This window comes from Aspergillus affinis (genome assembly GCF_023601865.1).
Source record: "Aspergillus affinis strain CMG 70 chromosome Unknown NODE_43_length_248942_cov_90_146332, whole genome shotgun sequence".
NCBI classification, from domain to species: domain Eukaryota; kingdom Fungi; phylum Ascomycota; class Eurotiomycetes; order Eurotiales; family Aspergillaceae; genus Aspergillus; species Aspergillus affinis.
This window is the reverse complement of record NW_026515824.1, coordinates 1-134256: the sequence shown is the minus strand read 5'-3', so window position 1 is coordinate 134256 and position 134256 is coordinate 1. Positions and strand designations below refer to the sequence as shown.

The 134256-nt window shown below is 51.1% G+C and overlaps 43 protein-coding genes across 43 annotated transcripts; 20 read left to right on the top strand and 23 right to left on the bottom strand.

Moving 5' to 3' along the window:
• Positions 1–713: 713 nt before the first annotated feature.
• KD926_007459 (uncharacterized protein) lies at positions 714–1076 on the bottom strand (the record flags this gene model as incomplete). Its single annotated transcript, XM_053100315.1, has 1 exon — positions 714–1076. One exon carries the CDS (start codon positions 1074–1076, stop codon positions 714–716), a length of 363 nt encoding a protein of 120 aa, XP_052956024.1.
• Positions 1077–10144: 9068 nt separating this feature from the next.
• KD926_007458 (uncharacterized protein) lies at positions 10145–11870 on the top strand (the record flags this gene model as incomplete). Its single annotated transcript, XM_053100314.1, has 4 exons — positions 10145–10219; positions 11048–11339; positions 11393–11709; positions 11820–11870. The coding sequence occupies 4 exons, from the start codon at positions 10145–10147 to the stop codon at positions 11868–11870; spliced, it is 735 nt and encodes a 244-aa protein (XP_052956023.1).
• Positions 11871–12126: 256 nt separating this feature from the next.
• Positions 12127–13337, bottom strand: KD926_007457 (uncharacterized protein; the record flags this gene model as incomplete). The annotated part of the gene is made up of 3 exons (XM_053100313.1): positions 12127–12516; positions 12860–12875; positions 12937–13337. 3 exons carry the CDS (start codon positions 13335–13337, stop codon positions 12127–12129), a joined length of 807 nt encoding a protein of 268 aa, XP_052956022.1.
• Positions 13338–24093: 10756 nt separating this feature from the next.
• On the top strand, positions 24094–24675 carry KD926_007456 (PaaI family thioesterase; the record flags this gene model as incomplete). Its single annotated transcript, XM_053100312.1, has 2 exons — positions 24094–24195; positions 24265–24675. 2 exons carry the CDS (start codon positions 24094–24096, stop codon positions 24673–24675), a joined length of 513 nt encoding a protein of 170 aa, XP_052956021.1.
• A 356-nt stretch (positions 24676–25031) lies between these two features.
• On the bottom strand, positions 25032–26919 carry KD926_007455 (secretory pathway gdp dissociation inhibitor; the record flags this gene model as incomplete). Its single annotated transcript, XM_053100311.1, has 8 exons — positions 25032–25120; positions 25183–25440; positions 25503–26057; positions 26132–26477; positions 26556–26583; positions 26660–26719; positions 26776–26800; positions 26874–26919. 8 exons carry the CDS (start codon positions 26917–26919, stop codon positions 25032–25034), a joined length of 1407 nt encoding a protein of 468 aa, XP_052956020.1.
• Positions 26920–27607: 688 nt separating this feature from the next.
• Positions 27608–28517, bottom strand: mrpl4 (mitochondrial 54S ribosomal protein uL29m; the record flags this gene model as incomplete). Its single annotated transcript, XM_053100310.1, has 3 exons — positions 27608–27718; positions 27916–28082; positions 28157–28517. 3 exons carry the CDS (start codon positions 28515–28517, stop codon positions 27608–27610), a joined length of 639 nt encoding a protein of 212 aa, XP_052956019.1.
• Positions 28518–29568: 1051 nt separating this feature from the next.
• On the top strand, positions 29569–31498 carry KD926_007453 (NOT2 family protein; the record flags this gene model as incomplete). The annotated part of the gene is made up of 7 exons (XM_053100309.1): positions 29569–29650; positions 29723–29864; positions 29975–30498; positions 30553–30617; positions 30677–30930; positions 30994–31348; positions 31406–31498. 7 exons carry the CDS (start codon positions 29569–29571, stop codon positions 31496–31498), a joined length of 1515 nt encoding a protein of 504 aa, XP_052956018.1.
• A 720-nt stretch (positions 31499–32218) lies between these two features.
• On the top strand, positions 32219–37867 carry KD926_007452 (condensin subunit SMC2; the record flags this gene model as incomplete). Its single annotated transcript, XM_053100308.1, has 10 exons — positions 32219–32600; positions 32665–32703; positions 32765–32821; positions 32884–33261; positions 33567–33640; positions 33702–33832; positions 34227–36384; positions 36441–36815; positions 36873–37546; positions 37603–37867. The coding sequence occupies 10 exons, from the start codon at positions 32219–32221 to the stop codon at positions 37865–37867; spliced, it is 4533 nt and encodes a 1510-aa protein (XP_052956017.1).
• Positions 37868–38665: 798 nt separating this feature from the next.
• On the top strand, positions 38666–39330 carry KD926_007451 (CUE domain-containing protein; the record flags this gene model as incomplete). Its single annotated transcript, XM_053100307.1, has 2 exons — positions 38666–38941; positions 39049–39330. The coding sequence occupies 2 exons, from the start codon at positions 38666–38668 to the stop codon at positions 39328–39330; spliced, it is 558 nt and encodes a 185-aa protein (XP_052956016.1).
• Positions 39331–39834: 504 nt separating this feature from the next.
• On the bottom strand, positions 39835–40787 carry psf2 (DNA replication protein PSF2; the record flags this gene model as incomplete). Its single annotated transcript, XM_053100305.1, has 3 exons — positions 39835–39943; positions 40008–40597; positions 40674–40787. 3 exons carry the CDS (start codon positions 40785–40787, stop codon positions 39835–39837), a joined length of 813 nt encoding a protein of 270 aa, XP_052956015.1.
• Positions 40788–41113: 326 nt separating this feature from the next.
• KD926_007449 (phospholipase D/nuclease) lies at positions 41114–45484 on the top strand (the record flags this gene model as incomplete). Its single annotated transcript, XM_053100304.1, has 7 exons — positions 41114–41846; positions 41902–42039; positions 42095–42968; positions 43306–43873; positions 44008–44120; positions 44225–44627; positions 44759–45484. The coding sequence occupies 7 exons, from the start codon at positions 41114–41116 to the stop codon at positions 45482–45484; spliced, it is 3555 nt and encodes a 1184-aa protein (XP_052956014.1).
• Positions 45485–45719: 235 nt separating this feature from the next.
• KD926_007448 (acyl-CoA-binding domain-containing protein) lies at positions 45720–46357 on the bottom strand (the record flags this gene model as incomplete). Its single annotated transcript, XM_053100303.1, has 3 exons — positions 45720–45839; positions 45930–45995; positions 46106–46357. The coding sequence occupies 3 exons, from the start codon at positions 46355–46357 to the stop codon at positions 45720–45722; spliced, it is 438 nt and encodes a 145-aa protein (XP_052956013.1).
• Positions 46358–46776: 419 nt separating this feature from the next.
• Positions 46777–47868, bottom strand: KD926_007447 (putative U-box domain protein; the record flags this gene model as incomplete). The annotated part of the gene is made up of 3 exons (XM_053100302.1): positions 46777–47010; positions 47084–47621; positions 47786–47868. The coding sequence occupies 3 exons, from the start codon at positions 47866–47868 to the stop codon at positions 46777–46779; spliced, it is 855 nt and encodes a 284-aa protein (XP_052956012.1).
• A 1024-nt stretch (positions 47869–48892) lies between these two features.
• On the bottom strand, positions 48893–49378 carry KD926_007446 (RpiB/LacA/LacB family sugar-phosphate isomerase; the record flags this gene model as incomplete). The annotated part of the gene is made up of 1 exon (XM_053100301.1): positions 48893–49378. The coding sequence occupies one exon, from the start codon at positions 49376–49378 to the stop codon at positions 48893–48895; it is 486 nt and encodes a 161-aa protein (XP_052956011.1).
• A 1927-nt stretch (positions 49379–51305) lies between these two features.
• Positions 51306–52154, top strand: KD926_007445 (triose-phosphate isomerase; the record flags this gene model as incomplete). Its single annotated transcript, XM_053100300.1, has 1 exon — positions 51306–52154. One exon carries the CDS (start codon positions 51306–51308, stop codon positions 52152–52154), a length of 849 nt encoding a protein of 282 aa, XP_052956010.1.
• A 585-nt stretch (positions 52155–52739) lies between these two features.
• Positions 52740–54433, bottom strand: KD926_007444 (dihydroorotate dehydrogenase 2; the record flags this gene model as incomplete). Its single annotated transcript, XM_053100299.1, has 2 exons — positions 52740–53885; positions 53954–54433. The coding sequence occupies 2 exons, from the start codon at positions 54431–54433 to the stop codon at positions 52740–52742; spliced, it is 1626 nt and encodes a 541-aa protein (XP_052956009.1).
• Positions 54434–55522: 1089 nt separating this feature from the next.
• On the bottom strand, positions 55523–60207 carry KD926_007443 (Paf1; the record flags this gene model as incomplete). The annotated part of the gene is made up of 7 exons (XM_053100298.1): positions 55523–56769; positions 56836–57162; positions 57770–57783; positions 57851–59427; positions 59503–59911; positions 60015–60093; positions 60165–60207. 7 exons carry the CDS (start codon positions 60205–60207, stop codon positions 55523–55525), a joined length of 3696 nt encoding a protein of 1231 aa, XP_052956008.1.
• A 52-nt stretch (positions 60208–60259) lies between these two features.
• On the top strand, positions 60260–60598 carry KD926_007442 (uncharacterized protein; the record flags this gene model as incomplete). Its single annotated transcript, XM_053100297.1, has 1 exon — positions 60260–60598. The coding sequence occupies one exon, from the start codon at positions 60260–60262 to the stop codon at positions 60596–60598; it is 339 nt and encodes a 112-aa protein (XP_052956007.1).
• Positions 60599–60809: 211 nt separating this feature from the next.
• KD926_007441 (uncharacterized protein) lies at positions 60810–67398 on the top strand (the record flags this gene model as incomplete). Its single annotated transcript, XM_053100296.1, has 20 exons — positions 60810–60884; positions 60959–60997; positions 61082–61165; positions 61246–61569; positions 62212–62422; positions 62484–62535; positions 62595–62683; positions 62974–63067; positions 63117–63167; positions 63218–63474; positions 63534–63655; positions 64200–64652; positions 64706–64837; positions 64896–64912; positions 64970–65235; positions 65293–65367; positions 65425–66706; positions 66764–66902; positions 66977–67179; positions 67254–67398. The coding sequence occupies 20 exons, from the start codon at positions 60810–60812 to the stop codon at positions 67396–67398; spliced, it is 4110 nt and encodes a 1369-aa protein (XP_052956006.1).
• A 1284-nt stretch (positions 67399–68682) lies between these two features.
• KD926_007440 (uncharacterized protein) lies at positions 68683–69744 on the bottom strand (the record flags this gene model as incomplete). Its single annotated transcript, XM_053100294.1, has 4 exons — positions 68683–68890; positions 68937–69004; positions 69050–69520; positions 69574–69744. The coding sequence occupies 4 exons, from the start codon at positions 69742–69744 to the stop codon at positions 68683–68685; spliced, it is 918 nt and encodes a 305-aa protein (XP_052956005.1).
• Positions 69745–70152: 408 nt separating this feature from the next.
• KD926_007439 (putative Cytochrome P450) lies at positions 70153–74089 on the top strand (the record flags this gene model as incomplete). The annotated part of the gene is made up of 5 exons (XM_053100293.1): positions 70153–70360; positions 70408–70738; positions 70783–70996; positions 71042–71824; positions 72761–74089. 5 exons carry the CDS (start codon positions 70153–70155, stop codon positions 74087–74089), a joined length of 2865 nt encoding a protein of 954 aa, XP_052956004.1.
• A 430-nt stretch (positions 74090–74519) lies between these two features.
• On the top strand, positions 74520–75602 carry KD926_007438 (uncharacterized protein; the record flags this gene model as incomplete). The annotated part of the gene is made up of 3 exons (XM_053100292.1): positions 74520–74649; positions 75000–75252; positions 75308–75602. 3 exons carry the CDS (start codon positions 74520–74522, stop codon positions 75600–75602), a joined length of 678 nt encoding a protein of 225 aa, XP_052956003.1.
• A 930-nt stretch (positions 75603–76532) lies between these two features.
• Positions 76533–77419, bottom strand: KD926_007437 (Rer1 family protein; the record flags this gene model as incomplete). The annotated part of the gene is made up of 4 exons (XM_053100291.1): positions 76533–76612; positions 76723–77022; positions 77141–77258; positions 77351–77419. The coding sequence occupies 4 exons, from the start codon at positions 77417–77419 to the stop codon at positions 76533–76535; spliced, it is 567 nt and encodes a 188-aa protein (XP_052956002.1).
• Positions 77420–77884: 465 nt separating this feature from the next.
• Positions 77885–79006, top strand: echA (enoyl-CoA hydratase echA; the record flags this gene model as incomplete). The annotated part of the gene is made up of 4 exons (XM_053100290.1): positions 77885–78032; positions 78108–78245; positions 78346–78891; positions 78957–79006. The coding sequence occupies 4 exons, from the start codon at positions 77885–77887 to the stop codon at positions 79004–79006; spliced, it is 882 nt and encodes a 293-aa protein (XP_052956001.1).
• A 230-nt stretch (positions 79007–79236) lies between these two features.
• Positions 79237–81017, bottom strand: KD926_007435 (putative MFS alpha-glucoside transporter; the record flags this gene model as incomplete). Its single annotated transcript, XM_053100289.1, has 2 exons — positions 79237–80616; positions 80709–81017. The coding sequence occupies 2 exons, from the start codon at positions 81015–81017 to the stop codon at positions 79237–79239; spliced, it is 1689 nt and encodes a 562-aa protein (XP_052956000.1).
• Positions 81018–81704: 687 nt separating this feature from the next.
• On the bottom strand, positions 81705–82613 carry KD926_007434 (putative NAD dependent epimerase/dehydratase; the record flags this gene model as incomplete). Its single annotated transcript, XM_053100288.1, has 1 exon — positions 81705–82613. The coding sequence occupies one exon, from the start codon at positions 82611–82613 to the stop codon at positions 81705–81707; it is 909 nt and encodes a 302-aa protein (XP_052955999.1).
• A 1175-nt stretch (positions 82614–83788) lies between these two features.
• Positions 83789–85296, top strand: KD926_007433 (S-antigen; the record flags this gene model as incomplete). Its single annotated transcript, XM_053100287.1, has 2 exons — positions 83789–83954; positions 84020–85296. The coding sequence occupies 2 exons, from the start codon at positions 83789–83791 to the stop codon at positions 85294–85296; spliced, it is 1443 nt and encodes a 480-aa protein (XP_052955998.1).
• Positions 85297–85707: 411 nt separating this feature from the next.
• KD926_007432 (uncharacterized protein) lies at positions 85708–87320 on the bottom strand (the record flags this gene model as incomplete). Its single annotated transcript, XM_053100286.1, has 3 exons — positions 85708–86458; positions 86513–87217; positions 87268–87320. 3 exons carry the CDS (start codon positions 87318–87320, stop codon positions 85708–85710), a joined length of 1509 nt encoding a protein of 502 aa, XP_052955997.1.
• Positions 87321–87823: 503 nt separating this feature from the next.
• On the bottom strand, positions 87824–89482 carry KD926_007431 (NAD-dependent succinate-semialdehyde dehydrogenase; the record flags this gene model as incomplete). The annotated part of the gene is made up of 4 exons (XM_053100285.1): positions 87824–87957; positions 88012–89256; positions 89319–89406; positions 89462–89482. The coding sequence occupies 4 exons, from the start codon at positions 89480–89482 to the stop codon at positions 87824–87826; spliced, it is 1488 nt and encodes a 495-aa protein (XP_052955996.1).
• A 405-nt stretch (positions 89483–89887) lies between these two features.
• KD926_007430 (uncharacterized protein) lies at positions 89888–91068 on the top strand (the record flags this gene model as incomplete). Its single annotated transcript, XM_053100283.1, has 2 exons — positions 89888–89924; positions 89999–91068. The coding sequence occupies 2 exons, from the start codon at positions 89888–89890 to the stop codon at positions 91066–91068; spliced, it is 1107 nt and encodes a 368-aa protein (XP_052955995.1).
• Positions 91069–91666: 598 nt separating this feature from the next.
• Positions 91667–91998, top strand: KD926_007429 (uncharacterized protein; the record flags this gene model as incomplete). The annotated part of the gene is made up of 2 exons (XM_053100282.1): positions 91667–91691; positions 91778–91998. The coding sequence occupies 2 exons, from the start codon at positions 91667–91669 to the stop codon at positions 91996–91998; spliced, it is 246 nt and encodes an 81-aa protein (XP_052955994.1).
• Positions 91999–93547: 1549 nt separating this feature from the next.
• fgaCat (catalase easC) lies at positions 93548–95112 on the top strand (the record flags this gene model as incomplete). The annotated part of the gene is made up of 2 exons (XM_053100281.1): positions 93548–93569; positions 93629–95112. 2 exons carry the CDS (start codon positions 93548–93550, stop codon positions 95110–95112), a joined length of 1506 nt encoding a protein of 501 aa, XP_052955993.1.
• A 624-nt stretch (positions 95113–95736) lies between these two features.
• On the bottom strand, positions 95737–97744 carry atg15 (triglyceride lipase ATG15; the record flags this gene model as incomplete). Its single annotated transcript, XM_053100280.1, has 2 exons — positions 95737–97476; positions 97541–97744. The coding sequence occupies 2 exons, from the start codon at positions 97742–97744 to the stop codon at positions 95737–95739; spliced, it is 1944 nt and encodes a 647-aa protein (XP_052955992.1).
• Positions 97745–98209: 465 nt separating this feature from the next.
• Positions 98210–100457, top strand: KD926_007426 (VPS9 domain-containing protein; the record flags this gene model as incomplete). The annotated part of the gene is made up of 2 exons (XM_053100279.1): positions 98210–98550; positions 98624–100457. The coding sequence occupies 2 exons, from the start codon at positions 98210–98212 to the stop codon at positions 100455–100457; spliced, it is 2175 nt and encodes a 724-aa protein (XP_052955991.1).
• Positions 100458–100966: 509 nt separating this feature from the next.
• KD926_007425 (uncharacterized protein) lies at positions 100967–102466 on the bottom strand (the record flags this gene model as incomplete). The annotated part of the gene is made up of 1 exon (XM_053100278.1): positions 100967–102466. The coding sequence occupies one exon, from the start codon at positions 102464–102466 to the stop codon at positions 100967–100969; it is 1500 nt and encodes a 499-aa protein (XP_052955990.1).
• A 404-nt stretch (positions 102467–102870) lies between these two features.
• On the bottom strand, positions 102871–104190 carry KD926_007424 (uncharacterized protein; the record flags this gene model as incomplete). Its single annotated transcript, XM_053100277.1, has 1 exon — positions 102871–104190. One exon carries the CDS (start codon positions 104188–104190, stop codon positions 102871–102873), a length of 1320 nt encoding a protein of 439 aa, XP_052955989.1.
• A 1548-nt stretch (positions 104191–105738) lies between these two features.
• KD926_007423 (RING-H2 finger protein) lies at positions 105739–108410 on the top strand (the record flags this gene model as incomplete). The annotated part of the gene is made up of 3 exons (XM_053100276.1): positions 105739–107901; positions 107961–108236; positions 108303–108410. The coding sequence occupies 3 exons, from the start codon at positions 105739–105741 to the stop codon at positions 108408–108410; spliced, it is 2547 nt and encodes an 848-aa protein (XP_052955988.1).
• Positions 108411–109163: 753 nt separating this feature from the next.
• Positions 109164–110011, top strand: KD926_007422 (phosphoribosylglycinamide formyltransferase; the record flags this gene model as incomplete). The annotated part of the gene is made up of 2 exons (XM_053100275.1): positions 109164–109574; positions 109775–110011. The coding sequence occupies 2 exons, from the start codon at positions 109164–109166 to the stop codon at positions 110009–110011; spliced, it is 648 nt and encodes a 215-aa protein (XP_052955987.1).
• A 5057-nt stretch (positions 110012–115068) lies between these two features.
• KD926_007421 (putative Zn(II)2Cys6 transcription factor) lies at positions 115069–117391 on the top strand (the record flags this gene model as incomplete). Its single annotated transcript, XM_053100274.1, has 3 exons — positions 115069–116196; positions 116259–117073; positions 117130–117391. 3 exons carry the CDS (start codon positions 115069–115071, stop codon positions 117389–117391), a joined length of 2205 nt encoding a protein of 734 aa, XP_052955986.1.
• An 876-nt stretch (positions 117392–118267) lies between these two features.
• KD926_007420 (ATP-dependent 3'-5' DNA helicase) lies at positions 118268–121876 on the bottom strand (the record flags this gene model as incomplete). The annotated part of the gene is made up of 1 exon (XM_053100272.1): positions 118268–121876. The coding sequence occupies one exon, from the start codon at positions 121874–121876 to the stop codon at positions 118268–118270; it is 3609 nt and encodes a 1202-aa protein (XP_052955985.1).
• Positions 121877–123022: 1146 nt separating this feature from the next.
• Positions 123023–127077, bottom strand: KD926_007419 (uncharacterized protein; the record flags this gene model as incomplete). The annotated part of the gene is made up of 13 exons (XM_053100271.1): positions 123023–123088; positions 123204–123511; positions 123570–124089; positions 124155–124711; positions 124807–124839; positions 124906–124944; positions 125049–125111; positions 125323–125554; positions 125616–125757; positions 126005–126208; positions 126268–126420; positions 126487–126895; positions 126990–127077. The coding sequence occupies 13 exons, from the start codon at positions 127075–127077 to the stop codon at positions 123023–123025; spliced, it is 2814 nt and encodes a 937-aa protein (XP_052955984.1).
• A 578-nt stretch (positions 127078–127655) lies between these two features.
• On the bottom strand, positions 127656–130049 carry KD926_007418 (uncharacterized protein; the record flags this gene model as incomplete). Its single annotated transcript, XM_053100270.1, has 2 exons — positions 127656–129380; positions 129462–130049. The coding sequence occupies 2 exons, from the start codon at positions 130047–130049 to the stop codon at positions 127656–127658; spliced, it is 2313 nt and encodes a 770-aa protein (XP_052955983.1).
• A 2009-nt stretch (positions 130050–132058) lies between these two features.
• Positions 132059–133862, bottom strand: KD926_007417 (putative C2H2 transcription factor (Con7); the record flags this gene model as incomplete). The annotated part of the gene is made up of 3 exons (XM_053100269.1): positions 132059–132411; positions 132778–132958; positions 133176–133862. The coding sequence occupies 3 exons, from the start codon at positions 133860–133862 to the stop codon at positions 132059–132061; spliced, it is 1221 nt and encodes a 406-aa protein (XP_052955982.1).
• Between the last annotated feature and the right edge of the window lie 394 nt (positions 133863–134256).

Here is a 134256-nt window from a genome sequence, read left to right as displayed (position 1 = left end):
GCTTTTTCTCTTCCACGGCAAGGAGCGGCCTAGAGCGATCACCATCCTATGAATGGTCCTTGGACGCAGGGGCAGGTGTCCGCGTCTTGTAAAGCTCCACCTTCGACGTATTTCGCTGTGTTTAAAGACGACGAATCACGAGCCTTGGCGCCATCCAACCCCGACGAATTTGTAAACAGGCTGCACTCCGCCGACGCCTGGACTCCGATTAATCGTGTGATAGAGTATTTGGTATGAGAAAACACACTGACTGGGTAGGGACAGTAGCCTGCGGTTATGTTATCTGTACCTACGGTGAATGACCGGACAACCAAATATACAAAATCCGTGCTCTATCAGGGTGAAGTGATCGGGCTATCCCTTGTCTGATGTCTTCTTCAGAAGATTTAATAACTGCTGAGACGGGTGCCGAAGAAAGCCCAGCAACAGAGAAAAGGTCTATTGACGTACAGTGGTCTCTATCTGTGACCGTGCCATTGGATTGGAGAACAATCATTTCGGGGACACGAGGTGTCGAACGGGCTACGCGTTACCTGCTTGGGAATTGGCTTGCAACTTCGAAGATAAAAAGCTTACTGCCGCTGCACCAGCTACACTTCTCGTTGAGAGGAGTGAAAGTTATTCTAGACACAAATCCATCAGGTGCTTAGCACCCATGCTGTCATTCGCTTAGATACATGGAGGGAAAGTAAAGAAATCGGAGAGGGAATACCCTAGGAAAAAGTACCATCGAGGTTGATTGGGTTTTCGGAAGTCCCATCAGAATGAGGAGAAGGAGGCTGAGGAACTTTATAGGTGCATCGCACCCCGAGCGCGGACGCTACCTCCAATATGTCCATCCGCAGATTATGAAGGCGAAGATCAAATTGCACCCTACTAAGCTCGTCTACACCAGCTTTCTCTGCATCCCAAGAGCGGGACGCGATGTCGACGGCGTTGTCGAGGTCCTGAAAGTCCCGTGGGCGTAGTTCCTCGAGGGCAGAATGGAGGGGGTCCTCGGACAGCCCGTACTGGTCGAGGAGGGCAGATAATGCGTGGTTGTGCATAACAGTGATGAGAATATTGGAAGACGACATTGTGACCTGAGCATGAGATACTATGATTAGCAGAAGTTCTCGACAAGTGAATTTGGAAATAACCTGCTTCTGGAGTTCCTCAGGGCGATGGGGGAAGAAAGAAGCGGAATAAGGAGAGGTGCGATTAAGGGCTATTTATTTAGCAGGCCTTACCGATGACTCGTGCGGACAGGCCTAGGCCATGATGGGATATCGGCTGTTATACGGCTTATGGGCATAGGCCTGTGTGACAGAATGTCAGTATCCACCATCTAGTGTATCAGGGAATAGGCCTAGATGACTACAGGACCATATCCCCCTCTCTACCTTGCCGTTTCTCACCTTCTACCTCTGTTTCCTTTTCGGCTCCTCCACACATCCATGTCCATCTTCGACCCTATTTCTGTTTCTAACTCTCCTTCTATGTCTCTTTATTTGCCATTTAACGAACGGAGGTTGAGCATCGAACGTACAAGGGCAGAACCCTGAGTAAAAAGCTTGACGAGGGTATCAACTCTCCTGGCGACGTCTTTTCCTCGACCGAGGCGCCTTCTATCGTGTTATGCTCTGTGTCTTTGATTATCGGGTCTCCTTTATAGAAGCTCTTAAAAGTCCCATTTCACAAAGAGAGGGAAAGAAGCCAACCAACACTCAAATAGGGTTGCGTTAGAGCCGCCTGGCCGGTGATTGAGAACCACCGAGTCGCATGCTTGTTTGACCAACAAAACAAGGTGCTTGCTTTTTCGTTGATAACTCAAGTAAATTATGCAGACAGGTAGTTGAGACATCTAGCAGTAAACAACACCTCGAACTTCGTACAGTTACCGAAACTTAATAGCGTACAATCTGGGAATGCGGGAACCTGAACGCTACCTCCGTTGAGTCAATGGCATCATCGCCTTTTCAATCTTGTCTAATGTAGGCTTGCGGGATCTAATACCACAGGGGCCTAAAGAGAGATAGGGAGTGCTATTGCTATGGGTAGTATACTTTACAGTTAGTCTGCCCAAAGCATTGATCTAGCTGCTTAAGCCCCAGGGCTACAATTGTGACCCCAGATACGGATTATGACTAGGTATCGGCCGAGCTTGTTCTTACATTTGTCATTCAATATCAGGAAACACAATGCGCAGTATGGAACTAGATCGGTAACGTAGGATTTCATGATCTAGAGGGGTAATTTCCTCCAGCATTATCTTGAGTGATCGACGTGGATGTTGCTGCATTTCGCACAAGAAAAGACTTGAGGTATATTTAGAAAGAAATATAGCTTTTTAGCCAGGAATAGCAGATTTCATGTTCTAACCAAAAAAGTTGATCTGCAATCCTGTAACTATGGTCTGGGCTTAGATAACAAACTCAAAATAAAATGACTAACAACAGAAGAACGAATGGGGGAAGAATGATAGATGTACAGATCTGTAGTAAATCAACACAGGTCTCCATTCTACACTGCTCATTGTCCTGCGATAGCAGGGATAAACTGGAGGAATCTTCATAGGCAAGATCATCCTGCTCTAGACTAGGAAAGGTTTCCTGCGCTTCTTGTTCGTTGATACCCCCAACAATTCCACCCTTGTGATTAAAAATTGCTAGCTGATGATTCAAGGATTGTACTTTTCGTTTTCCTACTATGAGCTCTTTGCTCATTTCCTTTGGAATCTGATAGCATTAGACAATTTAGCCCGAAGCCTCTCAACCTCGTTTGCTAGCTGGTAATCTGGATGTACTTCGTTGTAATATATCTCAGATAATTCGTCTCTATCTGCAAGAAGAGGCATGACCTGTTGAAAATAAGTATTAGTTCTCAGTATTATAGGTTACATAGTTACCGAGCCTTCGTTCATTGTGGTGTAGCAGAGCGAGCAAGCGAATTTGTTTCAGGAAAATTTACTTTGGAATATTAGTCGCTATATATATCTAATTAAGTATCTACTACACTAAAGGGAGGTCGCAATAGCGATAGTTCTAAGGTCTTACGAAGAGCTTAGGCGACAATAACTACTTCCCAAAGTGAGTCAATTCGTTCATGTCTAAGTCCTTGAAATTCCAAGTAGGTCGGTATTATCAACGATTCTAGTGCATAGAAAACGGTGAATCGAAGCCACTCGCAGACAAACGATACCGTAGAGACTCTATCGGATTTCTTCCTAATTGAAGTTGAAGGCATAACCTTAGAAAAAGGCTTACCTGCAGGGAAAAAAAATGAATATGTTGAATAGATAGCATAGGTAGGAAGTGGTTCAACACTAGCAAACCATCACTTGTGGTACAAAAAGGCCAGCATATTCTATCTTGTAACGGGTAATCAAATTCGCTCAACAATATAGCTAAACCTAGAGTAGACGCGACTGTATCATGTCCAACACCTTATATTGATACAGAATAGCAATATTTGGAAGGAAATAATACTTACTATCGGCCAAAATCTACTATCATTAAAGCGATCTGTTTACAACTAATTCGTTCTATTTCTAGGGAACATTGCAAGTGTATGCATCATCCCGTATGCCTGTCAGTCTGGTACTGAGTTTCGAATGGTTCTATTTTGGATGGTCAACTTCCTGCTTGTCAGCTGTGTTAAGTTCAATATGCAACTCATAACTAGAGCTGTGCTAGCTATTGTTTCCTTGCTTTATTATATTCCAGGATCGGCTGCAGAGAGTGACACGCTTCAGGTTCGCGAGAGTGACGGCTATAAGTCAATTGCTTATTTTGTGAACTGGGTTTGTGACTTTAAGCTTGCACCCGAAGCATAGCACTCATACCATTGTTTTTAGGCAATCTACGGCCGTAATTATCATCCCCAAGACCTCCCGGTGAATCACCTCACACATATACTATATGCATTTGCCAACGTACATCCGGAAAGCGGAGAGGTCTACATATCTCTCTGACACCTACGCCGATCTTGAGAAACATTATCCTAATGACACATGGTCGGACTCCGGCCAAAAAGTCTACGGATGTATTAAACAGCTATATCTTCTGAAGCAGCAGAATCGCAACCTTAAAGTGCTACTATCTATTGGGGGTTGGACATACTCGAAAAACTTTGCCCAACCGGTAAGCTCAGACACAGGACGGAGGCGGTTTGCAGAGACTTCCATAAAGCTAATCACGGACCTCGGCTTAGATGGATTAGATATTGACTGGGAGGTAATACAACTACTTCGCTTAGTCTGATGTTGACTTACAACGAGGTTACATATAGTACCCACTATACGACCAAGATGCTGGAAACTTTGTTCTCCTGCTAAGAGAGACCAGGCAGGTGAGGTCAAAATACGACTGGAAGTTCCTGACTATCTGACGTAAATGCAGGCTTTAGAGAAATACAGTGCGCGTTACTCCGACAGAAAACCTTTTCTTCTTACAGTTGCATCTCCAGCAGGTAAGCAAATGAGATATCGAAATACCAGGAAAGGTTTATCCCAATAATAATGATACTCTTTCAGGAAGGGAAAATATTGATGTTCTCCATCTAAAGGACATGGACGAGCAAGTTGATTTTTGGAACTAAATGGCCTATGATTATTCTGGTTCATTTAGCAGCGAAGCCAGCTATTAGGATAATATCTATTACGATAATAACAGCAGTACACCTTTCAACACACACGATGCGATAAAGCAATATATAGTAGCAAGAGTCAATCCTAATAGGATAGTTCTAGGCATGCCTCTTTACGGGCGGGCCTTTACTAACACAGATGGGCCTGGACAGCCATTTACAGGGGTCGGGCCTGGAAGCTGGGAGGACGGTATCTGAGATTATAAAGCGTTACCACGGCCAGGGGGAAAGCAGCATATCCGGCATGATATTATCGCAAGTTCTAGCTTTGATCCGGAAAAGAGGGTTTTTATCAGTTACGATGTTCCGGACATAACCAGGCAGAAAGTTGATTATATCAAGACTGAAGATTTAGGTGGTACAATGTGGTGGGAGAGCAGTGGTGACAAGCCTGGCAGTAACAGCCTCATCGCAACAGTACGTCCCCTGTAACCAAAATCCAGTGTCTTTTCTGATTATCTTGTAGGCAGCGAATGAGTTTTGGAAGTTGAGCGGGTTAGAGCAAAGCGAGAATACCTTAGACTATCCCATATCCCAGTATGACAACTTGCGTGTCAGAGGTAAGCTTACAGCAGAGTCAGATACTTGGGTACCTTTACCTTGCTCTATGTAGCCGACCGATCTAGTAAGAATGCCCAGGGCAGGTTAAGGCCAGGCCTAAAAGGTTTCTGCAGGACAATGATACAGTGTATTTCAAAAACGGCGCCGGATCTTCTATGTATTCCTCCATTGTGCCTGAGGTTTGACGGTAGCACAATGTAGGAATAGTGTCAGAATTGTGACAGTCTACAAAGAAGCCTAGTAAAAGACAAGTTTGTTTATGACTCGTAGTCAAGGAATTTTCCCATAGGGAGGAAAGGCTATCTAGGAGGGAGGACAACCCCTGTGACTACACGGAACCATAGAAGGGAGAGGACCTTACCAACGTTAACTGGGAGGACTAGAGCGTCTGGGAGGTTCCTGTTGAACCCCAGGGGTATGACCAACTGCCAATAAAAGATCACGCAACGCGCCACGTTATTCGGCCAGTAGAGCTAAATACCTCGGAATCTGGCTCGATAAGACTCTCTCCTTTAATACCCACTGCACCAAGGCGGTAGCGAAGGCGAATGGGGGCCTCGAGGCTCTACGGAGCTCTCTGCGTCCACATGGGGCACATCCCTGCTGAACATGCGGACCATATATCTGACCGTAGTAGTCCCGCAGATGCTCTACGGGGTTGCTGCATGGTAGAGCCCTACCAGCGGTCGTACTAAGTATGCAAAACAGCAGAAGATTATCAACGAATTCGAACGAATCCAGACGCGGGCAGCAGTACTTATTAGTAGAGCATTCAAAAATACCGCTTCTGCAGCCTTAGGGGCAGAATTGTTCCTGCCTCCGGTCCGCCTGCACATGCAACAGATAATTGAGGAGGCCGCATTCCGGATACAGACCGGACCGGTTATAGCCTGTCCCTGGGGGTTGTTAGTCAGGAAGAGAAGCTCAGCGGAGATAAAACGGTCAGGGTGGTCCCCCATGGAGGCGCTAAGATGGAGGAAGGGGGGGCCCCTTGTCACGGGTAGGTGCGCTTCTACCCGCCAAGACCGCTTAGTAGGACGGTTTGTAAAAAGACCAGAATACCAAGTCGTTGACTTGGTACGCGCATCGCTCTATATAGTGGTTCTTGGTCAGTTCGTCACACCCCTATGGACCGGAGGCCGAAGTTTGGCTACGTAAGAGTCCCGAAAGGCGCACGTGCTCGCCCCATGGGACCTCCCACTTAACTGCGTGATCGAGGGAGCGGATAGCGCAATCCAGGAACACGGCAGGATCTGTCAGGAGAGCCGGAGGCAGATCTGGTACTCTGACGGCAGCGGCTTTAACGGCCACGTAGGGGGTGTCGCAGTCTCAATTCGGGCCGGGAAGGTCCGCAAGAAATACCTAGGAGCTGCGGCTGACTCCACTGTGTACGTGGGAGAGCTAGAGGGGGGCCACCCTGCGACACCCTACGTGGGGCGTAGTAGTCCATGGCATCCCAATCAAGTCAATCCAGGACCTGAGCGAGCTGGCTACTCGACGAGAACAGGGAGGTTTGGAGCCAGAAAACCGATATCAAACGCGTGGCCTGGCTTACCTATCCTTCCAATCAAAAGAACCAAAAATCTTCCGCCCTCATTGTTGAATTCTCTGACCCGAGACATGCAAACGAGGCAATCATGAAAGAGACTATTTGGGCTAGCGATAACCGGACGACTGTTCTATATGATAGAAACGCGCGAATTCAGCGATACTTCAAATGTATATAGACATAGGAATCGTTTGATCGAATAAAATAACCTGCGGTCTCTGTGCCGAGGGCCAGATGTTAGCTAGTATACAATGTTCTTTCGAACCGCTGTGCAATAAAGCCTGTTTCTCCTCATCACTAGGGATAGGGGCCACAAATTAATAATACATCATTCAACCCGAAAATATCAGACAGCGGCTTGGCCAATCTCAGCTTCGGACTGGATCGACGTATCGAACCGAGGCTGGGACGTTCAGCTTCTTACCTCTCACATGAGAACATTAAATTGTAGAAAGCATAAGAGAGGATGACTTACAGCCCTGCAGAGACAGTAACGTCTTGGTATTCCGATTTAAGTGCGAACCGCTAACACATCGCCGAAGCCTTGAGCGAGCAAGTTTCCCGGACATACCCGCATGTTTTCGTAAAGCCTATTTATATCCCTTTTCAGCAGAAAGCAAACTAAAGGCCCCGAAGGCCCTAACATATAACACGTGCAATATTTTCAGATGACCGCGGCGAGCCAACCGCCGGAAAAGTTGGGACAGGTCATGGACAAGCATTTTTAGGTGCCATACGGAACGCCAAAGTAAAGGGTACCAGAGTAATCGGAGAATATTTGTCACATACCAGAACAGCGAAAAGTATGGGGCAAGTGGCGGAGTGCATCGGTCGCTTGTCGCGGGCGTCCTTCATTTTATCCCAGATTGACGTCCGCCTCATAAAGAAATGATCCCGGGTATATCAAGGGTATCCGCTCTGTTTTGAGCGTCCCCTCGGGGGCTCTGGAGTTTCTCATTCTGGTTGAAAGACTAGTGCATGTATGATCATACAGGGGAGAACGACTATTGTCTTCTAGAATGAAAGGACCCGGCGTCATTCTTCTGATATCCCTAAAGCGTTCTTGCGGAACCATGGCCAGTATATATCTCTAGCCCATTTCGTCAGACGCTGCAAGCCCCATACCGCACTGTAGACCCCCAAGGGGGTTTTTGTAGACCCAAACACAGTATTAAACTACAGCAGTGTTTTCAGACTAACCCTCGTGGTTGCTACAAAGCTCCATTCATCCCCTTTCACGACTACGGCTGGTAGAAAAGGCAGTTCGTCAAAAGAACCACCCGACTGAGCCACGAGATCCTCGAGCAGTTTCCACTGGGTAGCGTGCCAGGTACCTAACTGTAACTCGGCCGCTGCCAGCTTTTCTCCCGCCTGATTTTTGGTCTTGATGCTGACAGCGATCGGCCAGTTGCGGAGAGAATAGTAATCCGTGTAATTGATCGTTCGGCAGGGCAGATTTCCGCAGGTACGTTTAATAGCGTTGTCCGCAATACCATCCATTTCCGGCGCCACATAGATGCATAGGTCGATCTTCTTAAATTGCGAACATGCCGAGAGGTATTCTCAGATGACCTTTGCGTTGGTGCAAGGTACCATGCCAACGAGCTGATCACGCCTCCGCGAGCTGTACACCGCCAGCTTTAAGAGAGGATAATGAACCATTGTGTTTCACGACGGTTCAGATTGGAACATGAGCCGGCATGCTTTAGCCTCTTCAAGCAGTGAGACAATGTTATCGAGCGACAGCGTCGGTCCGAGTTGATCACGATCCGAGAGAGAGAAAAATATGTGTTTTTTGAAGAGATGGAAGCTGCGGTCTTGTCTCCCTATTTCGTCTATCCTCGGCTGCAGACTTCTTGTCATAATACCGATTCTAACGTTGCACCCCTCGAGCTCCTCAAGTAAGCTCGACAAAGCGGGGGGCAATTCGGATCCGTCAGGGATATAATCCTGCTCTCGAACCCTCCGGAGCTCAGTTCCATGGCTGACATTTGTTTTGAGGGAGAGGATCGACTAGAGATTTCCGACTGTCCTGATTGCGATTCAGTGCGGGCCGGCAGGGAGGTCCCTGGTGATGCGATCTAGGGATATCTTCGTTCCCTCCGACTTCTTGCTCTTGAAGTCTGATCGACATCGATCAACCCCCCCCCCCCCTTCCATCTCTCCCTCCTCGATCCTCTGCCTTTTTGACGACGGTGCTGCGTCGCTCACCATAGTTTGGCGTCTCTTGCTCTCTTGCGTGATTCGGGCGGCGATGGCAGCTGGCGCTGGCTCTTGTTTGTCAGAAGTCGGTAGTTGGTTGCAGAGGTGATAGTTGATGGGCCGCAGGCCGAGTCATCCAGATTGCGTATCCACTTAATGATTTCTTCCTGCTTCATAGCTGGTGCATCATTGCGGGCACGTACCTGGAGAGCTATTGGAAGTAGTAGGTGTGCGGGAATGGTCATGGCTGAGAAGTCATGTTTATTTGGAGGATCACGCACGGGCAAACGAGATCTCCGAGCCAACAGTCGCTGACTCAGCATTTGGTTCCACGAGTTCCGGGAATCGAAACAACCACATAATGTCGAAACCGCATTTTTGAAATTATCCCATTCTATTTGGCTCAGTCCGCATCCTAGCGGCCCAAGTACCAATAAAGTATGGCGGGAAACCACTCTGCGCCGCAGCTGGGCCTCCAGCTGCCCACCACACACGATCACGCGATTCCTAAAGCGAAGCAGATCGAGCCCCAAACTGGGGTATGATCGGACAGCTCCTCGACAGTTTTAAAATTATCTCCAAAAGACCAAGGACTTCCCGACTACCAACCAACTGGCCGGAATGCACGCGACGGCACGTGCACAGGAGGCCCTCAGCAAGGATATTACCGAAATCAAGAACATTCTTGCAGCCTGATCAGTAAAGCTGACGCCCCTACCTACGCGCACATTGTCAAAGACCCGCATATACTGAAGCCCGCTACCCAGACTAAGTCCACGAGAGACCTAGAGCTGCATCCCAACCCCGCAGGCAGCCGCTAAGGAACACACCAAGAATCATGACAACGCAAAGGTATTTTTAGATGCCTGCTTTCCTCAAATGGACGAACCTCAAGAGAGCTCGCCTACTGGAATAACTCTAGAACTCCCGTGGTAACCTATTACTGAGCTGGAAATTCAGCGATTCCTTCAAGCAGCAAATGAATCTACAGCACCGGGCAAAGATAGACTGCCGACACTAGTGCCGAAGCGTATTTAGCGTATTCAGAATTCTCTTCAGTTCTTGGCACCCGCACCGCGAAAAAAAAGCGCAACTTTCTCGCCAGAGCACTAAAATCGCCTTATATCTATGAAATCGACTCATTTTGACTTCCTTTTTAGATCATTTTGAAGCTATTCGTGTGACCATTGTTCCTCTATTACGAAAATGCCTCCTAAGCGTGCACCTCCCGCTACAGAACGCGGTCTTCCATATGACCTGCGGAAAACGCGTATTCCACGCGTTGATCGTGGTGGTTAGCTGACAGTGAATGTGTCAAGTCCTCAAAATGTATCTGCTGTAATGCGTAGAATCTTTCTCTTCCTTTCCTCCTCTTCAGCAGACCTGCTCTCATTTTCCGTGGGTACAAAACTTCCATTTCCCCTCATTCTTTGGTGTTTCGTTTCCTGGTTAAAAAATGGATGTCTTCGCCATCCTTTTCTAAATGAGCTTAATTTTGTTCACTTTTCCTGTGTGCTCTCGGTATATTTTTTTTTATCCTTCTTTGCTTCTTACCTTACTGACTATTCAGACGTTTTAGATCCACCATGCTACCTTATTTCGAAGAAGACCCTGTTCTCCTAATACAGTGATTCTCGAAATCAGTCTGACCTTCAAACACTTGTCAATTGTTTCTTGGCCCCACCGCCAAGAACTTAGCGTGACTCTTTTATTGAGCGAACCGTCTTAAAATGAGGGCGGCTGTAATATTCTTTTCATGGAAAACATAAAACTTATGCGGTATTTTATTTTTATGTACATTTACTCGAATCTTTGATCGATCCTAGTATGAATACAAGATGTCGAACAACTTGCTCCAAACAACTCGTGCGATGATCCACACTTGCAGGCGGCAGATTGACAGAAATAAGAACTATATCCATCCTGGTGTACTGTACAGTACTTGGCAGTGGGTATCTCGTGGAGATGGGGGCAGCTCTTCTCTCCTTTGTCCAATCAAAATGAGCCCGGTTGTGCCAAGTATAATTATTCTATCAGTCGTCGCTTGAGGGAGTTTTGGATTTTTCAGAGCCCTTTTCGCTAACTAAACATCAATCTGATACTGCGAAGAGCCTTCTTGACCTATTTATTGAGGACTATGGCGTCGAACGAGAAACGGAAAGGGGCTATAAGCCTGCGAAGCTGATACACGAGACGCTTCAATATGTCATTTCTAGGGACTCGTTCTTGATATTTGTCTTTACATTTTTGCACGAGAACTTGACTGATATGACGTCTAACATGACGCTGGCGTTATCGTACTTTGGGGATTTCGCTTCTTGGGTACCAGCAGCGCGCAATAAGTTGATGCATGCTCTTGAAGAGTTTGCCAACTACATGGTGGCGCAGTTCTTCCTTCCGCGTACGTTCTTAATGCTCTATAGTACCAGTTAACTTCTAACTCAAGCAATCCAGTCAGAGCGTCGTCCGTCAAAACCCCGCAACTAACGCCTACCTCGTTGTCAACCATGCTCCCGTCGACCCCCACTAGCACAAAACAACGCATATCTCTCCTGAGGCATGACTGTCTCGTCCGCGATCGCCATCGATGCGTTGTGAGTCGGAAGTTTGATATAGCGGAAGCTAGAAGACGCCTTAACAGGGGCAAAAGCTCTACAGATGACGACGGGAAGCTCCTTGAGTCGGAACCACGCGGCAACTTCCAGTACCTGGAAGTCGCCCATATACTGCCTCATTACCTTACAAAGGTTGCTTCGGGGGATGAAAATATGGTACGAACAAATGCCGAGCGAAGATACGCTAACTATTCTACAATTATATCGTCATTTCGGGGATGACTTGGAGGGTTCCGTAAACTTTAACACAAAGACTGTAATTAAAGATACAGAACAAGACCTGTGTGACGGTCTACAAGGGAGCTATTGGAATTTGAAGGTTTCGTATTGTCTAGTAATCTGTATGCAGAATCGAAGCTCAAAGAAGGTCCCCTCATCTTGATTTAGATGATCGAAACGAAGCTATTTAACATGCAATATGACTACGTGGCTTCTTGGAAATCGGCTTATCTTGAAGCCATGAAATGCCGTCAGAGTTGATCTAGACGACAAGCGGTAAGGTATTGAATCCTGGCGGTAAAATTGCCCCATATCCGCTAACAGGAGCTTAGTATAAGACAAGCCTATTCTTTCTTATGCTCCAGCAGGGCCGCGACGCCGATACTTCACATCAACATAGGCATAGATGTAAAACTCTCTACTATTGAGAGAGTTGACTGGCAATGATGCCGTCCACGGATGGTCATTTTGGGTATCTCCAACACTCCACTGCATGTCTCCATGGATGATATGGAGCTCAGTGACCTGACGAATAATGCCCATATAGGGCAGCGGGCCATCACGAACGAGCTGGACGCGAATACAGTCGTAAACCATGCCCGAGTGTAGGTGCACACTCATTTTTTCTGGCTTTGAATCGCCATAATTGGTGTCAATTTCTGCATCATCGAAGAGGTGGATGAAGAAAGTCGAGGTATCAACGCCTGCAATAAGAGCCGACCGGTTCGAGCAAATACCACACGCCTGTTAGATAAATTGATCAGAATTAGTCAATATGATAGATTCTAAATGATTTACCATGATGTGATACACTAGATGGCCAACTGATATTAGTATGATAGACATAGACTATAATAACACAGTAATTATAGGCAGCTTACAGTAGATGATGACAGAACAGGTACGTAATTGAAAGGTGTAGACTGCTACGAAGCTCTCGCTCTGCAGCGGTCCTATCTAGCTACGGCCGATCCACTGCGGGTCAGCTGACATAAAGGCTAACCAGAACAGGTAGGTGATAAGCGATACCCGATCTGACAGATGACAGTATGTAGTAGTACCTACAGACATCCTGTGTCTAAATTACCACGCCTAATTGATATCTACGATATCACAAAAAGCTAGTCAAGATCATAATATAGTCAAAGCGTGTAAGGCACTGACCTCAAGAAACGATGCGAGAATCTGTAGATAAAACGGCGATAGAAGCCCGCAAAGTTAACGAATGAGAGGACATCTTTAACCGAGGAAGGGGTCTGCCACTCGCGAATGGCAGCTACCTTCTCCGGATCCATGCGAATGCCTGCAGTAGTGACGATCAAGCCGAGGTACTTGATTTCCCGGGTATCAAAGTCGCATTTATCGATATCGACCTGTAGGCCGCGGTCCCGCAGGCGCCTAAGAACTTTCAAAACATGCTCAGTATGTTCTTTCTCGCTATCACTAAAGATCAGTACGTCGTCCAGATAGGTATATATCTGTTCACGAATCATGCCGGGCACGTCCTCATGGGACTCTAATCTCTTCCCACTCTGCACATATCTGACCATGCCCAAAAATTTCATCTCTGTAGAGCTTGTAGTGTTTCTTCCCGTAAGGGTCCTGCCAGCAGTGTGGCCCTAATTCACAGGATCCAGGACAGCGCATTATCGTATAGACATATTTCCAGGCCGCAGGTTCTCCAGTCAATTCCTCCTCCGCGTTGACCTCCCGGTCAAGTTCTTGAAGCATGCCCTGAGTAGCTGAATAAGTACCTCGTTTGTCACCCGCCCTGCGACTAGCTGGGGAGCTTTGGATGTCTTCTATATAGTTGAACGATATTATAAGCTTCAGTCTCTTGCCGGCAAGAAAGTGATGACCCCATTCATAGAGCTGTTTCCCAATTTCAGGCCAATTGATATCAGTCTTAGGAAATTGTCGATCAACTTTGTTAACCCGAGGCACTGTCAACATAATGGACGTGTCGTCTATTACGATCTTCTTGTGTGGATATTTGGTCAAGGCTTGCCTTGCACCTTACGATGCCTCAGCAATTGTTGTTCGCCGGCGAACAAGCTGCAGGCGAAAGAAAAGATAAAATTCTGGTCAACAGAACTGTCTACAGTTGTCTTTTTCTTCTCACATCAGACAGTATAAACCATATTATACGCCTATTGATGCTTATGGGTGGCAAAGCAAAAATTGTTAAGGTATGAGTACAGGATGGTGAAGCTACATGGCAACAACATGCCAGGAACCAGGAACGGGCACTGCCCGGCTTCTGGGTCACATGAGATCTTCCGGGCGTTGTAGGCTTCCATGATCTTCCATGGAGATCTGTCGTTGTGCACGGATGATCGGCTTTAAGCATGCTTAATTATACCAGGCACAACCACCTCACTGCATTTTTAATTGGTCAGAAGCGAAGCACTACCCCCCTTTCCACGAGATACCAGATTTAGCCACTGCCAAGCACAGCAGGATGGATATAGTTCTTGCCTGTCAAGCTGCCGCCTCCAGATGTGGATCATCGCGCAGGCTGTTTAGAGCAAGTTATTCAACATCTTAAAATGAGGCATATCACCCATACTAGGATGTCAACCGTATGTAACCGCTAGTTACATAGGAGACCTTCCTATTCCGGATATCGGTATTGGTAACTACCGATTCCCGAGGATTATGCAGAGTTTTCTGTTATTTCCATGGTTCAAAAGTTATATCTCTTTCAGCTGCCTTTTTAGGCTAGATTGCTTATTATTCTTTATGTATTTAAACCATCGTTTGCAGCTAGATTGAAAGAATAAGACCTTCATCATTCGATATTCCTATGGGTAACATTACTAGCAATTACGCCTAGAGAGACGGCCAACATAGGATTGATCAAACATTTGAGTAAATGTACGCAAGAATAGAATACAGCATATGTTTATGTTTTGTATGAAAAGAATATTACGGCCCTTATTTTAACGCGGTTCGCCCAATAAATTAATTACACTAAGCTCTTGGCGGTGGGGCCAACAAACAATTAACGCGTGTTTGGAAGTCAGACCAATTTCGAGAATGACTGTACTTAATTCCTTACTTCGGCCTTATGATCTCAGCTTACGCTCAAGCAAATTACAATATAATCTTTTGACTCTTCCGCAGCTTGTGGACCTGCGTAATAGTATGTTAGAGATGTTATAATGGATGGGATACATAGAAGAAGAGAGCCCTATTGGTCTAAGGGCATGGAGTGCCTTTACTCAGCGTCGTGTCTGGGTAATGTTTGCGATCAACGCTAAACGGACTGAGCTGGACAAATGCGAAGATGGGCAGGGCGAGAATGAAGACCACCAGAACGAGCCGGCGGACCAAGATGAGTAGGAGGAGGAGGAGGATAATGATGATGATAGATATACTAGGGAGGCCGAGGAACATGACTAAGATGATAATAATGGATGGCCATTACTGTTAGTGATCGACAGCTTCTTATCGGTACAGGGGTCAGATATCGATCCAATACATAATATCTATTTTCTACGTCTATCGCAGATGCTCAAGTATTGATGTTTCTTTTCCCCTAGCTTTCTGTCTTTATGTTTTCATTTCACATGTTCCATATCTTGCTATTACTGGGGTTTCAATGCCATCGGAACCATTTCTTTAGACCAGCAAGCCAAGCAGTTTGGACAGGTGCCTCTCGCATGAAGTCTTTATCGAATTCAGTTGGCTCAATAGCGAACCAACTAGGTAAGTGTCGCATCTCTCTGTCAAAACAACAATTTCGACGCGAACCTAATTTTTGAAATTACTCAACCACCACGGCGGCTACGGCCTCTAGAATCAGCCAGTTGACTATCAACCCCAGCCGCCATCGATTGAGCCTAACTTAATAGGGGATATCGATATGGTTGGGGCGAAACCTTCGTATGGTCGGTGGCTAGCAGCTAGTGAGCTGATGATCGAATCGATCTTTGCAATTACTTCAGTTGTGCTAAGTTAATGTAGGCAGTCACTACTCTACAGTTATACTGGGGAATCGATTTCATACTTAATGTATTTAAATATTTTCTCAAAGATAAGACTGGTACTCATCTGCATGGGTGGATGGATGGATGAATTCATACGCTGGCCCCTCCCCTGTCGACGATATGTAAATCACTATCGCTATCTCTCTTTCCTAACCGTACATGTAGGTACCACTCCATAAGAACAAATTTTAAGCCTTGTCAAGGCCTTTCTGGCTCCGTGCCGTAATTCCCTTCCTGGAGGTCCCTTTTTCCCGTAGTTTCAAAATTTACCGCATGCTTCTACGAAGGCCGGCGCGGCTCGAAGAGTGCTTTCTTGGGTATACATCCAGCGCCATAAGGCTGAATTAACGTCAAAACACGAGCAGCGTTTCGATTACCAACGTGCGAAGTGCGAGGATCCCAAGGTTATAAGCCGGTTGTTCGAATTAGTGAGGGATACCATACGAAAATATGAGATACTTGAACAGGCTGGTTGTAAAATGGATGAGACGGCATTTCAAATGGGGATGGCTTCAAATGCGAAGATTCTCTGCGGCTCTGAATCCCGTGAGACGAATGCTAGATCCGCACAGCCTGAAAATGTTGTGAAATGCACAGGGGAAGAAGGGCAGAATGACACTGTATCGACTATACGCACGTAGCCTACTAAGGAGCGAATGCCTTTTGCATGATAGGGCTCTTAATTCTCTTGCATAACGATTAATCTCTTCTTCTTCTGGGGTGTTGTCTGATAGATGAGGGGTAAGCTTCTCGGGGGTTCGGTTGTGCGGGCCAAGCCACTAGATCACGTAATCTTATAGATTCGTATCAGAAAATGGCAAATGAGCTACTTCTATAGCTACGGCTAACGCTATAGGTATCGCACAGCTTTCGCAGATTATCTTCGCGGGTAAGATGTAGTAGAAGAATTGGTTTGAAGCTCCTTCTAATGGCTGGTCGATTAGCGTAAGCGATAATTATAACGAATAATAATCTCGGTTTTGAACGCCTTCAATCCTTTGATACATATACGGCTTGAAAGACGGTGGGCCAGTATCGCCTTCTAATCCTTGAAGTCCGCGGAAGCCATTCAACGCTTAAATTCGATCGATTTCGCAAAGATACATCCATCAGCCCTTTATATATGCCGCTTCATTCATCCTACAAAGATTGAACAAATATGCTCTGATACGAATCTATGAGATTACGTGATCTAGCGGCTTGGCCCGCACAACCGAACCCCTGAGAAACTTACCCCTTTACCTATGATACAACACCCAGAGAGAAGAAGAGATAAGTCGTTATGCAAGAGAATTAAGAGCCCTATCATTCGAAAGGCATTCGCTCCTTAGTAGGCTACGTGCGTATAGCCGATACAGTGTCATTCTGCCCTTCTTCCCTTGTGCATTTCATAACAAGTCAGCTTTGACGATTATGCTAACGCCCTTGACCTCGATCAGATTGACCCATCCCAACCGAGCGAATCGTCGACCTCCCGCCGTTCTAGACCGGACTCAATGTTATATATGCTTTGTCAGTAGTGATTCAGATACCCTCATTACATCAGTTGCGTACAGATCTCCTTATAAGTTAATGGTCGAGAACTTTCGCCCTCGGCTACGACCAATGCGTTTCTAGGAAGAGGTGGTCAGGCCCAACCCCGTCCCTACGGAAGAATCCAAAAAATTGAGATACAATTTAACCCGGCTAGTGGGCTCGGTGGCAGCCAAAGAATTTCATGTAATGATATAGGAAAGACTCGAATACTCCTATTTAACAAACGGAGTGGCGGTAGTTCTGTTGCAAGTCCCTTATAATAACCCGACCACTTTGTAATACTATCTCTGCGAATCCAACATGAAATTCAATCCTGAGTTTATCACTCGTCCATCCATTCTCGCTCACGCTAATCCGATAGTCATCGGGAATATCTTCATACCACTTCTGTTGCTGCATTTTATCTGCAAAGATGATTTGTGGAGGTAAAACAACGCCTGCGGCACTAATAGTGATAATCGCCGTGATCCATTCTCGATTGCCTGGTTGCATTGATCTTGCATTACTTTCTCGTGATTCTGCGTCGCATACAGCTTTTGCAGTAGAGGCAACCCCCATTTGAAAACCCGTCTCATCCGCCTTCTGTTTCGTTGTTGCGCAATTTGATTCCTTTCAAGCGACCTTTTAGAGTGCTTATTTTGACGTCAAAAACGGCCGCGCAGGCCTGTTTAGAGGAGAACCAGCTTTTTTGAAAGGCCTCAGTAGCGAGCGTTAACTTCCTATCTCGAGATAGACCTTACACTGTTGAATTCCCTCGCTTTTGATAAAAATCTGAATACTGTAATAATAATAATGTACGAAACGCACATGTACCCGAGTATACTGGTAGCAGACAGGAATAATCAAAATCGATTATAGTCCGATCTGTGTTTAGTTGTGGTCTTAAAATATGAGTTCTAACTATACAAATCAGACTTATCGGTTCTAGACCAAAATATCGCTTTATACTCAAGGCCAGAAGCCGCTGGAAAACACTTGGCAGGCACTACTGCTGATTTCTGCGCAAATCTCCCATATCTAGGGAATAAAACCCACAAGCAGTCGAACAAGAACGACGCCGCAGGGAGGGAACTAGAACTTACGTTTTGAGGTACCTATCGTGTTCGATAACCGGATCCGAAAAATACTCAAATTTAGTTGTATAAACTATCCCTGTCACTTTTAGTAGCATTCTCCCTGTGAGGGTCTACATAGTGTGTTTCTCGGCAGTTGGAGACCTAGCTTAATCGCTTGCATTTGTCCTTATGGTGTTCAACAAGCGCTGAGCGCCGCAAATGTTTAAGCCTAATCAAAATGAGGACCGTTAAGCTATTTATGACTGACTGAACGAAATATAGGAGATTCGCTTTTTAATAGCATTTACATTATCTGTATAATTCAAGTCTGTACGCAGGTCTAACTTTTTGTATCAAGAGAATATCTGTCCAACAAGTTGTTTCAGTAACTAACAAAACAATCAGGTTCCTGCGTTAGAACGAGATATTTGATGACTTACTGCTCCGTATGTATCATAATTAGGCGAAACATTACCAATCTTTATTCGTCAGAACATAATTACTGTAATGTAACTTTTGAGCCACTGTGTGGCGCTGGTATTTTATTACGTCTTAGTACATACCGCTCTGATTTTAGTACACAATATGACATATAATAATTGTATTGTCTTATACAATGAGGGGACCCTTCCTCAGGCGGTAAACTTAGGTTTTACCGCCCGTTAGGACTTTGCTTCATCTCGATTCCGCAATACGTATAGTACAAACTTAGAGAGTCAGATCTATCAGTAAGGATTAAGTTCTACCGTCAAGGTACCGCTCCCGAATTCCTAACAGTAATAATATCAGTTTGCATCATTTTTGCCATTATAATTTTAGTTACTCAGCAATAATGGGGCGTGTCTTTTCTGAGATTTACGTATAAACCGTTCGTAGTTTCTACGCGATTTGGGAAGGACTACTCTGTACTATATTACCCTCTACACCAGGTCTTCGAGTCAAGAGGAGCTTTGTTATCCCTCGTTCGCGTATTGTACAAGTGCCAGTATATTAGGCTTCCGTACTCAGATAAGTCCATTAAAATGACTGCCCGGCCTCAAAACTTCTTTAGTATGACATATGGATCGAGGCTGCCTCCTGATTCCTCGCCTCGATCGATCTACCTAGAATCTATGTACTACTTTCTCAAGCATATGCCTATATTGGACTTTATCATTTTCTGTAGTCTCAACCCACGATACAGAGGTTAAGATACCGTAACACAGACTAACACGAGGAGCGTCGATATCAGCGAAAAGACGTGCCAAGAAAGTAGGTCAAGATGCTATAGACTTTGAGCTTCGAAGTACCAAAAATAGTCTAGCATGTGTCATGCAATAGCACTTAAATAATAAATAAATCGAAAATAAATTGGCCTGACCGAGAACCTCACTCCCCATATGCGCTGCTGGATTTGCTTTCGTTTAACCTAAAACCGGACAGTTTGTAAACCAGCTTAGAAAGAAATCTGGAAAGACAAAACGCTATTCTGATTTGTACTTTCTTAAGTAACACGAAGGCATTATTCATAATATCGGAGTGTTTACGGGCCTATAGAGATTGCATAGTGATTTTGTTAGGCGGAATTCCAAGCAACCAAGGATATAAGACGGTTCATTTCGAATTCGCCTTGCCCACAGTCCAACTACATCGAAAAATCCATACTGTATTGCATTCCGTGACACTTCTATCACGCCTTTAGACGAGCACCAGTAGGTTGTTCAACCAAGTTCCCTTACGTGATAGGAGAGAGAAAAAAAATATATGGGAACTGTAAAGGGCTAAAGCCAGTATTGATTCAATAGTAGCTAGGCCTCAACGGGTTTACAATAACTTGAGAAATAGGACCAGGATCTCGGGATGCGGGATCCTTGATTCCTTATAGGGGTGTTCTGCCATGTATCACTGCCTGCCCTGAAGGCCATGGTATACCATACCTGGCCCCAATCTGGGCACAGCCCGTAACAGGAACAAAGCAAAAAGGTAGTACTAGAAGGTAGTAGGCAGTATGGAAGATTTTTACGTTTCTATATAAACTGACGATAGCTTGTATTGTACTGTATAGTTTAAAGTATCTAGCTAGGTAAGATATCTATAATAACAGACTGCAGGAAATCAGGTATTGCCTGCACTCAACTTTCAATGCATCCGATTTCCGGAGCAGCAAAATATCTTGACGTCTAGCAGAGCGTACAGAGTACATACCAACCTCCATAAGCCTGTAGGGCTTGCGTATTATTCTGCGATGTAATTTAGCCATGTATGATAATAGTATTAGGCTATAGCCAAATAAGTCGCCGAGGTAACTGAGACGAACAATTCGTTTAGCTTGGGGCTGCTTTACAAGGATGGGTTAGGGATATGGGAGTGATATTTTTAGAGGGCTAAGGTAATATCTAACAGATTAGCGACGCTAAGTAACGGTTAGTTGTTTACAGTTTATTCGGGTCACATGATCTGCATGCGCCAACCCAGAATCGCTCAGGCTGGCGGTGAGCTTTTCCAAGGATCGCTCCCGGTGCGATCCGGGATCGCTCATGGATTGCTCCGGACACGCACATTTGTGCTCATCCCACGCTCCGGACCGCTGAGTGAGCAAAAAGCGGCGCCAAGTCGGACCTAAAGCGGAAAGGGAAAGTGACTCGATTTCCGCAGGGATGCTATTTAATAGGAAAGAAATGCAGATGAACAATGAATTTCTTCTCTGTATTCATACAGACCAAGTAGTCCGTTGGTTCATCTGGAAAAGCACGTCACTATGCCGCTTCTTGATTGCGCCCTGGCCTGGGAGGCAGGTCTTTTTCACCGATGCGACAGAGTAAATCTCAATGCACTTGGACAGAGGATCAAAGGACCGATAAAGACACCTAGAGTTCATTCCAGATAGACAATGCCTCATGGCTACTGGCAGATGACGACATCTAGATTAATGAACTGTTTTTCAAGCCCGGTTGCCCGATTCGGGCGCCGCCGCTTTTATGAGGGCCCCACGTGAGATCTATACAGATAGCTTTTGAATACCTTGCAGCCACTCCTGTACATGGCCACAGCCTGCAGGTGACGAGGGACCAGATGAAAGTGCTTTCTGGCTATCTCTTCTGTTCAGGAGAAAATTTAACCATCCGAGAATAGCATCTAGCTGAACACATTTCGCGTAGCCGATACGGAAAGGTTATCGTCAAGAGGTGCTTCCTTTCTGGGCCACTGATTCAAGCAGAATACAGCAGCATAAATGCAAAGTAGTCTATTTGAGAGCCTGAATGAACCAACCACTCGGCGGGAGAAGGATTTTGTGAATAAGGCACGGTAAAGACAAAAGGCCCATGTGCTGGATAGAAGAGCCCCACTCGATCTTTCTAGCATCTATTTCATTGTCAATCACTCATTTAACTAGAAGGGAACAGAAAAAACGGATGCATGTCATAGCGACTTACTCTTGGAATATGTATGTGGTTCCTTGTGGACCTCAAGAAAACAGCGAGGGTGGTAAGGATAAAAGCTGCCAGCCTTAATCTTAAAGCGAGGTTTTTCCACGAGGGCTTTCTCTTAAGGCGACTGGATAGGCCATAATCACGAAAGACTTTCCCAGACTTTCTTTTCCATATCCATGAAACATAACGCAGCTGGTGGTCACATTGAACATGTAACCTAACTTCAATGGATGTTTGCTCGAGATTGACAACCCCGAATGGAGGATATGGGCTGAGAGGTGGAGACCCGTAAGTCTCTGATTGGATATCTGTGAGATACAGGAGACGATATTCATCTTCTCTAGAAATCATACCACTCAATACTTTTGCCCGGCAGTGATATTCAGAGTCCATAAATGATTGTGGGGACTTTGTCCACACAGCGGCTTCCAAAGAGATCGGGGGTAAGTAAGACCGATATACTTGGAGTATTCGAGGCACGAGGCCTGATATAACAGCTTCTAGCCAGAGTGGCGCTATTATCGGCCTGCGATAGGATATAGTACATATTATATCATGATATCTCATCTGCTTAAGAAGAGATGGTAAGATATCCTTAAGTGGTGGATTAAGCCATTCGCTCGCTAGATTGCAAGGAATACCTTGTTCAAAAAAATATCCGGATAATGACGAAAAGAAAGCATTCGATATGCATGATAGAGCCATGAAGTGGGGGATTTCTTCTGTTGTAGGTAGTTTATTGGTAAATACTCTTTCAACACTTTGATCTGGAGATATGACGGTGCCTTGGACGGGCTTAGGCAATATAACAGGTGCACCAAATCGAGAGTGTGAAGGTATAGTAAGTGTTGCAACAGAAGCAGCGATTAATTAATCGAAACAATTGCGCGAACAGGCAATTTCAAAAGATATGTCTGCGCTTCCGCTGAGGATGGTGGCTTAGAGTTTTGGAGTGACAAAAGCGGCATTCCTGCGCCAGTACACTATCTGAATGAACTCTGAGCAAGATGGAATTCCCATGGAGAATAGTATACCTCTTTATTGCGAATTGAACTTGCATGCCAGCCACCTCCAGTTGCCTCACTTGATTCGATATCTTCAACTTCCAAGTTAAAGTCATTAGTCGATTGATCGGATGTGCCCCATGTCGCCATGTTGTTAGTTGTTATTTGACGTCATTCCCCGTAGCTCTACTAATCGCGCAGAGAAGATATATGACCAGCCGAGGACGCATACGCACAAATAATTTCCTGAAGAGCGTGGTAAGGACTGGGACCCAGGCCAGTTAGGAACGTACTCATTTGATAATTCGCACGTGCCTGGGTGGGACACCCCGATATACACTGGTAGAGGAAAGAACTCTTTCGTGGCATTCAGATCGCATTTGCGATCTGCCGATCTATACGGGGCAATCGACCACTGAGAATAGCCTTCCAGAATAAGTTCACCTCTCTCTGCAATATCGGTGGCCTCTGTAGCACGCGGAATTGACGGGTTCTTGTTAAGTAGGGCTCTGATGTCACTGCACGAAAAAGGAATTTTGCTTGCACGTTGGCCTGATGCACGTAGCGCATGCCATGAAGCGCGTGAATAAGCTGAGGCCCGGCAGGATGTAAGAGAATCTGGGCGGATTAGTTCGACACTCCCATTAACTGGTGGGGTCATATTATAGCGCATGTGTGGAGAATAGGTATATCGCCAACTCGTTTATCAAGGCGATGAGAACAAAGAGACGAACGAAGGTAAATTATGACTTATGGACAAAAGTGGAGGTTGTTAGTGATTGCCGAATTCACTTGATGTACCGTTAAGATTTTGATTCAGGCAGATCGACTGTGGAGTTGCGACATAAAAATTGCTGATCCAGGTGGCCGGTTTAACGATGTGATTCCATACGAGGCGAGGGAGAGGAATCCATGGATATGGATCAGGCTTAGATAAAATACATGCAATTTGAATCAGGTGGCGGTGGTTACTTACGTGTTGATTACTGGAATTCCACGTCAACCTGAACAGCTATATCTTACTCATGGAATTTGTCATTTACTCAAGCAAGAGAGCCCAAGGAATCAAATCAAATCATGTAAACTATGAAAATCTACACTGACTAGTAGTAACGTAACTATTGTGGTTGAGGGTCGATTATCCATCAACCTCGGCTAATTCCCAGAACAGGCAAGTAGCGCAACTCATCATTTCCTTCTCCTATTTTCACTCCTCTCTGCCTTAATCGTATTTTCTATTCTCTTTTGTATCTTATATCTCACCTGCAACCCCTCTATTCAACATTTTCCATTCCCCCCTCCATCCAGCCCATCTCACCCCACAATGTCTTCCCCGCGGACCCGTGCCCCCGCTAGAGAACTAGATGACTTCGAGCAGTCAGTATACGAGTACTCCAACCGCATAAGCTGGGACGACGACCAAGAAGTCCGCCACCCCTCTCCTCTCCCATCCTCACAGAATCCTCCTACTAAACACCCACAAAACAAAATCTAGCATTGGGACCTCGACCCCTCCAGCAACATCCGGTTCGAGTCTGCAACCCGCGGGCCCCCAGCGCGCGTGTCATTCCTGTTCACCGTGTCGCCCAAACTCTGCAATCTGATAGGCAACCTGCACGGTGGGTGCGCGGCCACCCTGATCGACGTCCTCTCGACCTGCATCCTGCTGGGAGTGTCGAGTCCCGGCCATTTCGGGCTGGGCGGCGTGAGTCGGCATCTGAAGGTTACGTATCTGCGGCCGGTGCCGCAGGGGACGGATGCGCGGCTGGTCTGCGAGATCGTGCATGTGGGTAGGAGGTTGGCGTTCATGAAGGCGGAGATCTCGAGGGCTGATACGGGGGCACTGTGTATTGTTGGGGAGCATGAGAAGGCGAATACGGATCCTGAGGCTGGGGGCAAGATCTAGTCGAGATTCTGTACATAGTGTACGATGGTTTAATGCTCGGACTAGATGACGAACTCGAATCCTATTGATTATGAAAGTATTGACATGAGAAGCACTAGGCTGTACTAAGATGGTTCTTGTCCTGATATCCAGTTACTTCTACTCGACTGATTGAAAGATCGGGAAAGCAAACACGCTGATTCCAAGACTTGTTCGGGTTTGTTGTATGATTGATGAGGAATGGATATAGAGAGAGGAACAAAAAAAAGCAATAAGCAAACAGAAAAGAACAACTTTCAATATTTATGGCTCAACTCAAAGCATCCAAAGCAATGATATATTATTATTCAGTCTTCAAAGGCATCGGGGAAACACATCTATTCTTGCGCAAGTCGCTGGTCTTCCCGAAGGCCCTCGACGACCAGCTCTTCACCCGTTGCCCGGCGGTAGATGTCCCGCACATCATCTAACCAAAAGTTAGTATCACCTTGTCGAGTCTTGGATAATAACCTCTAGAGGGAAGCATACCGGTCGTAGTCTCGAAGTGAGACGTGGCATCGTAGCTCTTGGAGAGGAAGATGTTCTCCTTCTCGCCGCTCTCCAGGGGCTCGTAGAGGGGAATGGGGGGTCCGAAGAACTTCTCCTCGATCTCACCCAGACGCTCGAAACCAGGCTCAAGCTCGATGTGGTTGTTAGCCTCGCTCTCGGCAATGGTCGAGACGATGGCGATGTAGTAGCCCTTGGGGCAAACGTTGTGGGCGGACGAGACCATGGCAATGTAGATATCTAAACGATCTTAGTAAAAACGATGTCGCCTGTCACCCTTCAGATGAGTTTCGAAAGCTTACCGTGCTTGCGGCCAACCTGGGACTGAGGAATGATCAGCTGCAGAGAGTCGCTGCCGTCGGTCTTGTCGATGGGGTGCTTCAGAATGCAGATAGCCTTCAGCAGGTAACCGGTAACCTTGGCCTTGCTAGGGAAGTAGGAGGGATCGGCCAGGATCTTCTTGGTCTTGGTGGTGAAATTCATGGTCGCGTTGCTGTCCTCCCGGTCCTTCATCGTGGCCTTGATGCCCGAAACCTTGCCGCTCTCGTCGTAGAGCACCTCGTCGATGTTGGTGTTGAGCATGTAGGTACCTCCGTAGATGGCGGAGAGACGGGCGAAGCCCTGAGGAAGCTCACCCAGGCCGTAGAGAGGGTAGATGTAGGGCGACTTGCCGTACCGGGCCATGGAGTTGACGTACAAGCGGATGCGGTTGATGGTTTCGGGGGCCATTCCCGACTTGTTGATGTACTCATCGGACTGGTACAGGGCCATGGAGTGTCCGACGAAGTCACGGGTGTTATCTTCCAGACTGAACTTGTCGTAGACATCCTTCATGGTGCACTGGTGGATGTCCAGGCCTGGACGATGGTGTTAGCAGCCAAGAGCATTGCCAGCACATGAAGGGGGGGGGGGGAGGTTAGGGCCGACGAACCTTGGTGAGAAGCGGGGTCATCCTCCTTGAAATCACCAACCCACTCCAAGAACTTCTTAGCCCTCCGCTTCTCGAACATGCCCATAAGAGACGAGCGCAGAGCTTCGGCAGAGTCCGAAGGCACCTTGGCCACGGTAGCCTTAGGGCCCTTTCCTTGCTGGACGTAGCTGCCAGCAACCTGCTTGAATTCCAAGTACCTCGTCACATCGGTGGAGACCAGAATATTGGTCAACTCGCCGTTCGCCATCAGCAGCTTAGGGACCAGGTCAATGTTCCAGTCGTTGACCCGTCCATACTTCTTCCAGGGCTCTTCACCGGGGCGGACATTGCCGTACTTCTTGAACAACTATTCGAGGACGATCGAGTCAGTCATGAACGAAAGACGCCGTCATATGCCAGATAGCGGTAGACTAATTTGACTTACAGTCTCAATGTTCACCGAAGCAGCCTCGCTATTTAGATGAATTTCTTTGTCAGTGAGGGGGTCTGGCGAGATGAGCAGGAGGGGGGTCAAGACTGCCAACTCACCCTCCGTAGTGATCATTACGGTCGATGTGGAGGACCTTGTTTCCCTTAACACTGAGGACACTATATGCAAATAGTCAGTCGCTGGATTATAGATAGAGAAGCAAGAGCATTCATACCCAGAAAGCACACACTCCGTCAAGCCTGCAAGGAAGGGAGGGGGAAAATTGTTAGCAGGGCGGGAATCGAGCGGCGGGGTAGAGTAACAGGGTCATACCAGTGCCGAGCACGACAACATCGTATTCGGGGGCAATATCTTCCATGGCGGGCAGTGAGAAAGTAAGGGAGCAGAGTTGAGAAGTAAGTCAGACAGAAAAGCAACGACAGTCAGAGGAGATGCAGAAAATGCAGGAGAGAGGTGGGAAGTGGGAAGATGCGGAGACGGGAGAGGTGCGGTGAGTTGGAGGGCGAGGGAGAGGGAGAGGGAGACTAGTCCGTAGCTGTCGCTGCTCTGGAAGACTGGGACCCCCGCGGATCTTCGACGGGATTGTTTGGCTCAGGCATCAACGGGGTGGTCCACCGCCTCAAATAACCTTGAAACCAGGAGCTTCTTTCCTCCTAGTACTCTGTAAGTACTCCGTACGGCTCTCCTTTTTCTGCCCCCTTTTTCTTCTCACGGTCTGGATCAATATCTGTCTAATTTATTTAACGGAGTACACCTGCTCCATATTTCCTTGCCATCCCCTTTCCATCCCCTCCGGTCACGTCACGACGGACACTATTGACTCGGTCTAATTTTACCGGTCTCCCCATTGGGCCCGTAGACGATTCCATAATTCTATTATATTAGATTATTAGTCCTCGAGTCTCCACGAGTCCGTCAAATGTCAATAAAACACCCTCGATGAATTTGGAACTAATACAGATAATAAATAATAATCCTACATACAGTGCCAATAGTCCTCGACTATTGGAAAAGACCGGTCATACGGTGGGCTCTCCACTTCCCATTTACTCGTCCTCCTGAGGTCGGTATCCCTCTTTATACAGTCGCTGGGCCTCTTCCCAGGCATACCACCGCTCCCGAAGGACGTGCTTGATGCTCTTCTGTGTGACACGGATCTGTCCAGAGCATAGAAGTTAGTAAACATTTCTTGGTGAAATCCCTACTCCCACCCCTGGATACGAATCGACTGCAAAAGCAGAACCACAAGATACATCCGATATGAACAAAGGTATCCGTGCGCCGCGGTATTGGATGATTGTCGAAAAGCAGGTCGGGCATTTTTCGAGGGGTTAAGAGGATAGAGAATACTCACCACCCGGTCCCGGTCATTGGCTTCATATTCGCCGTATCCCGCCTTCAATCGCTCTCGTTCCAAGTTCGAAGTGGCTATACGATTGCGTTCCTTGGCACACACCCACCAGAGGGCGTGCAAGTCATCCCAAGACTTCTCGCGGAGTTCCTGGATGGACCACGAACGGCCTGTACAACGTATGATTAGCACCGTTGCGACCGCTAACAACACCCTCCAATCCAATGTATGTAGGCGGACTAACCATGCGCGTTGTCGTATTCCGGGGTACTCAAAGGTAGACGGTCCTTGGGGAAGAAACCCCAAAGCCCATGGTCCGGGGTCGGGTGACGCTTGTCAAGGGTCTCCGGCGAGACGGGCTTAGGCAATGGGTACTTCGACACGCCCAATTTGAATCTGGGGCCGCTGCGGTGGATTGCAGACACGCCGCGAGATTTGCTGAGATCGCGGCCGGCGGCGACGGGGGTGGTCGAAAAGTTCGAGGACTGAACGGCGGACCGGGTCAGGGAGAAATGGAGAGATGGCGCCAGGTATGCGGGTGGCAAATCAGCCAGCGGAAGACCGTTGCATTGGCGGGCGAGCCGCGCAATAGATTGACGATGCATTGCGAACGGATTGGGTAGGGTGCCCTCGAACAACTGAGAGACTCGCGAGAGGTCCGTCCTGCGGGCGCCGGAGCAAAAGCTGGCGGAGTGGACTTTTCGGCGCCTAAGTCACGTGCACCGCGGCGCCTGTGTCACCCCAAGTCGGCAAGCATTCAGCCGCTGCAATGTAGCAAGACATCCTTGAATCAAACATGAGGACAGCGGATCTTATGATGGTTGGCTTGGTTTTTTATCCATGTGCAGACTTCATAAATCTAATCTAGAAATGTGATGCTTACACAGTAAGAAAGGAGGATGTAGAAGGTAGATATCTATCTATAGCAGCTTTGTTCATCGTGCTTGAACAGCCAGATGATACCTGAGAGACCAAAGCCCTGGTTCACAGGAACTCGCTCGATTAGACCAGCGTAAGTATACTTCACAGCCTGTATTCCCATTGCCATGATCGGGGTTACGCTGAAGCTGCAGGTTAATCGCGGGCGGCTATCATGGCCCGTGCACACCAGAGAAGCGCGCGTTTGCAGCCACTCCACCTCCAGTATCCGTCGCATGAATGTGGGCACAGTTCCTTGAAGTACCAGTCCTCGTTCTCGACCTCCTCTGCTCCTGTGTGCTGGAATCTTTGTCCTTTCAATCATTGAACCTTTACTCGATCAACAGAGCTTCTGGAGACTAGCTTTCCATTATGAATAGGCCAGGTGCGTTATCCTCCTGCTTTTGTGCTGCCCGTGGCTCGGGATTGCTATAACCCGATGGCCCTTCTGGTTGGTGTTCTCGTGGCATGTGTGGCTCTTGGCTATAGACCGGATTTTCTGCTTGATTTTGGGCTATACGGAAGCTTTTGTTTCTGCATCTTTCTTCCAGGCTCAAATTGCAAACCTATCGGTGACCCTTGTCTCTGCGACCGGGATGCCTCGCAACACCATGCCAAGAAACCCTTCATACCTTGATCAAGGGACCCCCGAGTGTTTTTATACAATCGCCTGAGATGTTAAACGATGTTAATGTGTGTTTTGATACATTAGGACCGGGCCCACAACCTCTCCGGGGTATGTCCGGATTCCCCGCACAGCAACAAGTACAAGCTCGAAATGCGACATTGGCATCTGCACGTTTGCCAAATGGAAAACTTGGTGCGATTGTCCCGATATAAATATTTGTGTTGACCAAGGGTGTGGGAAACTAATGGGGGACGCATGGTGTAGGAACTGGGGCGAATTGGAACTTCAACTTGCCCGTGAGCGGAACGCCGGGAATCCAAAGCAACCAGCAGCGCACCATGGCAAACATGGGAACTTTTGCCCAAAGTCTGAGCGGATCCCAGCCTGCTACTCCTCTTGATCTTTCGTGAGTGTGCCGTCGGCCCTGGTTACTCGCCTCCAGACCGCTCATAAGTCTATTTGAGACTCATGTGATCTGGATGCGCAAATAGCACTAACAGTTAGTCTTATGAATAGTGACTTCCCTTCGCTATCCGGCGCGCCTCCGCAATCTCAAGCTCAAAATCCAGGGCACTTGGTATGGGCGAATGCCAGTCAACGAGCTATGCAACAGACGCCCGTCCAGAGGCAGCAGCACCCCACGTCCCAAGCACCGTCACGAGCACCTCAAACGCAAACCCATCTCCCTCAACCGCAATCACAACCCTCCCACGACGATGTATTTCCCTCCGGGGCTCAGTTTGCGAATCGGTTAGATGATTTTCGAAATGGCGGACAAGGCATCAGCGGTCAGCTAGGAGCCGGCACTCAGCCACAAACAGGCAACATCGAGGAGTTCCCACCGCTTGGGCGGAATGTGCCTGCCGAGCTGGGCCAAGATCGCCGGGGCTCCTTGATGCAAAGTGCAGGATTTGGCAATTACGGTTCGGGCTTGCCCTTTGCTGGCGCAAATCAAGCCCAATCGGCACAGAATCGCAGTATGATCTCATCAGTAAACGGGCCAGAACGCATGATGTCGCCAGCCACGCCAGGTGCAGCAGGTAATTATTATCCAAGTCTCAGGTTACCAAAACATTCACTGACCATTTGTTCAGGTATCGGAACCTCTCGATCACCGGTTAACCAGGCAGCGAATGGGGTCCCAGGACAGGAAAAGGAGGTTTGTTTCTTACCCCACTCAAAGCTTTCCTAAGCCACCTTCTAAGAGTTCGGTTACAGGAATCTACCAACGCCATCATGGCAAACCAACGCGCTTTTGCAGAACAGCAATCATTACAGCTCTCGACTCAAGGGCCGGAGCAATCCGAAGCTGCGCAAAGTGCCGAACAACCACCGCTCGCTGAGATGAGTGAACTAGACAAATTCGGACTTGCAGGTCTTCTTCGCATGATCCACAGCGATAGCCCCGATGTAGCTAGTCTTGCAGTTGGTCAAGATCTGATGACATTGGGTCTCGACCTGAATCAGCCGGAGTAGGTTTTACTGCCTGTATTGGCAGCAGTGTCTTTCGGCTTTGCTAACGTGGATCATACTAGGCCGTTGCATACATCGTTCGCTTCACCGTTCGTTGCTTCTATGACAGGCGTCCCCCTGGAACAAGATTTCGCCCTGCCTTCGTGCTACAACGTTGCCAACATCCAGCCCCTTCAGTCGCGCATTCCTAGTTTCAGCGACGAGACGTTATTCTTCATCTTCTACAGCATGCCCCGCGATATCATGCAGGAGCTAGTTGCGGAAGAGTTGATGGGTCGCAAGTGGAGATATCACAAGATCGAGAGATGCTGGCTCACTCGGGATGAAACATATCCTGGGCCTGTTGATGTCGACAGAGGTGTCAGCGAACGGGGTGTCTACCTCCTCTGGGATCCTGCCAGCTGGAAAAAGATCAGGGTATGTAAAACATATTGTGATGACGGCGGTCGCTCATTGCTAACGATCTTGTCTCAGCGCGAGTTCATCCTCCGATACGAAGACCTGGACAACCGGATGGATCCGCAGCGTAATCTGGCGCGTATGGGAGTTCCGCCTCCGGGGTCATGAATTATCTGAGAGGGGAGCACAAATGATGGGATCAGCACCGGCGTTGGGTTCTCTGCCAGTTTCCTATGGGTTTTCAGGTGTGGCCGCGCACCAAGGTGTTTCTCAACTTTAGGGGGTCGCTATGGGAACGTAGGATACTATTTGAAATCAGATGACTTGTATGATCTTACCAGTATTTTCCATGCCAGTAGACCCTCTCTGCAACAGCCACTTCGTCACTACCAAGTGCTAATCAAATGCACTGAAATCTACCGGGCATCATAGTGAGCCAATAGCTAACTTCGGCCGCGGTCACCAACCAGCAAAGTTTCCAACCAATAACCAGGACGTAGCACTACTAAACAATAAGGCCCCTAATTGAGTGAGGCTACCTCCGTAGCCCGTAGGAATTCTTCCCCTGTCAGTTGGTGGTCACTTTCCGCCCAATGGCAGTCGGGCCCGTCCCAAAGGTGCCCCGGAGAGATTCTCGGACACTTTCTCGTACGTAACTAAGGGCCACCTTAATTGAGGTACATATACAACACGCAAAGGTATAAATACCCCCTTCTTTGTTGAAGAATGGACCTTGTCAACTCAAGTTCTTTTTCTACTTATCAATCATCGTTTCTGGACTTTGTTTTTCTCTGTTCACCTAGCTTCGAGGTACTAGTCAAGTCATACCGATCTATACCCATATAACTACGTCATACATCCCCTTCAGTTCTACTCCCATCCTTCATCATGGCCATGAAACCTGAGATTGTGGCGATGTACAAGCAGCAAGACTTCGCCGTTCGGTACAAGATCGCCGAACAAGTCACTGGCCCCTTCGCGGAGGCGCTGGTTGACATGTCTGGCGTGACTGAGTCAACCAAGGGACCACTGGATATCCTCGACAATGCCTGCGGCACGGGCATCATTTCGAGAGTCCTCCGCCAGAAGGTGGATGCCGAGGCTCAGAAGAGCTGGAGGCTCACCTGTGGCGATTTGAGCGAGGCGATGATCGAATTCACGAAGAACACGATCGAGACCGAGGGCTGGGCGAATGCTGAGGCTAAATTGGTGAATGCCCAGGACACTGGACTTCCCACTGGAGAGTTTACCCACGTCTTTGCGGGCTTTGGTAGGTGGTCGATTGAATCCCATTGTTGGATGTGCATGAAGGTCTAATGAGGGGTTGTCTTTAGCGTTTACGACGTTTCCCAATCCTAAAGCTGCTGTGAAGGGTAAGTTTTCCCGCTGTCAAGTGACGCAGATGATAGAGTGATGAGCTGATGAAGAAAAAAGAATGTTTCCGAGTCCTTCAGCCGGGTGGTATTGTCGGCAGCTCGACCTGGAATTCAAGTAAGCCGTTGGCCAATACCATTAACATCAACGCAAATGGATTTGACTAACTCACGAACCAGCAAACTGGATCGAAATAACGAAGACTGCTATCGAAAAAATGCCACCCGGATCTCTCACCTTCCCATCGCCGAAAGAATTCCTCGCCATCTTCAATGAAGGCTGGGACTCCGAGTTTTATGTACGATCCCAGTTCGAGCAAGAAGGATTCGAGGATGTCACCACCACCACTGTCACCAAGCACATGTCAATCACTGTGCCGGAGTTTATGCAGCTTGTTGACCCCATAGTTGGCGCGGGGATTGGTAAACTCTGGACCCAGGCACAGCGGGAGGAGCATGAGAAGGATGTCTTTCCGGCGATTAGGAGGTATCTAGAGGAGAAGTATGGCGCAGACGGACTAATTCCTTTGGAGCCTATGGCAGTTCTTGCGACGGGTCGTAAGCCTTTGTGATTCTGGGGTGGTCATCCTTACCAGCATTGGCTAGTTTTTTGAGATTGGCGTGTATTTCATGTTGTTGCTAAGTCAATTAGTGATTTCAAGGTTTCCACAATGAGAATTTGTTTTTTATTATGAACATTGTGTACTTGGCTTCAGTCTGAATAGCAAATTGAAGGAGTCGACCAAAGCATTGGGCAATAGTTTGTTGTTGTTTATAATGCCGTGGCAGCAGTCTTCATGTCTAGTACTGTACATATATGTAAGCGACTCTGGGCATACTCTGAACGATTTCTAAAGGAATAGAGGTCGAGTTGAAAGTTCAGACAGAGCTTAGAGAACGAGCCTCGACGCAGGTCCTCGTACGAGGTACTCCGGAGGTACAGTAGACACAGTGAGACAAGGAAAAGTCGCCGGAGTCCCATGGGATTTCTTGTCCAGGCCCGTCACGTGCCTGCCCCTCACGCTTACCTCATGCCCACCGGCGCCAAACCCAAAGCAGCAAAGCATAAACACCCGATGATTCTTGAAGCGGCGCCCGCCAAAACAATAATCCTCTCAAGTCCATTCAAGTCCGCCCAGTCCCTCTGCAACCTCCCCCCCCATTGATTCCCAAACGCCCTCCCATGCGCTTGAATTTCTAGTTGATGGGGCCTGCTTGGAGTTGCAACCATGAGGATTACGGAGATCGTTATTGACGTGAGTTTTTCTTTGTGCTACTTCTTGCGCAGTCAAGAGAGAGGGGCGGATAGAAAGAGCGGTGATTGCTAATGATCGATCGAGGCAATAGGGTTTTAAATCGTACGCCGTGCGTACAGTGGTTTCAGGATGGTATGCGCTGCGCTAGATCCCTACTCTGGGGCTATGTCGCCACGACCGGAGAAGGAAGACCGATGGCCTTTCTTTGAGGTCCGCGGCTTTCTTCGGTCGCAAACGGTGTTGCTAACGACTTCGTGTCTCCTATAGGGATGAATCATTCAACTCGATCACGGGCCTTAACGGCAGTGGTAAATCCAACATTCTGGATGCCATCTGTTTCGTCCTCGGTATTACGAATATGACCACCGTTCGCGCGCAGAACCTGCAAGATCTTATTTACAAGCGTGGTCAAGCTGGTGTGACCAAAGCCAGTGTGACAATCGTCTTTGATAACCGCGACACCGCCAAATCGCCCATCGGTTTCGAGGAATATGCGAACATCTCCGTGACCAGACAGATCGTTCTCGGCGGCACGAGCAAATACTTGATCAACGGCCATCGTGCGCAGCAGCAGACGGTGCAGAATCTGTTCCAGAGCGTGCAACTCAACATCAACAACCCCAATTTCCTGATTATGCAGGGTCGGATTACGAAGGTTCTGAATATGAAGGCCGTTGAGATTCTGTCGATGATCGAGGAAGCAGCTGGAACGCGGATGTTCGAGGACAGGCGAGAGAAGGCCGCGAAGACAATGAGCAAGAAGGAATTGAAGTTGCGCGAAATCGAGGGTCTGCTGAAAGAAGAGATCGAGCCCAAGCTGGAAAAATTGAGATCTGAGAAGCGAGCTTTCCTGGATTTCCAACAGACCCAAAACGATCTCGAGCGGTTGACTCGCTTGGTTGTGGCTCATGACTACCTTCGTGGAGGTGAACGATTGCGGGTCACCGGCGAGGAGTGCGAAGCCAAAAGACGCAAGGTTCAAACTCTCGAAGATAATGCGACAAGGCTTAAGAGCGAGATAACCCATCTTGAAGAAGATGTGAAGCGAGTGCGAACCGCTCGCGACAAGGAATTACGAAAGGGGGGCAAGTTTCAGGCCCTTGAGGATGAAGTCAAATCACATTCGCATGAACTCGTTCGGCTGACCACGGTGTTCGACTTAAAGAATGCCAGTATTTCCGAAGAGAAGGAGAAGCAAAAGGAGGTTCATAAAACCGTCAAAGACCTGGAGAAACTTCTGAAGGAGAAGAAGAAGATCTACGACAAACTGCAAGCCCATTACGACTCCGCCAAAGCCGAACTGGACGCCCAAACCGCCGAGGTGGAACAAAAGGAGGAATTGCTCCAGACATTGCAGACGGGTGTGGCATCGAAAGAGGGCCAGGAAAGTGGATACCAAGGTCAACTACAAGATGCGCGTAACCGTGCCAGTACCGCTGCCACGGAGCAAGAACAAGCCAAGCTGAAAATTGCAAACTTGGAAAAACGAATCAAGGAAGAGGAACCGAGAGCGAAGAAGGCAAAGGAGCAAAACTCAGGCCTATTGAAGGACCTCGAGGGTCTCAAATCGCAGGCTAAGAAGCTCGATGCGGAGCTGGCCAAACTTGGTTTTGAACCGGGCAGAGAGGAGCAACTCTACCAGGAGCAAACCACTCTACAGAGAGAGATCCGCGAGTTGCGTCAAAGCGCAGACGGCCTCCAACGCAAGGTCGCGAACATCGACTTTCAATATGCTGATCCTCACCCCAACTTCGATCGGTCCAAAGTCAAAGGATTAGTGGCTCAGCTGTTCACACTGAACAAGGAGAAGCTCCAGGCTGCTACTGCGCTGGAGATTTGTGCTGGAGGTCGTCTGTACAACGTGGTTGTTGACTCCGCAGAGACAGGTACCCAACTGCTCCAGAAGGGAAGACTTCGCAAGCGAGTGACAATCATCCCGCTGAACAAAATCTCATCATTCAGGGCATCTGTTGAGAAGATCGGCGCTGCCCAGAACATTGCCCCTGGAAAGGTGGACATTGCCCTATCCCTCATTGGATATGACGAGGAAGTCACGTCGGCCATGAACTATGTTTTTGGCAATACTCTGATTTGCAATGATGCCGATACGGCCAAGAGGGTCACTTTTGATCCGGCCGTGCGAGTGAAAAGCGTTACATTCGACGGCGATGTCTACGACCCTTCTGGTACTCTCTCTGGTGGTAGCTCTCCAAACTCAAGCGGGGTGCTTATTACCCTGGGAAAATTGAATGAGATCACGAGAGAGATCAGGAGCAAAGAGCGTCTGTTGGCTACATTGGAAGATACCATGAGAAAAGAGAAGAAGAAGCTCGATGCTGCTCGCTCGATCAAGCAGGAATTGGACCTGAAGAACCACGAGATTACGCTCACGGAGGAGCAGATCAGCAACAACTCTTCCTCATCGGTAAGTGATTTCGATTGGAAACTGCTTGCTGTAGTATCAAAGCTAACAAGTTTTAGATTATCCAAGCGGTCGAGGAGATGAAGGCGAACATTCAGCAGTTGAAGAACGACATTGCCGACGCGAAGACTCGTCAGAGTGAGGCATCCAAGGATATTAAGCGAATTGAGAAGGATATGAGTGAATTCAACAACAACAAAGATAGCAAGCTCGCAGAGCTGCAAGAGTCGCTGAACTCCCTTAAGAAGAGTCTCGCGAAGAACTCGAACTCCGTCAAGACACTGCAGAAGGAGCTTCAAGATTCACGATTGGAATCGGAACAAGTTGGTGGAGATCTTTCAGCGGCCGAGGAGCAAAGTGCCGAGGCCGAGAATACTCTCCAATCACAAATGGAAGAGATCGAGTCGATGAAGAGGGACCAGGCTCGTATCAAGGTAAAGAGCAGCCCCGGTCTGTAAATACTAGCGAAGACGCTGACTTATCGTCAACAGGATGCCCATGATATGGCTCAAGCACAGCTTGACGATGAACGGGCCAAGCTGACCGGTTTTGACGACGAGCTGCGAGACTTGGACGCGACTATGAAGGTGAAAAACTCCCAGATTACCGAAGAGAGTCTCGAGATGCAGAAACTTGGTCATCAACTGGAGAAACTGCAGAAGGACCAGCAAGCTGCAGCCCAGGCCGTCGCTCATATGGAAGAAGAGCATGAGTGGATCGCGGATGAAAAGGACAACTTCGGAAGGCCCAACACTGCGTACGACTTCAGGAACCAGAACATCGCCGAGTGCAAATCGACGTTACGCAACTTGACGGAACGATTCCAAGGCATGAAGAAGAAGATCAACCCTAAGGTGATGAACATGATCGATAGCGTGGAGAAGAAGGAGGCTGCGTTGAAGAACATGATGAAGACGGTCATTCGAGATAAGCGCAAGATCGAGGAGACCATCATCAATCTCAACGAGTACAAGAAGGAGGCTCTCCACAAGACATGGACTAAGGTCAACGCCGATTTTGGACAGATCTTCTCCGAACTTCTCCCCGGTAGTTTTGCGAAGCTGGACCCCCCCGAAGGCAAGGATATCACCGACGGTCTGGAAGTCAAGGTGTCTCTGGGTAAGGTTTGGAAACAGAGTCTGACGGAACTGAGTGGTGGACAACGGTACGTGAATATGTTTTGAACCCTGTCGAAATCCTCGCAGACTGACGTTTGTATAGATCTCTCATCGCTCTTTCGCTCATCATGGCTCTCCTGCAATTCAAGCCCGCACCGATGTATATTCTGGACGAGGTTGATGCGGCGCTGGATTTGTCGCACACGCAGAACATCGGACGTCTGATCAAGACCCGGTTCAAGGGCTCTCAGTTCATCATCGTTTCCTTGAAGGATGGCATGTTCCAGAATGCCAATCGGATCTTCCGAACGAGGTTCAGCGAGGGAACCAGTATTGTCCAGGCTCTCACTCCTGCGGACATGAAGTAACTGCGCTGAAGTGGAGAGTTCCTTTCTTGCCTAATTATAGTATCTGCTTCTTTCTTTTCTTGCTGTCCATATTCTTACGTTGTTGGTCTTTGGTGATTGATTTCTCCGACAGTTTTGTCATTTCTGGGTTGGCATTGCGGGACAGGTCATGATGGACTTTTTTTATGAAGGTGTTTCTCGGATCGTGTATATGGAGAATATTCTGTGTGATTTTGGCTATTTTTTACTCGTGATGATACACGTCTGATAATGAATCCATGCTATGGAACCAGAGAGCCAGAGAACCCGAGAACCTGAGGCACCGGCAAAGTAGGCAAGCAGCCGAGCCCCCGTCGAGTAATCAATCGTCGCCATTCCTCTTCCTCTCCTTTCATCTCCCTGCCCTCCGTCTTCCTCTCGTCATCCCCCACATCTTTTGTCGCTATCGGGTATCGACCCCTGGGAAATTATTGTTGTTTATTATTCACCCCCCTCCCCCTGTGACGTATTGCGCATCTGTACATACAATTCCCACTTCGCCGGTTAGTGCGAGACATTGGCGTTCCCGAATTCACCGCCACATTGTCCATTCGCCGCGGCATCTCAAACTGCGCCGATCCACTTACTACCAAGCGTCCGGACGATTTCTTCGACGGTTTACCGGAAAATAGCCTCTAGACAGAAGAGTGCAGTATTCCGACTCCTTCATATCACCTGTCAATCGTTCCGACACCTCCGCTGGACTGATTACGACCGATCGTCCACATCCCCGTGTCCTTACCCCGTACCTCACTTTCTCTCCACTCCACACCCGACACAATGGATGAGGAACCGTCCCTGAACATCCCCTCGCTCCTCACCCTCGCGGTCGTGTCTTACTTTGTCATCCGCTGGTTTCTTAATCGGGATGGGTCCGCTGGTACAGGTGGTAGCCGAAGTCGTGGCCGTGGCGTCGTTGATCCAGCCCAAGTCGAACAAATATCGCAGATGTTCCCTCAGTTGAGCACGCGAGATATCATGTGGGATTTGCAACGCAATGGAGGCAACGTTGCAGCGACAACGGAGAGAATCTTGACTGGACGGGGGTTGGAAACGGTACGTTCCTTTTTTCTCTTGCACATTTGGGCTGTGGCCTTTGCGCCGGACTGCCGGACTCTGGGATCGGTCGTGTGTAATCGTTTACTGATATCGATATTATTTAGCCACCGCCCTCATTCCAGCCCCAAGTCGCCATTCCAAGACCGACTGCGCAACCGACCGCGGCTTCGACAGCGACTGCGAAGGCCGAAGGCCAGGATTTGATATCGCGATACAACCTTCAGGAGAAGGCCAGCAGCGAGGATACAGCGAGCGCGCAAACAGGACCTAGCGGATGGTCGCAAAACAAGGAAGAGCGACAGCGTCTATTACAGAAACGAAGGGATGACATGATCCTCGCCGCGCGGAAGAAGATGATGCAGAAGCAGCAAGGCACGGCTCAGTGAGACCAGGAAATTCTTCGATGCGGATTGTTTAAGGATGGGACTTTTGATTTCGCTTTCGCTTTCGATCTCGACAGAATGAACGCAACCGCCTCCCCTACTCCGTTCTTCTCATTTCTTTGCCCTTTCTAATCATCCAGGGCATATCCTTGTTTTGTTTCCTACGAGAATGGTGCCCTGTCGGTTGGGCCGGCGCTGTAAGATTAAATACAGGGATTCACATCTTCTAGGAAGGCTCGTTACTTTGCCCTCAAGTTGATACGCAGTTGCCTTTTTCCGGACCAGTCTGTCCTCTTTCTTCTTTCTCTTCTCCTCTCATTTGACATTTACCGGAGTTTTGGTTGCCACAGCGTCGCATGTTTATGGTGTTGTAGGGTTGAAATCAGGGTACCTGCGATTATAGGGAATGATGGGTATATATATACATATAAAACAAATCCAAAAATGAGACTGTTTCTTTGTACACCAATAAACTCCAGCTCGTGAGGGGAAAATAGACGATATGCTTTAAAATTCCATGTCATCCTCGTCGTCTTGCGTCGCGTCATATGCACCGTTGGCCATGTCCTCCGCCATCTGTTCTCTTCGGGCTTGTTCCTTAGACGCGCCAATACGCCTGTTTAGAAGGTGAGATTCTCTTCCATTCCATATGTCCAGATGTCCAGAATGACGCAACATACCTTAGTCCATCTACAACACCCGCAATGAATCCTCTCCCCTCGGTGATCTCCATTGCCCCGACACCCGTCAGGGCCACACCACCTCCGCCCGTTGCAGCCGCATCCAGCACGTCGGTGCCAGATCGAATCTTCGCCGTCCGCACTTCACGCAGTTCCTTCAGCAGCCGCCGCACCGTATTCGGCTCCACCAGATCATCGCTCGCGGCGTCCAGTAGCATCATGCCCATCTCCAACCAGTGGAACGGCAGCGCGGGTGGCTCCCCAGCCGGGACATGATCTTGCGCGACATTTTGGGGTAGAAACGGCGAGGATGGGTAGTATCGTTGGCCGTCGGGAGTATATCGAGGGGTAGCTACGGGTCTTTGGTGCCCGCGCTCGCTGAGACTCGGCTGTCCGGGGAGAGGAGGCGGAGGGGAGAACGCGTTCTGATAGTCCTGGTGTTGCGTTTCGATGTCCAGAATGAGTGAGAGAGACTCGGGATGAAGCCAGGGCGGAGGGAGAATGTTTGCGCGCCGTTGGCGTTTGAGGAGCAGCGCGAGCCAAAGAGGGAGGGTGGCTCGGCGGGGCGGGAGGAGTGGTTCGACGGGGCCCTGGGAGAAAGAGTTAAGACGCGGTCAGTGATGAAGAGGGATACGGGCGGGGGCAAGGTAATTCTGCAGCACTTACGCCGAGCAGCTCCAGGCCTTCTAAACGTTGACGCGGAAGGATCGTGACCATCTCCATCTCGGCCAGGAAGGAGATCTCCGGGGGCGTGATGCCCCGCGGGAGGGGGAAGGCCATTGACCGTCAATGTGAGCGGGATCGAGGGTCAGGAATGTTCGCCGTGGGCCTGGAAATCGCGGAGAACAGCAATGGAGGACCGACAGAGGGAGACGAAGGTGCAGAGGCAGGCGAAAGAATGCCGGATCGCGAAGGCATCCCACCGGCCTTGTTTGGCCTGTTTGCAGACCTGCCGCTTCGGGCAGGCGTGCATCGACTCTCTTTCCCCCTCGGTCTTTCTTGCTCTTTTTTTCTTCTCCTACTTCTTCTGCTTCTCTGCTCCCATTTCTCTCGGATTCGCTTGGTTCCTACCGACTCTCTTGGTCAATGGACCCCTTGTCTATACCATGAATTCTCTCAAACCCGACTCAGGCCTGGCTCGCGCCGCCCGCTACGCTGTTCCCTTCGTGCTGCTGCTGATCCCCATTTGGATGACCAAAGTCAACACCGTCATTCCAGAACCCTACTTGGATGAAGTGTTCCATGTCCCGCAGGCTCAGGCATATTGGCATCATAAGTGGACGCATTGGGATCCCAAGATCACGACGCCTCCGGGCCTGTATCTGTGGTCCTATGTCATCTGTGCCGGTATTCTGGCCCTCCGCGGTACTCCGACGGAACTCGACCCCGAAGCTCTGCGCGCAACCAACATGGCGGCTGGGACTGTGTTCTTGCCCTTGAGACTGCAGATATTGCTGGATACTTTGCGCAAGCAGCGTAACACTCGTCCCGCGGGGGCCTGGCTGAGCCATACCGTCTTGAACATATGTCTCTTCCCGCCGATCTTCTTTTTCTCCGGCCTCTACTACACCGATATCCTCTCGCTGCTGGTGGTGATCGAAGCCTACAATTGGGACCTGAAGCGGACGTCGACGACCACGACTGTTCCTTATCGACATCTCGTGTTCATCGTGTTCGCGCTGCTGGCGTTGGCATTCAGACAGACCAACATCTTCTGGGTCGCACTTTTCATGGGCGGGCTGCAGGCGGTGCGAACAGTGAAGAAATACTCCAGCAATACCGGTCCAGAGTCGAAAAACGCTTTACATGATCCTTTGGTGTCGGAGGCTGCAATTGGAGGTGAGCTATTTGTACAAGTGCGAAATAGAACAACACTGCTAACAACTGGGCCAAGACTATTTCCAAACGGCCTTTTCCCTGAGCTTTGCCGTTCTACGCAATCTAGGTCGCATTATCGTGGCTGCCATTCCCTATGTTATAGTGCTCGCTGCATTTGGTGGTTTCGTCGTGTGGAATGATGGCGTTGCTTTGGGTAAGTCTAGACGAGACGGATTGGTTAGAGAAACCGAGAGCTAACAACAGTCCAGGTCATAAAGAATTCCACTCTGTAGGGATACACTTGGCGCAGATGCTCTACATTTGGCCTTATATTGCGTTCTTCTCGTGGCCAATTCTTGTTACGCCAATTCTCAACTTGTTGCTGCCGCAGTCGCGGTTGCCTAAGGTCTTGAATTATGGATTCCCAGAGAAACAGAGGAAGCTGCCCCGATTCTGGACAGCTCTGGTAATTGTCCCGGCCATGCTTGCCGTTGTGCACTTCAACACCATCGTTCATCCGTTTACCCTTGCCGACAATCGCCATTATATGTTCTATGTCTTTCGCGTGCTCCTCGGAAGCCATCCTGCCGCCAGATATGCTGCCACCGTCGCCTACTTCCTTTGTGGTTGGGCCGTCATTTCTGCGTTTGGGTTCGTGATATACCCAGCACCTCCCCAGTTCATTCGAGTGCCCACGTCAGCATCTCCGCAGTTGTCGAAGAAGCAGGGGACTAAGGAAACCGGCCCGAAGCCGAGAGCGGAGCGCAAACAGAAGCCTTCTAAAAAGCCCGCTGCGCCTGCACCCCCTCGGGCACCGCCCATCAGTCCCGAGGCCTACGCTCAGCTGCAACAACATATCATCCAGCGTCAAAGACAGGAAAACCAGGGGCCGCGAGTGAGCTTTGTACTCGTCTGGCTTGCCGCGACTACTGTTTCTCTGATTGTGGCTCCTCTCGTTGAGCCTCGGTACGCGATCATTCCATGGGTTATGTGGAGGCTACATCTGCCGCCGCTGCCTACGCCGCAAGTGTACCGGCAGCAGCGCCCTCAGAATGAGAAGGAGGCGCTTCACAAAGAGATCGCAACTAATTTCCCTCTCTTCTTGGAGACGCTGTGGTTCCTGGTCGTCAATGCGGTGACAGGGTATGTGTTCCTGTACAAAGGGTTCGAATGGCCCCAGGAACCTGGCAATATCCAACGGTTTATGTGGTAATCATTTTTAATCATTACCTTTCTTGCTGTGTGTTAGTATTATAAAAGTGGGAGGAAGGGGCTCATGTATGTATATAGAGCGAGGCTGTCGGGGACCTGGCAGGTGGTTGTATGATAATATCGCCCTGTAGTTGTTAGTAAGACCAACATTGCCTGTCTAAACTTTGATTTTCCCGTTCTCATCCCTTCGTTCTTCCATTTGGAGAGCATCGCCAAACGTAAATTCAACATTGTACCTGATAAAGTATGAACCAAACCTATCTATGAGGCCGGCACGGGTTCCTTTCTCGGGCAAGTTCTCTTCGCGTGGTTTCGCATCCCGTCTTCCTTTCTCTTCTTCCCCCCCGTTCAACTATCCAGCCATGGCGCATGAAGACGCCAACCAGCCCGCCAAAAAAATAAAACTATCGTCCTCGAAATCGGACATAGACCAGGCGGGCAATACACCAGCCGCCCCTTCAGTATCGCGCTTGGCATCTCTCCACCGACCCATCAGCCCGCCCTTGCCGTCATCATCGTCATCGTCATCTCAAACGCCATACCCCAACCAGCCGCCCAAGTCAAATCCAACCGCATCTAAACCAAAGATAGTATCATCGCCATTCCAGCTCACCCATATCCACGACCTGGGGTCGTCTTCCGCTAACAATGTCGACACTGTCCGGTTGCACGATCTCCTCGGGGATCCTATGATCCGCGAATGCTGGCAGTTCAATTACCTGTTCGATGTCGATTTCCTGATGCGCCAATTTGATGAGGATGTGAGAGCCCTTGTCGATGTGAAGGTCGTGCATGGTTCGTGGAAGAGGGAGGCGCCGAATCGAGTGCGCGTTGATGTACGGTCAATCCCCTTTGCTTCCCTTTCTTTTTGCTTTACTTCTTTACTTCTGATGTGGGTTGGGTGGTGCGCGGAGTTCGATCGACGAAGTGATTTAGTGGCAACTGACTGACTGACTGATTACGATGCTAGGAAGCATGCTCGCGATATCCTAATGTCGAGCCTATCGTGGCGTACATGCCCGAGGCGTTTGGGACGCATCATTCCAAAATGATGATCTTGTTGAGACATGATGATCTTGCTCAGTATGGTTTCCTTAGTTCCCGATAGATATTGATATCTATACCACGAGTCTATGGCGGTCATAGGATCAAGTCTAGAAGCACGATATCCTGACCCATTGTTACAGAGTAATCATCCACACGGCCAACATGATCCCCGGAGACTGGGAGAACATGTGTCAGGCCGTCTGGCGCTCTCCTCTTCTTCCGCTGCGGAAGCAGACACAAACCGCAGCCGAGGAGGCATCGACGACCCCGGGCACCGGATCCCGCTTCAAGCGCGACCTGCTCGCCTATCTGCGTGAGTACGGGCCGAAGAAGACAGGTCGTCTGGTGGACCAGCTTCGCAGATATGACTTTGGCTCTGTGCGAGCAGCGTTGGTGGCGAGTGTCCCGTCGAAGCAGAAATCCGGGGGATTGAATTCTACCAGGAAGACGGTTTGGGGATGGCCGGCGTTGAAGGATGTCTTGGGGAGTGTGCCGATTCAGACGAAAGAGGATCCGAATAAGATGCCGCATGTTGTTTGTCAGGTTTGTTCATACAACTTCCCTTTTCTTCTTCTTCCTTTTCATTCCATTTCATTTCGTTTATCTTGTTGATGTTGGAACATATCTAGCCTGTCTCTCGATATGCACCCTCTTGACTAACAAGAAAACCCTAGATGTCTTCTGTCGCCTCCCTCGGACAAACAGACAAATGGTTAAAAGATGTTTTCTTCCGATCCCTATCCCCAACAGATTACAACGGAACAGGAGACAAGAGCAGAAAGCCCAAATACTCCATCATCTTCCCCACTGCCGACGAGATCCGTCGCTCTCTGAACGGATACGGATCCGGCGGCTCCATCCACATGAAAATTCAGAGTGCCGCGCAGCAGAAGCAGCTGCAGTACATGCAGCCGTACCTGCGACATTGGGCCGGAGATGCTGCCCCAGTCTACTCGACTGCCGCACGAGAACGAGAACGAGATGCAGGCCGTCGGCGCGCAGCGCCACATATTAAGACTTACATTCGGTTCTCGTGTACAGAAGAGATGAACTCGATTGATTGGGCGATGCTGACCTCGGCAAATCTCTCGACGCAGGCATGGGGCGCCGGTGTCAATGCCAACGATGAGGTACGCATATGTAGCTGGGAGATTGGGGTTGTTGTCTGGCCAGACTTGTTTGCCGACGATGCAGACCGAGCAAACGGATCGGTGATGATACCATGCTTCAAGACAGACGTCCCTGAAGGCAGAGGGGAGGAGTCCGTCAGAGTAGGACTCCGGATGCCCTACGGGCTGCCCCTGGTCGATTACGCAGTCGACGAGAAACCCTGGTGCGCGACGGCCAGTCACAGTGAGCCGGACTGGATGGGCCAGACGTGGATGGAAGATCCTCAGTAGCTAGGACTCCCAACTTTCATTGACCCCATCGCAAAAACAGTATAAAACCCCTCACTATAGTATAACCCAAAGCAAACCACAAAAATCATAACAATAAATATAGAGATAATAGAGTCATCTCAGCATTCGTAACTCATCGAAATAGATAAATGCTATGATATAGGATGTGTTATTCCCCCCAACCTTGCCTTCTTCCAACCACCTAACATGCAAAAATATGTCAAAAGCATATCCTCTAAGCAGAGCGGGTGCCGATCTGCTCGATCAGGGCCGCAACCTCCTTGATGTACGAGGCCTGGGCCTTGGCAGCAGAGATGTGGCTGATTTCCTTCCAGGCGTTGTACTTGTACTTGGACTTTTGGGTATCACATAATCGTATTAGCCTCCGTTGATCCGGTCTGGTCTTATTGTAGGGAGAAGAAGAGAGAGAGAGAGGGAGGCTCACCTCGATCTGGTAAAACGAGGGCTCAGCGGGCTTCTCGCCACGAGCCTGCTTGAAGTACTTGTAGAGCTATATTGCATCATCCCAGGTATTAGCAATCATTCATTCATTTAACCATCACATCTGTACTAGTCGAAAAGACCTTAAAAGAGCTGGGGGAGGGAGGTGGGAGAACAAACCGTCAACATCTCCTGCTGACCGGGCTCCTTCTCCAACATCTTGACGACCTTGGTGGCGAACTCGAATCCGGCCTTCAGGGCCGTGGCCTGCTCGCCCTCGACCGAGGCGGAGTCGTCACCGGCCAGCACGATCTCGACGGCGACCTTGAGCAGGTCGGCGTTGATGCCGGCGGCGGCGGACTGCACCTCGGGGGTGAACTGGGCGCCGGACTGCGCGGAGGAGAGGGCGGTGAAGTAGCTATCGAGAGACATGGTTGCTGATTTAATTTGTTGAAAGTTGGGGTATGTAGTTAATTTGGAGATGGGTAGATAGAAAAGAGAGAAGATGAGGAGGAGGGGAAGTTGAAGTTGGTGGGAAAGAAGGAAAGTGGGGTTGCGCGTTGTTGATGGTGGGGTTTTGTTGGTGCTCGGCGGTTGGGATGGCTCGGTCCTTCAGGTCTATCTTATGTCTCATAGCTTATCTTATGGGTTCTGTAAACAGAGAATACATGTGCTGAGAGAGAAAATGTTCCTCGACTAATGTATGTACACTTCTTTCTTGGATCAAACATCCAGTCCAGTCCAGTCCAGTCCAGTCCAGTTAAGTCGTGTCTATTCCAACGCCTCCAATGCATATTCATCATACCAGGGATATTGCTTGAACGATACTCGTAGTCTGGAATCAAATCAGATCACCAATCCACCGCCCATCCATTATGAGTCAAGAACTCCTCGCAGGCCGCCTTCAGCGCATAGTTCGGTCGCAGGTCGTTGGTCGTCATGGCCACGCGCGTGATGGGATCGACTCCGGACTGCTCGACATACTTAACGATGCCAATCCGATCGAAACTGGTGCCCGACGGCGTGATGACCGGGTCGTGCATGATCTCGAATGTGATACCGTCTACTAGATGATCGGGTACGACCTAAAACACCGCGATGACACCCATTAGCAATCAGTCCATTTCGCATGTGTGATGTAACCGCCTGGAGACTCACCCTCTCCTTAACCTCGCCCTTGGACGCGATCTGGAACGTTTCCCGCAACGTAGTGATCTTCTTCTCCATATCCTCGCGAAGCGCTTTCTGATCCTCCACGAAGCCGATGTGTCCGATCTCCTCGCGGTCCAATTTGCCCTGCAACTCCTCCAATGCCCGGTTCAGCTCCGTCTCCATCAGCTGTTCCACATGGCCCAAGGTTTCGTCCATCTCGCGCAATCGACCCGTCTCCTTCGCCGCCCAGATCTGCTGCTTGGCGCGCAGCACCGTCTTGGACAGGTTCTCCGTCTGCACGCTCTTGACCGCGAGACTGGCCCGGTAGGCATCGATCGCCACCTCGTAGGCCTCCTGTGGCCGCTGCAAACCCAGCAGCGCCTGCGCCAGGTACCAACAGCTCTTCAGGCTAGTGGGATTCTTCACACCGTAGAGTTCGACCGCGGCGCGCGCATCGTGTTCCACTCCGGCCCATTTTTCGAGTCGGATGCGCGTGAGGGCGCGGTTCGTGAAAAAGGTAGGTTCGCGGGGATTCTTTAGAATACTATAAGATCAGGGAAATCAGAGGCATGGTCAATACCCAAAAACCAGGTTTTCCTTGGAATTGAAGCAATCGAGGAGGGATGGAAGAGAGTGCGGCCGGGCTGGACAAGGGCCTGGACTTCCCCTAGCGATGCATCTCACGCAACAGAGTTTCAAGCCACTTACGCTTGAGAATACAGATCCTCGGCTCCGCTGTAATCGCCCTCTTTGAAGAGCAGATTACCTTTTTCTTTCAATTCGAAGGACATGGCGGTCTGTGCGTTGTCGCTGTTGGCACGGTAGTATTAATTATTATTAACTCGACCTTGTTTTTTCGGATGCCCCCTATTTCTTTTGTCACTTTCTTTTTTTCTGGATCTCCGAGGGTAACTTGACGGAGGGTTCGGTCGATGGTGGGGCCGGAAGTACGTTTGATCCACCGGATTGCGGAGCAATCGACTGTGTTCCTGGGGACTAGAACTATGACCAGAAAACGACGGAAGAAGGTGGAAGAGGCGGAGTTGAAAAAGAGGAGGAGATGAGGAAGGCAGCAGTTTGAGGCCAAAGTGCTGGATGAACCGTCGACTGTCAGATTGACAAACGGCCACCGACTCGGCGTTTGGCAGGAGCGTGCCGACGGAGATGCGGCCGGCTTCGATTGGACTCTGTAGGGACACGCAACGATGGAGCACGAAGGGACCTGCCCGATTGAAGGGAGATGAGAGTCATGTTGTGTCCAGAGCCGAGAGTTGGATGATTGATAAAGGAGGATGAAAGGGAATCGAAGGCCGTCGATGCCCGCAGAATCCCCAGATGACTAAGCCATCACCGGCCCTGGATGGTCACATTTACTCTCGACTTACCGGAGAACTACGTTTGACAAGTTGAAGATTCCAAAGAAAAAGGTCCAGGCAAAAGCTCCATTCAATATAATTTCCTAATCCTAAGAAGTAGAACTGAAGAACAATCAATTGGCCCGCCAGATTTCATGCCGTTCACTTCGTAATGTCATCGAGTCGTTTGGGATGGGATGGGTTGCGTTTGATACGTTCAAGGAGAATACAGTCGCGTCGAGACGATCGTCAATTCGGATCGGGCGCTTAGGCTTATCGTATAAAAACACGGCGGGTGTGGAGGGCTGTAGTATACAATCCCCTCCGCCAGATGCTCACAGATGGATGGTCGCGGTCAGAGGTGCCTGCAGTTGGGAACAGGCGAATGTAGTCCCGACAGACAGGTATTGGTATCAGAGATGCGTCTGAAGAGACAGGAGATCACTTGTTACTAGCAGATTTACTGAGCGGCAGCAAGCTGGGTCTCGTAGTCCGAGATGGCCTGGACCTTGGCGGCCGAGGCGCTCTTGGGGTCGAAGCGGTAGGTCACCCACTCATTGGCCAGCTTCTTCGCTAGCTCAATGCCGATGACGCGCTGACCGAAGCAGAGCACCTGAGCGTCGTTGCTGAGGATGGAGCGCTCGACAGAGAAGGAATCGTGCGCAGTTACGGCCCGAATACCGGGGACTTTGTTGGCGGAGATGGCAACGCCCAGACCGGTGCCACAGATGAAGAGACCACGGTCCGCCTTGCCCTCCTTGATTAGTTTCGCACCCGCCACGGCGGGGTGAGGGTAGGCCGTCTTGTCAGAGGTGGAGTTGACACCGACGTCCTGGATGGACTCGACGAGAGGGTGCTTCTCTAGCGTGGCCTTGAGGGTCTCCTTGTACGGTTGACCAGCCTCGTCACAGGCGAAGACGATACGGAGGGGCTTAGCGTCAGACATTGTGAAGTGTTGGTGATCTGTTTAAGTCAGAAGACTTGTAGCGGTGGGAAGGGAATGAAGTGTAGTAGAGGTGAGAGGATGGTTGAGAGCTGTAGAAGGAAATCTATCAGTGGAAGAGGAATCCAGTATCCTTTTATATTCCACCCATTCAGGGCTTCCCTTCTCCGAAGATTTTCCCTTCCCCTCCGTCGTATTTGCGGAGACCGAGCCGTGCCTCCTGCGCCCCAAGGTTCAGCGGATGGAGACCGCTAGACAGCGAGTTGCATTGTCGCAATCCACTAATTCATGCACAACATCTCAATGCGACGGGCTCCACCGACGATTGTCCCAACTTTCAACTCTCAACCTCCAAGAGCAACACGGTCTGGAGGCAGGAGTCCCAAACGTCCGAGCAAACCGAGACCTGGTTGCGACTACCCCACGCATGGCGTCATAGTCGATTGGAATGCCTGGCTCTGTCCTCTGGCATACTGCATAGTGGCTTACAATTCTAGGTAGAGAAACTAGTGTCAACGCCCCTTGTCGAGGAGGGACGGAAACAAGGGAACCGACTATGGCTTGACGGTTCTGCATGAGTCGGATCATTTAGGAGGCTACCGTCCATGGCGCGGCGGGCGAATGACGCCACTGGCTGAAATCAATTCCGTATAGCCTCGTTCCATCTGATTCTCCTGGCGATAACGAAGATGTGGTCAAGGAATCTGATTTCTGGAAGTGGAGCTTGTTTGTGAGGGGCCAATGGGGGACGGGCTTGGAGAGCGTCTAGCGTCGGAGAACTGTGTCTCTGGCTGACTGGTATCAAACAGGTTTGGAGCTGTGTCTGATTGACTGGATAAAGTGGATGCCGATCCCTTTCACATTCATGGCGTGGAATATGGTAACAGATAGCGGGAGGGCGGGAGGTACGTGTTCTGCATGAGGCTTTTCCTTGTCCTATCCGATGGAGAAGGGACGGAGGGTTGAAGAGACGCAGAGAGAAAAGACGCAGGACGGGATCAGGTGATTTGCCAGGTTTTCCGTAAACCCAAATTGACGACATTCTTTCCAACATCCTTGACACCAGAACCTGTTCTGGCTGAATTCCCTTCCAACATCTCCCCCTCTGTTTGTTCGTCACAAAAAGGCAAAAACAGGAAAGACAGAAACCCCCTCAAAAACCCGGCAGCCTGGAATGTCCCGATTGGGCCTTCCGATGCTATACTCCTGACGACCTGCGCTAACCCGGTTCGGGACAGACCCACCTACCGAGCCTGGGTATGATTGGCGGGAAGGAGGGATCCGCCGGCAGGTGACAAGTCCGGAGGGGTGACTTGTTTCTCAGGCATTCGAGTCCCCTCGCTTGAGTTGCTCAATTTGACGGTGTTCTTTCTTATCCTTCTCTCTGCCTCGTCCTCCTCGTTCTTCCGCTTCAACCGTTCATGTCACCTCGAGGAACCCCTCTCTGTCTTGCTTGGCCTCCGTCAATCGCATGGCCTGGAGTCCGTCCACTAGTTTTCTCCAGGTTTTCTGACCGCCGCTCCACTTATTTTAATCCAATCACTAACATCATGCTCTGGGGATGCATTTCGCGTGGGCCGATCTACCTTCTGGTCTTTTCCTTCTCTCCACCTTCCCCGTCCAAAATCTCGACCGAGTCTTTCCTCGTGTCCGTCGTCTGAAAGTGGAGGGTCGCAGTACTAGCGCTGCAACCAGTCCGTCAGCTCTTAGCTGTCAGTTACACCATCTAATCATCTCGTCCGAGTCGGTCTAGTGGTTTGTGGACTGGGCTGCCTCCCCCGCCATAACTGCCTAACTGCGTACACTGGTTCCTGTCCCGAGGTTGCAATTTCTATCGTCTCACTCTCCCCCATACCCAAACCAATTCAGAAACATACACCGTGAGAAAAGAAGAACGCGCAGTTGGCCTGGTCCAATCAAATCGACAATCATGGCGTCCCAGCAATCCTACCCCGTTCTACCCAAGAACTTACTCATCATCTCGCTGAAGATGTACTTCACCCCGTCCCGCACCGTCGAGTATCTCCGCGCCCTGCTGGCCCCCGAGAACGATATCGTCCGACCCCAGAACCGATCCAAGCTGCTCCTCGCCCTAATCCCCGACTTCCTGACCATCTACCCCTGCAATGAAATCATCATGGACTACGAATCCTCGGCGACCACCCCCGCATCCTCCGCCTCGCTGCCACCGCCTTTCTTGCTCGGCGCCCAAGACTGCTTCTGGGAGCCTCTGGGCGCCTACACGGGCGAGGTGTCCCCGCAAGCGCTGAACAGCATGGGCGTCTCCATCGTGGAGCTGGGCCACGCCGAACGGCGCTCCATCTTCGGCGAGACGGACGAGCAGACTGCTCGCAAGGCCGCCGCGGCCTGTGCGCACGCCATGGTGCCCCTCGTCTGCATTGGCGAGATCACGGCCCCGGGCGCCGTGGCATCGGAGGCGGTTGGTCTGGCCGTGCGGGAGTGTGAGGTCCAGGTGCGCGCCGTCCTGGCCGCCATCCCGCCCGACGCCCCCGTCATCTTCGCCTACGAGCCCGTCTGGGCCATTGGGAAGCCTGTCCCCGCTGGCGTCGACCACATCGCCGCCGTGGTGCAGGGCATCAAGACGGTCATCGGCAGCCGCAAGGGTGACGTGCGTATTCTGTACGGCGGCAGTGCGGGGCCAGGTCTGTGGGGGCCCGGGGGTCTGGGGAAGGCCGTCGACGGTATGTTCTTGGGTCGGTTCGCGCACGAGGTCGAGGGTGTGCGGAAGGTGGTGCGAGAGGTCGAAGAGACTCTCTGAGCCCTCCCTGTAGTGTTCGTGTCCGTCCTGTCGTGCCAATGCCAATGCCAATGCATACCTGTCCTGCAGGAATGACATGTATGCAGACCTGTCAAGCAACGTATAAGGAGCGAATGGCAGCACGCAAGGGATACGAACCCCTAGACCCTGTCGCGGGCACGGGCTTCTATCTATAACTAATTTCGGGATCTTTGGTTTATATTGCATCAAACTATCACCGACGACTATGCATGATGATTTCATGAGGCGTTTCGAGGCTTCATTTAGCATTTAGCTAGATTCGAATCTGCAAGCCCTGCGGGCTAGTCAACGCCACCTACACAGATGGCTTTTTCTCATCTTCTTCTCATGCCGATGACGTTTCCTTACTTTGGAAGAACTAGTAAGAATTGGCATTGAGCTGACCAGTCATGGCATGGCTAACCTCGGTAGAAATAACTGTAGAACTGACATGCATCTAATATACTTCTGTAGGTGTAGGCAGTGACTAGGTGTGATAAAATATCATTGGAAACGTTATTTACAGATAACCGTTTATCTTTGCTTTTGTTTGATACTGGTCCGGTGATAGATACAGACAGCTGTTTAATCCTTCTTTAGCTGTCTCTCCTCGCGCAGCTCCTGCTTGACGCGAGTCACGGTGCCTACACCGCCGTACACCACGCCGGTATACATCATGGCCACCGAGGCGCCCGCGTTCAGAGCCGCTTGGGCCTGGGCGCCGGTCGTGATGCCGCCAGACGCGAAGAGGACCTTACGGGGGAACTGCGCCACCACGCTGGGCGGGTCGACGGAGGGCACGTTCTCGGCGTCGGGCTCGGCGTGGACCACCCGCGCGGTCTCGGCCTGCGCTTCTCCGGCCAATTCCGGCGTCACGGGCGTCTCGTCCAGCAGGGCCCGGTACCGCGCGACCAGGGCCACCGTGCGGTCGAAGAGCTGCGGGCCCGAGTATCCGCCCGTCTCCTGGAGCGTGTTCTGCTCCTTAGCGGGCAGCGTGTAGCCCTGAGGCAAGGGCTCCGGACGACGGTTCGTCGTGTTACCCACGATGACGCCGTCGACGCCGGAGCCCCAGACGGCCTCGCAGATGCCCGAGACTTGCTCGTCGGCGTCCTCGTCGGGGCTGACCTTAACCATGACGAAGGGCTTGGTTGCGCGGTCGACGCCCTTGGCGGCGCCCACGACGGCCTTCAGGATGGCCGTGAGAGGCGCGGTGGCTTGGAGGTCACGTAGACCGGGAGTGTTGGGGCTGGATACGTTTACCACCAGGATATCGGCGTACTTGGCCAGACGGTCGACGCAGTAAACGTAGTCGCGCTTGACGGCTTCGATGTCCGAGTCCGGCGTGGCCTTGTTTTTGGCCACTTGCACGGCCAGCAGCTTGCCGGGGACAAGACTACCGGGGGGAACGCTGGCATCGCCGTTCAGGACCCGCTCCACGGCCTGTTCATGGAGTCCGAAGCCCTGGGCGTAGGCGAAGTCACGCACCCGCTGCTCCAGGATGGCGGCCATGTGGTCGGCTCCCTTGGAGTTGAGGCCGTACCGGTTGATCATGGCTTTCTGCGATGGCAGACGGAACACGCGAGGGCGGGGGTTGCCATCTTGCGGCAGCGGCGTGGTACCACCGACTTCAACGATGGCAGGTCCGATCTCGAACAGCGGATCGGGGACTTCGGCGTGTTTGTCCAGACCGCCGGAGATACCGATGGGGTTGGCGAGGGTGTATCCGAAGACCTGAACCAGAATTAGCCGGGCTCCTGCTTATCCAAAATAAAAGTCTGAATAGTAGAGAGAGAACCAACCTCAGTCGTTAAAGCACCGTCTCCATCCGGGTTCCCACGCTCCCGAGGGTGCAGTCCATATTGGTACAGAGTCTTCAGGGTATCCACCCCGAGATGGTGCGCATCCTCCGCATCAGGATATAGGAGTCTGATCAACGGAACCACGCCGTACCGGTGCACGCTGGCTCTCGTATCTGTGCCATACACATAGCCGACCAGAAGCGTCAGAGCCAAAGACGTGCCGAGCACGATTCTTCGGGATCCACGGCCGGCTTTCTTGGGCGCCTCCTTCACCGTTTCGGCGGCAGCCTCGGTAGTGGCGGAGGCAGCATCGGCGGCCTTGGTGGTTGGCGTATCAGAGGCATGTCGAACGGCTCCGTGCCGAGGAACAACGGCGTGGTTGCGGATGATCGACGGACGCTGCGCGCAGCGGAAGGATGGCAATGCGCGAGCTCGGGGACCTGCAGCCCTCCAGGCCAGTGCGACCGAGTTTGCGACCATGTTGATTGGTGTGGGTGGGTTCGTTTTTAAACGGATGTTAATCAATAGAACATAAGGCGAGTCTTTCCGCAATTGGCCCTAAGGATGGTCGTTAGCGGTTTGGTGCAATTGTGCCTGCGTTGAGCTTCAATTTATGGATATGTCATGATGGAGGCTGAGAAGATGCCACAACAATGAGTTGTGGCCCCATCAATTGCTGAGTAGACAGTCCATTGACCCTCGATGGCGGCTATGAATCGGCTGCTCTCGGTAAAGCAGGGAAACTGCTGTCCGATGACGACGTCGCGAAGAAGCAAGACAAAGTGAACACAGGCGCGACTTACCCACGAGGATTAGAGAGTCAATTTCTTCCGAGCAATTGGTATTTGCGCCACAAGCATCCCCAAGTAAATCGACTAGTCAATCCTCACAGGGATGCCGCTTCAGGTTGAATCCGAGTCGACGAAGACCGTCCGCCGGTTTGTTTCTTGCGTCAACGCATGCGGCGGGCGGTCGGCAATTCCCTCGGCAGAATGGAGTTGGGTATTCTAGGCGGTGTGTTAGGGCATCTCCATGACCCTCGAGGAATATAAGAGCATTGCTACTGTTGACAGATCATGCTCATTGCTCTATGATCCACTGTTCTTCTGGCTGCAAGTTTGCATTGTCCATGTGTCGTAAATTCAAAGGCTGGTCTATTCTCCTAGACTACCGCCAACATTGCCAATTGCCTATATTGCATACAAGAAGATTGAGGAGGAAAAAAAAGAGAAGAACAAAAAGAAAAGACAAGAGTAAAAGAGCATAATCAGAATATCTCGCTAAATGAAACTCCATTTTTATTCATGCCACTCAACGCCTGCTGTGTTGCTAGCAGTCTTGACCGATCCCAACTGCATACAGCATAGGCCCGGGAAACTGCACCGGGGCAAAGAAAGATAGGTGAGAGAGAGAGGAATCTGATTCCCGTATCTCGCAGCAGTGTCGCAAGAGAGGGTATGAGGTTGTGCAGATTATGATAATTATAAGGTCAGAAGTATACAAGTTGATGATCGTAAGAATCCAGAATCATTGTCACGGAAGAGAGCTAATATCCAGGGGCCAATGCATTCACTCGTCGCCACTCATCCTATCTGCCTCACCGGGTGCATCCTGATCTATTGATTGTCGGTCAACACTGGGCTCGCGGTCGTCTGCCTCGGCATACTCATGGGGCGACTCTGGTTCATCGGCTGCGCCCTCGGGTGCCGGCGGCATGGTTTTCGCGAACTTAGGATCAATGGCTGCCCTGTGCAATCCTCGTTTGTACACCTCCGCCTCATCTGGATCGCGAACGACCACTTGAATTTGATCAACCTGGTCCTCTTTGGTCTTCGGGCGCGTAGGGGCCAGACCGGCCTGCGCAATAGTACGGGCTCGCTCCGGCTTGAGACGTGTCTTTCCGAGGATGGGGTAATAATAGGCCGCCTTCTGCTTGCCCTCGTGTTCTTCGTTGGAATTCGACGGGTCGAAAATAGTCAATGCGACATCTCTTTGCTTTGAGTCATTGCCAAGGGTCTGGGCGCTCGTAGCGTAGGTGCGCACGCGATCAAATCGGTGGAATCTGGTGTTGTCGGCGCCCTCGTGAGCGTAAAGACCTTCGTTGTCACGCTCAGGGTTGGTCATGCGCAAGCTTGCAAGGACGTTCTTGGAGTTCTCCTTCCCGGGAAGGAAAAGGTCGTAATCCCAAGGAACAGGGCCGGGATCGGGGTATAGACTGGGGTTCGTCTTGTGCAGAGTTGCTTTTGTTGTATGTTCCTGGCAAACACGCTCCTCGGGCGCAGATGGCAGCAAAACAGCAGCATCCATTCGCTTATCTCGCTTGCCAGAAATGTCTTGGACGGGCGCCTTGTCAAATTTGAACTGAACGAAGCCTCCAGGATCGGGGAACCCTGCTAGGTCGGGAAGCAACGGGAAGAACCCAACAGGCTTCAGCTTGGGGTTATCGGGGTGTACAGGATGAGCCCATGCATCGTGTTCAAGTTTCGTCGGGTTGTGACCCTTGACTCTGCTTGGCGTATCTTCCCCAGAATGCTTACTCTCCGGGTATGCAATGTCGAATCCCTTCTGGATGTACTTCTTGATGTAAATGGGATCATCCTGGGACATTTTCGTCTTCTCGTCTTGACGAGACTTCGATCTGATGGGCGTGACCTTGGGGCCCTCAGGGGCGCGAACTCCCGCGGAGATGTATTGCGTGCGACGAAGAAAGCTGACATTTGTGTTCTTGGGCGCCGGGTTTCTCAGTTGGTCTAGGGTCATCAGAAGAGGGAGGTCGGCGGGATCAATTGGGTCGGGGTTTTCCGGAGCCATGATAGCTGTTGAAGTGGATCTGTATTAGCACAATCTCCTCACGGAATTCCTGTCAACGTGAAGCTACGTACCACTTTCATCGCCCAGATGAAGCCCCGGGATACCGACGAGATCAATCGGCATACCACCCTCCGCGTCCACATCAATGTTTGGCTCTTCACGTCTCGCAAGACTGGAAGCAAATCCCGGAGTGAGGAATCGGCCTAAGCCCTCGTGCGGAATATCCAGAAATTTGGGGGGCATGTCCGGAGGAGGTAGATCATTGCGGTAGCGCGTTGAGGCGATGTACTCCTGGTGAAAGCCCCCGGAGGAGCCACCATCCTTAGATTTCGACATTTTGGTCGCAAGGGTTCCGAAAAGATCGAACTGAGGGGGATCAGTCGCCGGCGGAGTGTACACTATTAACAAGGCAGACCAATGTTAGCGATAGCTCTTGAAATCGCGTTGCGACGATTTGTCGTAGGACTTACATGAAATGGTAAGGAGCAGGGGATGTATTTGAAATTCGGGTATAAGAGACCCGGTCGAGTCCGCGAATATGGAAACGACCGGCGCGAGTCCTTAAAGAGTTTCAAGAAAGAAAGTTAGAAAGATGTTGGAGAGCAGCTCCCGGGAAACAATTGGAAGACAAACTTGGGGTTTGCGGGCTCATTCTGCACAGCCTCACCGCCTGAGTCTTAGAGCGTAGCGCAGTCAGGTGATGACCCACAAAGAACGTGATCTGGGTGGTTCCGTCCGGTTTATACTTGCACGGCACAGTGAAGGAGAGCTGGAAATTGCCCTTGGGTTATATAGAATAGGCATTCACCCCAGAGGGTATTACTGCCTATGCCAACAATTTTACTGGAATCTTACTAGTAATTAAGATGGAGGTGGCTAATGCGTTTCATCAGTTCCAAATAGGCCAATTATTCATCTAGGAGTACAGTTGCGTTTCAATAAGGGATCTCATAACGTCAAGTATTATCATATAAAGAACAGAGAGACAGAAAAGTGCATACAAACCAGCGGAAGGTGCCCTGTGCCTTGTTTCAGTAGGCCCACATGCATTTATAGGCCATCAGCCTATGGCCCAACCGATCATACTCCAGCTGCCCGATCCAGCTGTCATTCGTGCCGCTCAGTTTGCCAAAGATGCTGGCACCTTTCCAAACAACTACTTGCGGGTCGAGGTCTCGTGGCGGAGAGCCGATCATGATCTCTTTGGCAAACCCTGGCCGAAGAGCCTGAAGCCGCTCCTCCAGGAATGAATGAAAGCCGTTGATTTGGCTGCCTCCTCCCACAACCATGATACCACCGAGGAAGTCGCGCATTTTACGTTCATCTGATCGAGTCGCATGGGCGATGGAAGTGAGAATCGCATTATCAAGCGGATAAACCGGGAGAATGTCGTCGCGTTCTTCGACTGCCGGTGCCCGCGGTTGCGACACGTTCTGAGTTTGTCCGCCGGCAATAGGGGTGCTAGTGCCTCCAGCTTGGGGCGTGCCGACAGCCTCAGGGACGGGGGAGCCGGCCACGGAGGATCGAGGGGTAGCGTCTAGTTCCTGCACACGGCTGAGGGCATTAACTTGTTGCGAGCGGCTTGGCGTTGATTGCACATCCAGAGAGTTCGGCTGACTCTCGCCGTTGACCTGGCTCGGGGATGGAGGAGCAAGGGCGGTCAGGATTTCGGACTGAGCTGCAGATGTCGGATCGTTCGGTTGCCCGTCGTAGATGTCTACCGAGCGGGAAATCAAGTTTCTTCGTCCTTTGAGTTTTAGAGTATTATCGAAGATAGTCGGTTGGAAGAAGCCCATCGGGGCCAGATGCACCTCATCGTATGCCTTGAACGTGTATTTGCTGGTGTCTTGACCGGATACGCGGAGGTGGAAATCATAGACCTGCACGGAGACACTGGCCTCGTTCATGGTACAGATATTCTTTTTCAACTCCTCCGCTAGCAAGAAATCATACCGGCGCCATAGATTGATTTCGGCGTAAGGGAAATGGTCGTAGAGCATCATCTTGACGAACGTCTCGGTGACGTCGGATCCGCCATATTTCAAATTCACCCGGGAGTTTTCAATGCACATGCCTTCCTCCACGCAGCAGATCGAGGTCTTCTGAGCACCGATGTCGACCACGCAGGCAGACGTGAACCCGCCCCCGAAGGCAGCCGCCAGACTCTCTTGGATAAAGCATGTGCGCGCAAACGCGAACTCCCTCATAAGCATCTCCAGCGCCTGAGACACATACGACTTCTCATAAAGGTCTGGAATGACGAATACACACGAGTACTGAGGCCACTCCTTCTTACTCGTGAGGCCGAGTTGGGTTTTGATGGCCTCCTCCAGAATCAACGAAATGTCTAAGAACATGAGTCGTTTGCTTTCGTAGTCTCTCTCGTTGCACCACCCGTATCTCATCGGCCAGCACAGCTTGTAGCGAGGCTTAGAGGCATCCGGGATCCTCAAGGCGTCTTGGCCCGCAATGTATTCCGGCGCCGGATCGGGGATCTCCGTCCACTCAATACGCGAGGGATCGTTGTGTTCCGAGATGGTCTCCGGGACCGTTCTTCGATTGTAATTGATCACCATTTCTTTTGAGTTCGGGAGAGTTCGGCGCTTGTTCTGGCGCATGTGCGCCTTGAGTTCTGCGGACATTGCCGTGTACTGCGAAGCAAACTGTATTCAAGAACCAAGTCAGCGATTAGATCTTCAATATGAAGCACGGAGTACTGTCAGTGCTGGGTGACGAACCTCCGGACCAAACATTTTCTCTGGCTCCATTTCGGAGCCGTCATCAAGCTTCAGCCTTTTGGGATAAGGCTCATCCCGATCTTCCGATTCACTCGTTGCGGCTTTTCGCGCAATCACCATAGGGACCGTCTTCGGCAAAGCGTCGCTGGAGAGGCCAATTCGCAAGTTCTGACTGCCGACATGTATCACAATCACTTTCGAACCAATCGTTTCGGAGCTAGACTCCTCTGAGTCTTCCATGTTCGCGTCGCCATCCACATCCGCTTCCGCTTCGGGCAGACCTAGGTCGTTCGCTTTTGCCATGGCAAGGGCACGGTCCCGATCTTTGGCGTTTTTGGCCATTCGATTCCGATTCTCTTCATTTTGGAGTCTGAAAGCCAGATATTGATCATCGCGCTTGAGGTAGTCTCTGTAGGCAGGGGAAATAATTGTGTTAGCCGGACGGTGTTTGCGGAGTGTTGACAACCATGTACGATGACCAACAGAAGATGATAACTAGTCCTGTCACATACGTATAATAGTTCTTCTGGTTGATCGGGGGAACCTGAGGCCAGTTCGACAATTCCATGTTGTTATCCGTCCTTTCAAGGCCTACATGTAACCGGGGGTTAGGACTTTGACAACACAACGGTCGCAGACACCGGAATAGACGACAGACTTACCTTCATCCCGAAGGAGAGCCTTTCCGGATTTTTTGCCCACCATGATAGGCAGCGATAGCCAGGAATCAAATTATTCGGACGCTCCGTAGCGGCCAATGGAGGAAGAAGGAAGAGAGTCGCAAGGAGCGGAGCGGCACGACTTCAAGGTAGAACGGGAACGGGAAGTGCGAGAGGACGAGGACCCTCCAGTGGAAGGAGTGGAAGGGCAGAAGGGCCGCAAGGAAAGAGGCACAGGGAAGGACGAAGTCGCAAAGCGAAAAGCCTCATCAACATCAACCAGCGACTTGACAAGTGATCAATCGATTCCCCGTCAATTCGGACGGTCAAGCTTGGGCCAGACTGATCGGCACTGCGGGCCAATGGTTGCCACCAGGGGATTTAGTCAGCTCTTGCTCTGCTCTGCTTTCTCTCGTGTCGTGTCGAGTGATGGATGATTCTCCATTCAGGAACCCTCCAAGTCCAAGTTGTTCGCCCTGGTTTCTCCCGGGCACCTCTATCACTGTTCCTGCTCCTCCGCTGCCAAACGGCCCTTCACCGCTCTCTGTTTGCCTGAGATCGCACCTCCGCCATCGTCATCGTCTCCTTCCGTCGCCCACTACTGACCTTCTCCCCTCCTGTTTCCCTTTCTTTGTTTCAAACACAACCATGGGTGGCTCCTTATCGCGTCTCTGGTCCTTCTTCTGGTCCAAAAAGGAAATCCGTATTCTGATTCTTGGTCTGGTTCGTCTTCGAAGATCTTCCACGAAGTGTTGCCTGGTTGCGGAATTCGGGACTAATTCAACTGCCTTGTATAGGATAACGCCGGAAAGACGACGCTTCTCTACCGACTGAAGGTAACCACGGGACTCCCTCTTCCCTTGTTTCATTGCTGTATGATTGCAACAGTATACTAATCAAGGACCTTTTCTGTTTGCTAGATCGGCGAAGTCGTCACTACGATACCCACGATTGGTTTTAACGTCGAGTCGGTGACGTATAGAAATCTGAATTTCAATGTTTGGGTATGGACAAATCCGTGTGACCCATTGATTCGGTGTGGAAGGGAGAAAAGACTCGTTGCTGATCACTGCTTCTATTTTAGGATCTCGGAGGCCAAACGTCCATCCGTCCCTACTGGCGATGCTACTATGCCAACACCGCCGCCGTCGTTTTCGTGATCGACTCCACCGATATTGAACGACTGGGCACGGCGGCCGACGAACTCGCAGCTATGTTGAACGAAGAGGAGCTTCGCGACGCGGCCCTGTTGGTATTTGCCAACAAGCAAGACCAGCCGGGTGCCAAGGGTGCGGGCGAAATCTCGGAGGCGTTGAAGCTGGGAGAACTGCGCGACAGGAACTGGAGTATCGTGGCTTGCTCTGCCATCGACGGAAAAGGCCTGAACGAGGGAATGGACTGGTTGGTGGTAAGTACTTTGTGAGTCTCGCTTGGGTCATCCAGCCACTGACCTTGATTTTACCGCAGCAAACTCTTCAATCGGAAAACGCATAAGCGCTGGCGTCGTTGTGTGGTGCGATAGATTTTACTCGACATATTCTTCACCTCTGTTATGACGGACTCGGACATGTTTGGGGTCTCCCCGTTTGGGGAGGCCCTGCTTTCATCATATCTCTATTATTTATTTATTTTCTTTTTTTCCTGGCTCTGTTTTGGAAGACAGGGTTTCATGTCGTTTATATTGTATACCTCTTTTTGACGGGAAGTTTTGAAGACTTTAGCATAATATCCTAATTGATTGATTGATGTGATCTTTTCGAGGCCTGTCCTGATCGCACTAGATACTGTATTCGCCTTCTGATAAAGGATAAACCATCGCCGATAGCAGCGATTGATTGCGTCACGGAAATCGGCGCCCTGCGCTGTTATCATCGTCTGCCTTATCGATTGGTCTGATTCACGAGGGACAGACGGGGTAAAGGCGCTACTCTCACCCCCCACATCTACTGGACTATAAAACCTCCCCCTCAATTCAACCCTTAATTTGGATTTTTCCCTTGTCCTATCCCCGCATATCCCATTTTCCACTATGGCCATTCCATCCACCCAGATCGCCGCGGTGCTTCCTCCGGCCGGTGCGACGGCAAATGCAAGCCTGCAAATCAGACATGACCACCCCGTTCCTTTGCCCGCAGAAGGAGAACTTCTTGTCAAGTTGGAATACTCAGGATTGTGCCACTCGGATGTGCACAGCGTCCGCGGGGAAACGCCGATGTTGACCGACGTGGCGGGGCATGAGGGGGTGGGGAAAGTAGTCCAAGGTGAGACCTTCATCTTTCCTACTCGATGGCGATTCCATCTGATGCATTGAAATCATTGCAGTTGGATCCGGTGTCAATGAGCAGGACTGGCTTGGGAAGAGGGTTGGCATCAGGTCGGTCTCACACTCGGTCCTGCTGTATCTTTGAATTGGCCCAGTAGATTGATGGATAGGTATCAGATGGCTTTACAGCTCCTGTTTGAATTGCGAGATTTGCGCCATCAACAATACGGCCTGTCCGTATCAAAAGAATGCCGGGGCTGTATGTTCTATTCCAGTCGTGCTCATCATACTACCTACGCGTAGTCCGATAGCCGTGCTAACAAGCCATAGAACGTGCCCGGCACTTTTCAGCGTATAGACCCTCTCGATCCCTTGAGTGTTCAAACATACTCATCAACCACATACAGAGTACCTCGTTAGTCCGGCAGTTCATGTAACAAAGATTCCCTCGCAGCTGGAACCAGATGTGGCTGCTCCGCTTCTATGTGGTAGGAGGTCCGCTTTGCCTTTATGGGAACCGTTTTGACTCGTTGATATTTTGAAATATAGCGGGTATTGCCATGTACTCATCAATCATGAAGACCAAAACTCGCCCGGGTGACTGGCTTGTTCTTCCCGGAGCTGGAGGAGGCCTAGGGCACATGTAAGCGTTGACTCGCTGACAAAGTTGGACACAAGCTAAGGGTCTGCAGGGGAGTCCAGATTGCCTCCAAGAAAGGGCTCAAAGTGATTGCAGTGGACAGGTACGGTCAGCACAAGCGATGGCTCATCAAATGCTGACTTTGGTCTGTAGCGGAGAGAAAAAGAAGCAACTCTGTCTTTCGTTAGGGGCAGCGAGCTTTCTGGACTACAAGGTGGACGATATCGAGGCGGAAGTGCAGAAGCTTACCTCGGGCTTGGGCGCCCATGCTGTCATTTGTACCGCAAACAGCGAACCGGCCTATGCCCAGAGTATGCGACTGCTTCGCCGTCTGGGGGTTCTCGTCTGCGTCGGTATACCGAGCGTGTCGTTCCGACTGCCCGCAACACCATTTGATATGATTGTTAAAGGTAGGTCCATTGTGGTATAGATCTGTCAATTGGGAAATCACTAATAGTTTTCACGACAGGCTTGACGATCATTGGAAACTCTGCGGGTACGGCGAAAGAAATGGACGAGTTGATGGCAATGGCAGTAGCCGGGGACGTGACCGCGTATATTGAATGTTTCGAATTCGACAAAATCGACGAGGTATTGCAGCGGCTGGGACGTTCGGAGATTGAGGGCCGAGCGGTGGTGAAGATCCCCTAGAGAGTATCTACTAGGACCCAGGATGTAAAAGTCTCGGGATCACGCAGCAAACGAAGGATGGCACATGCAGGTCGATGCCGTTTCGGGGAAAGGGATCCGTCCGGCAAGGTAGATGTTCATTTATCCATACTCCATATAATGGAACGCTCGTTGATCCTCTCTGCGATCCCAAAGATCTTCCGGGGGTGTGCCGAATGCCAGGCCGCTGATTGGTGGGCGGGCGGAAGTATAGAAGGCGGTCACATGTGGGCAGGCGGCGCTCTCACTTGTCCGTCTTGTCCACCTCCGTCCCTCGTCCTTCCTTTCTCTCGCCTTCCCTCCGCTCCTCTGCCACCTTCGGGACATGTGTCTCGCTGATAGGATATCAGCTACGGTTCCTCGCGATGGAGGCATCGTCCCAAGGTTCTTCGCTAACCTCTTCTGCCCATTGACTAGGCAGCATGCGACCTCATGTTTGAGCTTATCGCCTCTGGACCCTCTGTAGAGGGGCCTGTGGTGGGGACGAGTGAAGATATTCATGCTAGTGCTTGAATTCTGGGGGGTGGTGGGGGGACAGGCTTTACAGTCAAGAAGAGACCGTTTCCTCTCGCGACTCGGACTCTTGTCCGTCAAGTTCTTCTCAACTTTCGATTGCATCACTGCAGCTACGGCCTTTTGTAATCCTTTTTCTTTTGCTATGGACGCCCTCGGGAGTAGCCGTCCGGTGGCCGAGCTGGTGAATCGCATGGGATGGCAGCATGTGTACATCGCAGGCACGGCCATCCTGGTCGCCGCGCTCGTCGCCGTCGTACTCTTCCTTTCCTCCTACCGGGGTAAGATCAACTACAACAGCGGTATCTTCCCCTACCTGAAATTCGTCTACGCGAACTTCCTCAAACCTCATCAGAAGAGCGGAGAGGGTCAGCAAGATGCCTTGGAGAGCTTCTACAAGACCCAGGTACGAGACTCTAGGTAGAGAGTATCTGTCGAGTGGGAGCTCACAAACTCTAGGCTGGAGTATACGACGCCACTCGAAAACGCCTTCTGCGCGGCCGAGAAGACATGCTGGGCCTTGTGGCGGCGCAGCTAAGATTCAAAGTGGACAATAAGCAGCTGAAGAACGGAAAAGCCATCTGGGTTGATGTGAGTGTCTGAGTTATGTTCTATACCATTATCTAGAAAGCTCTTGCTGATTTTTTAGATTGGTGGAGGAACTGGGTAAGCATTGACCGAATAAAACGTCCATTGACCTAATTCCTCTAACTTTACATGCAGATATAACATCGAGGCCATGTCCGCGTTTCTGCCAGTTCATACTTTCTTCTCCCATGTTTATCTAGTAGATCTCTCCCCTTCTCTCTGCGAAGTTGCCCGGGAACGGTTCCGGCGATTAGGATGGAAGAATGTCAGCGTGGTCTGCCAGGATGCACGGTCATTTCGCTTGCCAGACGCGGAGCATGTCCATCCCCGGGCGAAGTCTACTACTGCTAACACGGGTGCGGACGCGATTACCATGAGTTACAGTCTGTCCATGATCCCAGGTTAGCGGTTCCTCTCTCCTCAACTTTTTCTGAGGACGATATGTTAACCCAATGTAGATTACTACAGTGTGGTAGATTCCATGACGGATTTGCTGAAACCATCCGGCTTGCTCGGTGTTTGCGATTTCTATGGTAGGTAGTACCCATCGAGGGCGTGAGGACATGATTGACAACTGACTATCTGTATAGTTCAGAGTATCGTCGATGTCTCGTCTCGTAACTATATCGGTGGCGCTTTCAATCGCCATGTCAATTGGCTTGGTCGCGTCTTCTGGCGTGCCTGGTTTGATGCAGACCGGGTGAGTCTCGAGGCCGCTCGTCGGGACTACTTGGAATATCGATTTGGGACTGTCGTTTCTGCTAGCGAGAGAAACTACCTTCTCGGAGGTATCCCCTACTACATATTCCTTGGGCGTCAAAAGGACATTACGTCCAGCCAGACAGGCAAAGATACGATCGAGAAGCTCGATGCCTCGTTCACCGAGTCGCCCTACTTGTCTCCTGCCAACCACCAGAAGGAGATGGAGAAGGCTGCGGAAGCCAGCGCACAAGAGGTTCGGTCCAAAGCATACGAGTCAGCAGTAGTCAATCTTGGCTCGAACCTGCCGCTGCCTTCATCTTTCTATCAAAACCACCATTACCGCATCTTTTACAATGACCTGCTTCCGAAACACACCCAGTTCCAGAACGAATATATCTACGCCTTCAACTGGGAAGATCCTCGGGTTGACCACCGCCTTCTGGATATTCAACGCGACGATGTGGTCTTGGCCATTACCAGCGCTGGTGACAACATTCTGGATTACCTGCAGAAGAGCCCACGACGAGTACATGCAGTGGACCTGAACCCCAACCAAAACCATCTCCTCGAACTCAAAGTGGCCAGTTTCACTGCCCTCGGCCATCGCGATGTTTGGAAGATTTTTGGAGAAGGAAAGCACCCTGAGTTCCGTCAACTGCTCATTTCTCGTCTAAGCCCTCACCTGTCCAGTCAGGCGTTCCAGTATTGGTTGGAGCACAGTCACGTCTTTACATCGACATCTGGAAAGGGTCTTTATGAGACTGGTGGATCCCGGCATGCAATCAAGATGGTCCGTTATCTGTTCAAGGTATTCGGCCTCGAGAGTCAGGTGCGGAAGTTGTGCGAGGCTCAAACCCTTGCCGAGCAGCGCCAGATCTGGCCTCGGATCCGTTCGGTTCTGATGAGCAAGCCTCTTCACTGGGCAGTAGTCGGAACGGAGTGGTTTGCATGGAAGGCCGCGGGCGTGCCTCGCAACCAGCGTAATATGATCATCGATGACTTCTTCAAGCGTAACGGCTTGACTGCGGATATGAAGCAAGCCAAGGACATCAGTGGCCAGTCGATCTGGGAATATGTCGTCGACACGCTCGATCCAGTGGTCAATGACACTCTGATTGGCTCTGACAATTACTTTTATTACTTGTGTCTACAAGGCCAATTCTCTCGAAGGTGAGAGCCCCCAATCACTAACCGACCCATCGCATCATATGTCTGACAGCTATGAAGATGCCACCCTGCCTATCTGTCACCCAAAGCACATGTGAGATTATCCTCCCCAGGGGCATTTGACGGACTCCGTATCCACACCGACGAGATCAATGAAGTGATCAAACGTATCACCCCGCGAAGCCTCACTATTGCTGTTGTGAGTTATCCCGCTTATCCTAGCCCCCACTTCCCAATATATAGAAACTCTTTCCTAATTTCCTACCTCCACAGGTCATGGACTCAATGGACTGGTTCGACCCCTCCGGTAACGACGCTTCCATTCAAGCCCAGAAACTCAACCACGCCTTGAAACCCAACGGCCGCATTCTTCTCCGGTCTGCGAGCATCGAACCCTGGTATATCCGGAACTTCGAAGAGAATGGCTTCACGGCCCGGCGAGTCGGTGCTCGATTCCCAGGAACATGTATTGACCGGTAAGTTTATGCTCCGCCTATCTCCCCTGCTCCAGTGCCTGCGCACAATAACGCTAACGGGACTGGGAAAACAGAGTCAACATGTATGCTTCTACTTGGATTTGTACCAAAACGAAGGAATTGGAACAGCCATCTCTACCGGATCGATCGATGTCCGTGCTATCGCTGGGCGGTAGTACTGGGAAGCGGTCGAATAGCGTGGAACATCTGGAGATATGAGACGAGACGAGACGAGACGATATAATTTAAAATAGATTTTGCTTTCCATCTTTCTTTATGATTGTTCTTTTCTTGCTTTGTCCCGTTGAACAGTATATACGCACTGGATTTTATATACAGCCCCAATACCTACTTGCTCTTTTCCGTTTTAGTGCTCATCCCGGACCTAAGCACACTCTGAGTGTTTGGAGTAAATTACTAAATTCACGGATTCATCCATGCGTACGTTCAACCTTTTGAGCCTCACAGCTCACTGGCCTGCCAAAGTCTACTAATACTCATCACCCAATTCAGGAAGCATAGATCAACCATAAGTTAACCATCAGGGTCTTGTTTCTCTCTTTAGCCCCTGGAGCACGTCCAATATCCGCAATATTTCTACTCCCATGAACGTAATTCTCTCGAGCTCAGTCCAGGACCCTTGAGTAGGGGCGACATTTATGGATACTAAGCGATGTAAGTCGTCTGGAAGGTCTGTACACAAACGGATGAAGCATACGTGCTGAAATCCGGAAACGCCTGTTTCCATCCCTTGGCCCATACATAGGTTATCATTCCTACATCGGCGTCGCACATGAGCTAATATGATATAACCTTGTGTTAGCCCGGATATGAAAGTAGACGAAAGCAAAATGGACCGGCAGGGAACGAAATTTCTGACGAAGCATATCGATGCAGTGATCTGCGTGAAAAAAAAGATCTTGTCAGCTCTCAACTTTCTTTTCTCTTCGTCCGAAGGATTCTAAGAAAACTGAGGGAGGAGAGCAACACACCAAGATGATACCTCAAAGCCTGAGGCAGATGATTACTGCTTCTCGCCAGACTTCGCCAAGGGCTGTGCCATACCTGCGAAGTCGCTCGGATAGCGGCGAAGAGTTCGGTTGATCGAGCGAGGTGTATCTCGCATCTGCCGATCGGAAATTTAGAAACATGGTTGCATGATTTACAGTGCGATCGTCGTTATGAAATCCAATGTGTTTCAAGCGAGGTAGACGTGGTATCTTCTAGCTATGTAGACGCTGGTGTTGGATTGTACTCTGCCCTCGCCCTCAGAGAAGTCAGGACAGCCTTGCACCACCACATTGAAGCCGATTAACCGTCTCAGACTTTCAGTGGCTGACCGCGAGCTGCCAGCCTGGACGTGCCTGTGCAACCCGGACTGCCGAACCTCCACATAAGCTGATTCCTTACGGTCGAATTCTGCATGCAATGGACGCTGAGGTGGTATAAGGCTCAACAGATGATGACCAATGTAGTTTGATGAGAGCGCGGAGAGCGCGGAGATCATATCGCCTTAATCAGACCACGCGTCAACAGCAGCCAGCTGAGTGTGATCCGCAGCCAAGTCCTGCTTAGGTAGTGTAACTCCACCTCATCCGTCACGCAAATCTGTCGCCCCAGGGCTTTCATACTTTCTCCGTCTGACTGGGCGAACGCGTTCACGATTTTCATGATATAGATGGTCATTCGGGCAGCAGAAGCACCGATTGCCCTGTGTATTGTCAGTCGTAATAAGTGAAGCTGTGGAGTGCGCGTACAAGAAATCAACAAGGAAGATCAAAACCAGCACTAGTTTCTGGCGGACTGACATCTGCAAGGCCCATATCTGCAACCGATTAGTTTCCACCGTGTATTTACCATTGAAACGTACCCGTGGTAGTGGTAGCAGCCATATGAAAACGTCCACAATGAAATCAGAGATGGCGTATCCCTCGAGAAGCGGAAGCTGTGCACTGCACTTTTCTGCGACAACCGCTACGGGCGCCCACGCGTTCTCAGAGTGGGCGCCGCAGAGGAAAAGTGCGCCAAATCCAAATGCGAGAGTCCAGAAAATGACAAGCGCTATCATAAACATCGTAACAGTGTGGAATAGCGTCTTTGTGGTCCGTCTGCTACAGAGTATACTGCGGTAGAAGTATAGAATGGTGAGCTTGGTGAAGCGGAATGCTAAAATGGCCGCTATGTCGGCAAAGTACTGGATCTGCTGCAGTCTGATCTGTTGGTCTGAGGTAGAATATAGATAGCCGTCTGGACCTGGGACAGTCGGACGAGGGAGGAGACCTCCCAAAGGCCCCGTTGTCGCTCCCCAGATCAACAGCGCCGCCAGGATATATTCCATGAGCTAGTCACTCAGAGTCAGGGCTTTGTGGGTCGATGTTAGTATGAATTGTTCACCGGCGCGGGCAGCGTCAACCAGTCGTCAACCCATAGCACTACCCTTGATCTCCTTCTTGCATAGAAGCGGAGGAGCACCGTCAGAGTTCCGAGCACCGTCAGATTTCCCAGCACTGGGAAGAGAATGCAGATGGCAATGATCGCCGCAGAAGTTGCGTATGTCCGTGGCATAACGGGTTCATCTCATTCGAAAATTCTCAGCAGAAGAAATGCGAAGAGCCATTAGAGATGACGTGCGGGCTAAGGGCAAGATAGCCCAAGGGAGAAAAATGGAGAAGTGATTCCTATCATGTTTGTACTACCCCATGATCGCAGGCTGTGTGAGTGACCGGATTATACCCTGTGATCGTCCAGCTGGCTGCGACCGAGGGCGTGCTGACTGCATCCTCGCAGATCTTTGGTCTGATATCAGGGAGTTCTGGTTGGTTTCAGAGTCAGAAGGATTTCACCTCCTTCTTTGCCTGTGCCCAAGTGACCCAACAGTATGTAACTATAAGGTACCTCCATTAATCACGTTGCCTTTGCAACCTTCCTCGACCTCACTCTTCTTCATTAGATTTCTCACATGTATCATCAATTATGGCTTTCCTATGGATTCTCCAAACCACAGCTGTTGCGTTCGCAGTCTGGACAGTAGGTGAAGCTATCCGACGCCTTTACTTTCATCCTCTGGCCCCCATTCCAGGGCCCCGCCTTGCAGCTTTAACGTGGTGGTACGAATTCTACTATGACGCCATTCAGCCCGGTCACTATGTATTTAAGATCCAGGAGCTTCATAGACAATATGGTACGTCAACTCCCATCCCTGAACAAACCACGGACCAACATCTTCAGGTCCGATCATCCGTGTTACTCCGGACGAGATTCACATCAGCGATGTCGGCTTTTTGGACACCGTCTATGCACCGTCAATGATGAGAAGATGCAAGTACGCCTATCAGCTCAGGAGCCTTCGAGTTCCGGGTGGAGTGGGCACGACCGCAGACTACAACCTGCATAAAATTCGACGGGAAGCTCTTACGCCTTTCTTCAGGAAGAAGAATATCCTCTACTTGGAAGGGCTGATCACCGACAAGGTTACCCAATTGAAGGAATTGATCGCGACCCATGCAGCCCAAAAGACGCCGGTTAACCTCTCCGACGTATTTTTCGCCTTCTCGAACGAGTGAGTTGGTCCATCAGCCAGTTGACAGGCAGCTAATGTTCTAGTGTTGTCACCAACTTCCTCTTTGCGCACCAGACAGACATACTTTCGGACGAGACCAAAGCTGCCACCTTACGCCATAATAGCAAGGAGCTTATGATGGGGATTAATTTCAACAAGCACTTCCCACAGATTCCCGACTTTCTAGAGGCGCTTCCGGTATCCATAAGTGGTCCAATGATGCCTCCCGGTCTCATTGATATGCTTTCGCTTTTTGACGTGCGTCTATTTCTCCTTTTCCTTGAATAAATCTAACAGAAACAGAGGGTTCGTAATGAGCTTGTTGCAATCACGTGCACCAAAGAGTCAGGGCTCGCTGCTGATAAGCCTGTTGGGCCAACCGGCAAAGAGTCGGTTTACGATTCAGTACTGGACAACCCGAATCTGCCAGCGTCGGAGAAGACTCTCCTACGGCTTGAGCAGGAGGGGGCTTTATTAGCCCTAGCCGGGACCGAATCGCCAGCTCAAACCCTTAACATCACCTTCTATCATCTTCTCGCCAACCCAACACTCTTACAGAAGCTTCGCGATGAGCTAAGTGGTGTCCCTATATCCGCCCCATGGAGTCAGCTCGAGCAGCTGCCATATCTATCCGCCGTCATCGAGGAAGGCAACCGACTTTCCTTCGGGGTGACAGCTAGGACTGCCCGTATCGCTGATGAACCGCTTACATATACTCCTTCTTCCCACGTCCCATCAACTTGCCCTCCAAGCACGAAGACCAAGTCCTACACGATTCCCCCCGGCACGCCGGTAAGCATCACGACTCTCGCCGCACACACTGCCGAGAGTGTCTTTCCCAACCCCTATCTTTTTGATCCCGAACGTTGGCTCGGCAATGCCGGAAAGGAGCGACGGAAGTTCCAGATGGCGTTTGGCAAAGGGGGGCGGAAATGTCTCGGTATCGAACTCGCACGGGCAGAGCTGTATCTTGTGATTGCAGCCTTGGTTCGCGGCTTTGATATGACTTTGTTTGAGACGGATACGAACGATGTGGCATTCTTGCACGACTACCAAGTGGCCATGCCGAAAATGGGGTCGAAGGGGGTGAGAGTCATGGCAAAGGTTGCGTAGTGAAGTCAAGTTGGCAGGAGATGAAGAAACCATCTCTGTGTAACCTGACTCAACTCGAGACACATTGAGGACTTGTTTGCTGAGTCTCCGCGTTAAGTCTTGGCCAATGATTGTAGTAGAGAATGAGATAAGAATCATTCTATCTTCCTCGATCTTGTACATGATTTTGCTGCTCGAGATGGTAACGTGCAGGGAGCTTACCTGGCTGATGGTCATACAAGTTCGGCCGAACTCTCGGTTTGCCAATTTTGTCAAGGACATTGTCCAGGTTTGCCCTTGACAAAAATATCCAGAGCCAGACCATTCAAAAGAACTAAATTGAGGTCAGAGATGGGAATGAGCTAGATAACAAGTGTTGTTGTCCCGTAAAGAAAGAACTCACCAAGCACTGGAACGTACTACAGAATGCAACAATTGATCAATCGACCAACGATCATAGAATGGACACCACTTATCATAATTTCGGAGTAAGCCTGCTTACGATCATGCTCTAGAGCCTGTTCCGTTCCACAAAACCAGCCTTTCTACCCCGGAATACGTTTCGTGTCAGTTTCACTATAGTAAAGGCACTAGATACCCGGCTACTGGCGCATGGCTTTACTGTTTGTGATAGGTGGACAGCCAGAGCAGGCCAGGCATTTCATGGACAGCAAAGTGGGAGTGTTGGTACTGCCTACCTCTCCATAACAAAGACAGTATACCACCGCCGCTGCTGCCTCCCCTTGATTTCTCTTTTACTGCCCATTCCATCATCGAATTTTCTCTCAAGATGCTTGAAAACATCACGTAGTCTCTACTAGACGCTGCAACCCTCGGAGGCATTCTTGTTTCCACCCTTATTGCTGTCGTGCGTGGATATTAAGCTCTCAAGTGCTGTGGTGGTATGACGAACTGACCTCTCAGTCTTAGAGCATAAGCTATGTCGTCTACCAAGTTTGGCTTCATCCTTTGGCTATCTATCCCGGTCCCTTCATTGCCAAACTAACCGATCTGTACTCTGTGTCCCACGCTGTTCGCGGGGATCGTCACGAAGACACTTACCGACTTCACGAGCGATACGGCCGCATCGTGCGCATCGGACCCAACCGTGTCACGATCCTGGATGCAGGAGCACTTCGGCCGATCTACGGGCACCAGGGTAATGTCCAAAAGTCTCAATGGTACAGCGGTTTCTATGGTTTGTCCATCTTCAACACCATCGACCGCAGCGACCATGCTCGTAGGCGTCGGGTCATATCGCACGCCTTCTCTGATCAAGCGGTACGGGCAATGGAACCACATATTCTCACCTGCGTCCGAGATTGGTGTCTCGCGCTGGGCGACTGTCATCCTATTCAGACGCCCAACTCTGTTGATGATTCAGACCGATGGTCCCGACCGAAGGATATGGTGCACTGGAGCGCATGCATCATCTTCGACGCACTAGGAGAGATTTGCTTTGGAAAGACGTTTAATACCTCGCTGAGCGACGAAAACACGTTTTTCTTGCCGTTGATGGCATTGAATGTCCGGATCGCCAACATCAGCGGCCAAATGCCCGTCCTGCGACGCCTTGGGCTTGAGACATACCTTCGTCGAGGCACGGCCGCGGATCGGGAGAGACAAATTGCCCTCTCGCAACAGCAGCTCACGACGCGGTTGGCAGCCAATCCAACCCAGCGACGGGATATTATCTATTTTCTACAACAGGCGCGAGACCCGGAGACCGGTCAGGGATACTCGGAAGAGGAGCTGATCGGCGAAGCCTATCTCCGCGCGTGCGTCGAGGAAAGCATGCGCCTTTGCCCCCTGGTGCCCATGGACCTTCCTCGTGAGGTTCTTCCGGGTGGACTCTGTGTACTAGAGTGGACATTCCCCACGGGCACCATCGTTGGGGTCCCGACGTATTCGCTGCACCATAGCGCGGAACACTTCGAGGAGCCGTTCCGGTTCAACCCCAGTAGGTGGCTATTGGGAGACTTGGAAAGTCGGGAAGGAGTTACAGCCGAAGTCATGGCCCGCCAGCGGCAGGCTTTCGTGCCATTCAGCCTCGGGCCACGTTCGTGCATCGGGCGCAAGGTGGCGATAGTGGAGCTGGAGCTTTGCATCGCACGGGCGTTGTGGTTATATGATGTGCGATTGGCGCCTGGGTTTAAACATCTGGGGATTGGCCGGGAGGGCGAGTACAAGATGAAGGATAACTTCATTGTCGGCAAAGAAGGCCCAGTAGTGGAGCTTCGTGCCCGAGAGCTATACTAGCAGCTGGCATTTCAATCATAATGGATGACTTTTGGATTGTGCAACCCTGCGAACTATTTGATAAAAAGGACCCCTAGGCATGCTAGAAGCAGTCTACCCAACTATCGATATACTCGATATTTCATGTGTTTTGCTACAAATAAATTCAGTGTAGTAGATATATGGTGGCCTTACCACCAGCCTACCTTGCTGGCAGTCCTATACGCGCCATCAAGGCCTCGTCAGGTCAGCGTTGCATGGCTACCCCCAATCAGCACCTCCATCGGCATGCACTGTACTACTCACATGTGCTACAGTCGGGTTTGATATGCTGCAGAGGGGGTGACAAGCGTACATAAGAGAGGGAAATGGGGCTCACGCCCTGGCGCCTCGAGTCTTGCTCCCTCCGTCATCCATTGAAGGGGGGGTTTTTTTTTTCAAGATGTCTGATATGGCACAGGATCCTATCTCCCCTGAACGCATGAGGGAATACTCCGGCGATGGGCCCCGAGACGTTTCAATCACTTTTATCATCGCTGAAACAATCGCTGTTAGACTCCGATTCGTCTCATTACGACTCAGTGAGAAGAGATTTGGCATTGATGATCTTCTTACCATTCCTGGCTACCTGTGCTGTGTGGGCCTAAATGTCCTAAGTCTCAGTAAACATCATCTCCACACATAGCACGATCTGCTCCCAAATAACATGATCCCATTCTAGTCGCCATCAAGATAGGCGGTGTCGGCTACCACATGGATGTTGTAGAAGCTACGGATCCTCAGACCCTCATTCCCTGAGCCAAGTGTCTATACGCCTCGCCTCTGATCTATTCAGCCGCGTGCTGCTTCCCCCGCGTTATCCTTCTTACGCTCTACCTACGCATTGTGCACACGAATAAAACATATCGATTCGTCTGCTACGGCTTAATAGGCTTCATTATTACCTATGCTGTCGCCGATATACTTGCCGGGGCGTTCGTGTGCTGGCCCATCGCCTATCTCTGGGACAAGAGCATCGCCGGGGGCCACTGCATCAATATCCCGGCGTTTTACCGCTGGGGAACCTTGCCCAATATTCTGATTGATCTGCAAATGCTGATCCTCCCACAGCCCGTCGTCTGGTCTCTGCAGATCCCTAAACAGGTCAAATTCGGCTTGGCTGCCACACTGCTCACCGGCAGCATGTAAGACAGCTAGCTCCCCTGTCGAGAATCCCATACACTTCTAACATCACCCCAGTGGAATGGTCACCTCTATCGTCCGCTGCGTTGCCTTTTTCACCAATGACCCCCTCATCGAGGGGACATGGAAGTCGGTGATTTATCTCCAATGGAGCATCATCGAGACAGGCGTCTACCTGATTGCGGCCTGCTTGCCATGCTATCGACCTCTGGTGAAGTTAGCCATGGGTCAACGCCGCACAGCCGTGGGATCCGGCTACAAGAGCCCGGGCTCAGCGGTTTCTGGACGCAAAGATGCCCCCCGGTGTCCAATTGGCATCGGCATCGCTTCTTCTCGCGTGACCCGGAGATGAATCTTGAGATGCACACATATCCCGCGGATCACAGTCGGCGCAGTGATGAGTTTCGTCTCGTGAGGAACTAACTGACTGTTGGAGAAATTTTGGTTCTTTGTATGATGATGTCTTGTATAAGTAGCGGTATTCGAATATCATGTCTACTATAACAATTGGATTCGACTTCGGTTGGAAGGGACCGGATACGGCAGCACGTAACTTGAAACGGCTACTGGCCTCCTCCTGGCAAACAAAAGGCAGAATACTTGTTTATACTGTCAATAGAACAAGGATTTCAGCGCACCGGTTATCATCCGCACCAGTTTTTCAATAAAACCTACACTACCATCTCCAGACAAGCAGAAGAACCAATGCATAAAATCATACAACAGCAAGTCTATTTCAGCTAGTAATAAAGCCGAAGTAATGGAAAAGGAAAAGACTACCAATACAACTCTGAGACACGTACATGGCTGGACATCGCCCACATAAAAAGTCGAGACAAGAAGTAAAGATAATGAGGAGCGAAAGAGAAGAAGTCATCAGACTCAAAGTAATGGCTCTGTACAAAGTATATCAATAATATTTCAGCTCATGAAGTCAGGTCACACGAACGGTCATCAAATAAAAGAAAGAGATTAGATTATGCCACTCTTCCTTTGTTTAGTTTGCCAACCTCGTTACACAGTTTCTCTTTTGGCGGACAGACAGATTCAACATAGTCTTTCCGTTATTCAAGTATGAAAGAATAGAGGCTTGAGTGCCAGTCAAAAATGAAGACCGTATTGATCGAAAGAGGCAAAACAAAAAAAAAAAAAAAAAGAAAAGGGTAGTAAAAAAACATTGATCATAGTTTTTAAAAGGGCACCTGAATCAAAATACCCAGAGGGCACTGAGAGAAGGAGGATAAGAGAGGAAAAGTCATCATAAGAGGAAATCGAGATCCATTTATGAACGGCCGTACCGCGTCTTTCCGAAGGAGAAAGGCACGTAACGGTACTTGATCATATGCTGGATCTGGCGTCGCACTGTAACCAATCAAGCAAGTCAGCAAGCTAATCGCAAGTTAGATACACGGCGGAACAGATTGGACTGCCCGTTCATGATATAGTTGGAGGGATGGATGAAGTATACGCACTCGTCAGGACAAACAGGATGATCCAGTAGACCACCAGGACGGGCCAGAAGACGGGGATGTCAAAGACGGTGAACCACGAGCACAGAAACCCAATGGTGATGGCGCGGGTGGCCGAGTGCCAGAACTTGAACTCGGGGAGGCGGCGGATGAAAGGCCGGAACTCATCGTCTTGCTTAGTGGGCAGGCTGGCGGCGGCGTCACCGTCTTCCAGGCCTTCGTCTTGCGTGAGCGACGGGTCGAATTTCGGTTGTAAGAAGAGCAGGAAGAGGTTGAGCAGGTAGATGCCTAGAGTGTATGCGACTGTGGCGAGGAAGTACGTGTTAGCTGGCTGCGCGGTGATGTCTCCCCCGGACCCCTCAAATTCCCCGGCGGAGGGTTTCTAATGCAATCGTGGGATTTATTCAGTTTAGTTGCATACCGATATACCAGCCCTGAGCCAGGACAATTCTCAGAAAGAAAATGACGAGCAGGAGCGCCGTGCCGACCCAGCGATAGACCGTGAAAGGCGTCGAGGCATCAAGGTAGGTTTGGTATTGCTAGAAGCTATTAGCATCGACAACCACCTTTGCAAAGACCCCAGAGAGGCCGATGCCATGTCTGGGCCCTTCTAGACCCGCGATTGACTCACTCTGGCAAGTTTCGAAGTCTGCGCCGTGACGGCCGTAAACGGAGACTGCTCGGGCTCAGGAACGTCCATGGCGTTGGGAGAAAGAGCACGACGGGATGGAACGGGAAAAATAAGAAGAGAAAAGGAAGGAGAGAAAGGAAACTCGTCGAGGTCGTTCTCACACTCTGCAGCGCACAATCACTCGTTGATAAGAGAGAGCACAGGACGAGAGAGAAGAGGGCGTTGGGCGGACGACAACATCCGCTGGAAAAGTGTCCACTGCTGGCGCTAGTCCGTGTTCGGTGCTCAGCCACAGAGGAGGCTGATGCGTCTGCGCTAACCCGTTCCTGGAGGCCTGACTAAGCCATCAGCCCGCATCCGTTCACGTGCGCGCCTTGCCTCGGGGGAACGGCTCGCTTCGGCATTTTGCGGGGATCATGTCATCATCCGCTTGGCTTGCTATACCTCTCCCTTCCCCGGACTTTCATCCCCTTCTCCCTCACGCATTCTTCATTGCTGTAATATTTTAATACCTCATATCCCCCCTCTCTCACCATGTTCGCTCGACAGTGCTCTCGTCTCGTCTCTTCTCGAACCGCCGTTCCCTTGACGTCCTATCTGGCCCGCGCGAGACCCTACTCCTCCGCGGCCCCGGCCTACGAGCACATCCTCACATCGAGCCCCAAGGCGGGTGTTGGATTGAGTGAGTGGCATCAGACAAGGCAATTCGGTGCAGTGACAAGGGTCAATTCATACTAACCATGGCATTTTTGACCAGTCACATTAAACCGACCCAAGGCCCTCAATGCGCTATCCAGCCCTCTCTTCAAAGAGATCAACGACGCCCTAACCAAATACGATGAGGACAAGGACATCGGCGCCATCGTCATCACGGGCAGCGAGAAGGCCTTCGCCGGTACATTCCCCATTGAAGCACCTCGTCTCTCTATCCTTTCTGGGTTCCATTCACAAGATCAAGATCAACAATGCTAACCAACACCCTTCTTTACCTGCAGCCGGCGCCGACATCAAAGAAATGGCCCCCCTGACCTTCGCCTCCGCCTATACCAACAACTTCATCGCTCCCTGGTCGCACCTCGCCAACGCCATCCGCAAGCCCGTCATCGCCGCCGTCTCGGGCTACGCGCTGGGCGGCGGCTGCGAGCTGGCCCTCATGTGCGACATCATCTACTGCACCAGCGGCGCCACCTTCGGCCAGCCCGAGATCAAGCTCGGCGTGATCCCCGGCGCCGGCGGATCGCAACGTCTAACGCGCGCCGTGGGCAAGAGCAAGGCGATGGAGCTGATCCTTACCGGCAAGAACTTCAGCGGCAAGGAGGCCGGTGAGTGGGGGGTTGCCGCGAAGGTGGTGGACGGTGGCAAGGACGAATTACTGGCGGAGGCTATCAAGACCGCTGAGACGATCGCTGGGTATAGTCGGGTTGCCGTGCTGGCTGGCAAGGAGGTCGTGAATAAGAGCCAGGAGCTGTCGTTGAAGGAGGGGGTGGAGTATGAGAGGAGACTCTTCCATGGGCTCTTTGGGAGCAAGGATCAGAAGATTGGTGAGTTTCTTGTTTTCCCTTTCTGGTGTATCAAAGCGGGGAATCTGTTGCTGACTGGTGGACAGGAATGACGGCGTTTGCCGAGAAGAAAAAGCCGGAGTGGTCGAATGAGTAGATGGCTTGCTGTTTACATGTTCCAGGAAAATAATTGAATCCGTTAGCGAATGCCAATCAGCAATTGAATTCGTGAGTGCAAAACACTCCATACAGCCAAGGAGCAGGTCATCCAAATTGTCATCGTAAGCGGCCATCGTATTCATTATTAAAGTATGTACAGTATTAGGTATGTGTAAGTATACATGTCAATATTACAAAGATATAAGGTGATCAAATGTCCCGCCGAAGTCAAGCTTGCTTCTCCAACCCGGCGGCGTCGGTCTGAACCGTCTTCTGGGTCCGGTAATCGTCGACCACGCGACCCGAAATGGTTTCGTCGAAGACGTCGACTCGAGTGCTGGCGAATTTGCGGGCACTGATTCCCCGCTCGAAGAGAACGTCCAGCTCGGCGAAAGAGCGACCTCTCGGCTCGGGAACACGAAAATAAGTATAAATGATGCAGAGGAAGCAGAGGCCTCCCCAGAAGAAACCAGCGTAATTGCCCCAGTCCCATGCCCCGGGGTTCAGCATGTACGGCGTCAACACGCCGCAGACTATGGCGACAATGTTGTACAGGTTGCGGCCGAGGACCACTGTCTTGATCTGAAGGCGTCGGGTGGACAACTCGGCCACGAGGGAATAGGCCACCGTACCGACGGTGAGTTGGTAGAACAAGGCCCAGATGACCATCATGGACCCGGTGGCAAGCGATGCTTGCGTTCGGTGCTCATCGGGGACCAACCCGAGAAATCCCATGACAATCAACATGACGCAGAGGCCGCATAAACCGTATAAGTAGAGGGACCGACGGCCGATTCCCAGTGTCATGAGAAACCATGCGCCGAACACGCCAGCCATGTTGATACCGTATTGGCCCATGGCAAAGGCATAGGCTTTTGACGTGTCCAATCCGGCCTGTTTGAGGAAATAGGTGGAGTAGTTGGAGAAAGAGTTTCCGCTTAGATTCTGAATGGCCCAGACCATGCACACGATTTCCGTTCGCCGCAAATCGGTACCCCTGAAGCAGTCCAAGTAGCTGGCACCCTTCGTGATATTCGCTTCCAGTGCCGTAGTGTGGACCATCATGGCGACGGTTTCGTCCGCGTCGAAGTCGTTGTCTTCCCGCACAGTTGTTAATCGTTGTAGGGATTTTTTTGCTTCCTGCGTCTTGCCGTTGCGGACAAGCCACCATGGCGACTCCGGGGCGAGGAAGATACCGATGAGCAAGGGAAGCGGCCACATCCATTGGAGACCGTAAGGAATCCGATATGACCATTCGTCGTCCCGGTTGATCATGGCCGAAATCACACCGACGCCAATCAGCTGACCCAGGCCCCAGCAGAAGTTGACATAGGTCGTAAGGTATCCTCGCAGCGCAACGGGGCAAACTTCGGAGGCATAAGTGACGGTCAAAGTTTGAAACACGCCCCAGGGGATACCGGCGAGGATTTCGGCGGCGAGCAAAGCCTGGACGTTCGGGGCCGTAAAGAAGATGGCGGTCCACGCAGTGATCAAGATGAGACAGGCGATGATGGTATAACGATATCCGAAGCGTTCCGAAGCCCAGCCGTTTATGAAAAGACCGATAATTTCACCGACATAAGCACCGTTGCTTAAACCTGCTTGCCACTGTTAAAAGTCTGTTAGCTACCATTGCACTCACGTCAGGGAGGCATTGCCACCAAATGGGAAGGAAGTAAGAAAGAAAAGATGATAAATACCCTTGCAGGAACCTCGTAGTCTCCATTGGCCAGCTGCTCGCCGTACTTTTGGCTGAATTGCGGGAACGCATAGAAGTTGTTGATCAGACTGATATCGTAGCCTTCCATGACAATGCACGTGGAGATGAGAACACTCCAAGCCACGGCCTTAGGATAGAGCTTGATACCCTGCAGCAAGGTCATGTTCTGTTCCTTATCGGTGGCTGCCTTCGCATTTTCCACAATCTTGGCCACAGACGACGAGTCCCGGTGATCGTCTGACGAGCGATCCACGGGGGCAATGGCATCCTGAGCCTTGGAGGCAGCCATGCTGAAGGCAATTGCAGGCCCCGAAGGGAAGGTTGAAAAATAAAAAAAAATAAAAAGGAAAAAGATAGAAACCCCCTCCAAGTAGAAACGAAAGCGACGAGAAGATTAAAAACAAGAGGGGAAGCAAGAGAGTTGTCACAACTCACGACGTTTCCGCACCCGGCGATTGGTAGGAAGTGGGACGGAGGGCGATAGAAATTTATGGCCGTAGCGGGGCCGCCGGAGGTCTTTTTAACAGGCCCCCCACAATACCGGTTCCCCTGCTCGGGAGGTCAGGAACATGGCCCAAATGGTCCGGACCGTGAAAGGATTGCGATACTAACGAAGAAAGGGTTAAAAAGACGACAAAAAAAGTCAGACGGACGGCCTAGAGAGAATCGCCACGAGACCTGCGGGTTGCATTGCGGGGAAACGGAGGATTCTGGACAGACGAGTGGACGCACCGAGAAGCAGATCGGCCAAGCCGTCTAATTTCCGCTAGCAGATTGAATGTTGACTGGCTGGCAGGAGTGGCCTTGTGCGAGAGGTGAGACCGAGGCCGCGGGGAAGGAAGAAGGTTGACAATTGGAAAGTTGTCACGGCTTGAGTCTGTCTGGGGAAGCACGTTTAGGGATCCCGCCATCACATGATGCCAGACAGGGCCTCAGGCCAAGATTCACTCTATTTTGATCTCGATCTCTATCTGTGTTACAAACGGGCATACGATCCATGCTTCACATCGTCCACAATCCCCACAGCCTTCGGTTCCCAACCCAGAACCCTCTTCGCCTTGGCCGCCGATGCCTGATTCTCTGTCGACAGGAACTTCACCACAAACTCGCCCCATTTACCAACCACCTCGTCTGCAGGTGCCGAACGGACAGGTAGGCCGGCGGTCTCTCCAATCGCCTCGGTCAGTTGGCGGAACGTCACGGTGTTCGACACGGCATTGAAGACCTCCCCGGCCTGTGCCTTCTCCGCTGCAAGAAGATACATCTCGGCAGCCTCGTCCACATGCACCGCCGATGTCACGACCGCGCCATCTCCAACATACACGGCCTCTCCTGCACCTGCAAACATCTGCAGAAACAATCGCACGCCGCTGCCGCCTCGGCCGTAGACGAACGGCGCCAGTCGAATCGCAGAGACCTTGATTCCCTTCTCGCGTAGCCTCAGAGCATTCTGTTCCGACTTGATACGGTCATTCAGTGGCTTCTCACACAGCGGCGACTCCTCGGTCGTCTCGGCCCCCGTGGCCTCCACCACTAGCGTGCCGGACGTCGTGACGAGCGGCTTGTTGCTGCCTTTCATCCCGGATTCGAAGGCGCCGATGGCACCGGCGTCAATGCGCAAAACCTCGTCGTAGTCGGTTTGTAGTTCGGCGAAGGCATCTGCCAGGTGCAGGACGATGTCGGCTCTTGCACTCTGTTCGCGCAGAACGTCTAGCGATGCGAGGTCCCCGCGGACGGGTACTACGCCCAGCCCGGTCAATTTGGCGTCGGTAGCTTCGGTACGCGAGATGCCGTGTACTTCGTAGCCCCGGGCGAGGGCCAGCTGGGCGACCACGGAGCCAATGTAGCCGCTGGCGCCGGTCATGAAAATTCTTTGCTTGGCCATGGTGGGAGGAATATCGTAAGAGATGAGATGTCAGCGATTTAGTTGAACTCACTTCAGTTGTATTCCCTGACTAGAGACGGGTCTTGGCCATCTTTTTATACTTTGATGAAAGTCATATAGTTCGGTCAGGCCGAGACGGACTTAAGCTATCGGGAAGCGCCGACGAAAACGGAAATAGGAGAAGGATTCGAGAGCCGGGACTAGACAGAAAACACCGTCAAGCGATCTCTAACATAGTGCCGGAGTTAAAGCAACCTTCTCTCCTGAGCAAAAAAAGCGAGTAACTAATTTTTAGCATGGGCTGGAAGTACACTCACTAACTCCGATCATGCTGGTCACGCAACGGTAGGGCGTCTGCTCAGCTATGTATATCTACAGCGATTCTCTCATGAGCTGGTGCTTTCGCAATCTCCCCATCTGGCAATCAGATGGTTGCGGTTGATTATTTTTCTGGGAATGATTCAACTCACTCCCCCTGGTTCTGAATCTCGTCGATGGATGGGATGCTGGGATGTTAATTGACCGTTATTATCATCTTCGGCTTTGACTTGAGCACATGCTATCACCACTCAACAAGTCCCCCTTGGGAGTCGGCATGGGCTCGAATGCTGTCCTGTTCGACTGCTAGTCCCATCATCCGACAGAGCGCCCACCAGTGAGTTGTGGTGAGAATCTGTACTGGAGCAGTGGGGATCTGTGCGCTTCTTTGGTATAGTGGCTGATCCCTCTGCTGCCATTTCATCTTCAATCGACATCCCGATTCCTATCAGATCTTGGGAATCATCAACGCCACCACTGGGTTGCAGATAGTGCTGAATCACGGTCGAAAGAACTGATCGGGAATGGGAAAAGAAAGATTCAAGCGCAAAGCCTATCTACGACCCCGATCGGGAATGACGGAGAAGCACGCAGGAACCGCAAGTTAGAGCTCGGCCGTTTTGGGAAGTTGATGGGAGTGGGGCGGCAAGAAGGTGTCCCCGACGGGGCTTGATCGGAGTACTATGACTCTATTATATACACAAGGCGGTATTCAGTATGTTGATCGAAGTACTGAGCCTGATCTTTGATCCGTTTCTAAGCGCCACCACTCATGGTGAAGACATGCCCACATAAGGCACTCCGTAGAAGCCGCTTCTTCTGACCCTTCTCTGCTGACATCTACTTCTCTACCTACCATGCCTTTGCTACCAAGATCCAATCGTCTAAGGGTGGAAATCCACCTGTCGAATGAGACCCCAGGATGTGTCGGTACATATACGACTGGCGATCGGATTCAGGGAACGGTCACCATCACGGCAGACCATGATATCCCGTTCGAAGATATCAGCATCTCCTTGCGTGGTAGGTCCCCTCAGAAAGACACATTGCACTGCGTATGTGAGAATAACACATGTCAATATTGCCAGGCTCTTCCAAGACGGCTATGGAACGAGTATCATCCATACGAGGCGTAAAACGCGCCCGTCATAACTTCCTCCAACTTGATCAACCTATTCACAACGCCAACTTACTTTCTCCCCGAATCTTCCAAGCTGGTTGTTTATATGTGTTTCCGTTTACTTTTTCTATCCCGGGATCCCTCGTTCCTCAATCATGCTTTCATCCCACGGCCAGCCCCCTCGTGCAAAGATCTCACCTGTTGCTCCCGCCCACCTTGGGAGATGCAATGGTCACCAGTGAAGGTCGAAACTTGCCGGATGATATGTGTCCCGACGCATGCCAGATCGTATATCTCATTCAAGTCTCCATCACCGACAGCAGTGACATACCAACCGATTCGCCCAAAACGTTAGCCCTGGTCGGGAAGAAACTACGCATCCTGCCGGCCTTTGACGAGCAGCCTCCCCTGAACATTGCCGAAGACGACGAATACTATCGCTTCCACACAGTCTCCTATGTAAAAAGGGGCCTATTGAGAGAAAAAGTTGGCCGTCTGGAAGTGACTGCATCTCAACCCATTGCCCTTAAGCTACCGAGGCCAGGGTCCTCCTCTGATGACGCCGAAATCAGTACAAAGACAACGATGGCTCTTCGGTTCACTCCAGAGGGGGATGAAAAGCCACCTCAGCTCGAGAATCTCTCCATCAAACTCAAAGCGTGTACGTTCTTTGCTGCGAATTACTGGTCCAACACCCCGACAAATCCTCACGGGTTGGTCCTTCCCCCGAGTGACGAAGCCGTTTATACCAAAACCGTACCCGTCCTATCCAGTTCCGTCTCATCCGTGCAATGGACCCCAGTACCTGACGAGAAAATGTCCTGTCGAGACTCAAGAACATCGACAGAATCAACGGCCGCTACCGCGAAAACCTATTATACCGCGTCAATCACAGCGCCCATAATCCTACCCAGGCACAAGACTTACGTCCCGACATTCCATTCCTGCCTGATCTCGCGCGTCTACTCGCTCGACCTGAAGCTCTCCTACCATGCCCCGAATACGCATCTGTTGAGCGAATCTACTTCGCTAAGACTCCCGCTTCAAATATGCTCACCATACTCCGCGACAGAGCACACCGGGGTGACTGTCAGTCTCGCCCTAGAAAATATGAAAGATGAATATCCTTTAAATTCTATCGACTTCCCGCCCCAGCATGTCCGCTATTTTGAGCCTATTATTGTGTCTCTTACGCCTTCGGAACACTCGGGTGCCTCGACTGCCGCTATTACAGGTGATAATTGACAGGAGATATGTTAGGAGGGGTGGTTTCAAGCTTTCCCTAATCTCGATGCATAATTACCTTACCTACCCCCTTGCATACAAGGCCAAAAGCGCTGGTTTTCTATACCCTGATGACTTGATGTTATTTAAACACTTTTCTTTCTCTATTTTTTCTACTTGAACTGTCTATAGATCCTTTCCCCTTGTGCCTTTGGTTAAGACCTCCTGTAAATACTAATATAGAGCCTGAGTGATTGTCCATAGTCCATCAAGTCTTTTTCCCATTTATAGACGAGAAAAATACAGAAACTAGATTCTGAAAATGCAAAGCAGCAAGCTATCATTCCGACATAATTACACATCATTCACAATCTCCCACAATACAACATGCGAGCCAGCACTATGAGTCCAGCGAGAACACCTTCTGCAGATTCAGCCCAGATCCCCCGAGATGACAAACGACCAATCGTGGGAATAATCAATGAAATTCCGATATGTCTGAAAGGTTTGGCCATCGAGAGGAATTGGGTACGTAAGCGACGCCTGCACCTCCGGGCGGAGTGGAATGCCTTCCGCAGAGACATCTGCATCGGGGTCGTAAAGCTCCGGATACGTTGCGAATAACGCGGGGTCGATTTTGTAATGCGAGATCCCCCGGTTCATATTGAGATAGTTGAACGCCACCTGGCAGTATTCCGGGGACGCGAACAAAGTAGCCAGATCAGGGGCTGGGAGGCTGGCGCTGACTGCTGCGTCGCAGTCGGTGTGGGATGACGATGCCGAGACGTCAATCTTCGCGGCGAGATCGGTCACTCGAATGTAGGCTTTTACTGTCGGTCCCCCGGCGATCAACTCGGACATCGACGTTTCCACGACATAGCTGCTCACAACGTCACAGAATATTTGATCGATTTTGGGGTTGGCGGCGTGGAGTCGGATCAGACGATTGCGAATAGATGGAAACGGGATCCAGTCGATCACGGTGGGATAGTGACGCTGTAGTTGGAGCTCTGTGGGTTTGTACTGGGGGTGGATTGAATCGAATGTTTGAGGGCATGGGTAGACCTGCCAGGCCGTCAAGTTGACAATGTGGTAGAACCGCGTCTTAGCATACCATCGCATGACGTCTGGACGGGTCATACTGTTGAACAGGGCGAGGATCATCAACACTTCTTGATAAAAGCTATATACTTTCGTGAGCGGTTCCCTCGGCTGGTATGTGAATCGGAGAACTTACAGGTTTAGTTTTAGCCCGGAGGGCGGCATCATATAACTCATTTTCTGGTTCATAAGATGTTGGAGAACCTGAATGTGATCTGAGAAAGGGGAGTTGGAATCTGTCCATCCTCGACCAAGGACAACACTTGAGTCTTGACTTCTCGTCAACGCGTTGACATATGACTCGGGACCCATTTGGTACTCAAAAGACCAGAGACTCGGGATTTGTTGCGCCAGATCGTCGAAAGTTTCAACAAGATTGAGGTCGGGGTTGCAATCGTCCATTGGTTGAAAAGATGGTTTCCGAGCAAGATCTGTCCCCGGCAAAGCAGTGAGATCTAGGTCTATTATACAATGATCCGGTGCTGAATCGAAACCAGATGACAAGTCTGGACTTTCGCTGGACACAGGTTCCTTGAGGCTAGTCCGATCGTCCGAGAGATCATGGCGAGAAGGTGTCGATTCCTCTAAAGGCTTCTCTGAAGAAGGATCAGCAAGAGCGTCCGACACCGTTGCAGACAAAGACTGTATATTGGCCGTAAACCGCGCGAGTTTTGCTTCCACTTCGATGAGGCTTCTGCGCAGGGCGCTGTTCTCCGCTTGCAGTTTTCGAATTGTTACATCTTGAGGCTGGTCTTTCGAATTGACGTGAGATTGCTTTGCTCTCAAGTGATCTGCCTGTCGCCGACGAAATGCTCGTTGCGCCAGGCGATTGCGAAGTCTCCTAGGCTGGAGTCAGATACAAGAAAGTGTACACTTGAGCTAACCACGTACTTCTTATCAGCATCTTCACCTTTTCCCTTGTTTGATGCGGTGGTTGGTTGCATGTTTTGAACTGTTGTTATCCTCTGAAGTGTCTAGTGGATGATATCATACCCCTGTGGAGAAGGGGCCCTTTGTTTCTTAATAACAAGAACAAGGCCTTTCATCAGAACGGGTCATAGAGGTACGGCAAGTGGATTGTTGTTCTCTTGAGGATTGAAGAAGACATCCGAACTCCAGAATTCTCAACTGGCAGATCCGATATCTCGGGAATGTCGGTATTGGGACGGAAATAAACGGGAATAAATGACTCAATTAGGTTTTAGTTACTTAACCATAAAGAAGTAGGTAACTAGATATCTCTTACCAACTAACTAATTCGTTCTAGACTAGAACTTCTAGTCTCTCCTTATCTTAACCTAAGAAAGTCTACGCCGGATCATCGTCCAGTGACATTACTACAATGCGTGTGCAGATGGTTCGGAACAATACACTCCTTTCATTAGAACGTTGGCCTCATGATAATATCGCCACCAATTAAATCCATTTTATTTCCATTTTCCCACCCTCATGCAGTATCGACAGTCAGTGTTCCGGTCTTGGAGACCAAATATTCCTCAATGGCGACGTCCTTGCCGGCCTCCTTGCCGTAGCCCGACTGCTTGAGACCGCCAAACGGTGACTCGGCGCAGGACGAGTTACCTGATATGAATGATCAGTATTTGAATTTATTTTGCAGGGATAGAATTGACCTACCGGTATTCATGCCAACCATACCAGCCTCAAGGTTCTCGAGCATGCGCCAGGTGCGGTTGACATCCCGGGTGAAGAAGTAGGAGGCCAGACCCATAGAGGTATCGTTAGCCAACTTCACCACCTCCTGCTCGGTCTCGAACTTATATAAACCCAGAAGAGGGCCAAAGATCTCCTCCCGTGTCGTTATCATCTCGGGGGTCATGTCCGAGATAATTGTAGGCTCAAAGAAGTAGCCGCCTAGATTCGCGGGCCTCTTGCCACCGCACAGAACCTTTCCTCCGCGCTTGACTGCGTCCTCAACGTGTCTTTCGAGCTTTTCGATGCCCCGGCTGGTTGTGAGCGGTCCCATTGTGGTTGAAGCCTCCGCGCCGTGGCCCACGCGGATCTTCGAGGTTGCTTCCACAATCATGCGGGCGAACTGGTCGTAGACGCCGCTCTGCACGTAGACCCGGTTGGCATGCGTACAAGCCTGGCCGGCCGTACGCCACTTCAGGATCATCAATGCCGCAACAGCCTGCTCGAGGTTACCGTCATCGAAGACGATAAACGGACAGTTCCCTCCCAGCTCCATAGTCACCTTCTTCAGGCCTTCGCTGCAGTGTCTAGCAACGATACTGCCCACCCGAGTGCTGCCGGTGAAGGTGACCTTGCGGACCAGAGGGTGCTTGCAGAGTCGCTCGCTCACGACAGGCGTGTTTTCGTTATCCGTCGAGATGACATTCAGAACACCCGCTGGCAAGCCAGCACGGATGGTCAAATCAGCCAATGCGTTAACGCTCAGAGGGGTCTCTGGTGACGGTTTAACGATCATCGAGCATCCGGCCGCCAGCGCAGCAGCGACCTTTCGAATGATCATGGCCACCGGGAAGTTCCAGGGCACCAGGGCGACGCTCACGCCGATCGGCTGCTTGATCACGAATGTGCGACGCTCCGAAATAGAGGGCTGGGCCACCGAGCCTCGAATCCGCTCGGCCTCGCCGGCAAACCACCAGGCGAAGCCCAGGGCGTAGTCGACCTCCCCCAATGCTTCGGTCATCGGCTTGCCAGTCTCGTAAACCATGATTTGTGCGATATCTTCACGAGCGTTGGTGATCAGCTCGTGCCATTTGAGCAGGATCTTAGCTCGGACACGCGGGTTCACGTGGCGATAGTCCTCAAACGCCTTCTGGGAGGACTCGACGTATTGGTCGACGTCGGTGACTTCGTTGTTCGGGCAGGACGCAAAGATGCGGTTGGAGCCGGGATCTGTTAGGTTTGTCTTTAGTAAAGGCCATCTCTGGAGGGGAACAGGATATGAGGATTGGTACCTTCGACATCGAACGTTTTGCCAGATCCAGCTTGTACCCATTGTCCATGAAGCAACGAGGCTTCGTGGAGGAGTGATGGATCATTCAGCTAGATTATATTAGCCTTCCGCGAGACAATCTAGTGTGCGTCAGTAGTCTTTTACCTTCAAAAGGCTCGTCTTCATAGTGTTTGTCAGACAATTTGTGTTTGAAATAATCGAGGCAGTCGCCCGACCCGACAGTTTATATATCCCACTCTTGTAACCCTCGTGCGAAGGTCCAACATGGCAAATCACACTATATCAGCTGATTACGTCGGCATTGTCTTTTCTATTTAATTCAAGTCATCGAACAATTACATTTGGTGGGCCACGTTTGCAGAGAACGTGGAGTTGGCCCTGACTTGACTTGCCATCCCCGTAAGCGACCGATTACTTTTCGGAAGTCATCCGAGTCAGTGCTTACAACGAGTGGGATTGAATAGATGCAATAGAATGTGGCTATAAATCTCTACATTTGGTCTTGTAGAATATAATTCCCTTGTGTAGCCCCCCAAAATCCCCATCCTCGACTTCCAACATCGGTTTACAATGCCTCCTCTTCAAAATGTCAACATTGCCGTGATCGGTCAGTCTTCCTTACTACGAGACCATTCCCTCTTCCTATTCAGCGAACTAACATATACTCATCCACACATGCAGGCACCGGTGGTGTGGGCTCAGTCTTCGTTTCCCAACTAGCATGGCTCGCGAAGGCTTTAACCACAACCAAACTGAGCCTCTGTTACATCGCGATGATCGACAAGGCCCTCTATCACCCGGATCACTCGGTCATTGACATCGACACTGCGGTCACAACCCTCGAGACCAAGGGCACCGCACCCCCTTCCATCCCCGAGATCGTTGAGTATCTCGCCAACGCTCCGCACCGCGTAATTCTCGTCGACAACACCAGCGCCACGAGCCTCGCCGAAGCCTACCCGGCCTTCCTCAGACGCGGAATCAGCATCATCACGCCCAACAAGAAAGCCTTCTCTGGAAGCTACCAGCTCTGGGAGGATATCTTCAGCTCGGCCCACGCCGGAAACGCCGTGGTCTTCCACGAGTCGTCCGTCGGAGCAGGCATGCCCATCATCTCGACGGCCAAAGAGCTCGTCGCCACGGGAGACCAGATCACCCGCATTGAGGGCATCTTCAGCGGCACCATGTCGTACCTGTTCAATACGTTTGCGCCGGCACTGGGCTCCGGCGCGAGTGGCGAGTCATGGTCGTCGATTGTCAAAAAGGCTAAGGAACTCGGGTATACGGAGCCGGATCCCCGCGACGATCTCAACGGTCTGGACGTTGCGCGCAAACTGACCATTCTGGGCCGACTGGCCGGTCTGCCTGTGGAGTCGCCTGCTGCGTTCCCTGTCCAGAGCTTGATTCCCAAGGAGCTCGAGGGGACGGCGGACGGCCAGACATTCCTTCAGCAGCTCGATCAGTTCGACGATCAGATGAAGAGCCACAAAGTTGCCGCCGAGAAGGAAGGCAAGGTGGTGCGCTTCGTGGGCAGTATTGATGTGGAGAGTCAGACGCTGAAAGTTGGTCTCGAATCATTTGACACGATGCATCCCATGGCGACGCTCAAGGGGAGCGATAATATCATTAGCTTCTATACGAAGCGGTACGGGGCCTTGCCGCTAACCATTCGGGGTGCCGGAGCTGGGGGAGATGTTACGGCGATGGGAGTGACCGGGGATCTACTGAAGGCTATTGCGCAGCTCCGCTAGATGGGATGGCTCGTTGACGAGCTCATGCTTTGATGTATATATTTCTTTTGTTGGTTCACAATATGCCTGTTGCTAGAAACTGCTCAACTATCAGGCATTATTCCCTATCGGAGGTTAAGAGCAGGAATTTGCTCAGTCTTCTCGACTAGAATCTGCTCCTAGCTCAGTAGTTCGTATTCATCCATATATGAGATTATTTTCTTGTTGATTGGGATTGCCACGGTTCAGGATCCGCCTCTGCGGGCTGAATGGAGACATCGTTGAGTATGTGGCTCAAGCGATCAGCGACGTTTTCGGGTAATTGGATGCATGTCTGCAATGGAATACTCTCCGACGTCGCCACGGCGTCATTTTCCTGGATCTTGCGCATGCGTCGATTTACTCCACGTGGTAACATCCCATGGCCGATGCAGGACAGCTGTTAGTCAGCGATGACGTAGCTCGTCGGACGCCGTCCCGACCAACAGCCGTATATTTCAGGGTGAGGCAGGTCGACCGTGGATCGTTTCTTCAACTTACATCTATCTCCGAATATCACACCCAATCCTCCATCAAGATCAAGCAAATTTTTCTCAAAAGACCCCTTCCAACCACCACAATGTCGGATAACAAGAACAACAACTGTGAGTCCAGACAGCTCATTACACATCATACTTCCCTCCATTACCTCATGTTTGAATCGTCCAACGCTAACGGATACTTCACATAGCTGGCCTCCTCGGCGGCCTTGGAAACGGCCTCGGCAAGACCATTGGCGGCGTGACCGGCACCCTGGGCAGCGCTGTCGGCGGCCTAGGAAGAACTGTCGGCGGAGTCACCGAAGGCCTCGGACGGACGGTCAGCGGAGCCGGCGAAAGCCTCGAGGGCACGACCAAGAACGTGGGCCAATCGGCCGGAAACACCTTCAAGAGCGATAACAACCAGAAGTAAGGGCTTGTCGGGATGAAGGTGGCGCTGTACTATATGATGATGTGCTTTCTGTTTTCATGATGTCTATATTGATTCTCTTTGTGCGATGTGTTGGATGGTAATTTGAAATGACTCTGTTCTGGTATTCAAGCAATTGTAATTCATTCTCTTGCCTATTCGTTTCATGCCTGCCGGTAGACGAAGGATGACCAGAGCCGCTCTGTCAGGGCGGAGGCGGGAAAGCCTTCCGCTTCGGAATGTGGAGGTTCCCGTCGACGGATCCATCATATCATGTTCCTGATTGACTGGCAAACCGGGGATTTAGTAGCGTGGATTCAAATTTCAGAGTTGGGAGTCCAGATTGGAGACTTTCTGGGGATCAAATCTTGCATCCGCCTGGTGACTGACGCCGGCTACCGGCACGGGATTAGTCGATCTGTATTCTGTAGTTACCATAAATGGCAAGCAATGGGAGGAATGCTCCTAGACCCTGTATCTGTTGTCAGACTGGACTCAGGATCCTTGAATCATGACCTAATGAGTATTCCGTACACATCAGTGCAAGAGGCTGGGGGACCCTAGGAGATGTCCAGAAAAACCAAACAAGACAAGGGGATTACCTATAATTGACCCTAATTATCGTATAACCAGAGATTGATTCTCTCATAATTGCTGCCATATTGAGTTGCACAGACAAGTCTGGGGAGGATTGATCAACCTGTTCCAACGGTCTAGACAGGAGGGATTGAATAAGCATGTTATGATTGCTGATAGACCGGATGGCTGGCCGAGTCTATTGACTAAGAGACTGTACACCGTTTAACTAACATTAATTAGTTCCTGCACTGGTTGGTCTCCACTCTCCACCGGCAGCGCAGCCGACGGAAATCTGAATCAGATGGTGCGTGATTTCTTGCGATGGTTGGTTGGGACAGGTTGATAGAAATCGGACAAAGTCTCTATTGTCAATGGAAAACCAGGATGGTCTCACGCATTCTACATAGATTCACAATGGAATTGTACAAGAGAACTACTCCGTACTGAATTCCCTCGAGATTCTAGGTTTGGTGCCTGAGTCCTGACAATGCACGGTTGATAATTGGCCTGAGGCAGCATAAAATGCGGGGTGCCGATCCACTCGGTGGTCCTAGACAGACCAATGATGCTGCCTGAATGGCTTACCTCAGCGGAGGCAGGTTATTCCGCGCGGTGACCTGCCTGATTCTGCCTTAGTGCCTGGATGCCTGCCGACGTCATCGCCTAATGTCCCGGCTGTTATTGGCCAAAGCTGCGAGAAGCTGCCAGGAATTATGGCTTGGGACTTTTCTACTTTCGTGAATTTGCTGCATTTTTTTCTGTCGTTGTTAATCAACATTAAACACCACTACTCCGTACTCCGGTTGTGTATCCATTCTTTTTCAAAATTCAATCCTTCCCACCCCACTCCCCGGGCTTCTATAAGTCTATATAACTCCCCGCACTCTCTCTCCTTCTTCTCACAGACCGGAGTAGATTCCTTCATCTCTCTTATCCTCTTCCCCAAACCACTCACCCATCTCCACACGTCATCATGGGTCAAGACGACGAGCCGAGTAGGTCTTCTCCCTTCCAATTGGTGTCCAGATGCTAATATATATCAACCGTTTGGCAGAGACTTACCGGTACAATGAGACTCCGGTCTACACCGCATCCAATGGCTGTCCCGTGATGGACCCCCAGGCTGCCCAACGCGTCGGCCCTAACGGTCCTCTCTTACTGCAAGACTTCCACCTAATTGACCTGCTGGCTCACTTTGACCGCGAGAGAATCCCCGAGCGAGTGGTCCACGCCAAGGGCGCTGGCGCCTACGGCGAGTTCGAGGTCACCGACGACATCAGCGACCTCACCGTCGTCGACATGCTCAAGGGCGTCGGCAAGAAGACCAAGCTCTTCACCCGCTTCTCCACCGTGGGCGGCGAGAAGGGCTCTCCGGACAGTGCACGCGATCCCCGTGGATTCGCCATCAAGTTCTACACCGAGCAAGGGAACTGGGACTGGGTCTTCAACAACACCCCCGTCTTCTTCCTCCGAGACCCCGCCAAGTTCCCCATCTTCATCCACACCCAGAAGCGCAACCCCCAGACCAACCTGAAGGACGCCACCATGTTCTGGGACTACCTGTCCACCCACCACGAGTCCGTCCACCAGCTCATGCATCTCTTCAGCGACCGCGGCACCCCGTACTCCTACCGCCACATGAACGGCTACTCCGGCCACACCTACAAGTGGGTCAAGCCCGACGGCACCTTCAACTACGTGCAGATCCACTGCAAGACCGACCAGGGCAACAAGACCTTCAATAACGAGGAGGCCGGCCGCCTGGCCGCCGATAACCCAGACTGGCACACCCAGGACCTGTTCGCCGCCATCCAGCGCGGCGAGAACCCCTCGTGGACCTGCTACGTGCAGGTCCTGAGCCCCGAGCAGGCCGAGAAGTTCCGCTGGAGCGTCTTCGACCTGACCAAGGTCTGGCCCCAGAGCGAGGTGCCCCTGCGCCGCTTCGGCCGCTTCACTCTCAACCGCAACCCGGAGAACTACTTCGCCGAGGTCGAGCAGGCCGCCTTCTCCCCCTCGCACATGGTCCCCGGCGTCGAAGCCTCCGCCGACCCCGTCCTGCAGTCCCGCCTCTTCTCCTACCCGGACACCCACCGCCACCGCCTGGGCGGCAATTACGAGCAGATCCCCGTCAACTGCCCCATGCGCGCTTTCAGCCCCTGGCACCGCGACGGCGCCATGAACGTTCACGGCAACTACGGCGCCAACCCCAACTACCCGTCCACCTTCCGCCCGCTGCGCTACGAGCCCGTCAAGGCCAGCCAGGAGCACGAGCGCTGGACCGGCAGCGTCGTCGCTGAGCAGTTCCCCGTCACCGCCGACGACTACGTCCAGGCCAACGGTCTCTGGCAGGTCCTGGGCCGTCAGCCCGGTCAGCAGGAGGCTTTCCTGCACAACGTCTCCGGCCATCTGTGCGGTGCCCACGAGCGAGTCCGCAAGGCCACCTACGAGATGTTCCGGCGGGTGAATCCTTGCTTGGGGGCGCGGCTCGAGAAAGCCACTGAGGCTCTGGCTACCGATGCCAAGTCGGCTCGGTTGTAATCTCCTGCTCTGTCAGTCGAACTCTCAAGAAACTCTGGAAAAAACAAGTAAAGTAGCCCAATCATGGGATGTATATTCTAGTACGACATAATGAATCTCAAAATGATACCTTACATTCATTCACCAAAGCATGGCTATCTAATGGGCTGACAGAGTCCACAATTCCAAAAGTCTCAAGACGTAGATCAATTCAATCGATGGATTGAATCATGATCAGTGAAATCAGTAGTAATGTTGATAGTTGTAATGATACCGCTCTAGGCAGAGGACAAGAGAATGTAGCCAAAGAAGCTTTCCAAAATGAATTCCCTAAATATAACCAAACGCCCGAAAAGGAGGAGAGTACAAAATAAAAAAAGAATGTCAGAGTCACGCCCGCTTAAGCTTGGAACAATGCAATGAGATGAGGGAAGGTTGATGATGGTTCGTAGACGGTCATGTCGATTCTAATACAAAAACAGCAACACATGGCGGTGTTATATGACTGTGTAGCTGGGAAGGTGGACCTCTTGCCGGACGCGGGGTGATGATCTTTTGGTCTTGGGTCCTCGGTTTGAGAGGGCGAGATTCCAACTTTAGGTGTTGGGTTGCCAGATGCAGACGTCTGGGTGTGCTGTCTATAGATCACGGAGGCGTTGTGATAGGATGAGCACTGATAGCTGATGTGTCCCAGCAGCCCCAGAAGAGTCCCGGGGTTTCGCATGTGGACGTGAGACGAGGGGGAGATGTCTGAAGAGCCGTCGTCGAGCTGGTGGCATCCCGGCAGCCGAACCATCCCGGGGTATGGCATTCACTAGACGGGGTCTTAGTTGGCATGGTAGATGTGAGTGAAGGAGCAGGTGCAGCAGCTGTAGTGCTTTCTTGATCCTTGCAACCGAGCCACCCGGGGGTTTTGCACGTCGATGTCGATGTTGACGCCGATGCTTCGGTGGTAGTGATAGTAGATGAAGTACCATCGGTGGCGCTAGTCTTGTCCTTGCATCCAAACCAACCAGGAGTCTTACAGGTTGATGTGGACGTCGAGCTAGTGGTCGTGGTGGTGCTCGGCGCTGTCGTAGTAGTACTTTCGTCCAGGCAGCCCCACCATCCAGGAGTTTTGCACGTCGAGGTGCTCGAAGTGGTTGAAGTGCTCGTCGCGGAGGTCGTTGAACTCGTCGTCGTCTCGGAGCCGTTACTACGAAAGTATTTCCACAGCTCGCAATCGTAGCACTCTTCCTCCGCCGCGCAGGGAGGAGCGTCATCATACACTTTGATGACATCGGAGATGACAGCTTTAATCCGATGCGTTCCGAGTCCAACGCGCCAGCCTTTGTCTCCTACGGTATCGTAGACGCACATCTGGCCCGTGTGGCACGCGGACTCCATAGCGTAGCCGCCCCACGTACAGACGGAGCTCACTCCATTGCACGTTCCCATGTATATTGGGTCTGCGGTATGTCCAAAATGATAGGCTCCGGTAAACCGCCGCGATTGAGGGAGTCGCGGATCATGGCCCGGAGGGCTTGGAAGACCCAGACGAGCTGCCGGTAGGGCTTCGGGGACGGCTTCAAAAGTGACAACAGGTAATCCGTATGTCAGTCCGAGAAGACTGGTCATCGCACCGCCCAGCGAGTGACCAGTGAGCCAAACTTTGGCCTCAGGATAGAGCTCGGTAACGTTGGCGTACAGGTCCAGCGCAGCGCGGTAGTAGCGATTTTCGTCATGCATAGCTTCAACGATGCAGGTCAAGTTGGCCGTAAATGCAGACTTCTGGCAGTCACAGACTTGACGCCACAGGTACGATCCACCCTGTCCGCAACAGCAACTGAAGAACAGATTGTCGTTTACTTTGTCATTCGTGGTCGTGCCTGCGCCATCAAAGAGAGCTGGCGATGTCCCTTTCAAGGAGATGACAATAGTGCCGTTTGACTCATCCGCATAGATATGGCCCCTAAGGCCGTCGTTGCCCCAACCGAAGCTTGAAGAATAATTGAACCTGCCATTAACGTCCTGCCAGTCCTCACTGCCGGGTTCCTCAATATAATCGTTTGCAGTCATCTGGGCGAAGGTGAGAACGTTCTTTTTCTTGGAGACATCGGGGCCGGCTAGTGTATCCATGACCCATGCCGACGGGGATAAGACGCTTGCCGATCCGCTAGATCGCGCGGCCATCAAATGTTCCTCGATTATCCTTGGTCGACGATCGGCAAGGCGCTGGATTGTAATCGGCTGGGACGTAGCAAGTAACGGGGACTTGATATCAACGGGCTCTTTCTCGAGCCCATCTTCCGAAACGGACCAAAGGTGAGTATCCGGCTTGACGTCTAGCCGCATGTGAAGATCGGGCTGTTCATACGTGCCGCGGTGGAAGAGGTGACGAAGAGTCTAGATTTCATGGATGTTAGAAGATCGGGATCAATGGAGGACAACAAGGTCAAGCCAGACGTACAAACTCATGTGTTTCAGACGGAGGAGGCTGCTTCCCTACTAGCGGAATCTGGGGACCAAGGAAGGGGGACGAGTCTCGGGACCCGAAGTATACAGGCCGCGAGGCGGTGGCGAGGCTTGAAAGGAGAGTAACACATAAAAGAAGACTTAAGGGGCCTATTCCTGGTAGAAGACGCTTTTTGTTCCGCTTGTGAGAGCGTTCCATAATGATATAAAGACGATCAGGGATGTTGGGGATGACAAGTGAGAGGTCGGAGGAGAGAAGGGAGGGAGGGAGAGAGTCTGGCCCAGGGCGGGTTATCAGTTGGGGACGAGTGACTTATCGGGCGGTGACACAATGCGGAGGGCTGGACACGTGATCTTCGGGACGCGTGACGGGCGATCAGTCATCAGTCATCACGGGAACCGGTCGATGCTACGCCCAGGTACAACTTCGCTCCGGGGGTTTTGGATCGGCATGTTCGACCTTGACAAATAACATCAGCTGAAACTCTCTGTTCCCTGACATCCCCTTCCCTGTGCACCTCGGGGGCTTCAGAATACATTCCGATAGCCCCTATTGCCTCATTCGTTCCGGGATCTGCATCGGCCGATCACCTGAATCCCAACATCGGTGCCGCAAACCGGATAACTATCCGATCAGGCGCAAAGTTGCCCCGTCAAACCGATCATGTCTTCTGGCACCCCTGAAAATGGCTCCGACAAGCCTCGCTTGCACTCTGCCCGCTCGTTTCCCAGGATGGATAACGCAGACGTGAGCCCTCTAGCTCGCTCGAGAGCTAAAACAGTACAGTCAGTCGCGATAACGGAGTCGGTCGCTGCCGATGCGCTTCCTCTGTCGATGAATGAAGAAGACCAAGATTCTGGTCCGGACGTTTTTGAGAAAGCGACATCACCGGAGGCAGCAAAGGGTGAAGATGGCCAACACGAAGAGGAGGGATCGGTGCTGTCACGGAGTCTTCAGGGACAACCGGAAGAGTTGCCAATCGAGCTAGCCAGCTTAACTGACCGGTACTGGCCCCCGTCACATCTTAACTTCTTTGGTCCTCGCAAAGTTTATCGTAGCTAATACACTCCTCACTAGGTTCGTAAACTCACTGAGCGCCAAAGTCCATTCCTCCCCTCCCACCATAGACAGGATATCGAGCCTCTATCAGGATTTCTACGTCAAGGCAGAATCCCATATCGCCACACATATATCTGCGCTTGCTTCTCGAATAAATCGCGACCCCAGCCAAGCGGCACTCGGTACCCCGTCGAAAACCAAGAATAAGGACCTCGAAAATGTCACTCCCGGCCGACAGATGTTGACCGCCTCAGAAGTCACGGAGAAAAGACAAGCGCGAAAGCTTCTCGCTTCCAAGCGCCTTGCTCTCGAAGAAGCCGTGGAACGGCGAGCTTGTGAAACTATTTATGACAAACTATGGAGACACAAAAGCACTCTCGACGATGTCCGTGATGAGAAACTACGGTCGAAGACGGCGGCATTGCTCCTAGTTGGAATCAATCTCAAAGACTTGGGGGTGGATGTTGATATTACCAGTATCAGCCCGGAAAGGCAAAAGGAAGTGGATGAGGGCCTTTCTCTTGCCCGCGATTATCTCGCGAAGATGAATGAGGAGAAATATCCTCTGGGAAAGCTCCAGCATCTTGCAGCTGCCCACAAGGCCATTGTAGATGCGTTGACGAAATTGTTGCCTTCCTCCTCTTCTGCCGATGAGATCTTACCTACTTTGATCTACTCGCTTATCACCTGTCCGCCAGAGGGCATTAACATCATAAGCAATCTCTATTTCATCCAAAGATTCAGGTCGTCGGGCAAAATCGATGGCGAAACGGCATATTGCTTGACGAATCTCGAGGCGGCAATTAGCTTCCTAGAGAATGTGGATCTTTCCGAACTTCGCTCAGATCTACCGGAGGGGCAGGCGAAAGCTGCCCTTGAAGCGATTGATCCTCTACCCATCAGCCATGAGACGCCCGTCTCCTCTGTCCCAGCTGAGGCGTCTGGAGATTTCTCGAAACCCACCGGCAAGGAGGGTTCCTCCAACACTTTGCCCCGACGCCATAACCCTGCTTCAACCCAGCAACGTCTGAACAACATATTCCAACCTCCTTCAAAAGTGCTTGGAGCCGCAAACGATGCTGTGCGCAATACTGCGGACCAAGGCTTGAAGAACATCGGTGCATCACTTGACAGTAGCTTCAATTTCCTCTTTGGTCGTCTGAAGGAATTGCAGTCTAGCCAGCCGGCCGGCAAAGATGGGGACAATCCTGTCCTGCCCAAAACCTTAGCTGAAGCTCGGCGTCTAGTCACGGCACCGATTTCTGGCGATCAGAACTCGGGCAAAGAGGACAGTCCGGCGCAGTCGACCGCTTCTAATGACCGACCTCCTCTAAGGCGCATCGGTTCAAAGGCCGAGGATGCATTCCTAGGACTAGTCACGGGTCAACGAACTCCTCGTGACCGAAGCGTGGATAGTGTCCGGACACAGGGCAGCGGCAGGAAGACCACTCCTGGCACCGGCTCTATCAAAGATGAGCCCTCATCTGGGGGCTTCTCACAGGGCTCGGCTGGCTCTCAGCCCCCTACGCCTTTAGAATCCATGCGTAACTTCGGAAATACTCTCAACCCCCTCAATCATATTCCAGGCATGATCCGAAACTTCGGGCGTCCGGTCCCCGACGGATCCGGAGGAATCACAACGCCTTCGGAGAAGGCTCGACCCACGCCCGGCTCACGCGAGGTTTCCTCGGGAAGTGCTGGACCCTCCACCGCGAAAATCGACCCTCCCATTCAGCGATTTCTCCAGACCCAAAACGTCGACGATCTGACGATCAAAGACGTTGCCGCCTTACTGGAAGATTACAAGAGAATCTCTGCATTGTTGTTGAAGCAGGACTCCAACTACAAATAAGCAGCGACCTCTTCTTCTCCCTCTCTACTGGATATATTTTTGCCCTCCATACTTTTTGTTTGTTTGTGTCGGTTTGTAACAGCGTTGCGAATCACGGCTCTCATAGATCTCTCATAACTCTGGCGTTTTATTTCACCTTCTGCGTCGAACATACCCAGGTCATGGGATTAGTTAGCATCGGTTTGGAGTTAATACACAAGTCATCACAGAATGTAATCAGGGAGATGGGCGACGACGCGTAGAGTAAATCGATTGCATTATAAAGACAAACAGTCTTCGTAGATAACTCATAAGATACTGCACGCAAACTCGTAGTCATCACACATAAACGTTCTAAACTAGGCATGATTTTAATCCCATGAAAGACAGACAACACTTGAGATAATAGATATAGACATGAAGTACTCCGTAGGTAAGTCAAAAAAAGCAGCGACGCCTCGCAGATCACCAGGATCGAGAGGCATTGCAGCAAGAGCAAGCTGAAAAGAAGTGTTGCAAGACATAACTGTTCACGGAGTACGACCACGCAGCACCTCAACCCCGCCTGTTCTCATTTCGTCTAACTTCTTAGAAAGATCGGTAGACTGTTCTTCGACATTTTCATGCCTTCTTCTGATCTCAGCCTCGTAGGTGGCGGCCGTTTTGCGCCGCGTGCGACGTAGATCCTTCATCTGGTTAAGCATCTTGCTGAATTCCTCGATTAATTGATCACCGCAGTCTTCCCATTCTTCCATGTTCAGATTAGAAAAGTAATCACGACGTTCTGCGTCGGGGATCTCCATCAAGTATGAGATTTTGTCTTCAGACGGGGCCTGCGTTTGCGGGGCGGTGGGTGGCGGAGTAGTTGATGGGATGCGCTCAAAGGGTTCGGCTTGAAGTTCGGAAAAAGACTTCTGGCGTAGGACCTCTGGTGGGTAGTCAAGATCGAGGTGTCTTTTCTTTGGCTGGACTGGTTCCGGGCTTATTCTTCGGACAACCGAATTGCGTCTCGCAAAGGGATCATTGATCGGATCTTCGTCATCGAGAGCATCGAGATTCGTCATATCAAACCGATTAAACGACTGCACACTACCGGGCCTTCCATAATCCAGGTCAAACAGACCTTCGTCGTCTCCGGGCGGCTCTGGGCTGACTATTGACACGCCTGTCTTCCTGGTCGGCTGCGGTCGGGGACCAGACGCGCGCCGAGTGGGGGTCAATTCCAGCTTGTCGAGAAGGGATGGCTTCGGCGGGCTAAACCTCGTCCTTGGGGTCGTGCTCGTGTTATGGGGGAGTGTGATCTTTCTAGGTGCGGTGATAGGTAACGCTTGGTTCGGAGCTCTGGTCTCAGAGGTGGAATGGCCGTAAAAGGTACTCTTCATAGGCTCTTCCTGCACCGGGCTGGTGCTCTTTGGATAAGGCTTTCGGCTTGCACTCCAGAAACTCTGCAGACGCTTGCTCAGTGGTGCTTCGACGCCACGGCGTTTTTGGGAGTGGTTGGACTTCGTCTCATCGGAATCTTCATCGTCACCCACCACCGAGGTTAACTGGCTTTCATTGTCGATTTCGTCTGAGTCAAAGCCCGCCGATTTCATGGCTCTGTCCCCCAGACTTTCATACCATTTGGGGTCGTAAGGGCGACGAGTCTGGCGGAATTGATGCAGAGATTTTGTATTCACGTTCCCATCTGTACTGTAGTGCTGGTGTTGCATGGCGACTGGGAATTGGTATGGGACATCATCGCCACCCATAACACTAGTCGCAGCGACGGTAGAGTCATCGATGCCTTCAACATCGGTGTCGAACATGTCCCTTTGCACCGCAGTTTCGACCGGGGCAAATGATGTTCCTTGATACTCCGGCTGCCTATTGGCTTGTGGCGGTAACGACGGGCCCAAATTTGTTGCTGGGACATCTACTCTGGCTTGGTCGGCCAGATTCTGCCGTAATTGGTGATTGGGAGCAGCATCATTCACGGGATTCCGAGGCTGGGTCGCTTCCTTGGAGTGTACATAGTCGCCGACTCCCATTGTGGATTAAATAAAGCGGTGAGGGCGGGGAGAGGAAATGAACAGAAAATCAAATCATACAAGAAAGAACACCTGGAGAAGATTTCTGGCGCGCGATACTCTATAAGTGAAGACGCTTGGCCTCCTGGGATGGTCTAAGGGGCGGGGCCATTCATGGTGGTTGCAGAGGCGATAAATGATAATCTTGGTCGGAGTTACCCAACTTATCGACACGCGCGGGAACTTTCAAGACACGCGAGGCTGCCACGAGGTCACGTGCGACAACCCGCCAGCCGATGGTAATTCTTGAGTATATATCTTAGATGGTCATGCAAAATGGTAGAATAGTCATCTCCATTGATGCTCTTTCGTAATAGTATGCAACAACATTAAGTATATATGTACATGAAGAATGCTCTCATCGATCATGAACCGAAAAAATCATCGTCATCGTCATCATCATTGATATGAAAATCCTCGAGTGTAGAAGCCATCCCCTTGCCACGCCTTCTAGCTTTCTCAAAGAACACTTGCGACTTTTTCATCTCATTTCCCCTCTTGTCCGCCGCTAGTTTCTGTTCTCGCCTGATCTGGATCGAGTCATTTTGGTCGTCTACCAGCGTCGTTCTGTCAACATCGTACTCATCGTTCTCCTCCGGATAAGGCAAGGAAGACACGAACAAATCGCCGATCCACAGCGAAACCATGCCCCTGAGTTCAAGTAGGTCAGAGGAGTCAGAGTATGGAGGAGACGTCAGTTTTTCGTCCATTCTAGCCGCAATCCTCTGAGCCTCCCCGAGTTCGTTCTTCTTGACTTCTGCAAGGAGGGCCCGGGTTTTATTGCGGGAGCCGCCCTGGCCATCCAGATCAGACGTTGCATCTTCCTGTTCCGAGATCTCTGACGAGTTCTCTTGATTCTCCAGGATCTTTTGGAAAGCCATCTGATTTTCCTCTTGAGTGACATAAATCCACAGTCCGAACATGGCCGCATAAAAGTGCAAGGAGCTTATATCATCCGGCGCTACCTTTCGAAAGGGATGTTGAACAATTAGTGTTTCGTAATACTGTTTAGCATCTTCGAATCCTTTCCGGGTGAAAAGAAGTTTAGACGGCTCTGTCGCTTGAGCGGCTTCATTGTCTCCCTGACATGCATTGTCGGATATCTGACGGCCGCGCCGGAGCAATATCTCGGCCCCGATGCCCCATCTTTCATCGACTCGCACATCAAGAGGAGTCCCGTTATACTCCTCGCGAAGAAGCAGTCCCCATGCCCTGCCAGCACGGATATAGTCCCTTTGGAGAAGGCAGCGGTGCAGGACAGAGGAGAGGACGCCAAAATGCTGGAGTCGGAGATTACCCTGATGAGCAGCAGACTGCGGGGGATAGATAGGAGACGATAAGGACGACAGCTCTTTCAGAATCTCTCCCTTGGTCTGTCGAGGCAATTTCTCATCTTTGGCCGGGCCGTGAGGAAAATTCCCGCCAGGTATTTCCCGGTCAAAAGGGAGTCCGGCAATGCGGTACTGATGCGCTTCATCCGGCGACAATGTCAGGGAGAGGCCAGAGGGCGCTGTCTCCGATGCAGCATCCGTTGTTTCGCCCTCGGTGTCGATATCGGCATCGCCCAAATCATTCAGCCCTTTTTTACGTTTCTTCGGTTCATACTGAGCCGTGCGCAGACTAACGGGTTGTCGCCATGTCTGCAGTGGAAGAGAAAAGGCCGACACCGAAGGAGCGAACGCCATGAAGTCCTCTAGCGTCAAGACGCTGGTGGTCTCCTTATCCCTCGAGGGGTGGTAGGCTAACGACCATGGAGACTGGCCGTTGGGGTAGTTGCATACGCCAGGGTTTGGTAGGGTGAATGCGACTAGGTGACGAATGGGATTGATTTTCTGTCCTTCTTGTTTATAGAATCTTGTTTTCTTTAAATAGTCGATTGACGTCAAAATCAATCGAGAGCTATAGTGGGGAAGCCAATGTGACGTGTAGAGAGGGAGGGAAAAATGAAAGCAAAGAATGGAAAAATGAAAAGCAAAGGGAAGATCACCCGCCAAGACCGATAGATCAGATCCGAGAGGAGTTAAGGCTCTCACCTACATAGCCTCAGGCCCCACCCGGCCGGTTCCGACGGAAAACAGACGCGAGTTCTACTCAGAAACCAGTGACGGGATTGACGGGATTAACGGGATTCTTGCAGGTCCTAGTGCCAGTCCCGGGACCGACTCTGGAGTATCCAATGCCTGGAAATAATTGGAAAGAATAATATACTATTATGACTTCGTACTCGAAAGTCACGGGGCGGCAGGGTGCAGACTTGCCTAAACGGGTCAAAGCTAGTCCCGAACGGCGCCTAAAGGTCAGCAAAGAGCAAACCTGCCAAACCGTCCAAACCGCCCAAATAATATGGCCAAAAGACCCCGTTATCGTCCACCTCCCGTCGTCATCATCGCACCGCTTTCCTTTCTCTCCTACAACCCCTTCATCCCTCCAACTTCCTCCAACTTCCGTCCTCATCCCCGTGGATCAAGTCGTCAATATCCGCCCGCTCCCTACTATTGACTGGCCTCCCGACCTGGTTGTCGTGGGGTTCTCTCCTGAAGCCGGTCGAACCCTTTCTTTTAAACTTCCGACTCCTCGTCACGGTCACTGACATCGTTGGCACCTGCCGCTCCGACTCCCACAATTCAGTCCCTTCTCGATATTGAGCAACTCGATTCCTGCGTATTCCGAAATTCTTTGCCTCCTATCTAGCGAATTTTTTCCCGCGATATCAAGCGACTCAACTGCGTCCATCCTACTTTGATAATTGATCTCTTGGGAAAGTCGATCACCCGGGACTGTTCGCTCTCCGACGCGGGCATCCAGGTCTCTTGGGATATTCAACCCCATCATACAGGGCGCTGAGCTTTACCTGAACCGTCCAATGGTAAGTACTTCCCCAGTAATATTTCATTCGCTTCTCTACTAGGCGTCTGGGGGAAAGCAACTGGTAACCGGCTTCAAGAAGCGCTGCCGCGGAAGTTCATTAACGAAGTCTGCCTCTCGTGTCGCTTTCGCTTCTGGGTCCTCCCTCATCTCTATTCATGCCCTTTACATTATCTTACTTTTCTCATTCCTGTCGTTTCTCCTTGATTCTGCATGTTTCTTCCTTCCGTTAGCTGCCTTTCGCAAGTAAATCCTGTCATCGCTCGTCTTACTAATGCGACATTTTGTCTTTAGTCATCTAGTTGTCGATGGCAATAGGCGGTTTCTAAATACCCATCCCCACGTCCCGATCTTGCACTCTTGTTACTATGGGACAGTCTTCTTCGACGCAAAGAAACCACCGTCACGATAATCACCTAGAACACATCTTATCTCGTCAGGCAGCCCGTGGTCGGGTTAATAGTAATGCGGACATGAACAACGGGCACGGCATTGAGCAGACTGGGGACTATGAGCCCCAGTCCGGACCCGAATTATACGACAATGGTATCCAGACCTCCCCTTCCGGTCAGCAAAGCCGGTCTGCGGAGTCCTGGCACCCGATGAATTCCGAAGAACACCATGGAGCCTCGAGACACATGGCAAGCATCCAGGAGGAGAATGGGTCACAATATGAATCGAGTCAGCGAGAATACCGGTCGGCAATCTTCGCTCGCATGGCTGCCAGAAGACAGTCCACTATGTCGCGGTTAGGGTCAAGGATCTTGCCAAATTCGGTTATCCGTGGGCTTCTCAGCAGCGAAGAAGAAACGCCTGCCGAGGGCCACGCTCATCGCCATGGAGTCGTTTCGCGAACCCTTCCACGCTCCGAAGTTTCTCACAGTAGCAGTCGCTTCAGCCCCTTTAGCTCGTTTGGCTCAAGAGGTATCACCCGACGACGTTCGATTCGGGGACCTTATTTCATTCCGCGCAGCGACCCGGGCCTGATTCCGGACACCACTCATTCTTCTACCTTCTTCGATCCCACCGCCGACCATACGCCGGAAAATACGAGAGGATCTTGGCGTCGAAGTGCTCGATTGCATCGTATGCGACACTCCTTGTCAAGCCCTATCACGCACATGTTCGGTCAATCGTCCTCGAATATGGCCGATCCTATCACGGGCAATGGGCAACAACATCCTATGGGCTCAATATCCAACGAGCCACCACACACGTTCCTTCCGCATCCAGGACCCATGGACTCTCGTATGGACTTCGACGAGCCCCACGAACTGGACTCCGTTGAGCCTGCTGTAGGAAGCACTCGTCCAACGTCCCCGATGTCGTCGCAGTCTACACAGGGATCAACAGGCTTACGGCAACTCCCAGGTCTATTGCGAGCCAGATCATCTAGGGCTATGCGACGGGAGGAGCAGACACCCCTATCACGCGTCCTTCAGCTAGCCGCTGCTGCCATCGCCGCCCAGCTTTCCGGCACTACCGGTCCAGTAATGCCTAATATCCAAGCGCTTGGAAATGACGGTTTGGACGGCTCCCTGGAAAACTTCATCCAAAGTCTGCAGCACGCGACGTCAACACAGACAGCGCCAGATGATACACCAGGACCCTCTGCTGCGGAAACGGGAAATGGCCCACCGACACCTGTCAATTTCTTGCGAGTATTTAGATTTGCCAACTCGGAGAACGCTGGTTCACTTGGCATGTCGAACCGCTCTGCGGGTGAGTCCGATAACCTTGGCACAGGTGCGGATGGGATGGATTTAGAGAATCCCATGGACGGACCCGAGGGACGGACTGTCACCCTGGTCGTCGTGGGAGTTCGATCGGTACCATCGGGCAACGGTCCTAGAAGTGACCAACAGGCCAACGGGGGTCCCGGCTTAGATGCCTTACTCCGTTTGCCTTTCTTGTCTCCAGGAAGCCTCGGCCGTGGCCCGGAAAATAGCACTACTCTTTCACCACGCGCCGAAGGACGACCAAGATTTCCCGTAACCAATCGCAATTCAATGGGGAGTCCTAGTACCCTGAACACTAATGGTGACACCCCACAATTGCAGGGCCATCAAAGCCCGTCGCGACGACTTTCTGAGACTGGAGGCCGGGTGCCTCTGTCCTCTGTCCCTTCTGTGCCCTCGGAAAGCCCTCCTGGACCTCATCCTCCTCCGTCCACACCCGCCGAGCCAGGACTCTCGGCGGTTTCATCAGGGGCTTCAACCCCTAGCCGCAGGCCATCCGCTGCGTCGATGATGCCCCCAAGTGCTCTGCCGCAACCCGACGAGAACCGGACTATGCAGCCTGCGGTTGAAGTTGACGAGCATCCACTTTTTACCGCTTCGCACCAGCGACGTCGAAGTGATTCAGAGTATGCTCGGCATCGTGATCTGGGTTCCGGTGCGGTTCGGCGCAATGGCGTTGTCGAACCCGACCATGCGCCACCACCTGCCGGCAGAAGTTGGTTAATCTACGTCGTTGGCACCAATCTCTCCGAGAACCACCCTGCCTTTGCAACCCCAAGTCTGTTCACCGACGTGAGATTGACACCACTCCTCCTTGCTCTTGTACTGCTCTTACTAACTTTACTCGGCAGAACCCGACTTACGAGGATATGATTTTGCTTTCTTCTCTCCTGGGTCCTGTGAAACCACCCGTTGCCACCCAGGAAGAACTCAGCTCCGCTGGCGGTCTGTTCCGTCTCGTGGAATACGGCGGATCGCTCACTGCGGAGGGTCTGGATGATGCTGGCACCATTCATATCCCCGACGGGGACCGCTGTCTGATCTGTCTCAGCGACTACGAGGCAGCTGAGGAACTTCGCCAACTGAACAAATGCAAGCATGTCTTCCACCGAGATTGCATAGATCAGGTTCGTCCGATTAGCCCCGGTGGTGAACTCTACAAAGGCCGTACCAGCTAATTACTTTCCAACTAGTGGTTAACAACCGGTCGCAACTCTTGCCCCCTGTGTCGAGGCCAGGGCGTTGTCGATTCATCCAACTCGGATGCCGCGACGACTGCACCGAGCCCTGCTGCAGCATGAGCAAGTCCACCTTTCTCCCTGGGTTTTTCTGCCCTTCCAGGATTCCGAACTATCTCTTTTTAATAGCCCCGAACCATCTGAGGATTATTAGCATGAAGCGTCTATTTAGCAGTCTAACGAACTTGTTCCCTTCCACATTCTTCCCTTCTCATAATGGATATCCCGTGCATCTTCGATCTTTCTTTTGTCTCTTCCACAGGACGCCCCTGTTTTGGTTGTTGGGCTTCGGGCATCAATGGCATTCAAATTGTGCGGTGTACCCAGCTCGCTATGTTCCGGTGGCCATGAATGTCTTTACCATGATCCTACCTACACGGGGTTCTTGTACTTCATTTTTCTATGTGAAATACCTTATTGGATATTTAAATTTGTCTCTCTGCTCCTGCGCGTGGCCGTATAATCTAACGAGTCTTCTACATTCTCCAATTTTAGCATGTAGAGTATAGATCGTAGACACGCCCCGCCATCTCCGCCCCTCCATGCTGACTCATCCCACCCGCTGTCGACCCCTCCGGTATCGTCCCGCCGTGCTTGCTCCGGTGATTTTTGCGATTCATTTGACCTTCCCTTGGCTTTGAGTCCTCAACTCTCTAGGAACTAGAAACCTCGCGCAAGATCTGCGACCAATTTTTATCGGTCGATTGGTTCCAAACGATCCTCTCTGCGCGCCTCTCCGCCGTTTCCCTTGCGACGTCATACCCCTCTACGGATCCTATACCCCTCGATCTCTGAAGAGCAAGAGAATCAGCTACAATGGCAACTCCCGTCCGCATCACCGTCCTCATATCCGGCAACGGCTCTAATCTACAAGCCGTCATTGACAAGACCAGCACGGGTGAACTCCCGGCAACCATTGTCCGCGTCATCTCGAACCGCAAGGACGCCTACGGCCTCGAGCGCGCCCGCAAGGCTAACATACCCACGGAATACCACAATCTCGTCAAATACAAGAAACAATATCCCTCAACTCCCGAGGGCGTCCAGCGGGCGCGGGAAGCCTACGATGCGGAATTGGCACGATTAGTGCTCACCGACGGCCCAGAGCTGGTCTGCTGTCTTGGGTTCATGCACGTGCTTTCGCCGAAGTTCTTGGTGCCGCTGGAGGAGGCAAAACTCCGGATCATTAACCTTCATCCTGCCTTGCCGGGGGCTTTCAATGGGGCTGTAAGTTGCCTTCCACGTTTCCCTCCGTGTTTTTGACCGGGTGGGCGGGAATATATACCCGAATAATCAATAGCTCTCCCATGGATTCTCGGGCGTGAGGAAGGAAAGAATGGGACTTTTCTTGTCTCGATCAGACGATGACTTCTGATTGGACGTTTTGGTCTACCAAGAACACTCACTAACCACTTTCTCATTCATAGCATGCCATCGAGCGGGCTCACGCTGCTTGGCTGGAAGGCAAGATCGACAAGACCGGTGTGATGATCCACAACGTGATTTCAGAGGTCGACATGGGCAAGCCGATTCTGGTCCGGGAAATCCCCTTCGTTAAGGGGGAGGACGAAGACCTAGAAAAATTCGAAGAGAAGGTTCATCGTATCGAATGGGGGGTGGTGATTGAGGGCGTGCAGCTAACGATCAAGGAGATCAGAGGGTAAAATTATTAAGTCTACTATATATCACAAGGGGCTATGCCAACAAAAACCAAAACATTTGCATGAAAACTTAGGTGACGATTTCACGATCTCAAAAATACACAGGCAATTTACCTTAGGGGATTGTGAAAATTGAAACGGAGAGGTAGGTTCATTTCAAATTGAAGGATGTTTCTGTGTGACGGTGGGAACTAATCAGAGAGCAGGAAGTCATGATACGATGCAGAAAACAAAACAGTTTTCGATATAGAGAAAAGGGGGGAGTGAGGGGATAAGCTCACACGGCGCCAATTCGTAAATTGATTTCTCTTTTCCAATTCTACTCGCTCCACGATATCTTAATCAATAGTACCCTTCTGCGGAAGTATCTGCATACACCGGCTTCATTCTATGGCGCTGTGAGAACACTACTGCCGGCTGGCATCGGTGATAGTGTCCCATTATTGTCTCTGCTATGTGGGCAGATTGAAAGAATGGGCCCCCATCTATTGACTCATGACCATCAGCTAAGCCAAGATGATACTGTTGGGAAGTTAAAGGCTAATCAATGGCTTACGTATTACGAGTACGATGGCCCATATGATCCACGACGTACTAATGATCAACGTTTAAATGGCAGCGTCCCAAAAATAATAGCCTCAGCGCCGGACTGATAGCTGGTTACCGGATTCTGGACACTGGACACTGGATAGCATAGGACTGACCTGTATCCACAACACTAGCATCTTGGACGGATCACGGAGGCACAAACGCCGACTATGGAGCCTGTCTGGATCTGATAAACCAACCATTGGCTTTCATCTAACTAAAGACAGGGTTCAGACTTCAGAGTCAGACTTGAGGGAAATAGAAGGGATGGGGAAATTCTGCATCACCCTGCATCATCAGATCCAGTCGATTCTTAATAGACAACTTTTCCCATCGTTGTTCTCAATTGGGAAGGTGGCAACTAACCAGAAAGGTCTCTTAATTAATTCAGGGACGGGGTTAATTAGCGTTTATTAATTAGCAAAAGACTCGGGGATGCTTGCCTCACGCTCTGCCGGTGGACAACGCCACGGAGATGAAGCAACCTAGAGTCATGGTCCGTTGGCCACCCGGAATGGATGGCAATGTTTACGAAGGTGAGAAGTGGAAAGGGTTCTTTCTCTGCCTCCTGCCGGAAGTACAACAATGCAGGCTCGCACTACAGATCAGGAACCCCAGAAAAGGTTTGCCTTCCGGCGACAATTTCCCCGTGGCCAATGATTTAACAGAGAATATAGGGTATCCCGTAAGGTAGACAAGACAGAGACACTACTGCGACTACTCATGCGGCATCATCCTTCGAGCAACACCGCCAACCAGCCTTTCATTTCCTGGTTTCCCCGGCCCGTTTGGTGAAACGTGTACAAGCCTCTGTTGATCTGATCTTCATTTGGCGTCGGTGAAACGGCAGGTTGAATGGTCGTTGCCTGCCAGACCTCCCACCTAGAACCATTTCTTTTGCTGTTGATGGCCTGGCTTAACTCCGATGATAAAAACCGTGTGGCTGTTCCCTCCTGGCTTCTGTGTCATGATTCATGAATCATTCAACCGTGGAATGGAGACAAGGGAGACCACTCGGGACGTAGAATGCAACTATGCATCCGTGACTGGGGCCTTTTTTCCTTCTTGAGCTTGGTACAGACACAAGACCAGTTCAGATGGGGCTGGTCTGGACGAACAGGACAATCAGATTCGCTCCCAAGCTCTTCATATCCGAGGTCCCCGATAGGATTAGGATTAAGATAGGCTCAGACGGGCAGGAACCAACACCAAAAAAGGAGACTTGCCACCGTTGAGCACCCACGGAAAATTGCTTACATGGCGACGAGACGCTCATAATACAATGGGTGGGGTGAGAAGAACTTCGACTGTCAGTCTATTCCTCTCTCTCGTATGATATGGGAGGATTCCAGCCAGACTAGAGAGAATGGATCCGGAGTCACCCATACCCACAACGCTGTGGAGAGGCCTGGAGGCCTGGAGGGCGAAAGGACAAGGGAGAGAAAAAAAATGGAACGGCTCTCGACCAACCATGCTTTGCTTCCCACCCTCCTTTCCATGCAGGCTCCCGCTCCTGGTCCTATAGGAAAGCAAATGGCAAAAAGGAAAAATAAAAAGAGAATGGAACGCGGTAGGGATCATTCTCATGACAGACCGATAGGCCGACAAACCGGACAATCCAAGCCAGTCTAGTCAAGACTCATGAGAGCTCATTTCCCACCATGGCCAATCCGTTGATATGACGGGCCAATCCGTCGGCACCTCTACCCACCGAGGATGCTCACACTGCCCTTCATTGGATTATGCCGGCTGAAATGGCACTGATTAGTATTGGCCGCGGCTATTAATCTGATTTCGACCCCCCATTGCTCACCTTTTACTGGACTGGGCATAGGGACTGAGCTCCATTGTCCAAAGTGAATGCACTACGGAGTACGCAGTGCATATTTGCTAGCCAACACCGGTTTAGTCCAGCATTGACTATTGCTGTAATGGATGCCGCTGGTTTGGTCTTGTCTGGTTCTTTGCCCACATGCCAGGATTGTCCCACTTCCCTAGGTACACCGGTACTTCCGTAGACACTTCCGAGGGAGGAAGAGGACAAGGAGGGGGGGGGGATCCGATGAATGAATCATGAAGCAAACAGCACTTGGCCGCGGAGAATACCCGATTGGGAGAGTCCAGGGGGGGTTTTCCATCCCTGGGGACCAAGATTCTCCTCCCGAAGAGGACAAGACAAGAGCAAAATGGAGAGACCGGAAAAAGAAAAAAAAATCTTATAGAGAGTACTAGACTCTTCCAGTACCACCCACAATGGCGCACATACCAGAGAGACCCTCTTGGCAGTTCATCCCCGTGGGATCCGGCGAAAGGACCCGAAGAAGAAGGGGACAAAATACGAAGTTTTCTCTGCGATTGTGGGCACTGCAGCTTTACACATCGAAGACCTTTCACTAACCTGCATAGTGAACACAGAATTTTCAATTTTTTCATGGAAAAAACACGCGGCTGTCAACATCTTCGTCGATCAGGAACATCCGATTGTGCCGATATACTTTCGGCCAAGGGAAAAAATCTATCCCCGTCCCAAGGAATATTTTTTTTTTCTTCTCTGGTGAACATCCTAAAATAGGATGATGTGCAAAACGACCAAGACCATATCAAGAAGATCGCCACGAGTCAGTCCATTCGGCATAGTATAGTGTAGACTATAGTGCCTAAGTATAGGGCGCGCGAAGGGAAAGGGGAGGGCGCACAAGGGAACGGAGAACGGAGATCAAACCATCAAACCATCAACCATGCACCATCAAGCAACGATTACTGATGGCCATGACTGAAATGAGCTCCTCTAGTGGCCCGCTGTCAATAACGCTGGCACCTATAGCATGCGATTATTATCACTCCACCGCAAGTCCTTTTCCGGCTCCACTCCGGACGAACGTTTCGGCAAATTTTACCCAGCTGGTCCTGGACTGTCCGTTTCAGATTTGCCGACAGGGAAATGAATTTATGAATAATGTTGCTGTTCCATAATTTCCAAGAATGCCCTCACGGCACTGCCAGTGCCAGGCGGCCAAGGAAAAAGGCATGGACCTTCCAGGGAAAGGGGCAACTCGAGATATAAACTTTGGATCAAGTGGAGGGTGCCACGAGGGTCGTTTTCATTAGGTACAGAATTGGATCTCTTTCTTTCTTTCTGTCCGTTCTTTCACCGGTGTTTTTGTTTTTGTTTTATTTTATTCTTAAATTTTTTTTTTCTTGTCTTTATTTTTCTTTATTTTTATCGCCGTGCTTCCGGTAGTTATGGCTTAAGCATCCTGCCTGATCTCTGGATGAGATTGGCACAGGGATCTTGCTGGAATTCTGTATGCCACTGTGCATATCCATCCTCTGCGGCCTTCTTCCTACTCCCTGCTATGGATTGACTACGGAGAGAGAGAGACCTCTCGTGATAGGCCATCCCAGGGCTTGGACCAGCCCGGGGACCTTCTCTGCTCGGGGTCCACCAGGGATGATTACTCCGTCCAGAGTATGATTCTGTATGGATCTGTCCCGACCACCAGATAGCCTTTGTGTCGCGTTCCGATTCTTCCAGGCCCCAAGAAACAACTTCTGCAGGCAGATATGCTTGAAACAAGTAGTGGAGAGCATCGCCTTGGCTGGCTCCCTGATTCTTCTTTTCCGTTCGGACGGGTTTCTGGGATGGCTAGTGCCAGATGCTATCAACGTGAAATCCGCACATACCAACGCTAGTGTCAACTAGTGGGCTCCATCTGCCCATGTCGGAGGCTACTTGACTTCCTATGCCCCGGACGTCGTGTTGGGGACTTGGTCCAGGGGAGAGCGTGTGTCTCTAGGATGATAAACCGCCGTCCGGTTGTACCGTTGTTTGTAGTAGGAAAGATGGAGGTGGTGAGGTCATTTCCACGCTTTGGAGCATGACGATGTCCATCCAGAGAGAATGTTCGGGACTATGCAATGCCGAGCCATATTAAATAATGGGATAGAATAATACGATTAAATTATTCGGATTATTATAATTCTAATTATTACTAGTATTATTCTGCTTGTTTGAGGAATTTGCCTTTCAGAGTCTTGGGAGTAGTAGTTCGAGGTGGTTTATTCCCTATTGGGCTCATTCTGTACTTCTCTTTCTCTCCTTCCCTTTTCTTCTTTGCCTTCTTCTTCTTCTACTACTCCTTCTCCTCTTCCGTCTGCCTTCCTTCTCCCTCTATCTTTCTCTTTCTCTCCCCCCCACGCTCGTTACCCTTTTATTCTCTCGTTTCTTTAACCTCTCCCTCCCTCTCAATCTCCGTCTTTGTTTCCACCGCAATTCCTCATTCTCTCTTTCTCCCCGCCCTACCACTCGGGAGCATGCCAATGATCGGGTCTCCTACCCTGCGATTCCTCCTGTCAGGCGCTGCCATCTAACGATCGTCACCTCCGCCACCATCGCTGCACCAGTATATGCCGGTCTTTTCGCCGGCAATCCGCCTGGCACTTTGAATGCAATCCGTGTCATTCCCACCACCATGGCGCATCCGTACACCCCGCCCCAAGCCTCCCTGACCGGTTACCTGTCGGGCCCGATGCAAACCATGCAGGAACCACCACTTTCGGCCTACTCCGTGCTGGGGGCCGGACAGTATCCGGAGAGCGTCGCGTTGTGGCACAACCCACCCGCGCAACCTCCCCAGCCGGGTTTGCCCATCGCCACTTCGTACCCGCCGGCTCCGAAGCCGCAATCCCTCCTGCAACCACTCCCGGATCAGAAAAAACACAAACGCACCAGAAGCGGCTGCTTCACCTGCCGATCTCGTCGCATCAAGTGTGACGAGGCCCGACCCGTCTGTGACAGATGTCGAAAGGGCAATCGCGACTGCGTCTACCCATCCGCCTCCGCCGGCTCCGCCTCCAAAGCCGGATCCCGCTCCGGTGTGAAACCTAAAGCTCCGCGGCCCCATTCGCGTGGTAGCGACTCGTCCGGTTTTGTCGAACATGAAGAGGCACGCGCGCTAGAACCCATATTGGACGAGGAGGAGGAAGACGAGGAGGAAGAGGAAGGGAGCGTGGGATCGAGCGTGCGGCTGTCGCCGGCGACGGGGCCGCCGCCAGGTTCTGCCCGGCCGAAGCAGGGGTTACCCAAGAAGCAGAGCACCCAATCTCTGGGGAGGCGCCCGGCAAAACAGCGCGTCGCCACCGCCACGGAAGGCTCAGTCCATAGCAAGGACGTTAGCAGCTCGCCGTCGACGGAGGCATCGTTCAGGTTCGACTCGACCAGCGTGCGCTCGGCGAGCATCGGCTTTGCCGCCCACGAGCCTTTAGTGCTGCCTAGTACGGCTCATCTCCCCGAGGACCTGCGGTTTTACCTCTCCTTCCATCAAGAGCATATGTCCTACCGACATTATTTCTTGCGCCCGCCCAGTAATCGCTTTGTCCACCAGAGCATCGTGGAATACGCGTTACGATATGAGCCTCTGCTGTATGCCGTTGTGGGTTTCGCTGCGTATCACCATTGCATCCACACCAGCAGTGGCAAGCTCTACACCTTCCTCAAGTATTATAATAAAGCCTTGACATTGTTGCGAAAATCCCTGGGCTCTGGTGAGCCGCATTGCGAGGCAACTTTGATCACCGTGCTGGTGCTCACCACTTTCGAGGTACGTTCTGTTTTTCCCCTACTGACAAGGTTATCGCACATCTTGTGTATCGGATCAGACAGGTGGCTGACCTTTCTCAGGAATTCATAGGGGACTGGGTGAATTTAATCGACCACCACCAAGCTGCTCACGCTTTGATGCAGGAACTGCTAACGCCCGAGTCGGCATGCAAAAACCCACTGCATAACCATATATTCCTGTGGTATGCTCGATTCGACGTCGTGGCTGGGATTCTGGCCGGCAATGAGACGGTTCTAGGCCGTGATTGGTACATTGCGAAGGAAGAATACGATGCCGAACAAGCCGCCATGTATCCCGACGATGCGGGCAAACAGTTGGCGTTGGCCGCATCAATAAATCGTCGGTTCGGACTAGAAATGGCCTCATTATATGCGAAACTGTCCCGGGGGATGATCCCGTTCGATCAATTTGTCGCTCAAAATGATCAACTGGAGCAGAATCTGGATCGCATCAAACAGATATTGGATCAATTCAATCATTCCGAGTTTGCGGTCTGGGACTACCCGAACAAGAGGCCTCTCACCGATGAGGATATCGTGGATCCATACGTTCCGGGGGGGTTGCATCAGGGTCCGTTGTGGGACATCAATATCGCGTGGATCGACTATTACTCCACCAAGGCCATGTTCAAGTACCAGTCATTTTTGTCGGTAAAGAAGTCGTCCTGGGAGGAGCTGGGCAGTCTCGCAATGGAGCAGTGTCGGTTGATCGAGGCGATCGAACGGTGGCCGGACAAGGAGAGCGGGTACATATTTGCTTTCAAAAACAGTTTGGGAATGGCGAGTCTGTTTTCCCCCAAGGATGATAAACACGTCATGTGGAGTCGGAGGAAGTTCGCTCTTATGGAGCAAAATGGGTACGTTCGCCTTATGGCGCAATTCTTTCTTTCAGACTGACCTTTTTCTTTTCTAGATACGTGACTCCGCCAAAATTCCGGCAGGCCCTGGCCGCCGTGTGGGAGCTGCCCGAGCTGAATCACTGGTGGCTTCCGCACGACGAGGGTTATCCTAACATCCTGCGCGAGGTCCGCGCCATGACGGAAGAACGAACCAACAACCCGCGAGATAACTTCCGTGAGAGCGTGCGAGACCTGAAGACGTTGTTCTGGAATATCAGCCTGGACGACACCGAGAGTGAAAACAGCCCGGTGTCCACTGGGCCGGAGGGACGTTGATGGGAATCCTGCAGACGACGAAAACTCCACATGTTTCAAATCCCTCGGGCTCGGGGCTTGCCTTTTCCAGAACCATTCCGTGACAGCCCAAAAGTGGCGAAGTCGAAGCTCGATCGATCGCGGTGGATCCAATGGTGCTGGACAACTCCCGTTAGGGTAACCCCCCCCCGAGACCGTCGCGACGTCAAACCGTTGGTTGGCGCTCGTCCCCAGGAGCTTAAATTATTTTATTCGATTGTCGCTTGACCAGAAAAAAAGAAAGAAAGAACAAATTCACAACAGGAAAGGATATCCCGCCTTCATCGGGACGGGCCGGGTCTGGCGCTTCTGCTGGATCTTTTGGAGCTTAGACTTCTGGCCTCTCAATCCCATTCCTTTTCCCCCCACTCGACCGGCTTTTGTTTTTGGAATGATCTGCATCGCAAATTATGGTTTAGATTTTTCTCATCTTTTGGGGTATTAGCGGCGTTGTGCATGGCGTAGACTTGTGCCTCTGGTATGGGCGCAATTGGATCTTTTGGAACAATACCCTTTGATGCACTGAATTTTGGATCAATACTGATTTCTTGGTTTCTTTTGCGTGAGACCCAGGGAAATACCGCCTATTATTTGGTCTGCAGGGCCATGTGGCACTCCTATACATATCATTACATCGCTGTCATATCTACTTGGTACATATACCCAATGCTACTATTGACATGTTGTTAGCACCGCCATCCTCGATTCCTAGCTCCCTCCTCTCTCTTTTTCTTTTCTTTTCTTTTCTTTATTTGGGGTAGCATGTCGTGTCCGCAGGTTGTTCTGTATGACGTGGTATTCATTCATTGCATCTTAGGTTTGGTCACACAAACCTGTCTACACGCACCCCTATCGTTATCATCTACTCTCGATATCTCGAAAAGGCACTTCTCGAGCCGGAATCACCGTCTCTAATCCTCCTGCTAATTCACCTAGTCCGTCATCTCCATCCACATTCTCTCCCCACGGCAATGAATCCACGTCCACCTCCCATCCCAGCAGGCACCGCAGCACAACCCCGGCACCGGCCTTGCTCATCACTGAATTCATCTCCTTACACCGCTCATCGCAAACACATTCAAGACATCCCTGCGGGGTCACGCACTGGCAGGCCTCGACGCGCGATACGGCCCGACGGAGAAGCACGTCTATAAACTCAAACGCTTTGCTTGCGATCCCCGAGCCGCATGATCCCCCCTTGGCATCATAAAAAGTCAACCGGGCTGGTCGTTGCCGCGCAGGCGGCTGCAGCAGTTTTCGGATGTTCTCCTTCTCTGCCGCGGTCTGGTTCCGGGCATCGACGGCCAATTTCAAGTTCTTGCCCAATTCTTTCTTGGCGACCTTGCATTCGGTGCGGACATCGCCGGGAGAGGATATGACGAAGCTCGGGAGTAAGGAAAGGACTGCGTGCTCGGCGGCGTGGATGGCGGCGGCGATGTTCAAATATCGGGATTTGAGGATGTCGAGCGCGGTCTTTGGCACGTCCAGCCACATGCCCTTGGTAAAGATATCGATGGGCGGGTTGTCCACCATCACGGCATCAAGCAAACGGCCACGCTTATCGACCTTGAAGAACCCGTAGACGACGGCGTGGATGCGGACAGAGCCATAGAAGGCGCGCGACGGCGAAGATGACGTAGTAGGGACGAAGCGCATCGTCTCCGTCTCAATGGGATCGACGTCCGTATAATCACGCTGCATAGTGCCCCAGTCGACGTGCACGCGGACGACACGCGCGAATCGCCGGTCCGGATTGAGTTCTTTTACCAGGTACGTCTGTCCCTGGTGGAGGAAGATCCCGCCTTCATAGATGGAGAAGAACGCCCGCGAGGCCTCGACTTCCTCCAAAACCATGTTCCGAGCGTTGGTGACGTCAATGACGACGAAGTGCTGGTCTTCGGTGTCGCGGATTGAGACGCAGCGCGAGGGCTGGGGGCGAAACCTTTCATGACAGTGATAGAAGCCCAGCCCGTCGCGCATGAGGCGTGTTGCCGCAACCTCGGGGAGTTGTTCACCGAAGTAGATGCGGTCTTCTTCCGGGCGGATGGGCATCTCGAACGCGGCACATTGCACATGTCCCTCGAGAATAAGCTCGTTGGTCAGGTCCACTTGCAGCTCGCAATTGGGTCGAGTGAAGAGCTCCTCCGGGTTTTTCATATAGTGCTGGTCCGTGGGGAATTTATCACCTACCAGAACGGAGAGAGAATCCTTGTTACGGCGTCCAGCACGTCCGCTTTGTTGGCGCAGGTTGGAAATGGAATACGGGAAACCCAGGGTGATTACAGCGTCCAGGGAGCCAATATCAACACCCAGTTCTAGAGCGTTAGTGGCCACAATACCCATTAGCTGGCCTTCAAACATCTCTTTCTCAATGCGCCGACGGTCTTGCGGACTGTATCCGCCTCGATAGCCCATCACCAGCTTACTAACTTCCTGTCTTTCGAGGTTGTGGAATTCGGCCCGCACGGCTTGCAGAAGGATCTCGCACAGTCGTCGAACCCGGCAGAAAGCGATTACTCTCGTGCCCCTGAGAATCAGTTGACAAAACAGCCGTGCCGTTTCAGCAACAGCGTCGCCACGTCCGGAAGTTGGGTCGTCGGGGTCTTTGAACGGCGTGTTCCAACAGATAAACTCCTTACGACCTGAAGGGGACCCATCAAAATCTATCAACTTGACATCGTCGATCCCGAAGACAGCTTTCATATGGCCTTCTGGGTTCGCCACAGTAGCCGAGCAGGAAATAAATCGAACATGTCGGTTTCCTACGGCAGCACAAACTCGACGCAGTCGTCGCATGATGAGGGCGACATGGGAACCAAAGAGGCCGTTGTAAACGTGCAGTTCATCCACCACGACAAATTTCAGGTTCTTCAGGAACGAGCGCCAAGAGCTTTCCTGAGGAAGAATAGTAATGTGCAGCATATCAGGGTTGGTGAAGATGATGCGTGCCTCGTCACGAATGAGGTTCCGGTTTTCCATGGGAGTATCGCCGTCGAATGTGTCGACTATCGCGTCCTGTAGGCCGTCCATGAACTGCAAGAGCTCCTTCATACTCCGCCTCTGGTCTTGCGCGAGTGCCTTGGTTGGAAATATGTACAAACCTCGACTCGCATGGTCTTTTTCAAGCTCATGGAGCATCGGCACCTGGTAAATCAACGACTTTCCCGAACTGGTTGACGTTGAGACAATGACGTGGTGACCTTCATAAAGGTGATTGATCGCCTCCACCTGATGAGAATAAAGCTGTGTAATGCCCTTGGTGTTATACAAAGCATTGACTAGATTCTGGGACAGTGGAAACGTCAAGTCACCGTACATAGCAGGCTGGGCCTCAAACACTCGATGTCCCTCCGGTACGATCTGCGCTGTATACCAGTCCATCTCACGGATCTCGCCAATGATTTCTGACATAGCCTTGCGTTCTTTGGGTATCTCCTTTGGTGCTTTAGATTTCAACGCACGATGTTCAACCTCGTCGTCAGGGGGCACCGGAATCCAGAAGTCCTTCTCCCGCTCCAATTTGTCGGCTGGGTCAGTTCCATCGTCCTCGCATTGTACCAGGAACGCGTCGATCGCATCGGTGAATTTCTTATTTCGTTTCTCAATCAACCCCAGCATTTGCTTCTGACTGTAAACCGGCATCTTCAAATCCTCGTCCTTCATCTTCCGGACAGGTTTTGTTGCCTCTCCGGTCTTGGGATGTTGTATTTCCCTCTTCAGGTCCCCATCCACGAGCTCAAATAGCAACATCTTTGTCATGTCAGAGTCATCACCCGACCCGTCACTTCCATACGACTGAAGCATCTCCCTCTCTCCGACAGTCATCACCTCCAATTTCGCTTCATCCACATACTCGAACCGTACAGCGCGCGGCACAAGGGTCTTCACACGCGCAACATCTTCCACCGTCAGCGCATCGCCACCCATCTGCCCCTGCACGGCATTTTTTATATTCTCAAAAGTGGTCGCGAAATGCTTCCGCGTACAGCAGAACGTATACACCAGGTTTAACGCGCGATGGGTCCGCGATAGCTTCTTGAACGGATCCGGCCAGGGCCCGGACGGCGTCCTTCGTTTCGGAGGTGCCTTCTTGTCCGAGCTCATAGGCTGGCCTTTACCTCTGCCTTTGCCTTTGCCGCTCCCTTTTCCATTATTCGTCAGGCTCGTAGAAGTAGATGGGTTCGTCGTCGGTTGCTCCGAGGATGTCCTCGAGAAATGATCCTCATGACTCGTAGTTTGCGCACTGGATCCCAACAGATCTTGACCCCCTTCCTCCTTGCGAGGTCGTTTCCCCTTCTCCTCTTCACCACCTCCCTGCGTCTCTGTATTCGAACCCCGCTCCTCGATATTCTCGGCCAACGGATTCCCAGGATCCCTCGTCTCAAGAGATGTTCGTTTCCGCTTCGTCGACACCACAGGAGGGCCAGCGCGATCTGAAGAACATTGCGATTGGGAACGTGTCGACATCACGACGCCCCATTGTGTGTCCTTCCTTCCTTCTTTCCTTCTATCGATATACTGAGACGTACTCTGCCGAGGTGATGGATTATTTATTTACAGGAAAGTTCGTTTTGTTCCCAGAAGGAGGTGATAGAAAAAAACAAGGCAAGGAGGCGAAGACGGAAACGACGCGCGTTCACGTGATTCGTTCCTGCCGGTTTAGTTATCTAATATTACTTGATTTGGTCTAGTTGGTTACGGAAGGTGCCTTGCTTTGTTTTTTTTTTTTTTTGTTTTTTGCCTCAGGCATCTAGTTTAGATAGGTCCCCTAGCTTGGGGAGGGAAAGAAAAGAAAAGAAGGAAAGAAGAAAGATATAGAAGGACGAGGAGCTTAATGAGGAAAAATCATCTTTGACATAGAAAAATAAGAATGACAGGAAGAGAGAGAAGGGGGGGATATAAAAAAGAAATAACGAAATGCGGTATATTCAAATCACCACGAGAGAGAGAGAGAGAGAGAAATTAAACAATAAACAAGAAAGGAGGGTAATTGCGAAATGATAGAACAAGGTATTGGAAAAAGAAAGAGAGAAGAAGAAGGCGAAAGAGAAAAAGTCCAACCCCCCCCCCAAAGATCAATCCAAACCAACTCAACCAACCAACTAACTACCAAGTATAAGTCCCGTCGAGTTGAGTTCCAGCTCCAGTTCTCAAGACTCCGATCCGATCCAACCAGCTCGTCCAGACTCCTCGTATCCAAATGCAAAATGCCTACCCAAATCGAGCCCCTGAAATGCAGACGTTTTACGTATCCAATCCCCTCTTCATTCTCCTTCTCTATCTTCCCTCCCTCTTCCTTTCCAAAGATGATAGAAATAGATGCATAGGCCCGGGCCGGAATCGAGTGACCGGATAGAGTGTGTGCGTTTTAATTGTGCGTGCGTGGAGTATTAGTCAATAATCCCCCATCCACGGGGGTGAGGAAAAGGAGAGGCGATCTTTTGCCCCGGTCCGATGAAATAAAGGGGAAAACGCCTGGTGACTTGTTCTACTAGAATATAGAAAGGGAAGTATCTGGCTCCGGTGTAGACTCGAATCATTTGCGGTTCTGGATGCAATGGCAATGTATAAATAAAGAGAGAGAAGAAGAAAAAGGTAGGATATGATCGCTGTTCATTGTTCATTGAGGAGGTCGCAAACGACCTGATAAAGCTCCTTGGCGTGATCTTCGTGTCCGGTCTAAAAGGTGAAGAACATGGTTGGTTAGTTACTGACTGTGGGTGGGTTCTTTGATCCGGACAGGAGAACCATGTTCACTCAGGGCAATGAACAACGCAAGGAATGAAGGACTTACCCGCAGCAGTATGGGGACCGAACGACCGCTCTCCAGACTGGCCAGATTGATCTGTTTCGAGCTCGGCTCGTTGCCTGCGGCGTCGCCAACCGTCATGCCTTTGAAGATGGGGGTGTTCAGCATCACCCGTCCTACACCGTCGGCGCGCATAATCAGTCGAGTGGATTTCTTGTCCTCCTTGCCGTCCGTGACCTTGACGTTGACCTTGAAGGTGCCGATTCCGCGCTCGCGCCACTCCTTGTCAGAGAACTGGAAGAGTTTGGCTTTGCAGGAGAAGTACGTCTTCTCCTCTTCTTCGCCGGTCTCGACTGGTAGGGATATTAGCATTTACGTTCGATAGGTCATAGAAGGATCGGAAGGACATACTCGGCCTTTCGAAAAACCGCTCGTCGGTCTTATCTTGCTCGAATTCACCCGGACCACTATCGACACTCTCCTCTTTGTTGTCCTCCTCTTCTTCCTCGTCGGCGGGAGCCCCGAATGGCTTGTCCTTGCTGGAACCACTGAGAGCACTCGTGGCCGACGGCGAGGCGAAACTGGTGAGACCTGCTTTGGGCTGCGTTGCCCCAAAGCCTCCGCTGAATCCCGAAAACCCAGACCCCAGGGCAGAGAAGCCCGAAGAGCCGGCGGCGGCGGCGAATCCAGTGGCGGCGGGTTTCGTGGCCGCAGTTTCCGACGACTTGAAGACAGACGGCGTCGAGCTTCCTAGCGAGCCGAAAGGCGATTGCTCCGAGCCAGAGAAGGCGGCTAGGGTTGATGAGGCAAAGGCAGACGAGGACGTGGTGGCGGCGGGCTTCGATTCTTCTTCCTTCTTTGCTTGTGAAGCACCCAGCGACCCAAAGGGAGAGACGGTGGAGGCGTTGGCGAATGCGCTCGTGACGGGGGCCTGGCAAGAGCAAGGTTAATATCACAATATGGTGGCTCCCACCCCGGCAAGAGTGATCGGCTTACCTTCTCTCGTTCCTGCGAAGCATCCCGATGTCTCTTTTTCTCCGGCTCACCTTCAGCCGCAGACGTCTCCGTCGGTGCACCGTTCTCCGCAGCAGCAGCAGTCTTACTCTCGGTTTCCTTAGCGCTGTCTTCAGCCTTCGTCTCATCCTTATCCAACTGATCCCTGCTCCTCTTCTTCTTAGGACTCAAGATCTTGCGCGAGAGGGCCTCCGCATCCTTCAACCCTCCCAGCTGTTGACCATCTTCAGATTTCGACAAAGCGGCGTTTGCTTCTTCATAGCTCGAATCACGCGACCTCTTCCGTCTGTGTCCAGCGTCGTCCATTTCGTCGTCGTCGCCGTTCTCACCGTCACTTTTCTCTGCCTCGCCGTCGTCGAATGATCGCTTGCGACCTCGGCTGCTATCACGGCTGAGCGTTCCTTCTTGCGGTTGTGGTTGTTCGGTCGAGGAGGATTCGGGGGCAGGAACGGACGTGATAGATGTTTCCTTTAGTTTGTTGCGCACGGGACGCTCGCCGCCCTCGTTATCGGAAGCTTGGGAGTCTTCGGCGGTTGTCACTGCCGGTTGAAACATGTCAGATCACGCCGAAGCATACTCGAAAGAAATTTTCCATCGGAAAAGGAGAGCCGAAACATCACCTTGCAACACGTACCTTGAGGATCTGTGGATCCTTTATGAACATCACCTACAGCCACACCGTCCATGTCAGTATGGTGGCTCCGAGGACCGACAGTCCCACGGTGATACGTACCTTCCAGACCAGGATCTTTACGTAATTCAGACGCCATGTCTATCACCGAGCGTTGAGAATAAGGTGCGACCCAGTGCCAAAATCTAAATATGGCGACGAGAGTCGGACAGAAAAGTATCAATATCGAGAAGCGCCCCAAATACCAAAATTGAGATCGCAGCCGGAGTCGTAACGTAATCGAGTCAAAACACGGCCGGGACGGGGGACTAAGAAAGGTAGAGTAAGATGTTAGAGCATTGAGCGAAGAGCTAAGCGGGAAGATAATCGAGGCATCGGACAGAAGCGCAATATAAGTAAGTAGGAAAAAGGAGAAGAAGAAAAAATAAAATGAGGACCACACACAGTGGGAGTGGATGAAGCAACTTCTGCCCGCAGGTGGGGATATGATATGCAATGCAAACGGTAGCTTAATCTTACCCACCAGGTCTTGTCCGTGGTCTAGAGGAGTCTCGCTGAGGAGGAGATCTCCAGACGGATCGGATCTCCGGGAAGTTGGCTTTCCCCTCAAGAAGCACGCAGAAACTGTGTGGTGTTGACCAGGCGACACTGTGAGGGATGGGCGGGTCGGTCGGTCGATTTCCTCGCGGTGAGGAAGGGATGAAGCAAGCGAGGGCGTTACGAGGGCGAAGAAAGAGTCAAGAGCAAAGCCCTGACAGCAGCCAGCAACGGCAGGAGATCAGGCAAGGATAGCAGTTGGCAGCGAGGCGAACCAGCAAAACGAGGTGACGACAAGCTGCTTTGTTGTCGTCGGACGGCCACTTGCTCGGCTCCGTCACCGCTCGGCCCCGCAGCTTTGCGGCTCGGCAATTTGCTATGCTCTGTAGAATATGTAGAAGATAGAAGATAGGAATTCTAAGTAGATACACGGGCTTCAATAAATAAGAAAAGGAATAGAAAACAGTTCTTGTTCCAACAACAAAGAAACATTGGATAATTCACATCATGCAGCGAGAGCCTCCGTCCGGCTCCCGGTTCTGCGTCCTAACCGCCGCTCACGGTTCCCTCCAAGGCTCATACCCTTTCACCAAAGCCCAGCTCACGCCATTCCCCCTCCTAACTGATGAAGCAGAGGCACCCAATGGCAATATAGAACACAAACAGTGGGTATACCGCAATACCGACCCGGTTCCGCAGCACGCCCGAGCCGCCCAGGATGCTCACTCCGGCCGCCAACGACCACGCGATGAGAACGAGATAAACCGGTATCCGGGCAATTGTCGGGAGACCCAAGGCACTCAGAAGGGCAGCGATCACGAGAGGGAACAGGGTGTAACCGATGATGCACACGGACTGGAAGAAAGAGCTAGAAACGAGTCAGCACCATGAGACCATACCTTCGAAAGGAAAGGGTGGTACACATACATATTTCCGCCGAGCAGCTTAATCTGCAAAGTCACGACCGCTTCACCAATCCACACGATCGAGAAGACTCCCGAGAAGACCAAATCCGACTGGTCGTCACTGGCGCGGACAGCCAAAAACATACTCAGCAGCAAGCAGAAGATGAGCGGGCCCCTGGATCCAGTTAGCATACCAACAACCCCCAAATACCCAGCCATTGATCTTAGATATCCCACTTACCAGAGATCCCAATCGCGCAATCCCTCGCTCATGCCCCCTTGAAGGACCATATCGGCGTCCGGCCAGCGTCCCGCGATGTTCCTCAAGCCGCCCCCGAACCCGGTGGCCTCTCCACGTTCGGCGGCGCCGATCCCGCCGCCTCCGCGCTGCAGCATGCCACCCATCAGGTACTTCGGCCACAGCACCTGGCGCAGCTTCTCCCAGACTGCCAGCAGGTCGCGGGAGAGGGTGTCCCAGACACTCTCGTCGATAGTATTGTGAGTCGCGCGACGGTCCTCGCCGGGAATCGACGACGTCAGGTAATTACCGGACAGGTTGCGACCGGCGGAGCTCGAGGATTCGGCCTGGATGTTGCCTCGTAGCGGGGCCGTGTCCGAGGTATCGTGTAATGGGTCATCGGCTTCGATGGCTAACAAAGAAGTCGGAAAATTTCCCCCCCAGCGTCAGTGGGACCTGTCGCGGATCGTTTTTCCGGTGGAAATGTTCTCAATGGTAGTACTCACCGTCATCAGCATCAATCACATCATCATCAAGGATTGATTCGTCGTCGTGAGAGTCCCTATGGGGATAGTGTGTAGATGCGCTGGCCATGGTAGGCGGAGCTCAATTTAGGTACTCGCGCGCGGAGGTTCCGTAATACGCCGACGGTAGCAGAGCTGCCAAAGCAAGTGCGGTAGGAGCTGGTAGAGCAGCCAGGTATGCCAGGCACAAAGATCAGTTAATAAAAGCCAGAGACCACAAGTCAGAGAACCCGACAGGAAGAAGGAGAGGGAGAGAGCGAGACAGAGAGGCAGAGAGGCAGAGAGAGGCTAGAGTGGCATTACGTACGCCGCACGGGCTGAAAGAGGCAGGCGGAAGGAGACCACAACGTGACGGGATGTAGCATGCCTCAGGCAGGAACTAACAGATGATCACTACTACGAGTCCTTCCACTTGTCATGAGTTGATTTATGTTATACATACATCTATGTACATCTATTCTATTTTACAGTATTAACGCCTCCATGCCCCAGTATATAGACAAGTATATCAGCAAACCTGCTCACAAATAACGCCAGAAAGAGCGGTCCAAATTATCTTTACACACATGGGCCAGAACAGTTCAACTGAGCCTCTGGTCAATTACGTCAACTGTCCAAGCCGTCTGCTTGGTCATGAATTTGAATCCCCTAAGATTTCTGCTCGGTAGGTGCAGACTGCTCGGTAGATACAGGCTGTTCAGTAGATGCAGGCTGTTCAGTAGCTGCAGGCTGCTCAGTAGCTGCAGGCTGCTCAGTAGAGGCTGACTGCTCGGTAGGCGCAGGCTGTTCAGTAGGTGCAGGCTGCTCAGTAGGTGCAAGTACAATCTTGTCCTTGAAGTCCTCCAGAATTTTGCTGTCGCTATATTTCCGCAGCCTCTGCGACAGCAGTTTGTATTCCTTCAAAGCCGGTTTGGGAATCGATTTCGTCTTGCCATCTAGAAGGGGATACATCCATTGTCTCAACCGCGCTAACATCGTGACAATGTAATCGCCCGGGATCCCTTGACCATCTTGTCTGGATTTGGTTGTCGCAGGGCGGGTTTGACCATGTTCAAGAGCCTCCTCCAATTTAGCCACGTGAGGGCGCAGGTTTTCCAGGGTCACGGTTTGTAGCTTGATTCGCAGTTCATGCCCGAGAGATTGTAGCGAGCCTGATCGTTGTGGGACTGAAACCCCTTTCAGCGACATGAGGAGCGTCGGTTTTGCCAGTATATTATTAACCAAGTTCAAGTAGACATCGAGGGCCGAGGTATTGGGAAGCGGTAATACTTGGTCCATGAGACTCAGAAGCTCATTAGCATGTATCAGCACATTCATGTTGTTGATGTCCCGGCGGCAGCTTTTCATAGCGGCGACAAACATGTCCGACTCCACCAGGCCGGAGGGTATTATCTCGTCGCGCATCGCCTCGACGGCGTCGCGACTGGAACGAGCCGCTTGCAAAATCTGAAGGTATGTATGGATTGGAATGGGATCTGGCTTCAACCCTATGTCCCTCGTAATGTGCTTCCAATACGCCTTAGCGGTGCCCGATCCTTGGGCCATGGCGCCGGACGCTTGCAAGGCTCTATAAAGCTCCCGGTTTCCCACAGGGAGTGGCAACACGCCTGCTGATTCGAATGAGAATGGTTTGAAGACATCATCGAGGTTCTCCTCCTCGACTTCGACTTCATCCTCTTCTAAAGTCTCCTGCGGTGGCCTGTACAGACTTTCACTCTCGTCCGCAACAAAAGGAACGTCTTCCAGGTCCTGGGATTTCTGGTTCGCATGCTTTTGCAAGGCCCGAGACTTTTTGTAGGCGACTTTTATGGGCTCTTTGGCGAGGATGGGGAGGCCAGTGGCCTGGTTTAACACCATAAAAACCTCGTAGCTGGAATATTCATCGGGGCCTTCCACAAGCACTCTGTTCAACGAATTCACCAGGAGGCTGTCGATTTGCAGATCCCCCTTCTTCCATCTGTAAATGACATCAGTCCAGACTCGTTTAGCTTCCGTAACCGCTTGTGCTCTTCTTGCCGAAATCGAATCGACATCCTTGAGTGACATCTTTTCCACGTCCCGGATCATCGCGTTCAGGATAGCCCGTAGAATAATTGTGTACGTCGTTGGTTCAGGAGAGGCCGGTCCTTTTTCAGGTAACTCGCTAGCAACCGACCATAAAGTGTCCATCGCCGCATGACGCGCACAGACCGAGAGCATTGCATTGCTGTGAATGATGGAATGCCCAACGCCCGGGTCGGCACTAGATATAGATTGGAATACATCCAGAGCGGCCTTCACGGGATCGAGTTCCTTTGTCCGTTCCATGTTGCTCAGTCCACCTAGCATGGTAACATACGTAACTTCATTGGGTTTTATTCCGCGCTTTTTCATCTATAGGCAAGAGAGATAGACAGGTTAGTGACAGCTTCAGTCGTCCAGGGAAAGAAGGATTGGGGGTTTGAAAGCACGTACATCATTGTAGAATCGAAAGGCAGACCGGGAAGACCCCCTCTTGAAGCAGTGTGCCAATATAGCATTCCATGACGCTGCGCAGTCCATTCGCCGGCTTGATGCCATGCGCACCATCTCCACCGCAAAGGCCACCTTACCCTTACGCAGAATGCTCTGGACCCGAGTGGCCAACTCTTTCCGATCCGTCAACCATTCTAGTTCTTTTTCAATCGCTTTCCGCGAGACCTTTCCATTGCGAGTAGAATACTCTTCCGCTTTATATAGCTTTGACGCCGCAAGCGCATATAGATCGTCATCATGTCTTTCAGGGGTGCTTCTGCGTTTGCGAGCCGGTTCGGTGGAATCAGGTTGCGCAGCACTCTCCCACTGGTCTAGGTTTTCAGTTGAATGGGCTTTCACGTCACCCAGCGGCGTCCAAAGACCCGTTCGTGGTAGGACTCGCGCCTGCTGCGCAATGGACGGACGCAACGAAGTGGCCCCGGGTCTTGAGTGAAACGTTCTTATGCAGTGCGGGCTCAGCGCAGCCCTTATCGCAGTAGCGTTGCCAACGCTCGTCCGCAGAGCATTGACATGGTGACAACGAAGCATTTGAGACTTTATCCGGTGGTATTCTCGAGTATCGAACCGACTGTAGCCACGGCGAATTCGGGAGAGTGACGCGCGGATGAGGCAGGCGATTCAAAGGCTGAGGAAACAGATGAAGAGAAAGAAACTCGAGATGACTGCAATGACGCAGCACCGGAAAGAACACCAGCGACAACGCGACAAATTGAGCGAGGAATAATAATAATAAAAAAACCCTGGAGGATAGCAGAGAAAAAGATAACCAACCCATTCTGGTATCGGCGCAGCTTCGAGTCGGAGCTAGACAGGATACGGTTAGCGCATATCGGGGAGCTGCGAAACGTAAATCCGGGCGACGAGCAGCAAGCTGGCTGAGTCAGCAGACAGCCTGGGGCATCCATGAGTGACCGGAGGGAGTTAGTCCATACCAGGCCTGTTTTTAGCTCGCCATGGCTTAAGGTAGCAGCCGCTAGTTCAACCAGCATCTTGCTGACCGTCAACCCTCGGGACCTAAGGAACCCGCCAAACCATAGATAACTTAAAATTTCCAAGCCATGCCCGTTCCCTCGTGGCTCGAGAGTTATGCTAAAAGTAAGGTTCCATCCCTACAGATCTAGGTACTTACTGTACTAGCTGCGATTTTAGCTCCGTCTTGGTCAACCACCTTACATCCTGTATTCTGTATGACCGACTAGCGTCCCCTCGCTGCGCTAATGCCCTTAAGTGCCCTTTGCTTGACGGTTCTTAAAGTTCTAATTGTGGCCTGTTATTTTCCCCTGACGCTTTTCGCGATGCATGCCGCATGATACTCCAGTCAGACCGTCACGCATCCAATCAACGCATACAGCACTGATATGTACATGTATATAGTAGGCTCGTCCTACTACCGAGTACTTAAACCCTACTGGGCACTTCCTAAGGCGTTCTGCCCTTTCTATTCTAAAGTCGCCGTCCACTGTAAAGGGAGTCATCCTTTCCGTACTTTCGATTCGTCAGTGACAGATCACCAGGCCCATCTATCTACCAGTTTCGATCCATCAACATACAAATGGTGTATTAATCACAATTGAAAAAGGGCCATCTGTGCCATAGTATCCTCAACATCGACATGTAATACCTAGATGTAGGCATTTTTAAACCTCGGAGACACAGATGGGAGAAGAGACAGAAGAGAGCAAAAGGCATGAGAAATAAAAGACTTGAGCCACCAAATCGGCACTGAAACAGAGCACCGGTGCAAGAGATCACAATAGGATATTGCGCAAATTCAGGGACCAAAACCCAGGGTAACATAAATTTAGCCACAACATACACAAGGCATGGCAAAAGAAGAAAAGGAATTGCAGACAGTTCACATACAACATCGGAAAATTTAGTGGTGACAAGGTCGACATAATTCACACTCAAGTGGAAAGAGAAAGGAAAAATGACCATTCAGTGAAGGCAAACGGGAAGAGGGGATAGAAAAAAAGACACATAAGAGATAAACATAAAAAAAAGCTCAGCTAAATGCAGAAAGCCCCGCCAGACGTCCCAATTCACAATCCGATAGCCAGTTATCCACGCAAGGAAAACAAAACAACTTCCCCTCCTATTACTCGGGGATATTCTTTGGCTCATGCGATCTAATTCAAAAAAACATAACTGGGAACAGAAGTGTAAGTCGCAAGGCCACTCTTTTTGACTGGAGCAATCAAGGCCAGAAAATGGTATCATGTGCGCAAGACTTTAGAGAATTAGATCCGGGGTGGCGATATGGGATTAGGAGATTTTGTTATTAGAGTATGCAACCTCAGACAAGGAAGCAGGGATATCTATTGCGGGTAGCTGGCCGATTGGTTTTCTGCAAGGCCATCGTCGATCAGCTACAAGCCCTTCTGCAATAGATCCGAGGACCGTGTTCTCCATGAAATTCCCGGGATGATTGGGGGCATGTTTCTCCTTTCGTCTGGGTGGCGTATAATCGTCTCTTTCTTTTTGGTATTTTCATGGCCCGGTCCTAACCAACAATGCAAACACAACAAAGGGCTTGACTACTTACGTTGCTGATACACTTGGCCGCTCTGCCCGTAAGGAGAGTGAGGGTAGTTGGGAGGGTAGGCCATTTGGCCGTTGCTTTGATAGACCATGCCACCGCCAGGGGCACCGTACTGACCGGGCACCTGGCCGTCGGCAGGTTGGTATCCAATCGGAGGCAGCTGAGGCCGGACACCACCGGGGTAGGTGGGAGGTTGACCACCCTGGGGATCCGCAGGGTTGGGGGCGTCGACCTGGTTGGCTTGGGCAGCCTGAGCGGCAGCGGCGCGCTCACGCTCCTCAGCGGCCTTGCGCTGAGCTTCTTCCTCCTTCTTCCGAGCCTTCCACTCCTTGCGGATTTCCTTGAATTCTAAACATGGCGGGTTAGCCTAGGTCTTCCCAAGGCGAATGAAACGGGAAGTTTGACGGAAAGAAAAAATGAAATCCGGAATGTGACAGAAGGGGGAAAGAGTGAAGGGTGAAACAAAGCATAAGTCATGGACGGGAGACCGTAGACAGCTTAACCTCAGCGCCGGCTTCTCACACTACTGCGATCCGCCCGCACTAAGGCCGTGTAACTAGACTAGTGGGTGGCACCCGCACTAGTCCCAGCCCAGGCATCTATCAACCCCTCCCGTAGCGTAGACACACATGCCATCGGAGATATAATGAGATAATGATGGATATAAAAAAATATTACACGTCAAATTGACGCGGATTCAAAATCAAAACATACCTTCGGGAGTGCGCTTGTTTCCATGAGACTGCATCGTCACGTGGGCGTTCAGATGGTTGAGAGTACCGTAGGCCTTCTCACAGCCATTCCACCCGCACTTGTACATACGCTCAATTTCCTCGTACCGGCGACGCGGTCTCTTGTGCTGTTGCGCACCGGGAATTGGGACGAACGAGTAGACCTGGTGTGACGCATGTGAGCCGAGGAACCAAAACAAATGTCCGAGAAAAAAAACAAAAACGAAGATTGAACATGATGACAAAAGGAGTGCGCCGCATTCCCCGTCCCTGGAGGCAGCCTGATAGCGGCTCCCATATCCGGGGGCGTCCCAGACAAAACTAAACGCAGAAGCGCAGCCTTATTTATGGAAACAGATGCCGAAATCATCAAAAACATACCTGGCCAGGGCGCGGCCCTGCGGTCGCAGCAGGGGAGGCGGGACCAACCGTTGTGGCAGGAGTGGTATAGGGTCCAGGCAGACCATGTTGGTGTTGTCCATACCCATGCGACCATTCCGGACGCGTGTACATCTGAGGTGGCGGCGGAGGGGGGTGACCTTGGTATTGAGCCATGTCATGGCCCTGAGGCTGGTAGGGCGAGTAGGGAGGAGGATAGGTGGGGCTGGAGGCCGCGATTGAGGGATCTATAGGAACGTCCGCGTCAGACTTCACGTTCGTGTGATGATTGCGATGGTCATGGTGCTGCCCATCATGGAGGGTGGTGATGGACGGACTTGTTGCTTGAGCCATACCTGCCGCGCCGCCGGCTTGAGTGTTGGGGGCGTGGTGGTACTGGTGCGGGCGGGCGAGGTACTCCGGATAAGCTGGAGAGCGCGCGGCGGGAGGAGCGTTCAGACCGTAGTCTGACTGCGGCGTGTTGGAGGACGAAATGTTGGCGGCGGGGCGCACCTCAGGCTGAGGAGTGTACTGAGGGTTGGGGCGAACCTCAGGTTGAGGAGTGTATTGAGCAGTGGCAGCAGCAGAAGCTTGGTCTGCAGCTGAGAGTTCAGAATGCGTCGCGGCAGACGGTGGATATGGAAAGTGCGAACCTGACTGCGCGTACTCCGAGGCAGGTCTGTTGTCCATATAATACAAGTTTCGCCGCTACCGGGTAAATATCCCTGACAATCCTCCAAACTAAAATAAGAAAAACCCGCGTGCCTGTTTAAAGACGCGTCGAGTGACACACAATGAGCTTTGTGGTTGTAAGATTTTGAGAGGTGCCGAACGGTGGAAGTATGCAAAAGCAGAGAGAGAGGTGCGAGGTGGCTTTCAAGAGATCCGAATCAAATCTCGTGGGCAAATTGCTTTTCGAGACCCTTCTTTTTTTTCTGTTTTCTTCCCTCGTGATTTGGGACGTACTGTTTTGGTTTTGGGGGGGGGGGGGGGGGGGGGGGAAGGGGGAATTGGTTGGCAGAAATTACAAAGGGAAAAAGCGAAAACACGTAAGGGGGGTTTTGGGGGGGGTTTGTGGAATGGT